The sequence below is a fragment of the Lytechinus variegatus genome, chromosome 1 (assembly GCF_018143015.1).
Source record: "Lytechinus variegatus isolate NC3 chromosome 1, Lvar_3.0, whole genome shotgun sequence".
NCBI lineage: Eukaryota > Metazoa > Echinodermata > Echinoidea > Temnopleuroida > Toxopneustidae > Lytechinus > Lytechinus variegatus.
The window spans coordinates 73,861,499-74,000,149 of NC_054740.1; the positions used below are offsets into that span (position 1 = coordinate 73,861,499).

Consider the following 138,651-nt stretch of genomic DNA (forward strand, 5'->3'; position numbering starts at 1 on the left):
AAATATTGCAACATATAGTTTTGCTTTCCCCCGTATAAGTTAGCAATGTATCTGCTCGTAGTATCCGATGAGTGACAGCGAAATTAACATGTCTAACATATTTTATTATTGCGTCATCAAAGTCGCTTCAGAGGAAATCAAATATGTTGGAGAGTTCTCCATCTCTGAAAACTCCTTGGGGGTTTACGGGCGTTTTAAAATGTACATGTATATTTCTGGCACAATCCATGAAAGTGTGTCGAAAATGTATGTCACATACCAAACAAATCTGGTTTGATCCAGATCATTTGAGACCAGAACCTTCCCCCATCTTGGAAAAAAAGAAATCCCATAGAATATCGATTAATCATGGGAACTCAATTACTATAACGCAATAAAATCTGATCCGATATTATTTCGCAAGACCTTTGAATACAGATTTAATAATATTATTAATAATAATGGTGGCTATTTATATATCGCACAGGTCCACCTTTCGGTGCTCATGGCGCTTCAAGGAAAATAAACACAAAACACAACAACAATAATAAAAAAAGAATAGAATTTGAATTCTCTTGAATGAACACATTATTAAACTGCTAATGGGAGATTAAATAAGTTTTCAACTGGGACTTGAATGTTTCTGTTGATGAAATATGGCGTAATTGTAGGCAGTTGATTCCATAGCTTTGGATCTATAACAGAGACTGCATGTCCCCCCCACCCCATTTGTATTTTGTTCTGGGTGTCTGGAGCAATAGAGCATCAGATGATGAGCGAAGACTACGTAAATGCTGATATTTTGAGATAGAGCTGCTGAGATATGTGGGGAAGAGAGAATAAATTGAATGGTGTATTAGTAAAAGAATTTTGAAGGTGATTCTTTTACCAACAGGCAGTCAATGTAAGGACTAGAGGATTGGCGAGATGGAGTAGGTTTAGTGTAGGTTAGGAGACGGGCAGCAGAGTTTTGCAGATGTTGAAGTTTTGTCAAATCATTTTGTGGGAGGTTACAGAACAATGAGTTTGAAAAAAGTAAAAGGGAGGAAATTAAAGCATGGATAAGTATCGCGGCTGCAGCTTTAGCCAGTGACTTTCTGATGAAACTCAAATTACGTAGTTGATACCTGACATTTTGTTGGACTTGAATGATATGGTTGCGAAAAGTCATTTCCTGATCAAATATAACCCCAAGATTACGCCCTGTTTTAGACGGAGTGATAAAAGAGCTAACAAGATGGACATGACATGACTGAAAGTCAATTTTACTAAGCATAAACTTCGATCCAAGTATTAATAATTCTGACTTATCATCATTCAGTTTCAGGCAATTAGATACAAGCCATGTCTTAAGGTCTTGTAGACATGCTTCAAGTTTTGTGATAGCAGAGTTCAGTGACGACATTGAAGGTTGAAAAGACAAATAGAGTTGTATGTCATCGGCATAACAATGGTATTTTATGCTATGTTTACGAAATATCTTGCTGATTGGTTGCATATAGAGGAATAGAGCAGTGGACCCCCTACAGAGTCATGGGGTACCCCAAACTTCAGAGTAGTTAAACCTGAGATAAAACTACCGATTCTAACATATTAAGATCGTTCTGATAGAGAGGATATGAACCAAGCAAGGGTAGTCCCCTTGATACCCAATGAGGTCAGCCTTTCAATTAGGATAGTGTGATCTACTGGATTTGATTTTATTTCATTTCAGTTATCCATTTCAATACAATAAACTCATTTTAACATTCTTGCTGCTCTTGAGTAAATTCGTGGCTCATATGAAAAAAAAATAATCTTGGAGTACAAAAAATCATATAATTAGAAAATATTACAATGAAATACAATTACAAATATTACAAAAACTACATAAGATGTTTTCATAAAGGAGCGAAGAAGTAAAAACGTTTTAAAGATAGATATTTACTGATGAAAATTGTACAAAGAGAAACTAATAAGAAGCATTGACATTGTAAGTTAGTCAGGTCCTTATTGTAAAATACATGCTCAGAAAACGTTCATAAGTTGGTTTATGTTAATGCTGGTTTATTGTTTTAAGGTAATTCAAGGGTACTGAATCCAAAAAGCTGTTTGCCAACTTTTTTCGTCGTCTTCATTCTCAAATATTGGTGATTATCTTCCATTGGAATCTATGCTAAGTTTTCTATACCCAGTGTTGCAAACATGCTGTAAAGAAAGTATCTGATTGGTTGATTCGTTAGCCATCTCTAATTCCAAGATGGCTGCTGATTGATTAATAATATGTCCGAATGTTTGATAATTCTTGTGCGATGCTCGCATAATCACATTGTAATAACTTTAACAAGTGAAACATGGACGCCGCTTTCCCGACAGCGGCGATGACTTTGGCGACATCAAATCTTAACCGAGGTTAAGTTGTTGAAATGTAATATCTTTTAAAGTATAGGTATAAAGGATAAACAAAATCTATTGAGACATGCTATTTTGAAAAAAAGAACATGGAGGGTACCTGGTAATGGTGTCCTGAACGGCAGTCGTTCTTCAATTTGGTCCAAATTCATATATATCCACCGGTAGAAATGATTTTGGGGTCTACAAAAATATCATCATGGTTCTACTTTGAAAAATTTAAAAGGTTTCTAAGTGGTCCAGTTGTCAAAGATTCTGGGTTAAAGATTTGGCTGAAAAGTACCTCGATATATTTCTCTGTGTCTTTCCTATGATTTCGAGGGTCAAATTAGCTAGGCTAAGACGAATTGCAGGGATGTGCCGTTGTCCATTTTGTTCAAAGATTGAAAAAGGCTCCCAAAATTTAATTCAAATTTGTCACCACTGATTAAAAATGGCAATACTTCATAATGTTATCCCATCTATCGCCATTATTTTGTGACTTTGAGATGTTTAATTGGTCATAAAATAAGTGTACAAGTTACAAAATTGTAACAATTGTCTTTAAAAATGGGGTCCACTTTCACCTAAAACGTATCATAATTCACTGATTCAATGATAAAGCTATTTCTTAAAGCCATATTGGAATTTTGGACAAACGGGACCCCTGGCTGTCCTTGTTACTTGTTCTAATGATATCTAAAGGTCAATTCCACCCCAGAAAAATGTTGATTTGAATTAATAGAGCAAAATAAAACTAGCAGAACGCTGAAGATTTTATCAAAATCGGATGTAAAATAAGAAAGTTATGACATTTTAAAGTTTTGCTTATATTTAAAAAACCATTAATGATATGCACAACTCAGTGACATGCAAATGAGACAGTCGATGATGTCTTCACTCACTATTCCTTTTGTTTTTTATCGTTCGAATTGTACAATATTTTTTTTTTTTTTTTTCAAATTTGACAATATGGACCAACTTGACTGAACCATATAAACAATGCTAATTCTATAGGAATTATTGTTGTTTCACTTGACTATGAGGAGAAAGTTGGAATATTTCATATAATAAAATACAACAGAAATAGTGAGTGGATGATATCATCAGTTTTCATAATTGCATACCGACCAGGATTTGCATATAACTGTTTTTTAAATTAAGCGAAACTTAAAAATGTCATAACTTTCTTATTTTACATCCGATTTCGAGGAACTTTTCAGTGTTATATATGTTTGTTGGATTTTTCTCTTTTTATTTTAAAACAAACTTTTTGTTGGGGTGGAATTGTCCTTTAAAAAGTGGATAACACACAAAAATCATATTCGCCATGTGGCTATTAAAGAAACTATGTTGATATTATTTTAATCAACGTTTTAGACTACATTTTGGAAACCCATCTTGGAGTTTTGGGCGTATCGAACCACTGGCTTTCCTTGTAACTTGTCAAAATGTAGGACATTAAAACCACCACTGAATGAAAACCCGATTAAAGGCTTACCTTGTAACTTGTCAAAATGTAGGACATTAAAACCACCACTGAATGAAAACCCGATTAAAGGTATCAAAATTAGTAATAGATGAATTGTGAATTTTTAGGCTATGGAAGCCATTTTTGATGTCATTTTGGATTTCCAGGTACGCTGGAGTGCTTAATATGTTCACTCTTACCGTTATCAGTATACACCTTATAATCCCTGAACCATAGAATATGCACCTAAACAGGATGACTAGTTGGATAAAGAGTCAATTAAGTCAGTGAATGGCGGCCATCTTGGTCGCCATCTTGAAAATAACCACTTCCCCCGGTGCGGATTTCGGTAGATTCTCAGTATCTTATTCCTGAAGTAAAATGTTGCAGTTGATAATCCTTTTTTGTTGCAAGTTTTTTGGGAGGTCAAAAAAGGTGTAGAAAAGCGGCCATTTTGTTTTTGCCAATTTAAGAATTCTAACATCAAATTCAAGGTTGGCAAACAGCATATTTTGATTCAGCGCCCTCGTATTAAGCTTAAACAGATCTTGATTCATCATTATAACGTTTTGCCTAAAGCCGTCTATTTTCTCAAATGTGAACTTGACTAGATTTGAAAATCTAAAAGAGATGAAGACGTTAGATCCCACAGATCACGTTTGAGAATATCATGAATCATTTGCAGTTGTATTTGTAATAACCGACATTTCTAATTAAAATATTCTTTTGGTACCGATGCAAATGTGTCCAGACATTAGCATGGTTATACCCTATCCTGTGGTGATCATATGGCATCAAAATTGTGATGTTTACTCGGAAATAATATCACTATCCAATGCTTGGAGATGCGCTAGTCATAGTGCAATACGATGGGACGATGTCATGGATTTCTTGGTTGTTTGTTTGTTTGTTTAAGTAGATTCTGGGGAAAAGGTCCACGAAATACCACGTTCTTTCCATGTCTACTACGTCCATGCTACGTCGAGCGAGCTACGTCTATACGCACTGTTCAGACGGCGCTACCGCTACGTGGGCTTTGGACATGTTCTAAGTCCATGAGACGGGAAATGAGTCTCCGGAGATTACGCAGAGTTACAGACTATGCAGCGTCAGTTCTCACACGCTCTCAATGCACTTTAGCAGTTCCCATTGCGCCAGGCCCAGGGTCGTTTTTTGACGCAGCGAGAATTACATTGACGTACAGATGCGGTTTTACGACGCAGCATGGACCGTTTCTGAGCGCAGAATGAACTTAGTGGGAACATCGCACACGCAACATAACCTTTCACATTTTTCGAAAAAATCAGACGAAGTTGGCGCCCCATACTGGGTTTTCTTCTAAAATTCATCTCTTGTCAAGGGGGTTTTATTTTTATTAAATCGCATGGGCTAACGAACCACATTGAATACTGCATAAACCATGATGCAATATCAAATTTTCATGCAGTATATTTCCTAATTTGGTATAAGAACGGTTCGAACAATTTGTTGAAAAATAGACAAGACAAACATGCCTTTTAGTTCTGTAGGATAACAATCCATACAGCTGCTATTCATAATCAATATTTTCCCCCCGTAAACAAGAGGATGTGACCATCGATATTGTGTACAGTCCTTGTCGTGAACAAAGCTTTGGAAAAAACACAGAAGGATGCCCTATTTTAATAAATAGTAGGGTGTGCCCGATAGGAAATTCTGTCACAAATATTGTGTGAGAATATCAAAATAGTGGAAATAATTGACCCCGATTAATACAAGCTTGCCAAATTACAGTCCTTGTCCTTTAAGGCAAATAATGCATTCCAATTTACGGGAATTTTGAATAAATCTAGATTGGACGTCGTTGAGGACCAATCAAACAATTGATTTTTTTATCCTGAAGAATTATGTGGAAAGCTTCAGTGATTAAAAAAATGTAGTTTCTTTTTCATTTGGTCCCTCATCAGTCGACCCTTCCCATTTTACCACTACTTAAAATGTAATAAAGGGCGACCGCTCTATCAAAACACATCTCCCTCCATGTAGTACGCTGTGCAAATGCCTCACTCGAGTCAAGTGGTCTGAAAGCACAGACTACAATGACTTGAGTACAGAAAACCCTCTCGCTTTTTTGTTGTTAAACAGCATGCTGTTGTTGTTGTTATTTTAGCTTATACGCCAGCATAATTTGCTCTAAAAAATTTTTTTTCTGTATCATTTCAATAAATGAAAGGCATAGCGGTGCATTATTCGCGCAGTTTGGGAGAATCACAACAAACTGCCATCACTGATCACTTAACCACTTCAATGGGGCGTTGCAAGAAACTTGCGATCAACTGCAAGTCTATTTTCGTTCTCGAAATCAAGCATATGCCGTGCAATTGATTGCAAATCTGCTCCATGAAACAAGGAGTGTAATCTGATTTGCTAGGTTAAAAGTGATCAATCAACTATAAAATTGTAACAGAATATTTGCAATTAATTGCAAATATTTTTTTGCAACACCCCCTAAGTGTATCAATATGTTCTAGTCTTGTGTGAAGACGCACTTGTTGAACAAAGTTTCAATCAGGGTCTATGCCTGCGGATAACCCGACATGTGTGTCATAGTTTCAAGGCTCAGACGTGTAAGGGGAAGGCAATTTTATAGTAGACTAGTTTGAAGGGAGCTCCTCCTGTGATAAAGCGCCAGAAAAGTGATAAATCCCTATTATTTCATTTGCAATGCAGCATTTGGCAAATGAGGCCAATCGTCCCGCCCATTCAGGGAGACGTGTTTCGTGCGGATAGTCGTCACGGTTTCTGTGTAAATCACTTTCAGGTAAAAACAAAGGTGACCAATCTTTTAGGGTACTGAAGAGTTTCCATATTTTTATGATTATTTTTCATCGAAATGTTGTACGTCACCAAATATCCTATCTCCTTATAAGAACGGTTCATGAAAAATGAAATGGAAGGGACAAAAAAATAGTTGAAGAGTATTTTTTTTTCAAATGACATTACTTGATTGGGTTAAGAAAACCTGATATTCAAATATTCTCATTTAATCATGATAACTTTGTAGAAGGACCTTAGGTAAATTAGGAATAATAACAATTAGGATCTTCTAGCAAATCACTTTATTCATTTCACACTGTGTTTTTTGTGTAAAAGTAACCCCCTTTTTCACATTTTGAGAACTTACTTTTAAACCGGGGTCCAAAAGAAACTGATCAGACTTAATTCAGTCAATATGGACAATGTCTTTCACAGGCTAGCTTCAACAATCTGCATTAAGCACATGCCATTAATTTATTAATAGATTGGTTCACAGAGAGCCTATAACCCCTTACATCAATAGTTGGTTTCCAAATCCAAAGTTATAGAATGGCAAAAGAAAGACCAATGAAAATCAGATGGGATTATACAGACTTCCGAATTACACATGTCCTTCGCGGGCATGTTAAAGCAGTCGACTCAAGTAGGCTCACCAGTAAGCTCACTCCTCAGGCATTCCACATCCATCTTACACAACTCCATCATCACACCAATCCCAATCTCTCTACTCACAATGACCATTTTCCACATTCACTTCCGATGGTATACCTGCATATTCTTCATACAGATTGTTATATTTTTGGAACTTACTTTATTCACTTTCATTGAATCGGAGACGCAATGACATATTTTTTTCTCACTATTCCTGTGCTGTCGAGATGAAGGACATTGCAAAATTATCTTTATAGCTTATACTATATGCTATAATATCTTTATAGCATATACTATATGCTATAAAGATAATTTTGCAATGTCCTTCATCTCGACAGCACATTTATTATACGAACCAGCAGCTTTGATAGCACCACCTCAAGTCATCAACTCTTCAAACCTGGGTCCCGTAACACAAAGGTTATCGATTGATCGTTATACGCTTGAGTTTTACGATTGATCGTACATTGCAGTATTGAATCATCATAGAAAAATGTTCTACGATCAATGCTAAGCTTTGTGTTACGGGCGCCATGAGAGTGTTTCATACACTGCAAAAAGTACCAGGGTGTTATATATTCAATACTACGTTGGTGTACAATTGAAATTATTCTTCTGGTGTTATTATAACACCCAGAGAATCATTGTTCTGGCCCCGTAATCAAATCTGTTGGAATAGTTCGGTTAATTACACCATGAGGTATAATTTGTTTAAAACACGCATGCGCAAAATAGGTATACGGAAATACACCGGGATCGCTTGCTCCTGATTGGTCTAAAACTAGCGCAGTTAGCGTGCACGTCTGTAGTTTATCTGTTAATAGCTCCATGGTTTTATAGTCAATTTGTATGTAGCTGTTTCATGCGCGATGAGGATCGAAGGTTTTAAATCTTCCCCCCATCAGTGCTTGTCCAACAGTTCTTCGAATTTGTCTTCCGATTTGGCTTCTACAACATTTTCAGGCAGCTTATTCAAGTTAGATACTATACAATGTACTCTTTAATTGGAATTGTTTATTTGAATTTTGTCTGATTTCTGAGTAATTACATACATGTAAGTGCATGTGCGTATCCTGGGGGGGGAGGCTTTGGGTGTCAAAATTAATGAAGACCCTTTTTTGGTGCTTGTCAGCACGTTGGGGAAGGTGGCGCCAAAATCCAGTCAAGCCCTCCTGATTTTGGATACGCGAATGAATTAGGAGATGTCAAACGTGATTGATCCAGAGGAAGTCGATGACAATGAATTCTAGACTATTCTGAAAGGAGATTGAGAAAAATTTTCCAGATGAATTCGTAGGACCTCAACATTAAACAGTAAAAACAATCAAGGAATTTGGATGTAGACTTTAAAAAAAAATGCAGTAGGCTATCCCCATAGTTTGATTCCAAACAATCTTTCTTCATGCTTCACTTCTTTGGGTTTGGCTACGTGTAGGGTAGAATATTTACAAAAAAAATCAGGGCTTGAACTCTAAAATTCACAGGGGAGCTATAAATAGCTCTCCTATATAGAGGCTCTCAAGGAGAAGTTAAGGGGAGCTAAATTGGTTCTTCATGTAGTAAGATTGGTGTCATAAGGGGCTCTATATATCACTCCCACAAAAAAGCATTTAAGAAGGAGTGGGCTATGAATGGGTGATTTTTCGTTTTACTGCGGGAACAGTTTTTTGTGTTCCTTTTACCTTATCTCAAAATGAAATGACAATATTTTCTAGCTCGGGTCCGAGAAAAAAGTGTGCCGGGCCAAAATCCAAAATGGCCGCCAAACCCCCCCCCCAAAAAAAAAAAATCACAGTTTTGGTCAAAACTTCTTAATTTGGTGGACTTTTTCTCTGGTTTTGGTGTCTATTCATATGTTTTTTGGGGCAGGCAATTTGTCTTTCCTATAATTGGTACTTCTAAACCAGTATTTGTAAAGTTAAAAGGTAATTATACCTAAATTTTCCAACTGTTATAGCCTTTTTTCAATCAAAAAGCAGGTTTTATCGTCCTGGGGTTCTTGGATATTATATGGTACGAGGTCAAAAAAAAAAATCGGGGCCAAGCACCGATCCCTGAGGGACACCATATGGTAATGGTACAGATAGATGGCCCTCAATTACAACTTGGGATGACCATCCCTACAAATAGGATCTCATCCACTTAAGCACAGTATCCTCTAAACATAATTTAGATTCAAGTCTATCAAGTAAGAGTTGATGATCGACAGTATCAAATGCAGCACTTAAATCAAGAAGAACAAGAAAAACCCCGCGTCGTTGATCAAAAGCAGATAAAACAAAGTCTTTCAAACTATTACTTGCTAGATGATCAGTGAATTGAACTGCTGCCAACTTCTCAATAATCTTTGCAAAATTACTTAGATTGCTAACAGGCCTATAGTTCTTGATCTCTTCCTTGTTGAGAGAGGGCTTCTTGTTGATTGGAGTAATTACAGCCTTGTGGACATCTGTGGGAAATATACCAGTTTGCAAAGACGTATTTACAATTTTAGTTAAAGAAAAAAACGTTAGCCGATGCATACTTCTTTAGGAACCAAGTAGGTTAAGAGTCCGATAAACTTGATGTTGAAGACATGTTGGAGATAACAGATCTTACATTGTCCTCAGAGATTACATCAAACTCAGAGAATGACACAGATTCAGGTGATAAGCAGAACTTAAAGGATGTGCTTCTCACCAGAGGAGGGGCATCTTAGAAGAATATGATCACAACAAGTGCGTTACAGATAGGACAAGGAGGCTGCTGGTGAATATCACTGTTGCCTATATGATGGAAAAATGTGGATTTTTTTTTTGCTCATGTACATCCAACATTTGTGTTGGATCCCTCTTGTCAATCCATGTTGTGAAAATGCTTCTTCTGCATTTCTTACTTGACTTGAATTTTGTTTTCGTACATGCAGTACAGTACTAGTTAGCTTGAAACTTATTCAAGGCTTGCTCTAGCCAAGAAATATCTAACTTTTAGTATGTTTAGTAGAAGAAAAATCAGACAAACTGATTTTAAAAAATGATAAAATAGTAATTATGCACTCAAGGGTAAAGCAGAAAACGTAATCTATAAAAAGCTAATAGTCAAGAACTACATGACATCTATCATAACAAAAGTTACAAATTTGCATAAAACTTAATTGTTTGAATCAATATTCAAAAATTCATAACTTTCTTGATTATTATTCAATTCTCTTTGAAAGTTTTTTGATCAGTTCATCTGATTTTTCTGCTTCTCATGACAGTTATATATTTCTTGATGATCGACAGAGCCAGCCTTGAGATATTATGTTTTACACATTTGTGAAAGTCACATTTGCTTCTTCTTCCTGTATTGACCAACTTTTTAGTTCAACCAAGCGGTAGTCTTGAGTGAAGGTGAGCTGTATTGTGATCTCTTTCGTCCGTCATGTGTTGTGTGTAAATTTCTTACATTTTCATCTTCTCCAAAGCTGGTTGGTTGGAAGATTGGTTAGGATTTCATCATTTTTATGGGGGGATAGGGTCCCAAATTGTTAGTGTTAATAGTCGAGTGCCTCACTATCCCCGGAAGTCTTGTAAGTTTTTTGTTCCATCTGATAGACTGACATGAGGCACACTGAACTTTTACACCAAATTTTTGGATGTCTAGAAATTATTTTGAATTTATGCAAAATTAGCTAAAAGCTTGTTGAAAAAATCATTTTCCTGACTGATTATTTAAAGGAAATAATTTTTAATGCTTTATGAAACCTTTTTAACCATATTTCATGCAGGAATACTCCAAAGGCTGCCATCAAGAAAAAAGTATGCTGTAGCATTGGTGAGCCTGTTTCCGTCCCTCAAAGACCCTCATACCGCAAGTGGACATGTAAGTAAAGTCCACATTCGTAGAAACTACAGTTAACTCTGCGTAAGTTAATGTCACTTATCTGGAATAATTGGCTTGGTTAATTTCAAAAAGTTCTGATGGTTTTCCAGAGACTTGCGTATATATATTATTGCCTAAGTTGATCAAATTCCCTGGACCCTTTCGTACAAAAAGCGGATAAGTTGATGCTGTACGCTTACAGAAGTCTGGACCATGCAGGTGATGCACACACTATGGTTCATACTCTTTTCGACAGTCCCTCCCCGCTCATGCTTGGCTAGAGATTAGCGCTGGTCTAATCCAGAGATCTTTGGTTGAATTACGATAGAGCCCCATATTTTTTTCTTAATTTCAGCTGTATACATCATATTCTGTTAAGTTATTCTCTTTCATAAAATTTACTAGATTATCTGCCAGAAATTACAGAAGGTGATCATTTAAACCACTGTAGCTGTTGATGTGAATGCAAAATATTCCTTGACTTGGCATGAGTGATATCATTTAACTTCATGTCTGCTACACAGTCCAGCGAAAACGTGGAGTTGACTGTACTTACACAGAATTTTGGTTTTGACTACACCTAGGGATAATTTGTGTGACAAGTCTACAGAGCTGTTTCAATAGTTTAAAAATCACCTGTGTTCTCAAAGCTTATCAAAGCTTGAGTACTAGTATGTGATGTGAATTGATAAAGCATTTTAATTGTTTTTTTTTTTACTATAATACCTCAGTCAGCAATCAAGTTTGCCCTTATTTTATCTGTCAGTCAAGACACTGCATCAGTGTAATAAGACAGTCATTTGCCCAATTGGGCAACCAGCTAAATATATGGGGCCTCTCCAAGTTTTCATAGATGAAATAGCCCAAGCCCAAAATACAAGAAAGTGAACTGTTGGCATTTCTGCTCCAAAAATTCTTCGTAGAAATTTTTGGCATTCTAACAGTGGAATTCGGTACTACAGTGTACCTATTTAATGTATTAGGAAAATTATTAGTGTCCTGAATTCTACTTTCTTTATTCTTCTATCACAGGAAGCTTTTTATGATGAACGGAGCAATACAGGATTTTTGGTCGCCAGGATAAAAAATGTGAATCGCATGCAGAACAAAAATGAGAAACAGGAAGATTCTTCCAACATTGTCAACCGCAGGACCAAAATACAATCAACACAATCTCAAACTGGAGGAGGAGGTCTCCAGAGAACAGCAAGAGAGTGAAATGAATTGGCTGAAGCATACACCAAATGTAGCCACTGACCGCTCAGTCATCATGAGAAAGATGAGGAACACGTTCGAGCTGTGTCACGAAATGGTCCGTGATGGAAGAGAGGCCGGGAGCATCATTCAGGAATTTCGTCCCTTTCTAACTACTGCTGGACTGGTAAATATGAAGTGATTCTTTACGCAGGAATTTAGTTTTCTGGCATATAGTTTAATAGGCCTGGTAATATTTCTAAGATGCCAAAAGTTGTTTAATGAGTTTAATGAGTTGAAGTGGCTTCATTGGGAAGGGGCTTGGGGCTAGATGATGCTTGTAATTCTCTTGTTATAGGGCATATTTTTTGTTTTCTATTTTATCAAAATGTTTTGTTTTATTTTTTGTTACATTTCTGTTTTGTTATCCAGTTAATCTTATTTCCATAAGATTTCCATAAGATTTTTTTACACTCCACCTTTGTCAGCCTCACTTCTGTCACCCCCTCCCTCTCCCTCATGTCACATGCCCCTACTTGATTTACATTTTGCTTCATGATTTAGTCCATCCTTCTCCTTTTGCACATTTTTACCATCATCTTGTCTTTCATCAACTACACAATAGTAGCATGATGCACCTTTTGAATCTCTAGATCTTCCAGTTAGTCAAGTGCCTTTCTCCAACCTCTTTTCCCCCCAACTTTTATTTATGGTGTGTGTGACAGAGCTTAAGATCGGTTCCAATAGATTTCAAACAGTTTGTGTTGAGGTATCTGTCTCTGTCCTTTGTGCTCCTCTCTTTTCTTTTCTTTTTTTAAACAAATTTCATTACAAAAAACAAAGTTGGAAAAACAAAGAAATACATAATTCAAAACAAGGCAAAAGCGATTTTGTGTCTCGCCCACGTATGAAAATAACCAGAAATATCGTTATTCGCGAGGGCATGCAACAGAATTGTATCGAAACTCATTGTAATATGACCGGGATGGAATAACACTTGCCTTAAGAGCCTTGCACGTAAATTTTAATGTTTACCTGAAAATGACCTTTGACCTTATCATGTGACCTCCGACTGCAGCATAACAGGCAGGTCCCCCAAGTCCATCTACCATCCAAGTTTGGTTGAAAAGCACCTTACGGTTGCGGAGTTAGGTAAGGTTGACCTTAAAATGACCTTTGACCTTATCATGTGACCTCCGACTGCAGCATAACATGCGGGTCCCCCAAGTCCATCTACCATCCAAGTTTGGTTGAAAAGCACCTTACGGTTGCGGAGTTAGGTAAGTTGAAAATAATGGAGGATTTTTTTTTTCTTTGATGAAATAATTCAGCACGAGTTTGAGCTCATATTGAACAATCCCTTCAAGATCATGCATAATATCCAATGAAAAATTAGACAACACATGAAATTATGCACATTCATTCAGAATAGATGCCCTTTTACCCCAAATACATGACGAGAGCCGCCATATTGCTCTGCTTCTTCCAAATGATGATCATATGAGTGTCTCGCATTACAACTTCATCCTCCTCAAACATGTCAAAACAGTGCTATGCGTCATATTGCTTGTCAAACAGATCCCACAATAGTGAGTTGCAGAGAAACTTTCAACGAATCCAAAAAGAGAATGTATACCCAACTTATCAGCACTAGATTGAGTACATGTAATCGTTCCCTTCTTCAAACTACCATCTGGGAGCTGGATTCCCCATTTCCCCTAGTTGAAAGCGTATCAATATCTTTCACAAATGGTTCTAAAACTTTACCGAATCCATACTTCTTGATATCCTCTGTGTAACACAATGCAATGAGGTGAATATTTTGCAAAGAAGAATTGAATTTTGGAGGTAAATTTTTCAAAACAAAGTAGAATGCACCAAGGTTGTGTATAACTGTTTTTGATCCCAAAGGATTTACAGTGTCAAAATCATCATAAAAACAGTGTAGTTGTAAAGCATTCTTGTCTTCCTGAAGAGAGGGATTTCCATGAACAACTGACCATCACAAAAATCTCTTAAAACAAAATCTGCACTGATATGGTCACTAGTAACATAAAACAAATATCTGGGTGTTTCAAGAGGAGTTCTAATGTCTGAATAACTGAAATGTAAATAAATGTATCCTGTACAGGAATCTGCTCAGACTGCTTAGTTTGTCTGTTCTGACGAGTTTCAAAACGCTCTCCTAATGCAATTTCATATGGCTCTATCATACCCTGATCTAAAATATGAGACAAGATTCTCGAAAGGTTTTTCAAGAGATGATAAATGTGACTGGATTTCATTGTACACTTCAGAGTCTGTTGATATTGCATGCCTTTCAAAAGCAGAAGTTACCGCAACAGATGCACGTTTGACTATGTCATTTATGATAATTCCTACTGAAATGACTACCTCATTAATATGACTTTCAGGAATTGCACAACTGGCAGCCATTTCTTAGATAAAATGTGATGCACATTTTTTTAAGTCCTCTCTGCTATGTATACCCCCGGTATATACCAATATTTATATCTGCATCAGTTTTCAATTGAGCCTCAGCATTGTCTTCATCACCTTGAACACCAATACGAGCATCTCCATCTACAAAATGGTATTCTGGTATTTCTTCCAAAACGGGTGCAACTTCATCATATATATGACAGGAATCTAAATGTCGTCCGTATCCGGAGAAAGAATTATAAGTCCTTGGGCAGCCACCCTGATCACATTCCAGTGTACTTCCATCATATATTCCGTGCACAAGCCGCAAATGTTGGAACATCTGACCGACACTCTTGAACTGTTTATTGAATCTGAAGCATATCATGATTTAAAGCAACTTGGCACGCAGTTCTCTTACTTTGGGTGGATCAAGGGTTATATCCACATCTACCCCGTAGATGGTGGTCTGGACAAATGTCCAGAAATTGTTCAGTGGGCGAGCATATTCCAAGCCGAACACGTGGTGCGACTTGAATAGGGCATCCATTGCTCCCTCGATGTCATGTGCTGCACATGGCAAGGCCATGTGATCTATGATGATGTATGGCATGCCAAGTGTCCGCCAGTATTTTCCGTCCATATCAAGCCATTCCATGCACAAAATTCATTTTTATTCAGACGAAAATCATTTCGTAGTGACGCATTTTTTTATTTCGTACACGTAATTTATTTTGTGCCAACAATTTTTTTGTGAACCTTGTAAAAATAATGTGTGGAAGAACTAAGACCATGGATTAGAGAACATTGTTGTCAGAACATATTTCCAAATGGTGTGATTTTATAGAATTTTGGGGGATATTTTTACTGATCAATACCACTTTCATAGTTTATTTCATGCATTTTACATACTTGAAAGGTTTAACAAGATTGTTGTCAGACCATTTTCCAAATAATGTGATTTTATATTACTTGGGGTTTTTTTTACTGATCAATTCCACTTTCATAGTTTATTTGATGCATTTGAATGCATGAGATAATGTTCTTCTAAGTATGTCAAATTAAATTTTTGTCCAGTTTGGGCATACACATTCATTTTAGGCAATCATTTATTTGCGTTCAACTAATTAACCATTGGATTCATGGCTCGTTGCGTAAATGTGCAAAACGAACAATGATTGAACTTGAGATAGTCATGGAGATGCTCTATCACTCATTCAAATGTGTCACACGAAACACTAAATGATATCAATCTGTAAGAAATTATTAGCATTCATTTTTACCTCTGCCATTTTTACCTTTGCCATTTTTACCTTTGCCATTTTTACCATTGCCATTATTACCTCTGCCATTTTTACCCGGCACCATTATTTAAACACCATGGATGGTGTACAATATTGGTGTTCAAAATAACACTAGTGGTGTTGATCATTGGTGTTAAACATTCAACACCATTCTCGGTGTTAATTCTGATTTAATCCAGAACTTGGTGTTCTTTTAAACTTTCGGTGTTGCAGGATATAGATTACCGCGAAAGAATAAATTTTAACACACATGGTGTTAAATTTAACACCCTGTTTTTTTGCAGTGTAAAGCTGTTTTCAAGTTAAGAGCGACTTTAAGAACGACTGGTGAACCTTTCTTATGAGCTTAATAATCACCAATGATCATTTATCATTTACCAATAGAGAGGATCACCAGCCGTTCTTAACGTTCGTTCTTAACTTACGAACAGCTTTATTAAATGGCCCCTGGTCAGGTTCCTCACCCAATATCTAACATTCTAAAGCAATTATTCTCCTCTCAATACATACATTATTTTTGTCTTTGCAATTCTAATTTTTTCTATTGTTATAGATTTGCGGTTATGTTATAAGTCTTTGACTTTTTAAATGATCCCCTACATTTACAGATGCTGTTACTCTTCTTTTCTGTTTGTACATAAGTTTTATTTAGATTTCATGTGTTTTATGTAATGGATTCCCCTTTTTTGCATTGGAACATTTATATATAGTGTACTAAATTCTGTGATGCCATTTATGCACCGTTTTGATATGTTTTTTATTTGAAATGTAGAAATAAATGAATGAATCAATCAATTTCATACCGCAGTAATTGTGTAACCGATTGGCGAAATAATTAATTTCTTCTTAAATCATTTATTTTGTTTTATGATTCAATAAAATTACAGGATAATTTATTCTCTGTAATATTTCAAAAGGTATACACGTATACTTATACCAGCCATTTATAAAACACAATCAATGAAGACTTCATATACTGTTGGTCACTTCGCTCCTCCTTCAAGACAAATAATCCCTTTTGTCAATATGATTATATTGAATTATAGTTTTATATCTTTCCTCAAAAGATACCCCCAGAATTCATCAGGATGCTCTCGGAATTTATGTCTGACCCAATTAAATTGGATTGACACTATAGAAGCAAGTTATACGTTAACAGCTGAGAAAAAATAGAATCCTTATTTGCATGATAATCGACGTGTCACAATCACAAAAAATAATTGAACTTATAGGGCTTCCGAGGCTCATAGGAAATTAATTTACGTTCATATAGTTCTGAATTTGATGGTAACATGAAATGTAATCAGTGCTCTTATTTTCATGGGCTCGCATGAAATGATTTATTTTTGTAATATATTTGTAAATTTGACAAGAAATATGTAGAGTAAAGTTGGCGTTGTAGTTGACAGGGTAAACTGCTACAAAAGTAAGGATTTCATGTGAGAACATTACTGACCCATGGAATCTTGAATTGGTGCACCAACATTTAGGAACAAATGTTCATCCTTTTTTTTTATTTCACAAGGAAACGGTTTTTTATGCTGTGCTTATTTCCTTTATAGTTGTTGCCCAAATTTATGTTTGCTCATTTGGTCCGAAATGCCTGGAGGTGTATCTTTTTTTAATAAACTACATGTATTTTGCCATTTTGAATTTAAAAAAGGCAGTACAGTGAGATTTTTTAGTAGTACGACATTAAAAGTTGCGTTGGTCAGTATGGTCGAAATTCAGTTTTTACTATTTCTTAAAAGATTGGTTTCCCTATCGATTAGATAAAAAAAAATGATGAACCAAACAAACCCCAAATTACTCTTTTGAAGGTTTTAGTTGGACCCAATTTGAGTCTTTTTCAAATCCCTTTCCAATTTATTCGTCTTCCTCAAAACCAAATCATTCCCTCTATTTTGAACTCCATTCAATCAAATTTTGATTAGATCTTCCACTGAAACTTTTCTGTATTCAAGAAGAGGATGTGCATGTCTAATTAGTAGAACTAATTTGAAGCTAATTATGACCTTTCCTTTGATGATTTCAATGAGTTATTTTTTTCCTTTTTGTTACCTTGCACGTCCATATTTAGCATTTCTAAAGCCGATATTCTCCTTTTCCAATAGGGTATCTAACTTTTTGTGGTTTTGCCATGTCTTGTCACATAAAAATTATAATTTGTCATATGTGTGTGCGTATTTGCAGGTTTCGTGTGCTGGTGGCTGTTGTGATGGGTGGGGCTGGCCGCAAAACCATTTTCTAAAACGAGTTCCGGACCCGAATATAAATATTCATGACTTGCGTCTTCGGAATAAGAATACGCATGCCATGAATAATGCAGCATCCTTAATTGCCGGCAAACTTATATAGGCCTTAGGCTGAGATCTATATTTGAAATTGCCATTAATGATTAAAAAAAATGCTAGGGTAGGTTAGGCTATGGCTAGCTGAGGCTTGGGCATTAACTTTTTCTCATATTTGGGGGCCGTAACACAAAGCTCAGCAATGATCGAAGAAATTCTACTATTGATTGCATTGAATACAATGTACAACCAATCGCAAAAAATTACGCGTACGATCAATCGCTAACCTGTGTGTTACGGGACCCCGGACCTGTCTAATGGCTGCAGCCGAATAATGCCATAGTTAACTTAGAAATGGTTGATTACGAAATTAACGTTCACTTACGTTAGACCAATGAGATAAAGTTTATGCCCTAGCCAAGCATTTTGTCTTGTCATTAATGGCAATTTGATAAGTGTTTAAGAATTGGATGAAGATATAGATGTAAGCCAAAGGGTACTGGCAATTGAAGGGTGCTGATTCATTCATGGCATGCAACGCGAATGACCACAATTTTAAAGATCAAGTCCACAAGCACTCTTATTCCGAGAACGCAGGTCGTGAATATTCATATTGCGGTCCAGAACTTTGGGGAAAAAATTGGGAGAAATAATTTCGCTGGCGGGCCTGGGCGACGACGTTTGCTTTTGGGAGGGAAAATAAAAAAATTCTTATCGATTAATTTTTTCTGAATATCTCATGAAAGAATGTAATTTCGGTTTTCAAATAATTATATCGAATTGAGATCCTTTGGTGTTGTTCTTTTTTCTACTACCAGCTAGTTTATGTTGTGTCGCCCTTTAGCGTATATTTTCTACTGGAATTCAAGTTTGGATAAAAGCAGAATAAAACATTGTGTGAAAGTAAAAAAAAAATCTGACGGATGGGTGTCAGCTGAAACTCAAAAGGTCTTTTCCCAAAAGATATTCTAGTCCTAAATAATATTTAAGAAAAAGTATGGAGTTAGGTAAAGAAACAAATGTAACTAATCTAACATTAATCTATATCAAAAATATTTTTGTTAGGCACGTTTAACCTACATAATTGAATTCTTTTCAGGAAAGATGTGAAGGGAAAAGTGTAAGAAATATCTCGAATATGTCAGGGAATGAAGGAGAGAATTGGGCTCTTGATCTGTATCTTTTTTATAGGGAGGATATACGCTTGTGATACACGTAGAGGCTAACAATGTTGGTGAGAGGGGTGAGAGAGATGTAAAGGATTATGGACAAAGGGGACTAGGGAGAAAGTTGAACTTTATTCGATTAATAATAATAATAATGGTGGCTACTTATATAGCGCACAGGTCCACCTTTCGGTGCTCATGGCGCTTTAAAAATGCACTGCTATTATTATTACCCCGGCTAAGCTAGGCAACCGATTAAGGCGCACACTGCTTTTTGAGGAATTACTTCCTGCCGGTACCCATTTACATCACCTGGGTCGAGTGCAGCACACAGTGGATGAATTTATTGCTGAAGGAAATTACGCCATGGCTGGGATTTGAACCCACGACCCTCTGTTTCAAAGTCCGGAGACTAATCCACTGGGCCACAACGCTCCATTCTCGATTCTGAGAAGTACGAGATCTATACATTTTGAGAGGAAAGGTGGAGCTTCTCATCTTTCCCCCAAATATCATCCGGTCTCTTTCTTCCAAAATATCTCATCTTTCTTCCTACTCACTTTGTTTCATGAATAAATAAAATCCTCCTCAGTTTAAAAGGTATAACTCTGTGACTATTGTTTAGAAACATAGAAAACAATTTGCCATCTAATACCTACATGTACACACACACACACGCACACCCCTGACACACACCCCCATCCTAACAACACACACACATTAACATACACTGTTTTTGAAGCATGTTGATATACATTGTAACGTTCAACCGCTCGTTCATCAAAATAATTTGTTTTACTAAAACAAACTTTATATTTGAAGAGTGATTGAAAATCCTCCATCGCTCTCAGCACTTGGGTAAACCTGTAAATCAGTATAATGTGTGGAAACATATATTCGCCATTAACTAGACGAGGTGGAGATTATCTTTCCATGCTGACTTAAAGGTCAAGTCTAACCCAGAAAAGTTTATTTGAATAAATAGGGGAAAATCTAACTAGCAAAATGCTGAAAATTTCATCAAAATCGGATGTAGAATAAGAAAGTTATGGCATTTTAAAGTTTCCCTTATTTTTCACAAAACATGTACATGCAGATGAGTCGGTCGATGATGTCCAACACTCACTATTTACTTTGTGTTTTATTGTTTAAATTAGTACAATATTTCATTTTTTACAGATTACGTAAGGACCAACTTGACTGAACCATATATTGTTACATAATGCTAATTCCACATGTTCAGGTAGGAATTATTCGTTGTTTCACTTGACATTGAGGGGAAAAATTTGAATATTTCATATAATAAAAAACAAAAGACATAGTGAGTGGGTGACATCAGTCTCCTCATTTGCATGCCGACCAGGATGTGATATAACTATTTTGTGAAATTGAGCGAAACTTTGAAATGTCATAATTCTTATTTTACATCCGAATTTGATGAAACTTTCAGTGTTATGTTTGTTGGATTTTTATTTCTCTTTTAATTCAAATCAACTTTGTTAGGGTAGAATTGTCCTTTAATACAAGGGCGAAGGCTGGGAATTCCGACATTGGGAAGCAACGCGAAATTTGTACCCTTTCTTTCAAAAGCTGATTTTCTAAACTTTAGTTCACCTCCCCAAGATGTGCACCCCATGCCACTTAAGTTCCACCTCCCAATGCTCTCCAACCAGCCTATGCCCTTGTAAAAGCGTTAACATGTCAACATGGCGAGATAGCTTATATTGCCTTTTCAGCTTAAAAAAATGTATGTCGACATGACGATAAACGTACATGTAACGATAACGCATCTCGCCATGTCGACATATTAAAGGTGTTAAGTCTACATGGCAAAATAGAATACCTCACTATCTCGTCAAGTAAATGTCATTTTAAAGGTTCCGTAGTTATATGATTATGAATGAATCAAATCAAATTAAAACAAAATAAAATAAAACAAACCGAAAGTGTCAAACGCGTAATGTGATTAATTTTCCACATATGGATAATTACCCTACCGAACTTGTTAGGTCATTTACAGGTGGAGGCTCACAAACATACCCAATATGGTACATTCATACAACAGAGACGATTTCTAAAATAGCCATCCCATCCACAATCACCATATCAATACAATAATAATAAATCTTGAGTCGAGTTATTTTGGGATAGTTTATTAGGTTAACATCAGAGGGACAAATAATGAAGCATGAGACTATTATGACATTACACAGATTCACTCCAAGCCAACATATAGTAGTAAGCGCGTGCCTAAAATGTTAGGAATCGTTATTTGGTGTAAACATTGGAGAATCTGAGCTTTGTTTTCAACATGCTGCCACTTCTTAATTGATATCGATTGCAATATAATAATAGTAATAATAATATAGGATATTCATATTGCGCACATATCCACCTTGTTAGGTGCTCAAGGCGCTTCTATAATACCCGGCTAAGCTTGGCGTTCATATAGCGCACACAGCTTCTTAAGGAATTACTTCCTACCGGTACCCATTTACCTCACCTGGTTTGAGTGCAGCACATTGTAGGCCTACATGTAAATGTAATGGTAATATTGGTTCCTCTTTTTTCCCCAGCTATTATTTCACCCTTGTTTCTATTCACATTGATTCCATTAACTTACCCTTTTGATTTGTATGATCTGCTTAAATAAGATTATTTTTACTGGATTGATTTCATGAGAGAAGGCAATAGTGACTTATTTTACTAAGTCCAATTGAATTGATAGACCCTACCACCACACGAAATCAATCATGATTACCTTACAGTACTTTCATTAATCAGGGGGATTATTCAGTATTAATTTAAAGGTAATTACAGTAAGTGTAACAGTTTATTGTTCAACATAGAGGTTTGCGTGTAGTTTTACTTTTATCAACCCTTCACCAGCAGAATAATCTAAGATAATTACTGATAAATACAGAAAATTCTGTAATATTATTTGAAGCTTTTAGTTGACCATGGGTCATTTAAAATGCATTCCCAGTATCACCATTGTCATCATGATTGTCATCTACGTAACCCCCGGTCCCATCTCCTTCATTGTCTCCGGTATCACTTCCACCGGTTTCACCTCCACCGGTTCCACCACCACCGGTTCCATCTCCTTCATGGTCTCCGGTTTCACCTCCACCGGTTCCATCTCCGCTGCTGGCGCTGTATGAAAATGAAAATCAAAGGCATTTTATGGTTCCCATAGTGCTTGAGAAGACTTAGAATAAATGAAACCCGGTCGGTTTTGTAATCCACATACTAAAAATGAAAAAAAAAATCACAAATGCAACAATTATCAAGCATTTTATTGGGCGGTCGACCTTTATCTATATGATTTCTTCATGATAATAAGTCTTTAATTCACAAAATTCACTCAACGGATAATTTTGCTTTTAGCTAAAACACGGAAGAAAAGTAATATTTTACGCCTAGCGATCAGCGGTATATAGTGTTGAGGACTTCCCGGATACGTATAAGACGCTTCCTAAATCACCGAGATATTCCATTGAAAAATTATTTTTGCAATCAGAGCAAATAGCAGATTATTATGTATCTGATCAGGTGTCTCTGCAGCTATATGTTTTGGGGGGAGAATCCCTGGGAAAAAAAATCTGAGTGACTAACGTTGGTCTCTATAATAGCGAAGATATACAGTGTCAAGGTTTGAGGGATTGTGTGGATATTCTGGTCCTGAAAAGGACTATCCAAACTTGATGTTTCATCGACTATTTTCTTGTCGTCTTCATAAGAATGAGCAAACGTTGTAAAAGCATCATGTTGAAGACGACAAGAACATATTTGTCGAACCGTCGAGTATGATAGTCCCTATAGGGACCAACAAAATATGTGAAACGTGAAGCCTCTCTACGCTGAAGATAAACAGATGAGTGCGCATGAGTATGACCGCTTGTATGTACGGTATTGTATTGAATCTGAAAAACGACAAAATTGGAACAGCTTGAGCTAAGATTGTCTTGACCATAGTGCTTGCTTTTATTTTGAAAGCGACTTGTCGTGAGTGAGCACTCTCACTTTAAATAATACACTCTGGATGGCGATTTGTGAGAGGACATATCGACTTACATGGTAAAATTCACAATGGCCAGATTGGCATCACTGTTGGCAGCTTGACCAGTACTGGCATGATTTAGAACCTCGTTGTCAAGGGTATCTCTGGACAATGTGACACTCTCCTCACCAAACTTGAAGAAAAGTACCAGTATGTCTGATCCCGAATTACCCAGTGTACATCCACCTACACTTTCACTTTCAGGCAACTTGATCAACTCCACTGCAATAGTTCCATCGTCAGATTTGGTGAATTCTATAGCAGGAGAAAACAATATTTCAGACTGGGCACCATGAAATGAGTGCGCTTGACATTAGATAATGGCAACATAATTTCTTTGTTTCTAAAGGCCTGATCTTAATGGGTTTTTTTATGGTTGTGTTATATGTCAAAGCATTAGGTGACACTCTATTTATGGTCGCAAGCTTAAGCAAATTTGATTTTTCAGAATCGATGTCAAGGAATCGTTAGCAAAAATATCGGATTATCGTTATTAGAGGATTTTTTACGGAGGTATATGTACAAAATAATGTCACTTGTATTGCTATTCGTCAATCATATATAACCATGGGTGTCGATCACGGGGGGATGGGGGGGATATATCCCCCCCAATATTTCAAGTGGGGGGATGGCCTGTATTATCATCCCCCCCAATAATTTAGGGTAGAAAAATTATAATAATGATGATGAAAAAATGAGAAGTTTGATCATGATGATTATAGTATGCCATCAATCAGTTTGTTTCCCTCGCAATTTGTGTATATTGTTATTAAATAAAAACATTCTTTTTCAGGACTATTAAACAGATGGGTGGAGGTTCAAGATGAAAAAGAATGAAATGTTTATGTATCTGATATTCTTTAACACATGACATAAAAGGACCCCAACGAAAATCAAATTTTGTTGATAGGGTGTTCCATCCCACCAGTGGTGAATAAATTAATTCAAATAAATCATTAATTCAAAAGGGTGGAAAAATAAACGGGAGTAAAAGGGTGGCAAGATAAAGGAATTACGGTAAGCCCGATAGCGCACGAGAAGCCACACAGGTTGTAATTTGTGCTAGTCTTAATTGGTCCGAATCTGCATTTTATCATCATGCATTAAGAAGAATAAAGATATTGCCAGTCAGGTTAGATTTAAGAGAGAAGTTGTATACACAGAGGCGTCGATCCTAGGTGGGGGGGCAGGGGGCGATCGCCCCATCAATGAAAATACTGGGGGCAAACATATCTTTTTGCCCCCCCCCCCCCAATAATTCCGCATGTGCAACTAAAAAATAAAATAAGATTGTAATGCTACACTGAAATCAGCAAGCGAGATTGAGATACCAACTCGATTTTTATTTAAAATCGTACTCAAAATGTCTGCTTTTCAGATTGGAATATAAAAATTTTCAGCTCGCGCTTCGCGCTCGCATCATATACCAAAACCCCATACTTTTCATGATAGGTGAATATAATGTCCCGTTTTCAATTCTAAACCTCAAAAGAACTTTGATTTTGCAATAATCTTTTGTTGGATATATATCTTCCATTAAAGTGTCCTTTTTTCCAGATCAAAATATTGAAAATTTCAGCTCGCGCTCGCATCTATTGTTCTTCTAGATACCCATCTTAATCATGATTGGTACCAAAAATGCTTAGAATATCAAGCTTTCAGGTCAGAATATAAAGAAATTTCAGCTCGCTCTCTAGTGAGATACATGTATCGACCCTCCTCATGAGTTACTACAAACAAACCTAAACAGGTACATTTTTCCTGTTTTCATGACATACTAAAAAAATTTAGCTCGCGCTTCGCGCTCGCATTGTTGGTGAAGGTGAGATATGTGTCTCTTTCTCATGAGTTATATATATATATATATATATATATATAGGCCTATGTGTGTGGGGGTGTGTGGGTGAGTTCGTATTTTGTGATCGAGCGCCTTTGGAACGTTGATTCATAATTTTGCCCCCCCCCCCCATCTGAAAAATGGATCGACGCCCCTGTGTATACATCATGCTCAATAAACAGATCACTATGTACATGGTCCAGTCAATTTTTGTCATCTTTTTCTCGGTATGAGTTTAGAATAGGCTTACTTGTAACACAAATTGGATTTTCAAAAAAATTATACAAGTATAGTACACTACAACAATGAAGGAATTTCCAAGAACACCATGCATATCAACCACTCCCAAATGTCCTAACTTGTGATTTTAGTGGGGGTAATGTTGAAATATCCCCATCCACAAGAAAATTTGTGTCAATCATCCCCCCCAACCAAGAATACCGATCGACACCCATGTATATAACCTAGCGACAAGATAGATAGATAGATATTCCTTGAAAAGACAATTCTGAAGTGAGATATCTAAAAACAAGAACATATTACTTGGCTAATAGTTAAAATCGTCATTCGTTTATGACTCCTTTGGATGTTCATCACATTCAATAATTATATTTTTTGATAACATAATAATAATAATGATGATGATAACAAAAATAAGTATAATAGTTATGACAAAACAATATTAATGATAGTAATGATAATATTGCTACCGTTACACGTACACACATGTATTTAGATGTATATATATATATATATATATATATAATATGTAAATATATATAATATAAGCTACCGTTTCCAGATGTCAGAGTTCATATGCCTGTACGTCGTTTTATTCTCTGACCTCCTGAGAGTGGCAACTGCGAGGCATGTACCACACCTCCTTTCCACCCACGCCCCCCCCCCCTCCCCCTTCGCAACGTCAATAATTCGTCTTACTGAAAATATATGTAATGGACAAGGATTCAGTGGCAAAGGCGATGTATCCGATGTTTCCATAGGTGGCATCATCCAGAGTTGATGCATTGAGTTCCAACCTGATCTCTCCGTCCTGCCCTCTGGGACTAGGAAAGAACCAGTCTTCAGGAATATTAGCTTTGAAAAGAAGAAAATAGAACATTATTATCATTATTCTAATGCTTGTTATCTTTATGCCTTTAGCAATAAGACGACAGCTAAAAGCTGACGTCATGTTTATTCTTACTCAAAGAAAACATTTATGACACTAAGATAATCTCAGTCTCCAATTTTGACGATGGAAATGTACATTCTAAGGACTATTTAGCGTAACTTATAACGGGGAATTAGATATCAATATCACTTTCCCCATTAATACGTGCTCTCAATCTAACTTAGTAGAATCAAGTTTTCATACCACCAATAGAGAGCCAGGAACGCCCTCTCTACTAATAATAGTCCGCCTTGTACACATTATATAAATTAGCTCTTGTAACACTTGATGTGGGCACCTTTACAGCTTATAAGTCTTGAATAGAATGCAGATAACAGATAATATTTAATGGTCAATTCCAACCTGGGGAAAAAATGTTGATTTTAATCAATAGAGAAAAATCAAACAAGCATAACGCTAAAAATTCATCAAAAAGGGATGTACAGTGTATGAGATAAAAAAAAATTACATGACAAAGTTTCGCCTTTTTTCACCAAACAGTTATGCACAACTCAGTGACATAGAAATGAGAGAGTCGATGGAGTCCCACACTCACTTTATATTTCGTTTGTTGTTTTTTATTGTTTCATTCATACAATATTTATTTTTTTACAGAGTGATATAACACTAAGGGCCAACTTGGGTCAGTATATACAAAAAATTCAGCTCGCGCTTCTCGCTCGCACTGTTTGTTTAGCGAAAAAGGTACGTATCATGATTTAAAAAAAATGCTTATAATGTCCCTTTTCAGGTCTAAATATAAAAAAAAATTAAGCTTGCTCTTCGCCCTCGTATTATTTGATCAGTGTAATACATACATATACGTTTAATGGCACTGTCCTTAAAATGTCTTTATTAGGTCAGTACACATGGCAACCGAGCGCTCTTCGCGCGCTAAGTGACAAAAAAAATTGCTGGTGCCCCTCCCCCCACGGTACGCCACTGCACGGGGATGTTGATATTTTCAGAGAAAATGAATTGTCGGACCACCTAATGAACTTATGTGCATGCATTATTTGTATACCGACTGAATGCATTGTGACTCACAGAGCGTCGAAGATGAATATGGCGCTTGATTATTTATTTTAAGTTTTTTATTGATTGAAAGTTACCAATGAAATATGAAAATTATTACAAAATCGTATAAAAGGGTCTTAAACTTAAATGTTGGTTTCATAGTTGGGAGATTATTTATCTACTCTAGATATGAAAATGAAGAGGGAGAAAAAAATCAAAAGTAACATGTAAAAATTATGACTGGCTACTCAGAAAATGCCCATTGGGAAAATCAGATCAATTTAATGTGATAGTGATTACAAAAGAAATATAACAACTCATCTATATAGCGCCTATTAGATTTTGGCTCTATATTAACCTAATAAATTCAATAACTTGAATAAAAATAATGAATTGACTTAGATAACTTAACAGCCAACCTAACTACAGACAAAATAAGTGTGAAATTCAAATTGATTACTATTTGTGGAATATAAATCTTAATTTCTATTTTAAAAGAATTGATAGAGGAATGAGACCTTAAGCTAATATGGCTAAGGGGGAGTTGGTTTCGGAGTGCAGGCTCTGTCTCCATGTGTATGATAAGTTGCCTGGTGTTCGACTTAAACTTTGGTATTTTTTTCGGATGATCGAAGCATGGACCTACTTGCAACCGAGAATGACAACAGAATATCATGCTCACGATCTACTTTCCTTGGATGCTCTTAAATGTTATGACAATGGTCTTGAAGATGATTCGCTTCTCTGAAGGTAACAAATGCAGCTACATGGCCCTGCATGGCCACAAGATTTGCCGTAGGTGCTGTGTGTGTTATTCCCCCAGAGACAGCACCCCTGGAAATCAAGTAGTTATGCTTAAAAGAAAAAATCATAACCGAAATCACCTTCATTGTTTTGTGCTTGTCATTTTTTTCCTGAGCCGGGTGTCCTTAATTTGTGAGTGAAAAATCTCTTTCTATTTTGTTTGTTGTTTTTCCTTGACATTTTTTTCTTAAAAACCAGCTCCTCGCCCTATTTAAAAAAAGTTCACGGGGCCCTGTGTAGCTGCTCTGGAGGGTTTCAGCATATTGTAGGTCCATGGTTCCAGATACGTTATGATTTCTAGGGACTTAATGAATGATTCTGGTTGTGGTGTTAGGAATCTATATAGCTGAGCATTGTGAAGCTATTGTTGAGGCCTTCTGGTAACACGGGTTATGAAGGCATTGGCATAATAACAACAATCCAACTCCAAGTAAAATAAATATGAAAAGCGCGCAACCTCTCAAATTTTGACTCATTTTTATAGAAACTGGTAGATTGTGCGATTTATTCAATACCATTCTTATTCATGTATTATGTAATTTACTTTTGTAATCGATTCTCGAGGGAATATTGAATAATTAAAAAACTATGATATCTTAAATTTAATGGTAAACTTACCAATACCGGATCCTCCAGAACTGCTGCTGCTACTGCTACTGCTGCTGCTACTGCTGCTGCTGCTGCTGCTACTACTGCTGCCATAGGGAAATCAAAATTGACACATAAAAGACCTGGTTTGTAATGAGGAATAACTATCATATTTATCATATTTACTGGGTTTCGATTAATAAAAATAGATTTTGATGAAATGTAAGCAGCTAACCAAACGTATATAGAAAGTAGTTGGATCACGACTGCATATTAACACAAGTATAACAGCACATCAAACGAACGAATTTGTAACAAGTGTATTTTGCCTGAATATCATCATACAGAACTAGGTGTCTGAATGATATCTTGCACGTATAAATAGTAGAATAAAAGAGAAATGGATGTGGTCGCATTTCATAAGTTGGGTATGCAAAAAGGGTGGCGTATGAACAATTTTCCACACGGTGCCATGGATAAATTGTTGCTACATCACAGCATCTTGACCAAATTTATTGAGTAATATCTCATTTTGAAGCTAGAACTATAGGCTAAATATATTACTATGAATTAGATCAATAAAATATCAGGAACAAAAACTAAAGCACATTAAGTTTGAAGTAACAGGGATGGCGGAGCCGGTGGATGCGGTAAATGATAAAATATTAATTAAACCTAATTAACAACTTACTATAATATGTAATATGACTGATATCCTCATATTTCTGGGCGTTTTAAAGCAGGGAACAACTAAATGTCATAAAAATTTGACAATTTTGAAAATTTGCAGCAATGGAATACATGTGTATGTCAGCTCTGATCTGCAACCTTATCAATTAGTATACCGGAGAGATTTGGTTAATTATCTAATTTTTAATCTTAATTTTTAGTACAAATGTTGTGTATCATTGCAACAAACATTTCTACCCATGATGTCATTTTGCCAAGCATACAAATACAGTGACAGGTATTTTGGGGGCAAAAATGTGAAATTAAATACAGTTAATTAATTAGTATAATTAACATGCATAAAATAATAGATGATTATTTTATTTTTGGTACAGATTTAATCAGTGATGTTTCAAGACTATAACTGCAACATACTAGGGTGATCCAATGTTGCATTAACTTTTGACACCATTTTATGTGCAGCAGGTCCAATTTGAGAAAAAACGCATTTCAAAATTCACATTTACATTGACATCTATGTAATAATTAGTTGTTAATTAGTCATTTTAAGGAAAAATAACGGTATTGGAGACTTAAAACTTTTTCATTATTTAGAGAATGGTAATAGCTATAACATATCAAAAATTAAAATTTTTGACCATTTTTACCCTGTTCGCAAAATTGGACCACCTTATGACATGCGACCATAATATGTGCTATCGTTCTGACCGTTCTAAAAGAGATGATTCACATAATGATGAATTCATTTTTTTTTAATATCAGATGATAATTCTTTGATTTTTTTAGTAGAGTAGAGTCAAAAGGGGGCCTAAGCTTTCGATCCTAGCAGAATCTTCGTCGGAGGCAAAATGACAAACATATAAAGTGAAACAACCATGATATAGACCACAAACATCCAACAGCAACGCTAGAAACAAGGAGACAAAAAGGGCATTAGTGAGAAGAGATGACCAATCAGGTTAATGAAGGGGAAGAAAGAAAAGGAGTGGGTAGACACAAAGGGAAGTAGGTGTGAGTAAGTCCAAAAGAAAGATCTCAAGCCAAGAGGGATTAGTAAAAAGATTTGTATTATAGGCGACGGAAAGTGCTGATGAAACTCGTAAAAAACGTGACAATGCGTTAAAAAGATTTTCTAAATTAATATTTATACGAGGTACCATCTTCGGCTCTTGGCAGAGAAAATACGCTATGAGAACATTTATCTTATATAGTGTAAGAAAACCCACTCAAGTTTTTAATCAAAAATATTTTGTTATTAAAATATAATTAATAACTTATAAGAACGGAAACTGATTAGTGAATCATGTCATTTAATGATACACAACCAAGCTTTTTGACTAGGGTCCCTTAATAACGAAATGTAAAATCAGAGCACGGTCAGAGGCCTCTTTTCGATATTCTGAAAACTTTGTTCCGTGACCAAAGATCTATGTATGGTATTCTGAAAACGTCATTAAAAAAAACGAACTGTTTTACCTTGGGAATGATGCTTGGGCATTTTGTATCAGGCAAAGAGCATCGGCTTTTTCAGGTTGTTCAGCATCTGCATACTGAAGAACAATGGTATCTCCTAGGTAAACGATAACCGTTCCACTGCCTATGCGAATATTAAACAACTGTTCATTCAGGTTTAGCTCATTTACAGTCTCTGACTGGACAGGAACGTTGAAGCGCTTTAGAGATATTTCTTTAATCTCACTGTCAAAACCTGTTTGAATAAAAGCACATAACGAAGGATATCGGATTTAATGAAGAAATAAAAGCCATCAAAATGATATACTTCAAGACAGATATTATACGATATTATAAAGAAAACCTTGATGCAAATAATGATAAAATGTATATTTTTGCACATTTTTTCACCTACGGTGCAATATTACACCCTAAAAAGCTGGTACAATAATTGTTTTATGTTTGCAGTGTGAATTTATCCCGTGATGTGCCGTGCTAACTTTCTTTTTACAGTGAATGCATTTATGATGGTGTCGCTGTCGTTTTTTTTTATGTGTAAATATGAAAAATATTCTTTGCTGTCCTTTTTTTATGTCTGGGTGTGGACTCAATGCACTTTTCTACATAGAACCGCTCCTACATTGTTGGATTATCACCCCGACTTGCAACAATAATTACCCTCTTTAAAAAAAATGCCACTGCTGCATTATGCGTTTACGTTAGAAATCTGCTGCGACATTATACGTGGCGTTATGCATTAGAAAAGTTGCGATGCCTTGGACGATCAAGGCATAATGTCACACTCTCCGACACTGTGGGTTGGTGTGACATTATGCGTCGCTGCGACATTATTGGTTGTTACAGACCTTTAGCATGTCATTCAGAAAGCTGCAACACTTTTGATAAGATGCACATGAAATACCATGGTTTTTCACTTATTTTAAGCAATCTACATCAAACAATTCTTCTCCTGCTGATTGTGAATGTTATAATAATTTGGTGGATCTCTTTCTTGTTGGAATAATGGGTGTTTTTTTTTACACTTTATCTATGATTCATGCCCGAAACAGCAATCAACATATTATAATTGTTATGTTGTGAAAAATGTATTATCATGATTATACGAATGGCATACATGTTATGCAGAAGAAAACAATAAATCTTTCTTTCTCTCTTTCTTCCTTTTTACGTAAATGGTGTATGAATAGATTACTTTTTACAATTAACGAGGGCAGTATTGCTGGCTCATATAACTTTTGGTTTCACTCTGTTTCTGTAATCAACCTGATTTCACTTGAATGTTAATATGTCGAACTATTCTTTTATTGTACACTTGACTTTTGTTATAATTTGTAAATAAAGTTTTCATTTAAAAAGTAAAAAAAGTCTTCCTTTCTCTCTTTCCTTCTTTCTTTTTTTTATACATTATAGCGTGTCGCCTGAATTGGATGTCCAACTTACTGATTGCGTAGGTTTTCTTCTTTTCGGCTGTAGCGAATTGAAGAATAACGGGCGTAGAGGCATATCCTGTCAACTCAACTACGATGTTTCCCTGCAAACTATCCGGTGTTGGTATGAAATCATTCACGTCAAAACCGTCTAGAACGTCAATCAAAGATTAGAATAAAAGAATAATATGACAGGTGGGTGGCACAAGCTAAATGCTATAATTGAGGAGGTTCACTTGCAGCTGCAACAGAAAATTGTAAAGATGGAAAAATTTCGATGACAATGCCATATAATTTATGCAGTCTATTTGGATGTTTTCGGGATTTGGGGTTTCTTCAGAAAAAATTGTAATATGAATTCGTGGTATTGGGGCTGTATCAGATATTTTCTAGATTCTGCTGTTTCGACTCCATCCAAACAGTCAGCTCTGACAGCTTTATTGCGATACATACTTTCCTGGGAATGGGCAATTCATTGTCATTCTCCTCCCCAACCCTCTATCTCTCTTTCCTTTATCAATCAGCGCTAATTCACTGTTCATACCTGGTACAAAAAAGGTAAAAATGACCACATGATTGTGATTTTTGCACGGTCAGCCCCCCCCCCCATTTAAAATCATTCCGCAGCCCCTGCATCAATTCTCCATGATTTGCAATAGCTTCTTTTCTAACAGGGCAATATGCAGAACAAATGCATGAAAATAGTAGTCAATTCCAAATATTTGCTTCAATTACCAACCTCAAGCAAAATGTCTGTACCGTTATTTATCCATTCTCGACGTACATACATCCGAATGCGAGAACATGTAATATTTTTGTTTCATGTCAGCAGTACTTATTGGATGAATTTATTAGAAAAGTAATATACAGAAATGCTCACATTTAGGAGAGAAGGAATATGATTGCGAAGTGAATGACGTCCGAGACAAATCTCGACATGGCGAGACAGCAAGACAGTATTCTGTGTCAGTCGCTTCAAATTCGTGAATTTGTGCACCATCGGAGCTCAAAAGACTTGTCCGCCCTGCTCTTGATATCATGTTGAATTCCCTACAGAGACAGACAGGGACATGCTTCAAAACAAATACTTTTAACTGACTCGGCTTTTTCTTATTTGCTTTTCAATACATTTGCAGTGAAAAGTAAAGTATCCAAAATAAATAAATAAATCCAAAATAAATGTGAATCTCTGAAGGTATGATTTCCTGAGGTTTGTTCCTATTTTTACGAGTAGGTTTATTGTTTTTTTAATGCGATATCCAGTGGCGTACCTAGGATTTTTCAGAGGGGGGTGGGGCAAATTCGTCCGCCCAAAAATTTGACAAGCAAAAAAAAAGGAAAGGTCTTCAACTTTCGTCAGGGGGCAGAGATACGTCCCTTGCATGGGTTGTGACTCGTCAGGGGGGGGGGGCAGACTGCCTGTAGGTACGCTAGTGGCAATATCTATTTCCAATGTAAATTTCCAATCTGTCACCTGAAGAACAATAAATTAGCACCTGGTAACGTCCATCCTGCTAACGGCTAATGCCTTTGTCTTTACCATGGATTTCATTTTCAGTTCTTTTTAAATCATATAAAATTTTCATTGTTGTATCATAGTAATATCCTCGTAACCATCATCGCATTTGCTACTATCTTCTCTTTTTTTCGTATTAAAGCCGTGGTACTTACGTGGTTGTGTCGGGGGTAATTCGGAACTGATCGCTAGTGACAATGTCGGTTCCATCTGTTGCGCTAATGACGAAATCATTCTCTCTAAGATCTGGCAAAATATATTGAAAAGAGAAAGGTTGTGAAATGAAAAAAAACTTCAAATTTCTCACCATCACATTCCATAATCAAATACTGTTGAATTGAAGGGAAATATATCAATAAACAAACATTGAAATACATAGTGAAGGTGTGTATTTCATTTCAGAAAGCATGTATATTATATCGAGATATAATAAACACGCCAGAGGAGTATAATGGAAGGTAAAACTGCCAATCTACACAGGAGAAGAGTATATTGTACATTCAGACTGTTTATCAACAATAGAATTATAAAGATTTATGGAACCCCAGGCTTAAATAACCATACTCGATCATTCTCGCCTACCTGTCATGCTTGTGGATATTTTCATAATAAATTCATCAATTGATTTATTTATCATTTCTTAATTAGTTTACTTTTCGTTTTCGTATAACGGTAGATAATTTTTTTATTTTTTTCCCGAAATGATGATAATGAAAAGCTTGATGTCATGTTTTGCCAGATTTTTGGCCGGAATAACTCTTTAGGAAAATCTTATGAAATCGGTACAAGTTTTGAATTTTTTTAGGCTATTCTGAAATTCTCAAATGAACGTGTTATCTTGAAAAGGGCTAATGAGCCGTGTCAGAAGAACCCATGAATGTTAATATCTAACCATGCAGAAGTCGTCTCATTTATATCATTAAGTATAATAATCACACAATTATTTTTGCATCTTAAAAGGAAATTTTAAAAAATGGTTACGTTATATTCCAACTTCATACAAAAGTCGTCAAGGTGCCATCCTTTTAGCAAGGGAAGGCGAATCAAATCTGTAATTTCCGATGTTGAGCAATAATAATCTTCAGGTGAAATTTCTCAACAAACCAATAGACAAGTGGAATGACTCCACAGCGGTAGAACTGGCAGTCTCGCCTGACTTTGAAAACAAATATCGAATAGTTATTTGGCCCAAATATTCACTGCTGAATGATATGTGCCAGAGAAACTATAACAACAGCAACAAACACGCAAATGATAATAAAATACTATGTTGATCGTTGAACTTGGTCATGTGTCCTACAACTAAGAAAGGATGTTCAGTGATATTTGAAAATCTTAATTTCAAGTTTCGTGATCTCGATCAATAATATTTTCATAACTGGAGGGTTGCTTACCGTTTTGTCTGAAGGAGCCAAAACCAATGTAGCCTGTCCAGCACGACGGTAGCTTACTGTTTACAGTCGCACTATGGCCCCAGGCATCATCTTCCATGGTATAGCATCTGTAATTAATATTACTAAACCGACCGACCAATTCACCTGGTCAAAGCAGAGAAAAGAATCGTATTGAGAGAAATAATGAAAAATGTAGTTACACTCATAGTGATGATGATGACGATGATGATGATATTATGAATATGGAAGGCAGTAATGTCAGTACGGTGTGATTCATACGATGGTAATTAGTTAGAATGGCATATAAAAACTGATAAATCATGCGTTTAAAACCTCTGAATAATGTTGTCATGTGATTTTCAAAACTTTAGGCTTTTTTCTGTGTCAGTATTTTGTGGGAAAGTGATACTATGCAGAGCCTCACGCGACCAGAATGTGTCTACAGATTGTATATCATTGATAATGAACAAGTTGAACACTTGTTTGGGAGAATCAATATAAACCATAATGGACGTAGAAATAAGAGCACTTAGGAAATATTAAAACAATGATCACTCGGTGAACTTCACATTTGCAATTCAAGCAACGAGGACTTGTTCGATGGAGATAGGTATGGAATATAAAATTACACTTATTATGACTATAATTATGGAGCCTAGGACTAAGAACTATCAAATAAAATATGACAAATGCTTTGATAAAAGCCGTGTGATTGCGGCAATGTTCTATATACATACCGTCCACCTCGTAGAAGTACCTCCAATAATAGCAGGTGTATTGGTTTGTTTGTGAGCTATCGCCTGCTTTGAACTGTGCGTAGCGGATATTGGCAAGTTCACTGATACTTTCGGAAGTAATGAATGCTTCGGATTCAAACTGGTATCCTGCTCGGAAGATTTCATTGAAAGACATCCAGATGTATGTATATTGGTCGTTATCTGACTCCAGGCCCCTTTCTGCGGTAATATCTTCTCCATTTTGGGTGAAGACAGTTTTCGCATTGTTCTCTACACCAAAAGCTGCATGAAATACACAAATAAGTGCAGTATTTCATTTATAAGAGGCTGATTTCAATAACTATGTCAGTGTTCCGAAAAAGTTGGTTCACAATCAATCGCTTATTTTCTTTGGCAAATCAAGATCATTTCGACATACACATTCCGTTTAAACTTTGACCAGGAACCAATCACAATCTTTTTCTTTCTAATTTTCAATCGACTGCAAATTCAGGGGCTACGAGACACGAATCCTGTGTGATTTTTACAGGCCTCGTGATGTCTAAATATACATATATATAAACCCCTCAAAAAAAGTTCTGCAACCCAAGTTTGAGTGCTAATAAATTTCTTCGTGAGCCATCATCATATGTAAAAGTTGTACCATTGGAAAGTATGATTATTCCTCTTTACAATCATGTGTCATTTGTAATGCTAGTGTTATCATGAAATACACAGACATGATAAATATGCAGCAATGTCAAAAATGAAATGTTGCAAAATTCGTTGCCATTTCATGTTTGAGTTCTGCAACTCAAACTGCAAGTTTGAGTGCCAATAAATTTCTTAATGTGCCATCATCATGTGTAAAAGTGATATCTTTAGAAAGCATGATTATTCTCCTTTACAATCATGTGTCATTTGTAATGCTAGTGTTATCATGAAATACACAGACATGATAATACGCAGCAATGTTGGAAATGAAATGGTGCAAAATGCGTCTTTTCCAATAGCGAATTTCCAATTGTTTCGAGGATGGACCGAGTGCATTCACTGTCACCGGCCGGCCTGCATGGTGGAAATTCTATAGAAATGGAGACTCTTGTTAGAAATCAATGCACTTTGCAACATTTCACTTCTGACTTTTCTCAGTGTTCATGGTGACTGCATATTCCATGATTACATAATCACAGCAAATGGCATGTCATTGTAAAGAGGAATAATTCAGCTTTCCAATGAAACCAGTTTTATCTTTTATACTTCATTAACCAAACAGATATTATCCCCCAAAACTGAGATGCAAACTTTTTTTGAGGGGTTTATATATATATATATATATATATATATATATATATATATATATATATATATATATATATACTTAGTAAATATATTCTGCACAGCACATATTGTCATTAAAACCACTTAATCCAAATCATAAAGCACTGTAACTTATAGGCCAAGAGCATTAAGGTTTAATATGGAAATATTTGGTAGCAAAACAGGATAGGTCCGGGAATGTGTCAAAAATACAAAAAGTCCTCATAAATCCTCTTTGAGGGTCTACCGTATCTAAAATGGCGTTCAAAATTACCGCCATTCACAGAAAATGGACATAACTCACTCATATCCACCCTAAAAAAACAATTTCGGTGCATATTTCCTGGTTCAAAGAGGTAGAAAAATCTATTTGTACAGGTAAGAGTGAACAAAAGCGGACCATGGTACCTAAAAATCCAAGATGGTATCCAAAATGGCTGCTAAAACATGAAAATCGACAATAATTAAGTGTCTTTGATTTTGTTTCTATTCAGGGGTTAAGGGTCAAGTAGTATATTAGGAAGAGTTACAAGGACATTTAGTGGTCAAGCATGTCAAGAAATCAAAGATGGCTTCCAAATATGGAAGCCGTCTTCGATTTTTTGACATACTGGACCACTGGCTGTTCTTGTAACTTGTCCCAAAATATTTTTAGAGTCTTTAAACCATGGTTTAAACACCAAATTCATATCTTCCATGCAGGCAACAGTAAATTAACTAGGTCAATAACAGAAGTCAATTTAGACCCCGTTTTTGGAAGCCATCTTGCATTTTTGGACATACTGTCCTTTTAACTTGTCCTGGTGTAATATTTGACCCTTCAAACCACGGTTTAGACACCAAAATCACAGATCCCAGGCAGATGAACTATGTCCATTTGTAAGTAATTTCCTTGTAACTTGTCCCCATGAACTACAATTGACCCTTAAAACCATTGACTAAAACAAAAGTAATGATGATATGTGAATTTTGAGGCTTTGGCAGTCAATTTTGGACGCCATTTTGGATTTTCAGGTTCCCTGGTCTAACTCACTCTAACCTGTATCAATTATCAATAGATCTTTTTATCCCTTTAAATCATGAAATATGCACCGAAATTGGATGTCTAGTGTGAATAGTGAGTGAATTACGTCTATTTTTTGTGAATGGCAGCCAGTTTGGGCGCCATATTGGATTACGGAAAACCCTCAAGGAGGGTATAAGAAGACCTTTCGTATGTTATTCTAGAAATATCCCTGGACCTATCCTAAAAAAAAGATCAGCTTGTTACCTGAAGTTTCCTTTCTTAAACCTATTTTGGCCTGATGCTTTTGGCCTATTAGTCCAAAAAATAGATATTGCTTTATCCTAAGATATACTTTCCTCGTTTATTCTTGCTGACAATTCTTGAAACTTATTTTTATGTTACTAATTAAGACCTGTCTCAATGATATTAGTTACAATAACCTTCCGATTTTGCCAAAAAGTATATTTCTCGTGATATTGCGATTCTTTATGAAAAAATACACCCATTCTCGTTAATCAGATCGACCTCTCACTTATCATTTCTTTTCTTTTTCCAGACATAATGGACGCCCTTTGAATACGAATATGATGTAAAATATCTGTATGCAAAGCTTGTTTCATGATATTACATCCAAGTTCCATTCTGTTAGAAATGTCTCTTTCATTCCCAATTGCGAGATTTTCTTTAATTTCATTTTTGCCGGGGACCAAGTTCTTTTATCTATTACAGACGATTTGACGACGATTTACGGTTGAATAATAATAGATCACATATTTATTATCTGTTTGAGATATATCTTATTTCACAATGAACATGATGAATTTGAGTTCGAAATTAGAAAGTCCTAATATTTACCCGAGTCTAAAAACGGTTCTAATTCTAATTTTGTAATGTGAAACCAGTTGTATAAATACTATGTTACTAAAAATGAAAAAGACAAATAAGTCATATTCAACTAGATCTTTGCTTTTCAAGAGGAGATTTATACTTACAGATTGTAGCAACTAAAACTTTGTTACTGTCCAGGAACTCGACGACCAAGTCACTTTCTAAGGAAGTAGCTAGAAGAAGCCTCCTGTCTCCGTCAGCGAATGGTCCTACTTGAATATATCTATCATGTCCGATTCTTTGGGTGTATCCTTGAGCAAGAGAAGATCCTGGGAGGGAGACGGAAGTGGGATGACGTGAAAATGGTAAAGGAAATAAACATTTTAATTTAGAAACATTATTTTCCACAAATTCTCAGAGCCAAGGGCTCCAGATCTCGGGGGGATTATTGTATATAGGGTTAGCCGAGCAATATTCAAAAATTTCCTTACCAGATCTGATGAAAAACAAATAGCAACGCCAGTAGATTGTGTATCCAGCAAAACTGTCGAAACCGAGATAAAGTGCCGACTGCTCGTATTTGGTGGAAGTTTCTGTATAGCTCAGTAGTCTGTCAAGATATATATTACAAAAAGAATGAAATCCAATCAAGGCTTAAAAACATATGTCATTTTTTAAATCACAAAAGCCCGACGATTGATGGTAGGGCTTGTTTTGTTTTCGCTTTATTTAATTTATCAATCAATGTTTTTGCACAGTCCAGTGTTCAGGTCTTTGAATTCTATTTCAGAACACTGCTGTAGGGGAGCGTGCTACATACTTTTGACAAACCATATCATTCTATTGTATTATACGTTAATGTGTCGTGGTGTAGTGTTTCAGCCACTTGACTTATAAACTAAGGGTCGAGGGTTTAAAGCCCCTGACACTAATGTCCTTTGGCAATGCACTTATCCACGTTTGTCACTCTCTACCCAGGTGTTAAATAGGTACCCGATTGGATGTGAACGTCAATATGATTATATTGGCATGACTGTGTGCACAGATAAAAAAAAAAACGATTATTTGGACAGGACACTCCCCAAGGAGTGGAGATGGGACAGTGATGGATCCTATGACCGGGGTAATGAAAATTGCAATGTAAAACACTTGGAAAGGAAAGTATATACGAAGCGCTCTAAATGTAACTATTATCATTATTATAATGATTATTATTTCTATTATTATCATTATTAATAACAACATTATTGTTCTTGCCATTATTATTATCAACCCATGATTTGCTTATTACCTGTTTTATATACCTTTTATACATGACAAATCTATAACAGAATCGATACGAAGTTCAAAATTATTCTTTCTCTTCGTCTTCTATTTTTCCTTGTTTTGGTTTTGTGGCCTGAAATCTATTCATGGCGTTTATGGTTTGAGAAAAATTTTGTTCATCTGAGGATTTTCCACCGTTATTTATACCATACATTTCAGGGAGGGTTTAGTCCTATGAAGGCAAAACTGTAACCCCCAAAATATGATTTGTTTTTCCTATATGAAACTATGAAGTTCATTGAATTGAGATTCAGGCCTCTAGTGATCATTTTAAAGTGCTTGGATCTATTTTTGTCCTTTGAATGCCAGAGATTTCACTTGTAGCCCAGAGAAAGATAATGTAATTTACTGTGTGGGATTTAACCCCTTGTTAAATATATAAATGTCTGATGTGGTAACGATAAAAATGTAGATTGTTCATGAGTTTTATTAGTATACCACATGATCTCCTTGCCGAGAAATGAGCAAAATAAGCACGACATTCCAGCCAGGTGTCAGTTCCCTTTCCAGGTAATAAGGAATAATACACTGTCCCTATTTGCTGAACTTTTTGGCGATCTTGATTTCACAAAGTTGGGTTCATGTTTAATGTAACTGACCTCAATCTATGATGACACGGAGACAACTATAAATCTTTCACATGATATTCGCATAATTTCATCCAAAATGTTTTTTTTTCTTTCTCCCGTGTTTGTTCGTTTCTTCGTCTTTTCCTTTTTTCTCTTTTTACTCCTTCTTTTCACCCTACATCAGTCTTTTGTGAGTGATGTTCACATCAGATTGAGAAAAGGGGATATCCCAATATCACCCTGTTCACATTAAATTAAGATACGGAGAGCATCCCATATCACAATGTTCACATCAGGTTAAAAGAAAGGTGAGTTCCCTATTTCACAATGTTACACTAGGTTAAGATAAATGTGAATTCATAATTTTACCATGTTCACATCAGATCAGGATAAAGTTAAATTCCTTTATTTTATCATGTTCACATCACATTAAGATAAGTAGAGTTCCCCATTTCACCATGTTCACATCAGATTATGATAAATGTGAATTCCCATTTTACCATGTTCACATCAGGTTAAGATAAATGTCAATTCCCTACTTTACCATGTTAGATCAGATCAGGATGAAGTTAAATTCCTTTATTTTATCATGTTCACATCACATTAAGATAAGATGAGTTCCCCATTTCACAATGTAACACTAGGTTAAGATAAATGTGAATTCATAATTTTACCATGTTCACATCAGATCAGGATAAAGTTAAATTCCTTTATTTTATCATGTTCACATCACATAAAGATAAGGAGAGCTCACCATTTCACATCAGATCAAGATAAATCTGAATTCCCCATTTTACCATGTTCACATCAGGTTAAGATAAATGTCAATTCCCTATTATACCATGTTCACATCAGGTTTAGATAAAGGAACCCCCTCCCCCATTCACCATGTTAACATAAGATTAAGATAAGGAGAGCTCCCAATTTCACCATGTCATATCAGATTAAGATAAATGTGAATTCATGATTTTACCATGTTCACATCCCTTTATTTTATCATGTTCACATCACATTAAGATAAGGAGAGCTCCCTATTTCACCATGTTCACATCAGATTAAGATAAATATGAATTTCCCATTTTACCATGTTCACATCAGGTTAAGATAACGGAATCCCCCCCCCCCGCCATATTTCACCATGTTCATATCAGATTAAGATAAGGAAAATCCCCCCCCCCCCATTCACCATGTTAACATAAGATTAAGATAAGGAGAGCCCCCCATTTCACCATGTTCACATCAGATTAAGATAAGAGGAATTCCCCCCATTTCACCATGTTCACATCATATTTTTTTAAGGGAAACTCCCCATTTCACCATGTTCACATCAGATTAAGATAAGGATAACTCCCCCATTTCACCATGTTGACATCAGTTTTAGATTCCCCATTTCACCATGTTCACATCAGGTTAAGATAATGGGAATTCCCCATTCACCATGTTTACATCAGATTAGGATAAAACCTTAACTTTTCATTTTACCTTATTCACATCAGGTGAAGGTGAATGGTATTTTCCACTAGCTTAACCTTTCAAAATATTGTTTCGATCTGCCGTTCCCTTCCAAGTTTTCATATGCTCCCTAAAAAGGATATCATATCTCTTGATTATTTTCTCTTCCTTTTTTTCCCTCGTTATTCATGTTAGATAAATTCTCTGCTTTCACGTAGAGGCAATTTTACTATTTACTAACAGATTGTTGGATCATCGTTATCTAACGTTTACTAACCTTGGTGCAATAGCAGAGTGGAAGAATCTCTGTTCAAGGACGATGGTCAAATACCTATCAGTATTTCGGGAGATGGTGAGAGAAAATCGTGAATATCTATTCCCACTGAGCAGGTTGTCTGGAATGTTTGGTGTTGAGGTCGAGATAGGTTCTGTCTCGGAGCCACGATAAAGGCTTACGGTATTGCCTCCGTCTCCAATTACTTGATTACGATAAAGAAAAAATTAAATCGCATTTGCAAGATAAAAATGAAGAGAAGCTTACTCTAAACTTTTGAAGAAAAAGACTTAATCTATATCTGAAGATATGATTAAAGGCAACTACATGAATGATGGTCTGCTTTTGAAAAATTCAAACTACCACCCCGTATCCATGGGGCGCGGGGATGAGAAATAGAATATTTTTAGATAGGTGGCATTATATAAATGCCTATTATTAATAAGCCTGGAATGTAAAAATTCTCAAAAAGTATTTTTGAATACTCTTTCATCATTTCTGCCACCTAGAGTAAAGATAGATTGCAGTAGTCATTCAAAATCATTGTTGTAATAAACCTACCTATAGCTTTAATAGACAAATACGTATTTTTAGTTTTAGATATTCAATCAATTGCAATAGTATTTCTTTTAAAAGTCAGCATCATCGTATCACTTGAATTTGAAAAGTGGTTTACCAAGCCTGTAGACCGCTGAAGATGCATCTTGTCCAGAAGAGAGGTAGATGATCGCACCCTCCGTAGCCTGAACAAGGAAATCATATCGACTGGGCTGTGATAGACTGAATGCCAACTCGGCATGGAAGTAGGGATTGCCGTTACCACTGGTTGCGAAGTTCAAGGCTTGGTGTTCCCCTGCAATAGCGTACAACATTGCATAAATCTTGTTTTTTCTTAATTAGTTTGCACTGGGGTAAACAAAATGGCACCCACTTGTACACACTAAAAAATAGGTATAAGTTTACACCTTCAATGTGCAAACTATATGTCACAATGGGAGCAACTTTGCCCCTTCTTTGGAAAGGTGCAACTTTGCACCTTTCTGAACGATGCAAAGTTGCACATATGAGGTGTAGAATTGCACCCCAAAGGTTCTTAGACCTTCACGAGAAGTATCAAGTTGTACCTCCCCCCCCCCCCAAAAAAAAATACAAAGTTGCACCGTAAAGCTGCTCCAAGTGTGACATCTAGTCTGCATCTTCAAAGGTTGGACCTATTAGGACAGCCATGGATCCAACTTGCCTAGGTTTTCCTATTAGGACGCCACCGTGCCTTGCCGTCCACTTCATTTTCCCCCAAATTTTCAGGTGGTAACAGAATCGTTCTGCAATGCACATAATCAGAGTCAATGATTTCTAACCCTACCTTCAATTCCGCAATAATTATTTCTCACAACCAGGAAAGAAATCGAGATCGTGTGTATGGGGTAACACACCTGTAATTACAATGTTTGGTTCCCGTATATAAGGATTTAAAAAAGCCTTATTGAAACAGTTACTAAAATGAAAATGAAATGAAAATCTTTGACAAGGTCATTTAATGAACCGATTCCCCCAAATAAAACTAGAAAAACCATGCTTAGACCACTTTTCTCATATAATTAAGAAACAAGTCATGACAAGCGTAACATGTTCATATAATATTCGAATTGCAATTATGCAATTATTTTCTTAATTCACAAACGCCTCAGCACGTACGATTTCTAAGTAGCTTGTTCCCAGACACTATATACTCTACACAACTTTACATAGGAGCAATTTGTCAAGTAAAATAGTTTTATTGTCATTACACGTATACAAGACGCTCACTCTTGCACATACACTAAGAGTAAACAGTATTTTTTCATTGCCGATCAGGTTCAACTTTGCGAGCATTTTGATAAGGGTGAAGCATGACAGGAACCTATAAGGTTCAAACTTGCACCCCAACCGCCCGCTTGGGGGGGGGGTCTGAAAAATCTTTTAGTTTCCTCACAACTTTCCTCATCAGTTACCCGTATACTAAAAGTTCTGCATCAGAGATTAAAGTTCGTTATGTTGTTGAAGCTAACTGTTGTGTTGTCCCTTCCTCTCTCATTTTTTCTAGCTTGTTCATTGCATATTCATGGTGACATGCACAGAACAGTTCTATCGAAAAAGGGCTTTCTTGTACAAATTAAGTTAGCTTTTTTGTAACTGATCTGGGGCCCGTTGCAGAAAGAGTTGCAATCAATCGCAACTCTAAAAATCCGGCGCAACTTGATTTTCAACCAATCAACAGCGCGCATTTGGGACTTGCGATTGATTTTTTGACTTGCGTTTAAACGCAACTCTTTCTGCAACGGGCCCCTGTACTACTTTATCCAAACCCCTTCCCTTTAGGCTGATAACAAAATGTTCGATTTTCAAGATATGAAGAGTCTCTTCATAAAATGCTTTAATATTTCAAAAAGATCTAAGACCAATTACCATACTAATTATTAAAATACTACAATACTTGAAAGCTATACTTACTTGGAGTATCGTCGTCTACTTCAGGTATTGAAGGATCTACAAAAATAAAACAATTCACAAATTACAACCGAACCTTCAATAGCCATGACAACATGAATCTACTGTCCGAATTAACCTCTTATATATATATTTTCAGCAGATTGAGTTTGATTTTCAAATCTGCCCATGGAAACTAAAAGCATAAACAAGAGTTGAATACTTCCTCTAAAATAAGTTAATAACAGAAGTGAAGAGATCCCTAATTAATTTACATGAATGGGAAAGTGGTCGTGGTTACGTCATAGCAAAATTCATCAAGACGTGTTAACACCTATAAAAGTGGTTTGCAAACTCCAAAGTTGGGTTTTCTAAATAATTAAAAAGCACTTTACATGTCTGTGTCCAATTTAGAAAAATAGTATTACCCCCAGTCAACCACATCTAAACATTAGTGTTGTATAAGTGAATTGTTTATTTTAGAAATGACTGTTGTAAACATTTCATCTGTATCTGAAAATTTAAAAAATGGAACAGGGATTCGATTACATTATTTCAACGCGTCACAAAACATAGTAATTTAAACACAAATACTATTGAAGGAGAATGGTATATGTATATTTATAGAATTGTGAAGTCGGGAATGAATATTTCGTGTACCCATTTATACGATCGTGATTTAGATTGCGCAAAGTATATTCCTCATTTAGTTCTGTCGTAGGCTTCAAACATGGTTTAAAAGGAATGGGTTTGCCGTTATTCCATCCAAAATTAAAGCTACGTGTACACTTCCGACGGAATCATAGGTTTTATGGAGAATGAAAAATAAGTCATGAAAGAACTACTTCTTGACATGACTCATAAACCTTGTCAAACCTCTTTCAATTTTTGGGAGCAGTTTTGTTCACAAAAAAGGAAAGAAAAACGTACATATAACAAAGTGTCTAACTCACGAGATATCCATTGCAGACTGCCACAGTAATGACGTATGCGGAATACACGGGTGGCACCAACACATATATATCTGACTGTGGAGCGTTCAATCGTCAGTCCAGTTTCAATCAGGTTTGTGTAACTCTCGCCCAGCCTGATGCGAATAAAGAGTTGATTGCCTTCCACCGAAAACTGCAAAGCAGCATCAGAAGGAACTTCGCCGATAGCGTATGTATATGATATACTTGAGCCATCGGGAGTTGTAAAATCTAGGCCCTGTGCGCCGAATCCTGTAATGATGGAAATGTACTCCTCATATCAATTAAACTGTTGATCGGGTGTTTTTTTTAATTGCAGATAAAAAGCTAGAGTGTCATGAGCTGTGAATCATTTACTGGTGTGTTACAAACTGCCTATTCACCCTTTTACAATGGACGAGTGCAAGAAAACTGAACGATATTGGAGTAGAAAAGGAGATTTACATCAAACCATAGTTCGTGATCGTTGTACAGTATATAGAATTGAGTATTCAGAATACATACAAACTTGTAACATTCTCACTCTTTTCATTCAGCAACCCCTTGATGTGACTGGCTGAACAAATGCTGCGATAAAAATTGTTATATATTGGGGATAGAGATTTAAGATTGCTATCATATAATAAATCCCGCTTTATCCATTATTTTTTATTCCCAGTTGCCCTGTGACAAATTTAAATGTTTTACACATTTTTTGCGAATTTGTCAGGAATGTTAATAATCACTACTTACTTATGGTGTAACCCTGTCCTGATGGGTTAGATAGGAGGTAGAATATAAGGCCGTTTATATTCTCTTCATTAGAACATACCAAGTTTAAGTCAAAGTCCGAGCTACTATCGGCCTCGTAGATAGGTATGTTCGCACCGTTCGCCTCGATTTCCAGTGAGTAATCTAAAGTGAATATTGATGATTATGATATTAACGAATAACATCAGGGGTATTTTGTGATATGAAGGGGATGGTAATGGGATGCCTTGTCGCTACGCAAAAAAAAGAAATAACTAAAACTTTAAACATCTAATTTCATATATGGCGAATTAACGACACGATTAACGATTCACGACAACACTGTGGCTATTCAAAAAGTTTATGCTGTGTGTCTACCACTACCTATTAGGCGATAAAGCGATAAAATGAACATTTTCAATGATAGATGTACGCAACAATGCGCATGGATTTTTTATACCCCTTTTTGATGGTAAAAACAGCTAGATATCTGTTCATACAACAATCATTTATTAACAAATAGGAAATGAAAACAACAAACGTCATTACTAAAGTATCCCTTTACACAAACATATCATAATACATGTACATTATGATAAAACAACAGCGTCCGTTAACCAGTAGATACAAATTCCTACTGGAAAGCACATTCGCATTAAAATGTGAAAAGGAGTACACAGAGAAGGAACTAAGAAGAAGGGGAATTTACCTTCTGTGTCATCTCCATTAGCCCTCGTTGGCGGGGCGTCCACCACATCTGCATCGCCTACATTATCTTCTCCATTCGTGGAATCCTCATGTGGCCCGTCATCTGTGCTTGTTTCTTCATCAACTGTCTCATCCTCTGCTCCCGCATCACTATTTACTTCCTCTACTGCTGGTTCTGCACCATTATCCTCGGCACCTTCTACAGAATCATCTTCGACGGGTTCTCCTCCTGTACTTTCTTCATTCTCTGTTGAATCATTTTCAGTTGGTACACTTGTATCATCTCTCGACGGCGGGGCGTCCGCCACATCTGCATCGCCTACATTATCTTCTCCATTCGTGGAATCCTCAAGTGGCCCGTCATCCGTGCTTGTTTCTTCATCAACTGTCTCATCCTCTGAACCCGTATCACTATTTACTTCCTCTACTGCTGGTTCTGCACCATTATCCTCGGCACCTTCTACAGAATCATCTTCGACGGGTTCTCCTCCTGTACTTTCTTCATTCTCTGTTGAATCATTTTCAGTTGGTACACTTGTATCATCTCTCGACGGCGGGGCGTCCGCCACATCTGCATCGCCTACATTATCTTCTCCATTCGTGGAATCCTCAAGTGGCCCGTCATCCGTGCTTGTTTCTTCATCAACTGTCTCATCCTCTGATCCCGTATCACTATTTACTTCCTCTACTGCTGGTTCTGCACCATTATCCTCGGCACCTTCTACAGAATCATCTTCGTCGGGTTCTCCTCCTGTACTTTCGTCATTCTCTGTTGAATCATTTTCAGTTGGTACACTTGTATCCTCTCTCGACGGCGGGGCGTCCGCCACATCTGCATCGCCTACATTATCTTCTCCATTCGTGGAATCCTCATGTGGCCCAACATCTGTGCTTGTTTCTTCATCAACTATCTCATCCTCTGATCCCGTATCACTATTTACTTCCTCTCCTGCTGGTTCTGCACCATCATCCTCGGCACCTTCTACAGAATCATCTTCGACGGGTTCTCCTCCTGTACTTTCGTCATTCTCTGTTGAATCACTTTCAGTTGGTACACTTGTATCCTCTCTCGACGGCGGGGCGTCCGCCACATCTGCATCGCCTACACTATCTTCTCCATTCGTGGAATCCTCATGTGGCCCGTCATCTGTGCTTGTTTGTTCATCAACTGTCTCATCCTCTGATCCCGTATCACTATTTACTTCCTCTCCTGCTGGTTCTGCACCATCATCCTCGGCACCTTCTACAGAATCATCTTCGACGGGTTCTCCTCCTGTACTTTCGTCATTCTCTGTTGAATCATTTTCAGTTGGTACACTTGTATCATCTGTCGACGGCGAGGCGTCCGCCACATCTGCATCGCCTACATTATCTTCTCCATTCGTGGAATCCTCATGTGGCCCGTCATCTGTGCTTGTTTGTTCTTCAACTGTCTCATCCTCTGATCCCGTATCACTATTTACTTCCTCTACTGCTGGTTCTGCACCATCATCATCGGCACCTTCTACAGAATCATCTTCGACGGATTGTTCGTTCCCTGCTCCTGTACTTTCGTCATTATCTGTTGAATCATTTTCAGTTGGTACACTTGTATCCTCTCTCGACGGCGGGGCGTCCGCCACATCTGCATCGCCTACATTATCTTCTCCATTCGTGGAATCCTCATGTGGCCCGTCATCTGTGCTTGTTTCTTCAACTGTCTCATCCTCTGATCCTGTATCACTATTTACTTCCTCTCCTGCTGGTTCTGCACCATCATCCTCGGCACCTTCTACAGAATCATCTTCGACGGGTTCTCCTCCTGTACTTTCGTCATTCTCTGTTGAATCACTTTCAGTTGGTAGACTTGTATCATCTCTCGACGGCGGGGCGTCCGCCACATCTGCATCGCCTACATTATCTTCTCCATTCGTGGAATCCTCATGTGGCCCGTCATCTGTGCTTGTTTCTTCATCAACTGTCTCATCCTCTGATCCCGTATAACTATTTACTTCCTCTCCTGCTGGTTCTGCACCATTATCCTCGGCACCTTCTACAGAATCATCTTCGACGGATTCTTCGTTTCCTGCTCCTGTACTTTCGTCATTATCTGTTGAATCATTTTCAGTTGGTACACTTGTATCATCTCTCGACGGCGGGGCGTCCGCCACATCTGCATCGCCTACATTATCTTCTCCATTCGTGGAATCCTCATGTGGCCCGTCATCTGTGCTTGTTTCTTCAACTGTCTCATCCTCTGATCCCGTATAACTATTTGCTTCCTCTACTGCTGGTTCTGCACCATTATCCTCGGCACCTTCTACAGAATCATCTTCGACGGATTCTTCGTTTCCTGCTCCTGTACTTTCGTCATTCTCTGTTGAATCACTTTCAGTTGGTACACTTGTATCATCTCTCGACGGCGGGGCATCCGCCACATCTGCATCGCCTACATTATCTTCTCCATTCGTGGAATCCTCATGTGGCCCGTCATCTGTGCTTGTTTCTTCATCAACTGTCTCATCCTCTGATCCCGTATAACTATTTGCTTCCTCTCCTGCTGGTTCTGCACCATTATCCTCGGCACCTTCTACAGAATCATCTTCGACGGATTCTTCGTTTCCTGCTCCTGTACTTTCGTCATTATCTGTTGAATCATTTTCAGTTGGTACACTTGTATCCTCTCTCGACGGCGGGGCGTCCGCCACATCTGCATCGCCTACATTATCTTCTCCATTCGTGGAATCCTCATGTGGCCCGTCATCTGTGCTTGTTTCTTCATCAACTGTCTCATCCTCTGATCCCGTATCACTATTTACTTCCTCTACTGCTGGTTCTGCACCATTATCCTCGGCACCTTCTACAGAATCATCTTCGACGGATTCTTCGTTTCCTGCTCCTGTACTTTCGTCATTCTCTGTTGAATCATTTTCAGTTAGTACACTTGTATCATCTCTCGACGGCGGGGCGTTCGCCACATCTGCATCGCCTACATTATCTTCTCCATTCGTGGAATCCTCACGTGGCCCGTCATCTGTGCTTGTTTCTTCATCAACTGTCTCATCCTCTGATCCCGTATAACTATTTGCTTCCTCTACTGCTGGTTCTGCACCATTATCCTCGGCACCTTCTACAGAATCATCTTCGACGGATTCTTCGTTTCCTGCTCCTGTACTTTCGTCATTATCTGTTGAATCATTTTCAGTTGGTACACTTGTATCCTCTCTCGACGGCGGGGCGTCCGCCACATCTGCATCGCCTACATTATCTTCTCCATTCGTGGAATCCTCATGTGGCCCGTCATCTGTGCTTGTTTGTTCATCAACTGTCTCATCCTCTGATCCTGTATCACTATTTACTTCCTCTCCTGCTGGTTCTGCACCATTATCCTCGGCACCTTCTTCTCCTTGTTCTTCTCCAGCTGGAGACAATTCGGTCAATTTATCTAAGAACAAACACACAAAGAATATTGTGAGCTTATTTTCTCTACTCTTGATATAAATACAATATCATGATCATTAAATGGGCCACTATAATTGATTTAACATCCTTTATGTTTAATAATTAAGTTATGTTAAATCTATATCTCAATATTCTTTGATGATGTCTCAATATTCTTTGATGTTCACAACGTATATTTATTGGTTAATTTTTGAAATCTACAATCCTAACCATACTTTCAGCTTTCCTCAAGCATGGAGACTTGTAGGTATTATGCGTCTATTTTCAAGAACTGTATTATTATTATTCATTTTCATTATTATTTCACAACTCCCCCCCCCCCCTGTCCCCTTATGGAGCCTTAATATGGCCTGTTCGTGAATAGATGATTTTGACCCTACCCGCCCGCTTTTAAAAGATATATCGATCATGTCTATCGTCATACTATACTCTTGTCGTCCAAAAGAATTCCTGAGTTCCTTTTTCATTTAAATTCATATAAATTTGATAGTGGCATTCATCCAAAAGCTATATACTGCTCTAAGTAGGTCAATTTAAAAAAAATATAGTAAGTTTTAGGCTATCAACCCATACCAACTCCTATTTGGTCAATATGTGATAAATGATGAATCTATATTTTTTATAAAAAAAAAAAACGTATTTGGTATTCTATCTCGGTGGACGTCTGTACCTTGAAGCTGAGATGTGCCAAATTTGGAGTTATTGTGCTCATTCGTTATACGAATATGGAAAGAGTTATAATATTGTTCATACTATGTTAGTAGGCAAAATATTGAAAATACGGGACGGAATTAATCCATTTGGATATAGCTCTTTCACTGAGGAAAGATAACGCCTATACGCACATTACAGACGCATTTTACTTTGCTTCATGCACAAGAACGGAAATGGAAGGGGGAGGGGAATGAAAACAACAGAGCGGGAAATGGAGAGGAGGAATGACAGCCTCTGCCCTTGGATGTGGGTACGCTAGGGTCGCGTGGGGGAGTGTTTGAAACATAATAGTCAGTTACTCCTATCTAGTTCTGGGTTTGAATCGGACACTGCTGTCAACTGATGAGATCCAAAGCATGTGATATATCCAACACCTCAGGTGACCCAGAAGCGGGGGGGGGGGGGTGGGGGCAGTGGCGTAGCTAGGATTTGTTTCCTGGGGGCACTGGAGAGTCCTTACTTTTTCAGGGGGACACTATTTTTCTGTGTGTGTGTGTGTGTGTATGTGTCTCAAGGGCAGATCCAATTTTCGCCATTAGGGGATGGGCCTGAAATTATCTTCACCTTTATTTTCCCCGATTAGTCACTCCTTAGATTTAATCTTATAAAACAACATAAATATGAAATAATCTCATTTGCCCTAAAAAAAAAAAGTGCGAGCGCGCAGCGCTTGCACTTTTTTTTTACCTTCATGTAATTTGTCCTGAAAATTTAACATTCTGGGCAATGTTTGTGAATTGTGATCGTGAACAAGATATACATGTACGTAATTAGATAACTTCTGTCAACGCCAATCGCGAACAGAAATTTAATAAATGTTCTCGCATGATCGAAAATGGACCTGTTAAGAATAACCGAGGGAGTCTTCGTACTTACGAGCAGTGATCCTAATGTTACACTGCTCTCCATGTTGGATGAAGATACGTAAACTCTTCAGAAGTTGGAAGTCAAGCTCATCACCAGTGATTTCAATGCTCCTGCTTTGTTGGATATGCTCGATTCTGAAAGACTTTACTCCATCCGTCTTTGTCTGGAGGGTGACAGTTCCCGATTTGCCGGATTCTGTTCCACTCGGCCCTGATGATGTGCCACATTCATGCTTCGAACGCGTGATTAGCAGTTCCGGCAAAATATCTGGCGCAAAAAAAAAACAAGAGGGGTTGAATTTCATTTCAAAGCAAACTTAAAAATCAATTATTACAAAAATGACCAGGAGCACTGGAATGTTTACGATCACTCAATTAACTTATTTTGGATGGAAAAAATGTGTTATTGTTGAAAACATCACCCCAAAAATAATTTGGTTTACGTTTAAAAGGATCGCGTACGTTAGCATTAATGAATATGAAATTAGATGAGCTGATACAATAATTGAGAAAAACACTCATATTCCACGGAATAATAGTTCACTGTTGTCTACTTACATGTAAGAGAGGGAGGTAGGTCAAAATATGATTAACGGTCAAGCCCATCCCAGAAAATGTTTGATTTGAATCAATAAAGAAAAGTCAAACACGTACTGCTGAAGATTTCATCAAAATCGGATGTAACTAAGAAAGTTATGACATTTTAAAGTTTCGCTTACTTTTGACTAACAAGTTACATGCACAAATTAGTCGCATGCAAATGCGAGAATCAATGATGTCCCTCACTATTTTTTTTTTCTATAATAATAAAATATTTCAATTTTTACAGATTTGACAGTAAGGATCGACTTGACTGAACAATGAAATGTTTAACAAAGGTAATTCCACATATTCAGAGAGAAATAAAATTTTGTTTCAGAGGACAATGAGGAGAAAATAACAATATTTCACCTTTCATATAATAGAATACGAAATAAATAGTGAGTGAGTAATGTCATCAGTTTCCTCATTTGCATACCAACCGGGATGTGCATATAACTATTTTGTGAAATTATGCGAAACTTATTTAAACGCTGCTCCACATCTCTTTTACCTGCTTTGTAGCAGTTGGTAGCCTCATCCGCATCTTCTAATGATGAGATTGCACCGTTGCACAAGAGTAGGACCAAATGTGGTTTTGTCTTACAGCTGTATTCCATGTCCATTGTAAACGGTGATGAAGGAAGGTCGTCGTCCTCGAATACATTTGCGCCTGCCATGTCACCAACTGAGATCAAGTGGGAAACCAATGTGCCTGTAGTGGAATGAGATTCACCAAATAATTTATTGTTTGCTAATTCTACAGAAATTTTGATATAAGGAAGCATGATTTTGAATTTAAAGCACTCAAGAAAATTTCCAATCAACAAAGGACCGCACTAAGAGCTGATGAGACTTTTCATATCATGATGGAGTTGGAAAACCTACATATCCGTTCGTCCTCAAATGCACAATTTTAATGCGGTCAAAAACTTAGAATTCAGTTAGGTTTCTTTCAAGGTTAATATCGCCACGAAGGTCACAGGTCATTTTGAATTTTTAAGGTGGCCATTAATTATAAAGCCTAATAAATTAGAATGTAGAAAAATAATACCACAGAACTTCCAACCCTGGACTCCCAAACTTAGTTGTTCACGGATAGAACAATTTTCTCATGGGGTTTTCAAGTGACTCGAATCATGGTTTATCAATTTATTTATTAATTTATACTTACGTTCTCTGCATGGACACGTGCATTCTGGTAAATCAAAAGGGTTAAAACAGAGAGAAAATGATTATTATTACTGACAGAAATAATGCGCATATAAAATACTAGTAAGCGCTCTTCTATCATCCCCTATGCCTACAAGTAAAAAGTGGTCTAAACAGAATTCAAGGATGTACTTCCACTGTTATACCCTTTATCTAAAGACTGATTATTCGATTTTCGCCTCGGTGTCTTTTTATGAACAGCGTAATAGTGGCCCTTATCCCCCTTCCGAAACTTTGAAACTCACATTTATTTTTTTAAGAAAATGCTAAATTCAACAAGAGTTTGCCAGAAATCCTTAGATTCGCTTTAGAAAAATACAAAAGCACCCCCATAACAGGCTTGGTTGCTCAATATTATTTTTTTTAAAAGATATTTCCTTTATGCGGGGGATATATCATTAGACACATGCCACAAACCGTCTAGGAGAAAAATAAACACTAAAAAAATGATTACTCGATATTGAGTAAAAAAATATACCCTTTACCTATACGTAGAAAGGGAACATGGTTGTCATTGGATCAAAACTGTACTCAGGACAGGTTGTGTAAAATATTGACCAATAAATGTGCAATATTTTACTCAACCCATTGTGCAGAATATTTGTCACAATGGGGAAAATGAAAAAAAATGTATTTATGTTGGGTAAAAAGGGAAATTGGTTGTTGTTGGGTAAAAAGTGACACAACACAGGTTGTGTAAAGTATTTTACTCAACAAGTGTGCAGAATATTTGACACACAATGTTAATGAAAATGTTAATGATAATGTTGAGTAGGCTGTCGGCACAAGTCGGCATTCGATGGTATGGACTAATTTAATTGTGGGAGCGTCGTTAGCTTTTCGTGAACGTTGCCACGAATGGATCAACACCATCAAATTACCTTTATCAGGGCTGACTTAGATCTCTATGCAATTCCTAAACACTTATCAAAATGTTAAAATGGCCTTCTATTTCGGTGATAACTTTTTTTTTTGCTTGTCTAATTTTCCAGCCCCTGGTCCCCATCCCTTTGGGGACAGATTTCAGCCCATGCATGGAACGTATTCTCCGTCCATGATGTCAGGCAAAAATTAATGTCATTGAGCAGATTATACAAGTAAACTGTTAATGTAAACGCGCGGCTACAACGCAGAGTAAATTCTCTTGATCAACAAAATATAATAGATCGATCTGCATTTTCTTTACCATTTTTTTTCACTTTTTTTATTTCCAGTGCTCGAAATCGGCAACTGTGTTACTATGGTTCTATATAGGCCTATGCGGTCCTATTAAACCAATTAAGGCTAAGTAGATCTACCAAGCTCATTGGTCTAACGTTATAACCAGTTCTAAATTAACCATAGCATTAGTCGCCATTAGACAGGTCCAGAGTTGAGATAATGTTAAAACCAAGCTAGCCTATTCTAGCCATGACCTCGCCAGGCATTTTGTCTTGTCATTGATTGCAATTTGATGTGTTAAAAGGGATGGTCCGGATTGAAAATATATCTAAATGAGTAGAGTAAAATTTACAGAGTAAAATGCTGAAAATTTCATCTAAATCGGAAAACAAATAATAAAGTTATTGAATTTTAAAGTTTCTCAATATTTTGTGGAAAATGTTATATGCACATCGTGATGAATATTTTTTGGTGGGCTGATGATGTCACATGTTCACTTTCCATTTGCTTGTGAAACTATTTGAAATCATAAATATTTCATTTCATGAAAGCAGATGAAGAAATGAACAGTTAACGATAGGCCTACACTGTAAAAACTGTGGTGTTAAAACTGACACCAATAGGTGTTAATAGAGGACCACACCCTGAGGTGTTAAAATTACACCCTACAAATTGAACATAACACCAAAGGGTGTAAATGTAACAACCAAAGGTGTTGTAATAACACCTATGGGTGTAAAACTAACACCACCAATTTAACACCGGTGTAAAATAACTGGTGTTGTCCTCTATGTACACCGGTTAACAACACAGTGTTTGCTGTGTACTACTCTACATAGACACCTATTCAAACATTTAGGGGGAAAATCATTGGATTTCAATACCGAAATGATTCAATTAAAATTTAATGTCAGTTTCTCCCTACGCCACGGCCATGCCACTTGTCTTTACCAGCCACCATTCTAACGTTACAATTCACATGGCATGACGGACCTTTTCGAGTCATGTCGATATTTATTTTCAGTTTCACAGGTTTTCATTCACTCATTCACGCAAAGGCGCAGACATGCACACTTTTTTCACGTCGATATTTTTGGGGAGATAAATAGGCCTACTCGATTTCAAATTCGGTAATCATGGGCTTTAGGAGCATAAATTAATCAATCTAGAAATTCGAGTCTGTGATTAATCGTTAACTTTTGAGTTACCCGACTCTAATCTCGCGTTGTAGAGATTGGCGAAAGGTGCCTATTGTTAAAACAAAAACGCAAAGGTTAAGTCTAATAGGAAGCAAACGACCTGAGCAAATTGCATGTTTATCAGAAATGAAGTAGTATTTTTTTATATTTTATTTTAGCAATCATTTACCTTTTATTTGGTTTCAACAAAGAAGTCACAATTACATGAATGCAATAAAGGAACATTAATGTGTCATCCTATTCTAACTAACAAAAAAAATGTTTGCAAGCAACTACTTACTTTAATGATTCAGGACCTGAATAATTGAAGCTAGAAGTTGCTTGAAAGAACCAAAGGCGAAAAAAAAATTTAAAAAAGATGTGCAGTTTCTTTATGCATTCGATCAAATTTTCTAAGTCAAGTATTCTTTACTTTATCTGTGCGAGTCACTGAAACAGAAATTCCGACATTCAAAAAATTAAAAACTCTTTAGTCAGGAAGCTTACCTGTGTTCTGCTGCGCATTCGTAAGATGAATGAGAATGAAGCTCAAAAGAGCAATTCGTAAGATGTGGAAATCCATTGCAGTTTTACATCAAAACAGCGTCTAAGATTATAAAAATCAAACTTTCAGAGGGTAAAAAATCAGGTTATCAAGACGTTACTGGTTATAAAAACTATTTTTCTATTAGGATAGGGTGGCAAACTTACGATTTTCCAAAATTCACAAAATTTCTATTGTCGCAAAAATATCGGTCAAAATATATATTTTTTTAAATAAATAATTGCCCAAGCTAACAAAACATGAAATTTAACGAATCAACTAAAAAAACCTATGATAAAAGAATTTCTTTCTTCGGACTATGCTACCCTTTTAAGCAAAACATTCAAAATTGTATACCTGCCCAGACGAGCGAGCTGAACGATCGGTTGATAAATGCGCTTTTCAGAAAGCGAGGGTGATTATTATCCTCGTCTTTCTTGCCACTAATTAGACGAAGCTATTTCTCAATCGGGTATATGTTCAGTGTCTAGTTAATGCATTTAATAAGCTGATCGTGTGAATTTAGATGTGGATTCACCTATAACAGTTAATGGTATGGTCTTCAATAATCACCTTGGTGGTAGCCACCTGTTATGTCTGAGGCGGAGAACTATGGAGCCAGCGAGCGGGCCAATGATAGGCCTATAGATCCAGCCAGGCAAGTGTAGTTATTCCCTGATTCGTTCTCATCCTCAGTATCCGCCTTAATTTCACACGAATCATGTTCCACCATCTCCCCTCTCTACAGTGCGTATCAAAAAAAGTTTACGCTTAAAACAAAATCCTGTAAAATTATACATTTGTAATATTCTGAAGATTTTTCCACATTTTAACATTGGTACAGATCCATTTAAGCAAATGACGATATAACTGTCGAAAAATATTTCCGCTTGAGTGAGCACCACTCACTTTTGAAAAGTTAGTGAAAAATGATTTGCGCAGAACTTTGAAATAGTGCGAATAAAGGTAGACCTTAATCATTGAAAAAAAGTGGAATTTAGCTCGTAACATTGATTTGAAGATATATTTTACCTTTTTAAAACTTGTTTCCTTGCCCAAAACACTTCGAAGAGTGGATTGCGCCCCACCCCACTTCCCCACACACCGAGGCCATCGTGACGATACTTGCTTAACACTGAGCTGTGTTTTACATGAAATGGCTTAGGCTTGATTTTCATTTTCTTAATCATTTTCAAGCTTCGGAAAAGTGTGGAGATACAGCTATCAAATGAAAAATGAAATGTAAACCCAATTTCAGTGATAAAACCTTAGTGAAAAATGCTGGAGGTGTCTGATATAAACTTTTGTTCAGATTCAGTTATGTCCTCAGATCCAGCTAGGACAAAAAGGGTAAAGTTTGTGCTTACTAAGTGTTGAAATTTCAATTTGGGTGGCAAAATTATTACAAAATGCTTGAATGTATCCGTTTTATTTCAATTGACTAAAAGAGTAAAGGAATAGTATGAGAAATATTGCACAGGATAAGTTTGATTTCGCCCTTTCCCCTTGACACAGCGTGAAAACAAGTATTTCTGCGCAAACAGATTTCTGCGAGCTTTACAAAAATGGACAGTGCTCACTCAAGTGTAACATTCTAACTAAACTTTTAATTTCATTGGATATATGAGACCCAAACCCAAGATCATATGAGAAAATATTACCCACATGTTGTATATTTTTTAATTCCCAGGGCGTTTTCAAAGTGTAAGCTTTTTTTTGATACGCACTGCATATCTGTATTTCTGTCCCTTTCTACATGTGCGTCCCAAAACCTATGTACTTTTGAAATGGCTGCCAAATAAAAAGCATATCACTTTGGGGAGAAAGACTTATATAGATGGAAAGACAATGAAGTCATCTTTCAAAATAATTTCAAATTTGTTGGAAAACTATTCATGCTTGAGTGAGCACTACCCACTTAAACAAATGGTATGAAAACTAGGGTGGGCAGGAATAGCCCTTCGGCTTCTTTCAGTTTTTGAGAGGCGAGTCCCTTGGAACTTGCAAACCTAAGGGTGTTGTGATGAATTAATGGTCATTAGTTATCAATTTAAATTGTCAGACCAAATTTCATGAATTATTAAAGATCCCGACCCGACCCGAAAATGAAATTGACAAATTATATACCAATCGAAAGCATATAAGCTACTAAATACAGCAAGGTATGCTTTATGCATTTTCACCGCTTCCCAGCTGAGTATTTTGCTTAAGAATATTCCAATTATAGGGCTTCGAACCCCGCTTAGAAAATAGGCTTTATTGTGCTTTTCATCTGCCTCGAGACCGTGACGTCACGTTGTGTAAGAGGCTTCGTGATTCTATAGGTTTGTACACAGAAAAACTGGGTGATTTTTTTTTGCTTTCCAGATAACGCATTTCATTCTCTTCACTTCTATCACAGAGGGATAATACTTATTTTTTTCCCACAAGCTTGAATTTATGAAATCTACAGTTTTGAACTAGTTTTTGCCATATTTTATTTCCTGCTTATTTGGCGCAGATTTCAATTCTATCTGCATTTATATTATGAATAACAACTTTTCCTGACATAGCAATTTAGGCCCAATAAGAGCCAAACAAAGAAATCCCCAAAAGGTAGTGAATAGTTGTAGGTTTACAGCAATTTGAACAATGAATAATTTTGAGTGCCATTTTCATCTGAAAAGGAAGAAAAAAATGGATTCATAACATGGAAATGGAAGAAAATATCCAATGCTTTTCGACACAAACCTATGGAATCACAACACTCAAGACACAACGTGACGTCATCATTTCCAGGCGACGTGGGGGTGCTCAATCGAAGCGTACTTTGGAGGAGCAGTTTCTTTGATTTTTATTTAATATTTTTAACTATTGGAAGGAGATATATGTACTATTTTGGGTATATTTGTATTGTATAACTCATTACCTTTATTTTAATATATGATTGTTTTTACACCGGTCAGGGTCTTTAACGAAATTCCATGCATCAGTGAGCATGAATTGCAATCTTTAGTGTAGCATTTTAACTTTACAATGTTGGTCTCAGCAGTTTGTTCATTGGAGTCAGGAGAACATAGGGGTAAGAAACGAATTCGGTGGGTGAAGTAAGCTGAAGGGAAAATGGTCAACAAAACTTTTAGCCTCTCTCCTACCATGCCTACAGGTCCGTCCCTCCGCCTCCTGTTGGGATTGAGACTAATTGCTATTACATGTACGCATTAAGTGCAAAGCGGACTGTCAATTTGATAATAAATTCTGAAAATTAGGTCCTCCACTTTTACCTATCAATCATTCAATCAACAATCTGTTAGTAAATCAACTCATTCAATGTGATCAATCAAATATTCACCTTAGTTTTTCAATAAATTATCAATCAAACATTTAGCTTTTTCAATGAATAATTTCATAAATCATCATAATTATTCAAGTTAACTTTGCAAGTTCCAAAGTAATGACCTCTTAAAAAGGGAAGGCTAAGTCCTGCTCACCCTAGCAAAGGCTTGTTTCTCAGGAGGGATGAAAGGGGTAGAGAGAGAGAGAGGGGGAGGGGTAAAGTGTTCTGTTGACCATATCCCGTCATCCTACTTCCTCTTCCTAAGTCCTATATATCCCTATTCTGACTTCCACGAACACATTGCTGAGATCCACTTGAAAAAGTGAAAAATTGTATTTCATGTTCACTCATGCATTAAATTTCAATTTAGCAATTCTTGAAATTTGCTCTTAAAACTTAAATTGACAATGCTTGATCATTGATTTATCAAAACACCCTAAACTTTGCAAGTTCCAAGAAATGGAAAGGCTAATTCCTGCCTACCATAATTTTCATACCCTTTGTTTCAGTGGGCAGTGCTCGCTCAAGCATCAATAGGTTTCCAACTTTTCGGTGTTATTTAATTTGGCTTTATTGGCTTCCATATGTAAGTGTTTTCCCCCGAAGTGACTTATTCTTTATTTGGCAGCCATTTCAAAAGTGTATAGTTTTTTTTTTTGGGGGGGTGCTCTGTATTTCGCTCACTCTTTTTCACTGCACATAATTATGAAGAACTTTATTCCAAAAGGAGCTAAATCCACTTTTGGCATTTTTCTGTGAATCAATGTTTTATTCAATTTACCAATTTTAGTAAAGCGGATAAACCGAACAATTGTGGAAATTATGACTAAAGCATGAAACTTTCAAGTATTAGTATATGCCGTAAGATTTATTTTAAAGATGGGAGGTAAATTCATAAATGCCATTTTCGGATTAATTTCTCCAAAATAACTTCCATTCCCATGTAAATGGTAAATAAACATGATATAGATGACCAAAATTATATTTTTCAGGCTCCTAGTTGAATACATATAAAATTTTGAAATATTCAAGATAACCAAAACAGTGTCAATTAGTCCGTTGCCATGGCAACGCCTTGTTCCCCCCCCCCAGGAAGATAAACATTTGAAATAAAACAACGTTGTAGAATATGATTTATCATTAATTTCCCCCAATTTTACAGTGCTTAACAAAGATATTGTGGTTGCTAAATGTGTAAATTCAATCTCAGTCCATTGCCATGGCAACCAAATAACATTTAACTTATAAAAATAATATGGTTGACAAAACAATGGACAGGTGGAAAATACAATGGAAATTACTTAATCTGTATGCTTAGTTTTGACCCCATCATTGGAACAAAAAATACAGAAAGAAAGTGTTCTGCAGGAGTTCTTTATAAAGATAGAAAAATATGTTACCTTGGTAATGCTTGAATGAAATTAAAAAAGAAACAATTTTGCAAAAAGGTCCGCGTTGCCATGGCAACAGCTTATTTTCCTCTAGAAAGGTAACAATATTGATAAAAATGTAGAATACATGTATGATCATCATTCCATTTTCCCTGATTTCAAGGTACTGATTGAGATGGTGTGACTAAATTTATAAATATAACATCTTAAGCCATTGCGATGGCAACCAGATAACATCTAATTAAAAAAGACTTGGATGACAAGGTTATGGACAGGTGAAAAATGCAATGAAAATTAAGTTAATGTACATACGCATGAGGTCTGATCTACTCAATTAATTTGGGGGAAATAATACTGTGAGTGTTCTGCATGAACTAATTAGAATTATTAGCATTGATGTTGCCTTGGTAATACTTGAATTCAACGATGAATATTAATGTTGCAAATGGCCTGTTGTCATATACAGATTAATGATGTATATTATATAGGCTTAAAATGATCCAGGCATTGACGCTAGACTTAGCTTTTCAAGGTATCCCATTTAATGCTAGATTTCGGCCAATAGGGCCATCATCATATTTATTGAAACAAACAAAACAAAACAGAACAAAATCATACAAATAAAATCGTCATGACAACAAAGTAAATAAATGATAACAAAAGGTACAGAATAGAAGGATAACAGTAAGATAACCCCAAAAGAGAGGGGTTAATGAAATAAACGGGATGACTACAATAGAAAACGATTTGGTAATTTAAACTGTGAAGAAGTTTAAGTTACCAAATTGTTTTAACTGAACCACATTCTAAGCTAAAATTATCATTATCGTAAATCGTCTTGATTAAATTGAATCTCATCAAAAATGCCTAATCATAACACACTTGGATCTTGATGTCATCAAACATGACATGTAAGCTAGAAAACATTTTGGACTTAGTTGAACTTCAATAATAGTCAATTTATTTTTACTTTAGGATGGAAATGTGGCTTCTAATGGTTCTCGAAATCATGAAACTTCAAATCTCATCATTTCTCCATTAAAACAACTCCGTATATCAAGGAATTAAAGATCGGATAAATTGACGAACAAAAAAAACTTCTGCAAGGTCATTTTTACGTGTGTTTGGAGAAGCGTTCCGAAAATTCACAGCGTGTTGCGTCAACAGACATGATGGAGACAGAAAATCGATTTCAGTACCATGTGGTGGATTCACAATTCTACCATCGTTAAACAATATCTAAAGTACCATTTATTATCAAACTTAACCATTTTGGATAATTTGAATTCAATTTATTGCTCGAAGGATATTAAATACGCTTGATTTCTACTCAGAGAAACCGACATTTCATTCGTATACCTTTATTATGAGAGTGCACCTAAGTAGCACATAGGTCCTATATCGGTGCTCATGGTACTTCATGAAAATAAATGCATACTGAACAATAATTGAAACAGAATATAAATATGATAAAAATGAATGAAAATAAACGAAATGTTCAAGACATACTACAATGAATTATTAATAACAGGAACAACCAAATTTTTATTGGGACTTGACTATTGCATATTCATTTTCATGATTGTTTAACATTTACTACTGGAATATGATGTTTAACATCGTTGTCCAAACATCCTTAAAACATATTTGCCTACCAAGCCTGTAACCATGATCTTGGGGTCTTCTGTTTGCAGGTTCTGGCCCATTTTACTATTTTAATTCTTTGAATTTTTTTTAAGGTTAATAAATTTCTGTTAATTTCCAAAATTTTGAAAAATGGGCTATTTTGTGACTAACCAGATTATAATTGAAATATGTATATATTACGTAAATCTATTGTCGTTAAAATCTCATGTGTATAGGCCTAAGCCCCGCCCCCCCCCCCCTCTAATGTCACAGTATGATATACCACTTTCCATACGAAAAATTATGAAAATACAGCTGTCTGCGAAGCGTACACTCTAAAAACAAATCAGTCAAAAATGACTAGTTAATAGGTTCAGCTGGGAGCAACTGTTATTCTAGTCATATTTGACTATTTTCTAGTCGTATTTTATAGTTATTTCTGACTAGAACATGCGTCAGAAATGTGATTATCAGTGTTTGTCATATCAATTGCACCCAGCTGACTATTGGTCTAGTCAATTTGACTGATATTTTTAAGAGTGTAATAATATTGATAGACATATATTACGACTACAATTTTATGTCATATCATGTAAACATATTTAAAACGAGAATAATAAAAGAAAACTAATGTGAAAGTTTGTCAGGTACTCTCACTGCATTAAACTAGCTTCGCTTCCTTTTTGCATGGTTTGCCATAATGTCCAGCCAGTCAAGAGATGTTGCAAGTAAAATCATTTTTAACCATCGCCGACGGCAGTTTGGTTGTTACATCATTTCAGTTAAAATGACACCACGCTTTAACTTGTTCCATTTCATCGGAGTGCAAAAAATATTGCATCACTATCCGTGCACGAATTCACCGCATGATCTGCCAGTCTGTTCCCTAATATCAATGATTGATTTTGTTTATGTCGTGGCGGATCCAGGGGGAGGGGGCATTTCCGGGCCGTGAGCCCCTCTTGAGAATCATAATCATTTTTTAAATGTAAATATGTCCTTCATACACAAGCGTGGACCCTCCCTTTGAGAGTCACAGCAAATATTTAAATTTGAATATGCAGTTCACACAGGGGCGTCGATCCATTTTTTTCAGATTGGGGGGGGGGATCATGAATCAACTTTCAAATGGCCCCTTCAATGGCGCGCGATCACAAAAAACAAACAAACTCACACACACGCCTATATACACACACACACACATATAATATATTATACATATATATATATATATATATATGTATATATATATGAGATAGAGACACATACTGACCTGAAAAGGTCCCTGTTTAGGACTGTTTGAAGTCACTCATGAGGATCGAGGAAACATATCTCACTACACAAATAATGCGAGAGCCGAGAGCGAGCTGAAATTTCTTTATATATTCTGATCTGAAAACTTATTTAATATATATATATAAAACTTATTCTAAGCATTTTTGGTACCAATGATTAAAGATTGGTATCTAAATATACATATATTATAATTTCCGTTGTCGGGTGAAGTTTAAAACCCAACTTCATCCGACAAAGGAAATTATAATTGGTATGGTGTCGAAATGATATGTCTATCTGACGGTCAATTGGATCAGGGTCGCCCTATCTACTAACCCGTCTCTGTTGTCTAGTGGTTAAGGCACTGGCGTTCAAAGCAGAGGCATTTTTTCGGCATCACCAATTTTTCCAAAGGGTAGATAGCTCTGGGGAACCTTGATTTAAGCTACGCCTACCATTGTTCTATTCATCCATTTCTTTACACACACAACTCTGACATCTGGAAAAGGTAGCTTATATTATATATATTTACATATATATATATATATATATATATATATATATATATATATATATATATATATATACATATATATATATATATATATATATACATATATATATATATATATATATATATATATATATATATATACGGGCAATTCCATGGTAACGGAATTACAAATCAGAGAAATTTGGCTGTTGTTTTTGCTCACAGCATCCAGATATCTCAATATTTTCCAATTTTCTGAACCTAATAATATGCGTGGCCACTAGTGCTATATACTGAACCAAGATTTTTAGAAAACCCCTCACACGTTCAGGTGTGAATGACGGATATGTGCTATGGTAACGGAATTACCAGAGAAAATTAGTCATTTTGCAACATAAAGTTTAGTAAAAGTTTCTCTGAAATCTACAACACACTAGCTCCAAGTTAATGTCTGAAAGAATTCATTATAGTGTCATTTTTTTTAAAGTAATTTATTCACAAATATCAACAAATTTTCATGATTGGTCTTTCTTTAGGGCAAGTACATGGTAACGGAATTATACATAATGGTAACGGAATTACGCCTCTGACATTTGGGAAGGAAAATTATATTTTTAGGCATTTAGGACTGGTGAAATGCCTCAATGAAGCTTGTTTATATATCCTCCTCTAATACTTACACAAACTAAGTACTTCACGTCTCTGATATTAAATAAAATATAAGTATATAGTACGTAATAGGTGGCTCTACCATGATAAACATAATTTTACAAAATATTAGGGATCAATGGTAATTAAATTTTAGTTCATTTTCAATTTTAGGGGTATATTAGGACTCACTAGCCCCTTTTTGCCTCCTGTACTGATGGAAAGAATTATGTAAAGGCAAAAAACCATCACTAATACTCATGGTAACGGAATTACATGGACTACAGCCATACTTATACACATCAGGAATTAAAACTGAGGATAGCATGTGATCAGATCTGCACATTTAGTCAAAAATTTGTGTAGATGATAGTTCAGGATATTCTAAAGTCTTTGAATACTAAAAAAAACACAGTTTAGCATCTTAAAACAAAAAACTTTCTATTTGGTTGTTCAATAAATGTTCCGAAAACAAGAAACAATGCTGAAACCTCATGCAAATAGTGTTGACATTTACATTTTGAAAGAATGTTGTGGACAACTAAGCAATAAATTGGTTCTTTATTAGTGCACCAATTAACTCTAATTCTCTTTAAAGGTAAGGATTCATTTTCTGTCTACATGTATATGTAGCTCACTGAGGACTGCAATTATAGCAGATCTGAGTATAAAGTCAATATCGGACATCTTCCTGACAGATGTATTTCTCAAATGTGACCCTAAGAAACTGCAGTGATTTGATGATCAAATGTCATATTCATGAAATTAGTTGGTTTTCTTGGGCCATGATTTTTTTATTTTATTTCTATTAAAAATTTGTATCTTTCATATAAACATATGAAAATTTATCCGAGATGATTTTTTATCTTCCGTATCTAAAGATATGTGACAAAGCAGTGCCCAGGATATAGATATGTTTATCTAAACATTGCATCACAGATGATGTGCCTGCATTAATATTCCTTTGAAGAAAAAAAAAGAACTTCAAATTAGGTGGAGGCTATTCTCTCTATACATTTTCAATTTCAGCAATATTTCTATGTCAATTCGCTCAAGACTTTGAAATAAGAATAAAGGAAAAATGATAAATCATTTAATCATTAGAGTACTACTTTAACATTATTCTTGTAGATTAAAGAAATTATTTCAAATAATTCTATTGACTTATGTTGTTTATGAAATGAAATGAGGTACGAAATAATGTGATATTGACTTCATATTTTTGTTCATTTTTTTTAAATTAAATCCATGTATGCACAGAATTTGATTTGATGAATTATCCCTCATTTGCCAAAACTCATGGCAGAAAGGCTTTTAATTTGTTGAATGAGATGAGTGCTATAAAAAAAGCCTTTCTCATTGCAGATTGCTTCAAAAATAGGTTCGTGTCACAGAGATATAACAAAGACAAAATGTTTATTGGAATACCATTTCGGAACGAATTTTAGGTGATTTTATATCACTTATTTTAATAGAGATAAAATATTTTATTTTATATCAGAATATATCTCAGAACATATACTACCACTGTCTCTTTGCATTTCTCTCACATCAGAATGCTGTACAGTTCTACCCATTTCCAACTGAGTTATGTGGCTGTTCTCAGATGTTTTGTTATTGATTACTCTGTTGGTCTCAATATTATCACCATCCTCTCCTTAGAGAAGTGTTCATTCTGTGTATCATCCTCACTTGAAGGGTCATCATTGTTACTCACTTTGGCCGTGAAGCAGTGATTATTGGATGATGCTGACTTTGCATGTTTCTGAGCATCCGTTGCATACATGTAGGGTGGAGAACATTATTGGTTTGGTGCTATTTAAGACATCTTGAATATCTTTGTCAAATCCACCATACCTTTGGAAATGTCATCTGTATAAAGATTTAGTATGATTTTTGGCATCTGATTCTTGTAACATAGATCTGTAAATTATGGATCTCACTTCAATCTTTTCCACTCATTACTTTTTACTGCTCGCTACACTGTTCGCCAATCAATACCAGAGTCTGGTTTCTCACCATAGCTTGTTGCAAAGAATATCCAATCTTCCGTTGCAAGGAGAGTTACACAGAAGATATCGCTTAAATTATTAGGCAGTATCTTCTGAAAAAAAATAAACACTTCTTTGAAGCATAGAACTACTTGCAGCCATCCCAGAATTTCTTTTACTGAAAAGTTCACTACAGTCTCTTGAGGGTGAGTTGATCAGAGGCAATTACAAAAAAATGAATGCCATTCTTTTCCAAGGCGCACACAGTGAACATGGTCACTTTGTGATTGTGTGTCTAGTATTTTGGATCTCATTAGAATTGGTACTTGGCAATGACATTTTTTGCAAAATCAATCTGAATGATTTTTTTTAAGATCATCCTGCATAATCATTTTTCTACTCCTCCCCAAGAATTGATTGCCCATTAATCCTTTGTAAGGCATTCATCTACGTTGTATGCTCCCATCAATATACTTTATTGATACTCATGTACATTATCTTGCCCTTTTGCTGAATGTTATACTCAGGCCATATTGAATGGGACTTGCTGTCAAGTAATTGTATAATTTCATCCTGATTTAGAGTGTAATTACGAATCAGAAGGCTTTTAATGTTTATAACTGTGAGCTACAGCTAAGATATCAACAAGCCAATGGAACAACATGGGCTAACGCACACCCCTTTAAAGATATGATAATGGTAATTCCGTTACCATGTAATTCCGTTACCACAGTTACAGCAGAATTAGAAATGATATTTCAAAAAAATGTTGCTAAGTCTTTAGTAAGTCCCATGAAATCAGAGAATTCAGAATTATATAAAATTTAAGCAAGTATTTAGTTCATAGGAAAAAAATTTCAGTTTCATGATAACGGAATTACATCCGTTTTTGTTGTAGATTTCAAAATTTTCTCTGAGAAATTTGAAAATACCCATGATAAAAACATTTGCTACTGGTAATTTTCACACACAACATTAGATGATTTTGAACCAAAATTGTAAAACATTTTTTTAGTTATCAAATTTATCCAAAATAATGTAACATACATGTTCTCTAATTGAAAATGGTCATCAAATTCAAAAGATTGCTTATCAAAAACCGTAACAGATATTTGAAAAAGGTTTTCAGTTCCTATACCGGTACATGGTACCCGAAGTGAGTATTTGTGTGGTGTTCCATAGCAGCACCGGGAGCGGAGCGATTGGCTATCCATAGCTCTTTAACGTCTGCGATAGCGGGTACGAATTAGGATTAATCATTTTCTATTATCGAAAACTTCTATTGAAGTTCATATTGATAATTTTGATATCAAAATTGAACGTGTTTTATTCTGTGAGAATGAGGAAGTGTCCTTCGCACCGAATGCTGCTTGGAAGCAAAGAATTCACCACCAAACGCTGTGCAGTGGCGAGTTATTTCCCTTCTTCAAGATCAGCGACTGCACCGATTAAGAGCCCCGGAGTTCCGGCGTGCTTCAGTGGTGGTATGTCGCTTGGATGTTGGTCGCGGTCACGTGCTACTGCGACGAGTCTCTGTAGAGAGTGGTGGGCGACGTCGATGAGGCTGAGGATAGCATATCGTATTAACAACACTACCGGCAGCAGTGCACATCTCTTCAGATCAGTTTGGATGCAAAGTCATAAAAACCCAGATCTGCATTGTGAAATAATTCTTGAAAATACAATTATAAAAGGCAAAAGTTTGAGACTGCAGCAACGCTTCCTTGAACTGGATTCCCTTTCTGCCAAAATTTCGAAAAAGATGTGCAAATCAGTTGCCATGGTCAACAGTTCTTATTCATCATTAATTCTAACAGCATTTTGTCATCTCCCAGGAGGACTAAATCCAGGACTCGGTGATTGGGATAAAAATGTTATTAACAAAAGGTGTCAAATAATTTCAATGAACTTCAGATCTTCTGGTGGTTGTGCCAACAAAGGTCTAGATGACAGACAAGATGATTTGGTTGAAGATAAGATTGATGAAAATATGGAGGAGTGGATTCACCCTGATGATAGGTCAGATATGATCTTGGAAAAAGACCCAGAATTGAAGTCTTTGTTGCGAGAACTTGCATCAGATTTTGGGAAAGAAAAACAAGAAGGAAATACAAGTGACGTAGGACCGAGTCATCATGAAGGAATCACTGCAGGTGAAAAGGAAGACAAGCCCTGTGCAGGAGCTACATTTAAGTTGGATGGAAAAGTAACGATGGATACATTTGATACAAGTGTAGAAGAAGCTGAAACACTAGAACCAATCAGTGCTGAAAAGGGTAATTAAGACTTTGAAGTAGACTACAGAATGAAATATGATAATATGCATTTCATGAAGACCATGATTAAAAAGATTTCAGAAAATACATTTGTGACATTGGCGATAGCAAGGAGCATCAGAAATCATTTCCAAGTTGCCAAAGGTTAGCTGGTAGCCCTCACCCAAATAAATTCATGAACATGCTGTATGCTGAGTATTTAACAGTTTTAACCAAAATTTCATTCCTTACAGAGACATGCCTTGTTATAAATCAATTCACGTTCTCCCTTGCCTCCCAGTATGAAATATTTAGATATCTGTTGAATATGATTTTTCTTTTGTCTCACCTGCTTAGCAGAGCGAGATAGACACCTCTTTTTCATGGCGCTCACGGGTGGCGTCGTCAATATTGAAATATTAACCAAGATTAAGTTTTTGAAACGTATCATAACTTAAAAAGTTATGGACCTAGTTCATGAAACTTGGGCATATGTACATGTAACTTAAGGTTATTCAAGTTTTTCTGACTATCCTGCCTGAGTTTCAGGTCACATGACAAAGGTCAATTGCATGTACATGTAGGGTCAATAAACAAAGACTTTGTTTGTGCAATCAACATCAAAATCTTAACCAATGTGAAGTTTTTGAAATGTCATAATAACTGTATAAGTGTGTGGCTCTAGTTTATGAAACTTGCATTTAAGAGTAATCAAGTATCAGTGAACGTTTTGCCCGAGTTAATTGCCATCAAACGAATGTATGAATCTAGACTAGTTCATGAAACTTGGACGTAAAGAGTTTCAAGTACATGTATGTATCAGTGAACATCCTGCATGAGTTATACATGTTGGTCACATGACAGGTCATTTAAGGTCAGTTAACTTTGGCCATGTTGAGAGTATTTGACAAATTGCCATCATGACTTTGAAAGTTTATGTTAGGTACATGTAGTTCATGATACTTTAGCACAAGAGTGATCAATTATCAGTGAACATCCTGCATATGCTGTATGAGTTTCAGGCCACATGACGAAGGTGAAAAGTCATTTAAAAGTCAATGAACATTGACCATGTTGGGGTAATTTGTTGAATTGCCATTATAAATTTGAAAGTGTATGGATTTAGTTAATGAAACGTGGAGATAAGGGTAGTATCACTGATTGCCTTGCACAAGTTGTAGAACACATGATCAAAGTCAAAGTTCAATCAGGATGAATGAACAGATTATTTTACTATGATATGATTGGTTTTTTTTGCATAATTCTTCAGTTGTTTTCAAAGTCAGCACTGCTACTATATTGAAACATGTAATGCAGGGGAGACTACCAGAGGCGCTCCACTTGTTGATTTAAGTGCAAAGAGCTGGATGTTATTTCTTGCATTGTAAAGGTAAAGCTCAAATTACCATCATATACATTGTATACAATACTTACATGTAAATATTTAAATTTGTTATTTTTTCCCATTTTTACAGGAGAACATGAGATGAAATTTGTATTTAGCATAGATGATCTTGCATCTATTCTAAGAGAAGAGAATGCACAAGACATCTGTGTCATCAACATCCCAAAGGAGAAACAATATGTTGACTATTTTGTGGTTGTTACTGGACGATCTCCAAGACACCTCAAAGCAATGGCTCTTCATATTAATCAACAGGTAAGTGTTAGAGGACAAGTTCACCCCAACAAAAAGTTGTTTTTGAATAAAAAGAGAAAAATCAAACAAGCATAACATTAACACTGAACATTTCATCAAAATTAGATGTGAAATAATGTTATTACTATTATTACATTTTAAAATTTTCCTAAATTTCACAAAACAGTTAAAGCACATCCTGGTTGGTATGCAAATGAGGAGACTGATGACATCATCCACTCACTACATGTATTTATTTTGTATTTTATTATAGGAAATAAGGAATATTCTATTTTTATCCTCATTGTCCAGTGAAACAATTATTAATTCCTCCATGAACAAGTGGAATGAGCATTGTTAATATGATTCAGTCAAGTTGGTCCTTATTGTCAAATCTATAAAAAATGAAATATTGTATAATTCAAGCAATAAAAAACAAAAGAAATAGTGAGTGAGGGACATCACCGACTGTCTAATTTGAGTTGTGCATATCACTGTTTTGTGAAAAATAAGCAAAATTTTAAAATGTCATAACTTATTTTACATCAGATTTTGATGAATTTTTCAGCGTTTTGCTAGTTTGATTTTTCTCTGTCTATTTAAATCAACATTTTTTTGGGGTGGACTTGACCTTTAAAGACATTTGCCAGTTATGTTGGTGGCGTTTGCATCCTAATCTGCACATGGTTTCTAGAACTTAGTAATTTTTTATGAAAACGTACAACTTTCTTTGTATTTTGTAGATATTTAAAATGAAATAATAAATATGTCTTTGAGGTCTCGATGGCATTTGCTCTGGCTACAATTGCTCCACTATATTCCAAACACCAATCAAATGTGTCTGTTCAGATTTATTCATTTCACACCTCTCTAAAATACACAGAAATATGTATACTACCGTACCCTAAACCTAACCCTGAGCCTAACAAACAACCCTACATGTAATACTTATTGCAACCATAACCCTGCATCTTAGATGAAACCAAACCTGGTGCAAATGCAGCAGTAGCAAAGTTGTGTGAACTTGTGTCACTGTTTTTTTTTGTATTAAAGGGGAAGTTCACCCTGTCAAAAAGTTCATTGTAAAAATAGCAGAAAAAATAATAAAAAATATTGCCGAAGGTTTGAGAAAAATTCATCAAATAATTAAAAAGTTATTAGAATTTCTATTATTTGATTTGTGACGTCATATGCGAGCAGCATTCCTACATAGCAAATGGTAAAAAATTAATCAAATGTTCTTTGCTCAGAAAATTGAAAATGGTTTTCACTGTACCTTTTGTATATCAATAGACAAATCATTTCACATCCGATCATGAATAGAAAACAAAATCAAGTCATCAGGAACCATCAAAAATTTGAAATTCATGCATTTTATATTACATAACACATTGGGCAACTGCTCGTTTATGACGTCACAAATCCAAAACTTTGAACTCTAATAACTTTCTTAGTCTTTAACGGTTTTCCCTCAAACCTTCACCAATATTTTTTACTATTTTTTCTGCTATTTTTACAACAAAGTTTTCTTCAGGGTGAACTTCCCCTTTAATGTATGCATCATTTTTTCAGACATGAAAGCTCAAAGGAATGGGTGATCCCATTAATTACTCAGTCTTTGGTATGCATTTTTTAACTGATGGAGAAAAACTGATGAAATTTGCTTGGTTTTAAGGATATACATGTAGCTTTGAATTCTAAGTGAGCTCTTTTGGATGCCACAATCTGTTTATTGTGCCTTTTATCCAGACTCAATTTGGCAAACTTCAACAGTCCATACATGTACATTATGAAGAGAAGAAATATAACTTTGTGTTTTGCATATTTGGCTTGTAAAACCATGTGCCATGTTTGGTGGAAATGGCATGGATTTCACTATAAGTTTAACATGTATGCTGTGTCTCTTATACACCTGAAATGCTAGTTATTACGCATGGAATGTGATTATGAAAAAAAAATGCTATTCCAAACCACAAACACTTCAAAACAATTATGTGGTGCCTTTCCCTTTCCTGAATACAAGTTATCTTTCATCCAAGCATTATACTCTGTAAATTGCCAAATAAATATGAAAACAATGAAATCCCTATTCAAAAATGCAATCTGCAATTTTGTAATTGATATAATACATTTTCATTAATTTTACTTGATTTGGCATATTTTTGTTTTCCAAAGGTAAGATGATGGATCTGGACAAAGGAAGAAGTAATTTACCAGATTCTTCTAGAACTTAAAAAAAATTACACACCTTTTTGAAAGTGAGAAAAGAAAATTGTTATCAGGATTATTATGAATGCTGAAATAACAGTCCTTTGTAGTTTGTGTACATGTACAGTACATATAAGTTACAACATGCATTCTCTTTTTGTCTCACCTGCATAGCAGAGTGAGACTACAGTGTATAGGCGCCACTTTTCCGACGGCGGCGGCGTCAACATCAAATCTTAACCTGAGGTTAAGTTTTTTGAAATGAAATCATAACTTAGAAAGTATATGGACCTTGTTCATGAAACTTGGCCATAAGGTTAATCAAGTATTACTGAACATCCTATTAGAGTTCCATGTCACATGATCAATGTCAAAGGTCATAGGGTCAATGAACTTAAACCATGTTGGGGGAATCAACATCAAAATCTTAACCTGAGGTTAAGTTTTTGAAATGTCATCATAACTTAGGAAATATATGGACCTAGGTCATTAAACTTGGACATGAGGTTAATCAAGTATCACCAAACATCCTGCATGAGTTTCACGTCACATGACCAAGGTCAAAGGTCATTTGGGGTCAATGAACTTTGGCCGATTTGGGGTATCTATTGAATTACAATCAAAACTTTAAAAAATTTTGGATCTGACTTTTGAAACTTGGACATAAGACTAATAAGTATCACTGAATATCCTGTGCAAGTTTCAGGTCACATGATCAAGGTCATGTGAGGTCAATGAATTTTGGCCACATTGGGGGTATTTGTTGTTCAATTACCATCCTATCTCTGTAAGTGTATTGGTTTACTTCATAAAACGTGGAAATGAAATCATAACTTAGAAAGTATATGGACCTTGTTCATGAAACTTGGCCATAAGGTTAACCAAGTATCATTGAACATCTTGTGCGAGTTATAGTAGTTTTCAAAGTCAGCAACTATGTTGAATCGCGTGATGCAGGTGAGACGGCCAGAGGCATTCCACTTGTTTATTTTTCTCCTCCTTATGCTTCTTTTCCTCTTTCCTCCATCTCCTCTTTATCATTATCTTTTGCCGCCTCCTCTTCCCTCTTAATTCACTCTTCTCTTTATCCCCATTTTAATTCCTTGTCCTCCTTTTTTTCCTTTTCTTATTCTTTTACTTGTTATTTACTGGTGATGTTTAAGTATAATGAGATTTACACTCTGGTTTTAATGGTTTTAATTTTCTGATTTCAATCTCCTCAGTATAAAACTAAAAAGTCCAAAGAAGACCCTTATGTTCTTGTGGAGGGAGAAAATACAGACGATTGGATATGCATTGACTTTGGTAAGAGCGAAAAATTAAATCTGAATATGAACTCTATTTAGATTTTCGTCATTACATATGAATCTACAAACTCTAGCATTCTTACAAGTGACAAAATGAAAATATGACATTGTGTGTACATTATATTGTTACAGCTTATAAGAAATATTCACGGTTCAATATCTCTATACCGGTAGTTATATTTTGTAACTAATTTTCTGGGTCGTACTGGTATAAAATAATATCTTTGTTTCCTTCTATGAAAGAGTTGGTCTGAATATAATTCTTTTTACATAAATATAGTAATTCATTGAGAAGAACACTGAAAATTTCATCGAAATCTCGTAAGAAATGATTAACATAATGAATTTTTCAATTTGATATTTTGTGAAAACTGTGATGCACTTTGTCATGAATATAGGTGTGGATGTCATGTCCCATTATTACATGAAATAGTAATTATTCCATATTTTCTTAGTTCAACGATTATCTTCACGCATTGAATTAATAGTGCTCAGGGTTGGTCTCAATTACAAAATAATTGATCAATTATGTATTTACAATATTGAATACCAAACAAATTTTGAATAAAATATTTTTGCTTTTTAGTAATTCACACAGAATAAAACTAACTAATGCATCTTATCTTGAAAACAGTTCTGAGTAATCCTAATGATTTATCCAAGTTGGCTGGCAAAGGTTCCATAAATCAAAGTCCCCAATCCTGGCGATGATGAAATTGATGTTGAAACATGATGATGAATAGTCGGAGTCACTGAAAAGTGTTGAAATGTCTGTGAAGACGAAGTTGACAATGATAAAATGATGGGTTGACAAATGTTCTTTAGAATAGGTTGATGATCTCGATGAGAACCTAGAATTCCTCTCTCAAAATAGCTGAAAACAGTTATTTGATGGTGTGCAAATAATTCCACAGAAGATAAAGGTTGTATTCCAGTCGGAAATAAACTATGCTCTGACATAAAGTCTGATGTGAAGTTCTGATCCAATACGATGATGTCCTTGAAGAAACTGCCAGCTTATATCCACTATTCTGGAAGCTTCTAGTATTGTCTTTAAATAGAACATTCTCCTTTCTACAGCAGTTCAATTCTAGAAGACTCTCGATTGACCTTGGTGAAATTAAAAATGTAAACAAGTAGCTAATCCTATTGTCCTTTTCAGTCTAGTGTCTATTGTCTAGCAGTCTCTATTGTCCAATACAAAAATACCCAAATACCAATCGTTGCTCTATTTCATTTAATAAGTTACCTAACAAATGCTTGATTGAGACATTCTGGAATATTCTAATATCATGCAATGAACTTCCTTAGCGAAAGAAATAACTTTAATGAATGAATGTAATTTCTCTCTTACAATTCTTCTTATGCGTAATACGTATTTAATTACATTTTTTATTTTAGTTTGGGAAAGGAAAGTAACTAATTGTAATTGAAAAAATGTACATGTAATTGACTTCAATTACTGTCAATTGTTTTTAATGCATTCAGTTACTTTACAATAAACTTATTTCATTTATGATTTAATTTCAAGACCTTTTTCATGTCAACTGCTTCAGGTCATTAAAGAGAGTAAAAGACAGAATCCCTGCTCTTTAACCAAAACCTTCATCTTTTCAGTTTCTCTTGTAACTTAGAATTATGTTGAAATACATGTAGGTGGTATGTGGAGCCGTGATATGTGCAAATGCCGGTATATGTGCAAAATTTCGCCGGGATTTGTGCAAACAACGGAATTTGTGCAAACGCCACGCCGGGAAATGTGCAAATCTGTCAAAATTTATCAACGGCATCTGTGCAAACGTGACGACGGGATTTGTGCAAATGAACAATTTTCACGGGAAATGTGCAAATCACTACATGCATATAAAGACTATTTCTAATGAAATGTTTCATAAAATTACTGATAAAAATGAGAAACATGCCTGCATAAAGGAGAAGCTATACAGTGACATCGGCAATGAAAAGCTATTCAGAGAGGCAGGGGGGGGGGAATGTTGCACCCACAAATGTAATAATTTTTGATCGCCCACAAATGTAATAATGACTTTACCCACAAATGTTACAAATTTGAAGGGCTTTTTGGCAAATCCGTTCTTAATAAAGCACACAAGTGCAAAGTCTCTTTTCCTGACCCGGTTATATAAAAAATTATAATATAAATCCACAGTCTTTGTTCCAGACCCGGTTGTTTCAAAAATAATAATATAAACCCAAAGTCTCTTTTTCCAGACCCGGTTGTTTAAAAACTAATGATATAAATCCAAAGTCTTTTTTCCATACCTTGTTGTTTAAAGAATTATGATATAATTCCAGTCTTTTTTCCAGACCAGGTTATTTCAAAAATTATAACTTAAGTCCTAACTAAGATACAATGATGATATTCCAGCGGAATAAAAATGAGAATCGAGCTTAGTCTTTTCTCCAGACGCTAATAGTAAATTGAGAATCAAGCATAGTCTTTGCTCCAGACCCGGTAACTAAAACTGAAACCCTATAGTAATGCATTTATATTGCACAAAAATGCGAAATCTTTTTTCCATACCCGCTTAAAGTGATTGGTTAACATTGGTTTGACTTTTAAAAAATCTGAGCTAGAAGGTCACACTTGTCACCTGTGTCTGTGTTATGTTACAAAAATGAAGCCCAGAAAAAATTGCGTTCGAAAATAATTATTTAGTGCTTCAAAAATTGAAATATAAAGTGACCGGAAACAACATCTTAATTTCATCCCATACACTTATGTGTACTATTTAGGCGTCTATAAGACGCCTATTTACAAAATCGGTGTTTGCCTTGTAGTTTTAGCTTTTCATTCTCAATAATGGTTGTTTTCAGGGTTTATTAGTTCTAATACATGCACTTGTACACATGTTTCATCTAGGTTTGAGAATTTTTTAAATCGGCTGCTCACAAAGTTAAACAATACCTTTAATTCAAATATTATAATATAAGTCCAAAGTCTTTTTTCCAGAGACGGTTATTTCAAAAATTATAATAATTCTAAAAAAACAAAGACCCATGATGCTATTTATGCTAAATAACGTTGTTGTTGTTGTTAGCTTGGGTTTTGAGGCGCGTGTCATTCAGATATGAATGTCATTCAGATATGAAAATATAGCGTAGTCTTTTTGTCAGACCCGGTTATAAAAATCATTAAAAACACAATAACAACAACAAAAGAACGACCCTGCAAACCATAAAAAATAATTTCTTGTATATTCCTTCCTTTTTTATGAAAAAAACATACACAAATAACAGAACTTTTAATACATATGAAAAAAACTGAGAAATAAGATATCAGTAACCAATAGGGGGATTACTTCCCGAAAACGATAAGGTTGTTGATCAACGATCTATGATATAGTATATAAAAGAAAAACATTCGATCAAGAGGGGATAACCATTCCATTCCATGTTTTCATTTGGCAATAAGTCATGATTGACTATTTTTGCCACCCACTGTATGAGAAATAGGGCAACAATTTTAATTAGCGTTATTTTTATTACTTCTTTGTTATCATTATTATTTCTTATATATTCATTCCTTTTTATTCTATGAAAAAAATAAAACAAAACCTTTAAATATAAAAAATAAAAAACAAAAAAGCTGAGGAATAAGATATCAGCACACAATATGAGGATTACTTCCACAAAACGATAAGGTTGTTGATCGACGATCTATGAGATATTATATAAAAGAAAATTATTCTAACAATAGGGGATAACGTTTTAACAAGTTCTTCGGTACTTTAAATTTTAAGTGTACCAAGCACCATTTGTAATATATCATAATATTGTAATATATAAAAATATATATATTTTTATTAGTTACAATTCCAATAATCTCAGAGGCCTAAGATATATTTTCTGGGGTTATATTGACCCGTAAAGTAAAGAGAGAGACAGAGAGAAAGGATTTATGTGATCAAGAAGTGATAAGATAGGGAAAAAATGATTTTAAATGACTGAAAGAGAGACAGGCAAAGAAAGAGGAGCCCCTAGCTCCCACACCCGTACCCGAGTTACGGGGTTAGGCTGTTCCGTCGATGGATTCAGGTCCATCAACATCTTGAGGTTTGATCTTTCCAGGGGACAAACGTCTTTAAATATGGTGTAGTCTTTGCTCTAGACCATGTTATTTCAAAATAGGAAATTATTAGAAAGGATAAAAACAGACAAACAATATTAACAAAGACGCCACAATCTCATTAATGTAGAATAACGTTGTTGTTATTTTGGGTTTTTAAGGCGCGTACCATTCAGATCTGAATATTTACGCCTTTTATTAATTTGTAGTTTTTGTGGTATGCGTTATCACAGGTTTTTTGTAGTTTGGGAGAGGCTGGTGTCTAAATTTTCCTGATTAATCTTTTGCTTAATTTGTATTTTAAGAGAACTGGGTGTGGGGTAGACAACTCTCTAAACCCAAGCATTTTAACTGTGTTTAATTTGAAAAATTGGTCTTAGCTTTGTTTTTTTTTTCAATATTTTTTATCTTATAAATAACTGGGTCTAGACAAGGTCTAAGCATAATATCCATGTTATTCAACAGGAATAAGAATATGACAAAGTCTAATGTTTTTAAGAATGTTTGAATTAATTTCTTAATGACTGGGTCTGTAAAAGAGACAACGCTCTAAACGTGTGCTTTTCTACTTGGTCTTAATTTGGAAGATTGTTGTTCTTAGATTCGCTGTTGGGGGTTGGGTTTTATTGGTTTTTTATTCATGAAATAATTGTGTCTGGAGAAAAGTCTTCAATCGATCTCCATGTTATTCCACAGTAGTTAGATTATTGGGTATTCGTTTTAGAATATGGGTAAAAACTATTAAAAAAATAGTAATAACAAAGTCTGGAGAATGGACGTTTGCTATATCCATGCATAATTACAATGTTTTGTAGGGGTCTATATATAAAAAAAAAATGGGTGTGGGGTAAAGACATATTTTTTTAGTGGGTGTAACTTTTGAAAATTGGTTTTAGATTTGACTTTCTTTTTTAATTCATTTTTTATATAACCTGGTCTGGAGGAAAAGGAATGTTTTAAAACTTGTGTTATTCCAAAAGAATGTGATAGGGTCTTATGTTAGAAGATTCTTTTTCGTAATTTTTGTAATGATTAGGTCTGGAATAAAGACAACATTCTAAACTTTTTAAAAACATGTTCTTAGGTTCAAGGATTGCTTGGTATTAGATTTGGAGTTATTTATATTTTTACTCTTAGCCTTATTTTGAAAAACAAATGACTGGGTCTGGCTGAAAGACTACGTTATATGTCCAACCTCAGCTCATCCTCAGGTCCGGACGTGTTGCGAATTTCTCGCTCGCTCGATATTTTACTTTATCTTTGGAATTTTGCCTATCTTTGGATTTTTGCCTATAATGGATTTATATTATCTGGAATAGGAACCATTCTAGCTATATTTGCTATACCTCGGACACGAAACTGGTAAGCAAACATTTTGGGCTTTCTTTTACACACGACTAATACAGCACTTGTTTGATTTTCAAATTTCCCGCCAAATTGGCACATGCCAATAATGGCGGCAAAGTATCCACATCCTCTATTTCGGGGAGAATCTGAATCGGGTACCCCCTACACAGATCCTGAAGGGGAATTTCAAACAGTAGAAACGTCTAGACGAAAGAAAAAACGTAAAACTAGAGAAGGAAGTGTTAGTGTAGAAAACGTATCTATAAGGAGTGGCTCGTCGGGTGAATCTGACAATGAGTTCCAATTCCGCACCCCATCTGCAGAAACAAGAAACCAAAACCTGAAAGTTTTCATTGTACCAATAGATCGTGATAAATCATTAAAAAATGTTAGCCTATCAGTTGTCATTAGAGCTATCGAAAATTGCTCAAGCCTTTCTCCCGAATACATAAAGTCTACTAGAAATGGAATTTTCGTGAAATGCCAAAATATCAAACAGTACAGACGAATCCAGGAAATTCAATCTGTTGGAAATATCCCAGTAAAAATAAATAATCGTCCAAACCTGCAAAAGGGAGTAATTTCAGGAGTACCAACCGAAATGACAGACCAGGAAATAATAGCAGAATTAAAAAGTCAAAGAGTTGTAAACGCCAAAAGAATATTGAGAAAAAATCCCAGAAAGCAAGAGGTTGACATGGAAACACAAGGTGGACCTACTACTTCCCCGACACGTAGTGTTATTTTATTCTTTGACACACAGTCTCTCCCAAAAGAAATAACAATGTGTTTTCAAAGAATGGAGGTGAGGATGTTTATCCCCCCTGTCAGTAGATGCTTCAACTGCCAAAAATTTGGACATACGGCAAATACATGCCGTGAGAAACAAAGATGTGTAAGATGTGGGGAAGCACATAATTTTGATGACTGTACAAAAAAAGAACTAAACAATTGTATCAATTGCGGTGGTCAACATTCGGCGGCGTATAAAGGTTGCGCAAAAGCAAAAATAGCGAATGAAATCCAGAAAATAAAGGTTGTGAACAAAATGTCCTATGCACAGGCAACCAAAGCTTTCTCAGAAATTCAACAAACGGAGGCTCAGATCCCAACAATACCGACTTCGGTGCAATTCAATAAAATCAAAGTAAACAATAACAAACCAATTACTGTCCAGGCACAAATACACAGGAATCCCGATCCCGTTGAACCCAATCACCTTAAGCTACCACAAATACCAACACCCACACATAATCAGATCCCCACACAGTCGTTCTCTAATATTAGGAAGTTCAAGACCCCACGCCCAACACCAAAAGAAGAAAATTTTCTAATAGCAGCTAGCAATGAACAACTTGTTACTTTCTTTGCCAAATTACTCATGAACTTTGCAAAAGACCAATCAGAGGCGGAAATTATCTCTTTTATCAGAACAGCCGCGGAACAATTTCCAGCACAAGCAAGCTAATAAGTGTTATTATGCCCGCGCTCGTCATTTTACAATGGAACGCGCAGGGAATGCAAGGGCACGGTGATGAACTTGTTAAATATATACATTGTAAAAGAGATGAAATTATCCATTTAATATGTTTACAAGAAACATGGTATCAAGGTTCTCAATCAATACATATTCCTAATTATACTTGTTTTTCTAAAAGCAGAAACTCCCGAAGAGGAGGGGGATGTGCATTCTATATCCATAACTCATTGGATTACGAATACATATCTCTAAATGTAGATTGCGAAATGCAATCAATTAATATACACATGGGCAAGTCCTTTATTACAATTATTAATTACTATAATCCATGTGAAAAACTAGGAGAAGACGACTTAAATTTACTCATTCAAAATGTCAAGGACACCTCTAAATTATTGATAGTAGGAGATTTTAACTCCCATAACACTCTATGGGGGAGTGAGAAAACTGATAGCAACGGTCATTTAATTGAAAACTTTATTACTCAAAATAACCTCGTCATACTTAATAATGGTTCTGGGACTCGATTAGATCCACATACAGGAAAAATATCTTGCCTTGATTTGTCTATCACCTCACCCTCTTTAGCTATTAATTGTGAATGGCAGGTCCTATCTGACAAATGTGGCAGCGACCACTTTCCCGTCAGAATTGATTTGCATCTTAAGAAAGCCCCAACCATGAATGATCCAGATCACTATCCAACCAAAAAATGGTCTTTTAAACATATGAACTGGTCAAATTTTCGAAAGAAATGCGAGGAACACTTCAAAAACACCTACCCTGATACGAGTGCATTGAACGCTTCAGAAACCTATGACCTTTTCATAAAACTAATCACAAGCGTTCTGGAGGAAACTGCCCCACCTTATAAAAAACACAAACAAAACCCAACTCCCTGGTGGACAAAAGATTGCACCACCAAAATAAGGGAACGAAATAAAGCAAAAAACAAACTGAGGAAAAATCCATCCCAACAAAATTTGGAACACTATAGAAAAAAGAAAGCAGAAGCGCAAAGACTCGTTAGACAAGCAAAACGGCAATATTGGCGGGAACTGTGCTCTAAATTTAACCGGTTTACGCCCCTAACGATGATATGGCGCTCTGTAAAGAGACTAAATGGTTCACAAACTAAACCAACCAATAAAATGCCAGTTCTTCACGCAGACGGTAAGATAATTACCGCAGACGAAGAAAAGGCAAGCGCATTCGCACAAAGTTTCATATCTGCGGGAAAAAACAAACCCCATATTAAAGAAGAAGAGGAGATTAATAAAGAATTTAATGATCTCCCATTTAAGGAAATGGACGGTAAACTTGCCATTAATGAACCTTTTGACATGACAGAACTAAATTATATCCTGAAAACGAAAAAAGAATCAACGCCAGGGGAAGATAACATTGGATATCAGGTATATAAGAATCTTCCAACGAACGCAAAAGAAGCCATGCTTATGTTAATCAACAAAATATGGGAATCCGGTGAAATTCCACCCTCGTGTAAGCATTCCATAATGATTCCAATTTTGAAACCAAATAAAGACCCCACATTAACAAATTCATACCGCCCCATTTCCTTAACTTCTTGCCTTATGAAAATAATGGAAAGTTTGGTAAAAAAGAGACTCCAGTTCTATTTGGAAAAACATAATATACTATCCCCAATCCAGAATGGATTTAGAAGGGGGCGTTGCACCTTAGATAACATTATACATCTTGAAAATAGCATACAAAAGAATCTGGAAGTCGGTACGAAGACGATAGCTGTATTTGTAGACCTAGAGAAAGCGTTCGATTCATTGTGGACCAAAGGACTTTTAGTCAAATTAGGTAAAATTGGACTGAAAGGCAACATACTTCTCTACATCTATAATCTTCTATCGCGTCGTACTTTCCAGGTCCGAATAGGAAAGCAACTTTCTCCATGTATGGAAATTAATAATGGTCTCCCCCAAGGGAGTACACTCAGCCCAGAGTTGTTCAATATAATGCTACACGACATTCCTATTTCACCTAACGTGTACAATCTGTTATATGCAGATGATTGCGTTATCTGGAGACACGGAAGTGACTTGAAAGAATCTAGCGAATATATTCAAGAATATCTAAATGAATTGAACAATTGGTTTTCATCATGGGGATTGAATATATCTCATGACAAAACTCGTCCAATGCTATTCTCACGTTCAAATAGAGAAGAACATTTCAGGATCACTTTGAATGAATGTATTCTAATTCCACAAAAGGAGCACAGATATTTAGGAGTATTATTTGATAAGAGATTGACATGGAAGCCACATATTGATAGCATTGTTCAGAGATGCAAACAAAAAATAAATGTACTTAAATGCATTGCTTACAGCCCTTTTTGTAACAGCGCTCAGGAAACCCTCCAGGTATATAAAGCCATCATACGGTCACTGATAGATTACGCATGCGAAGCATACAACTCTGCAACAACAAATGTAAAAAATATTTTGAACTCGATCCAATATCAGTCACTGCTAATCTGTGCTGGAGCAAGAAAAGGAACTTCTCTTAGAACATTACAGGTAGAGCTTGGGGAGATGCCTTTAGACATACGTCGGGAAATGCTAAGTGTCAAATTGAAAAAACGTATTGAAAGTATCCCAAACCACCCCTTGATGGAGGACTTGAAAGACTGTTGGCAATTCAATATACAAGTGAATCAAAATACTCGGGAACCCTTTGGTCAAAGAGTGTTAGTATTACCACCGATTTTATCATACAAGATTGAGGACATGTTTATAACAACACCAATTCCAAAGTGGCATTATGAGACCACATCAGTATCAAATGAACTCAGTGACCTTATTTCCAAGGCAGACAACCCCTTGCTCCAAAAACAGAGAAGTATAGAACTTATTAATCAGAAGTGGCCAAACCACCTACAAATATTTACGGACGGCTCCAAGTCTCCAGAGACGGGCAGGGCAGCTGCTGCTTTTTTTATACCACGCTTTAATTATGTAGAGTCCAAAAGACTACACAACAATACATCCTCTTACAGAGCAGAATTAGCTGCCATTATTCTGTCATTATACTGGTTAAACCAAATACAGGTACCGGGATTACTCACAGGAGCGGTTATTTTCTGCGACTCTCTTGGAGCACTAGAAGCTTTGAAAAACAACAATGAAGAACAGTTTATTTATGAGTTGTTGATGCTCCAGACACAACTTCATCAAAAAGGAATACATATTTGTTATGAGTGGATACCAGGGCATTGTAATATCACTGGTAATGAAGTGGTTGATAAGGCCGCCAAAGGTGCGTTAATACATCCCACAATTGACATCCATAATAAACTAAATAAAAGAGAATCAAATAGTTTGATCAAATTTTATTATATGCAAAAATGGCAAAATAGATGGGAAGAAACTGTATCTCCCTTAAAAAGAATCCAAAAAAACGTAGCAGGAACTTTTAAATGTTCCTTGAACCACAAGAATAGTGAATCCATTTTGCACTGTCTAAGAATGGATAATATTGGATTAAACCAAAACCTATTTCTTTTCAAAACACACCTAACTGGATTATGCGATTTTTGTGGAGTGCCCGAAACAACAAGACATTTTTTAACTGAATGCGCAAAATATATCATAGAAAGAACAATGCTGTTAGTGGATACAGACTCCCAAGAGGCAGCAGATCTCGAGGGATCATTATCTTCATCAGAAGCTTCACACCAGAGAGCACTTGTGTCTTTCGTAAGAAGGACACATAGACTCTCTTATTTTTAAGTTCTCTCTGCATATAAGATAAAGCGCCTGTAAATAAATGTATATAATGTGTACATATGTATGTAATATGTTTTATTTTGTTTTGTTATTTTCTTTTCCTCTCTTTAAATTTACTTGTATTTGGCTACTGCATTTTGAAGTTCCTCTTGAGTCTATGTAAACGGGTGTCACCCATCTACGAATCGATAGAATATTCCAGATAACATGTTAAACATGTAACATTTAATAATAACACATGACATTAATTGCACCGAGCACAAGCCCAGAATGTCTGCATTAATTAATTGTGTCCTTATATTTGGTTATGGTATAACCATACAACATGTATTTTATATTACACACTTTTATTGTTCTCTTTTCAAACTTCGGAAGGAGAGGTCTGTTGACAGGCATCACACTGTCTTGATTGGGTATTGGGGGGGCCTAGGCAGTGCTTGTTTTTAATAGCAACCACGCGCATGCTGAGAAGCCCGTTCAAATTACTGATCCGGGTTGGCCAGAAAATACTATTTAAACAATCAAGGATTTGTGATGAGCCGCCTTTCACGATCTCATTCAAATTTACTGAAAGCAGCGCTAATCCATTATGCGTCAAAATTTAATAACCACAAAAACGACAAATTGATATAGGCGTAAATATTCATATCTGAATGACACGCGCCTCAAAACCCAAGCGAACAACAACAACAACAACGTTATCCAGCATTAATAAGATTTTGGAGTCTTTATACAGTTTTTGTTGTTGTTGTTTTGTTATTTACAATTTTTGAATAACAGGGTTTGGAGAAAAGGCTAAGCTCGATTTTGTTTTTTTCCCCACTGGAATATCATTATGGTATCTAAGTTTGGACTTATATTATAATTTTTGAAATAACCGGGTCTGGAAAAAAAATTTTGACTTTTGTGCTATATGAAGGCATTACTAGAGGGTTTCAGTTTCTAGTTTTAAATAACCAGGTCTGGAGAAAAGACTATGCTTGATTCTCAATTTACTCATGGCGAATATATTCACAATACATTCCGTATAATTCAAAACAACAAAGACATTGATTCCACCAGTTTTAATTAACTGGGTCTGGAGAGAAGACTAAGCTTGATTCTTATGTTTATTCCACTGGAACATCATTATCGTATCTTAGTTTGGACTTATATCATAATATTTGAAATAACGGGGTCTGGAAAAAAAAGACTTTGGACTTATATTATAATTTTTTTAAACAACCGGGTTAGGAATACAGACTTTGGATTTACCTTATAATTTTTTAAACAACCGGGTCTGGAGGAAAGACTTTGGGCTATATTATAATATTTGAAACAACCGAGTCTGGAATAAAGACTTTGGATTTATATGATAATCTTCTAAACAACCGGGTCTGGAGAAAAGACTTTGGACTTTTATTATTTTTTAAACAATCGGGTCTCAAATAAAGACTTTGGGCTTATATTATTCTTTTTTAAACAATCGGGTCTGGAAAAAAGACTTTGGACTTATATTAGAATTTTTTAAACAACCGGGTCTGGAAAAAAGACTTTGGACATATATTATAATTTTTGAAACAACCGGGTCTGGAAAAAAGACTTTGGACATGTATTATAATTTTTGAAACATCCGGGTCTGGAAAAAAGACTTTGGACTTATATTATTATTTTTGAAACAACCAGGTCTGGAATAAAGACTTTGGATTTATATTATATTTTTTTAAATAACCGGGTCAGGAAAAGAGACTTTGCACTGGTGTGCTATATGAACGCATTACTATAGGATTTTCGTTAAGAACGGATTTGCCAAAAAGCCCTTCAAATTTATAACATTTGTGGGTAAAGTCATTATTACATTTGTGGGCGATCAAAAATTATTACATTTGTGGGTAAAGTGTTATTACATTTGTGGGTGCAACAGTTCCCCCCCCCTGCCTCTCTGAATAGCTTTTCATTGCCGATGTCACTGTATAGCTAGCTTCTCCCTTATGCAGGCATGTTTCTCATTTTTAACAGTAATTTTATGAAACATTTCATTAGAAATAGCTTTTATATGGATAAATGCAGTGATTTGCACATATCCCGGAGGTTTGCACTTTTCCCGTGAAAATTTTTCATTTGCACATATCCCGTCGTCACGTTTGCACAGATGCCGTTGATAAATTTTGACAGATTTGCACATTTCCCGGCGTGGCGTTTGCACAAATTCCGTTGTTTGCACAAATCCCGGCGAAATTTTGTACATATACCGTTGTTTGCACATATCCTGGCGTTTGCACATATCACGGCTCCACATGGTACTATACATGTACAGAATAAAAATTGGTTACATTTATGACTTTTTTAGAAAGTAATTGGTAATTTTAAGTGAAAAAAATGTAATTTAATTGATAAGTAATTGTAATGGAACATTTCCTCTATTATATAATTATAATTGATGAAAGTAATTGAGCCCAACCCTGATCATTAGTCAACTCCTCATTCTTTAAAATCGTAGTTTGAGTAAATATGATTTCATATTTAATGAAATATTGAAGAATGAGGCGGAATATGACATCTGCTTGCTTAGTTCACATTCATGGATTGATGCATAGAACTGTTTCACCAAAGTAATGCAAAAAAATTAAATGTTATGCAACATTGTTATTCATTGTGCAATTTTGATGAAATTATTAGGGTTCAGTTTTTTCTGATTTTACTTTGTCTGTCTGTTCAAATCATATAATTTTCAGCTTGGAATATCCCTTTTTGATAAAGAAGAGAGTGGTGAAGAAGAGATAGCTGTAATATGTAGGTCATCCAAGGACCTTGATGAGCAAAATTTCCATTCACTAATTTGCTTTCAGATGTGCATAATTTATGCAGCCTGAAATCTGTCATAAATGAGCAAAGTGAAATATAGTATAGTATAGAAGTAAGTATTTATTTTTCGTATAAAAAAAGAAAAGGTGCAAAACAGATGGATAGCGCATGTTCAGTTTAGTTGCCATGACAATACGGTTCTTCCATGGGGTCCATATACAATAAAAAATGAATACAATTATATTCAGACACTGGTGAAAATAACACCTCGTACTTTACATTACCAATCCATAGAATGTTATATCTTTTGTATGAACAGGTAATATTGTGCTGCACCTTATGTCAGAGGAGACTAGGGAGTTCTATGAGCTTGAGAAGCTATGGACCCTCGGACCTGAATACGACGATCAGCTGAGACGAATGAAGGAGTATGAAACCAAGATGCAGGAGACTATGGAAAGTGTGGATCTAGTAAGAACAGGCAACAAGGAACAAAAGAAGAATGGCGATGGCAGGCCTGTCATTTCATTTGCAAGATGAAGAGCTCTATAGAAATTAGAATCAAAACCGAATGGATGTGGTTTAATTCATAGATCGAGGCATTCATTTGCACAGGCAAATAGAAGTGGTCTCTAAATCCTATAATACTACAGTGCGTCCCCCAAAAAACTATACACTTTTGAAATGGCTGCCAAATAAAAAATATAGCGCTTTGGGGGAAAAGACTTATAGATATAGAAAGCCAATAAAGTCAACATTCAAATGACACCATAAAGTTGGAAAACTATTCATACTTGAGCAAGCACTGCCCACTGAAACAAAGGGTATGAAATTTAGGGTGGGCCGGAATTAGCCTTCCAATTTCTTTTAGGTTTTTTTGTTTGGTACTTGCAAAGTTGAGGGTTATTTGGTGAATTAAAGATCAGTTGTGATCAGTTTGTTGTTTGTGAAAATTTAATGCATTATTAAATTGAAATTTAATGCATGAGTGATCATGAATTGCAATTTTTAGTGCAGCATTTTGTCTTCATTATTTGGATCTCAACAATGTGTTTATGAAATTCGGGGGAAGAGGGGGTAACGTTGATGGGACAAAGGTCAGCAGAACATTAAGCAACCCCTCCATCTCAACCCACCCCCCGTTTCTCTCCTCCCAAGAGACTAAGCTCGGCTAGGCTGGGCAGGAATTAGCCTTACATTTTTTTTCAGTGGTCAGTCCTTTGGAACTTGCTAAGCTAAATTAATGAGTGAGATAAGTTTTGGTTTCTTGGGCAAATTTCACGAGTTACTAAATTGAAATTTAGTGCATGTGTGAGCAGGAATTGTAATTTTAGTGTACATGTAGCATATTCATCTGTGTGGACCTCAGAACTGTGTTCTTGAAATTCAGAGTAATGTGATGGTACATGTACCTGTTACAAGCAAGAGGGCGAGATATGTTAAGACTTGGTTAAAAGAGCATTCCTCTTCTTTTTGTCCTTTTAAAAATTAAAAGTCAGATGTACCCTCCCCTCTCCACCTCCATTTCCCATCTCCCCCCTCTCTCTGTCTCATTTTCTGTTTTGTAGCTTATTCAAAACTTAGCTGCCAAGTGACCGGTGGCTGATGGTCAATGTTTTTATTGAATGGTTTCCAAGAAATTTAAAGATTATGATGATTAATGAAAAAATTTAATGAAAAAAAATGAATATTTGATTGATCACATTGCACATTGAATGAGTTGATTTACTGATAAATTGTTGATTAAATGATTGATAGGAAATAGTTGATGCCCCAATTCAGAATTAATCATTTAATCAACATTCTGCTCTGGAATTCACGCATACATGACAATAGCCATCAGTCTCTCAACAGGAGGGGAGGGCGAGAAAGAGGGAGGGGGTGGGGGCCGAATGTTCTGTTGACCCTTTTTCCACAACCTACTTCTCCCACTTAAGTACTATCTCACCCCCTATTCTCCCGACTCCCATGAACACATTGCTGGGATCCACATGATAAAGTTGAAATGCTGCCCAAAAAGTGTAATTTGTGTTCACTCATGCATCAAAGTTCAATTTAATAGCTTATAGAATATGCACAAGCAACCAAATTTGGTCAAGGTTGATCACTAATTTATATCAACGCCATTAACTTTGCAAGTTCGAAAGGATTTGCCTCTCAAATACTGACATAAATTGGAAGGCTAATTCCAGCCCATCTCAATTTTCATACCCTTTGTTTCAGTGGGCAGTGCTCGCTCAAGCATATATACATGTACGTAAGTCTTTTTTCCCCAAAGTGCTATATTTTTTATTTGGCAGCCTTTTGAAAAGTGTAGTTTTTTTGGGGGACGCACTGTATAGTACTATGCAAGTTTTCCATGGCGCATTTCAGACGTTTTTACATTTTGTTTTTCATCTGCTTGCCGTTCTGTTGTCCAGTTACCATTTTCTCTCTTCTAGCTGGGCTAACTCCATCTTGTGTAATATCAATAGTGTCTATTAAAGGAAAAAGAAACCTTTGGAACAAGATAGCTTACAAACTGCGAAAACAGAAATATCAAAGAAATAGATCAACAAAAATTTTGGAAAATTGAATGAATAATAAGAAAGCTATCAGCTGAAGTTTAGATAATTATTGCAATATACATGTAGATCCTCCCATTGGCAATGCGACAAGGGTGAGTGATGTCACATGTCAATAACTTTCCCATTACTTTTGTTTATATTTCACTTAAACTGCCTCTTTTATCACATTTTTCAGTAGCTCATGCATTTTTTTTATAGGAGGGCATGTAATAGAGATTTTCTAAGAATGAATTATGGATGAAGAGTTTATATCAGCATTAGAATGAGCAAAATGAGACATTTTTGGCATATTTTACAGTCCATCAAAGGGAAAGTTGCTCACATATGACATCACACATCTGTGTCGCATTGCCATTGGGAGGATCTCCATAGCATAGTGATCGCAATATTCAATCACTCATAACTTTCTCCTGAAGACGAGAAGAACACACTTGTCGAAATGACGAGATTGTGTGGTCTTTTTCAAGACGAACACAAGTTTGCCCAAGAAAGATACACGGTGTACCGTGAAACCTACTACACTGCAACTTTCTCATTACTTGTCTGATTTTTTTCATTATTTGTCCAATTTTTATCAAACTTTCTGTGATCTTATTCTTTTTTTTCTTTTTCCACACAAGCCCACTTATTCTAAAGGTTTAATTCTTTGAATACCACTTAGTCTTTGGTGTAAACTGTTCATGAACCGAAATTTTCATTTGACAAATTAGTTGAAAATGATAAGACCAAGTTGGAAATATATACCATCCGAGCATTAGACTAATATGACAATTAGACTCTTATACCTCGTGTAGCGTACAGACCACATCGATAGCAGACCCAAACTTCAGGGTTAAGCCTATGTTATGTTACTGACTGAGAAGTAGACCAGCTACATGTACTTGCAGACCATGTGAAAAGAAACCAGGGGGGTGTTTCACAAAGTATGACTTAGAGTCGCACTTAAATACCGATTTGCATACGGTATAAAAAAGGCTTAACCGCATTGGTCAGATCGTGTCAAGAGGACGTGCACTACTGCGTATATATCAAATAAGATCGCGCGTTGCATATCATGTACGTGTTGGCATTTAAGTGCGACTTAAGTCATACTTAAATCTTTATGAAATACAAGTTTGAATAGGTTTGTTTTCATTTGGTCAAATGCCAATTCATCCAATTGCCAATTTCTCTACTATCATTTGGTCTACCATCAGTTCGTCCAATATCCGCATGGTCTAATACTAATTGCTATTTTGTCTACTCACCACTTTGTCTAATAATCATCTGGTCCAATAACCATTTGGTCAAATCCTTACTTCGTCTAATCACAACTTCGTCTATGATCATTTCGTCTTATAACCAGTTGGTCTAATATTCATTTTTGTCTCGCCCACCAGAGGTGAAGGCGAGACTTAGGGATCCAAATGTCGTCCCTCCGTCACAAACCTGTAATGACACATAACTCCACAACCATAAGTCGCTTTTCAACCAAACTTAGATGGTGGATGGACTTGGGGGACCTGCATGTTATGCTGCAGTCTGAGGTCACATGGTAAGGTCAAAGGTCATTTTCAGGTCAACGTTAAAGTTTACATGCAAGACTCTCTTATGACACTAACTCCACAACTGTAAGTTGCTTTTCAACCGAACTTGGATGGTAGATGGACTTGGGGGGCATGCATGTCATGCTTGCAGTCGGAGGTCACAAGGTAAGGTCAAAGGTCATTTTCAGGTCAACGTTAAAGTTTACATGCAAGACTCTTAACTCCGCAACCGTAAGTCGCTTTTCAACCAAACTTGGATGGTAGATGGACTTGGGGGACCTGCATGTTATGCTGCAGTCAGAGGTCACATGATAAGGTCAAAGGTCATTTTCAGGTCAACGTTAAAGTTTACATGCAAGACTCTCTTATGACACCTAACTCCACAACTGTAGGTTGCTTTTCAACCAAACTTGGATGGTAGATGGACTTGGGGGACCTGCATGTTATGCTGCAGTCTGAGGTCATATGGTTAGGTCAAAGGTCATTTTCAGGTCAACGTTAAAGTTTACATGCAAGACTCTCTTATGACACCTAACTCCGCAACCGTATGTCACTTTTCAACCAAACTTGGATGGTAGATGGACTTGGGGGACCTGCATGTTATGCTGCAGTCGGAGGTCACATGGTAAGGTCAAAGGTCATTTTCAGGTCAATGTTAAAGTTTACATGCAAGACTCTTTACTCCGCAACCGTAAGTCACTTTTCAACCAAATTTGGATGGTAGATGAACTTGTTATGCTGCAGTCGGAGGTCACATGATAAGGTCAAAGGTTATTTTCAGGTCAACGTTAAAGTTTACATGCAAGACTCTTATGACACCTAACTCCACAACTGTAAGTTGCTTTTCAACGAAATTTGGATGGTAGATGGACTTAGGGGACCTGCATGCTATGCTTCAGTCTGAGGTCATATGGTAAGGTCAAAGGTCATTTTCAGGTCAACGTTAAAGTTTACATGCAGGACTCTTAACTCCACAACCGTAAGTCACTTTTCAACCAAACTTGGATGGTAGATGGACTTGTTATGCTGCAGTCGGAGGTCACTTGGTAAGGTCAAAGGTCATTTTCAGGTCAATGTTAAAGTTTACATGCAAGACTCTATTATGACACCTAACTCCGCAACCGTAAGTCGCTTTTACATGCAAGACTCTTAACTCCGCAACTGTAAGTCGCTTTTCAACCAAACTTGGATGGTAGATGGACTTGTTATGCTGCAGTTGGAGGTCACATGATCAGGTCAAAGGTCATTTTCATGTCAATGTTAAAGTTTACATGCAAGACTCTCTTTTGACACCTAACTCCACAACTGTCACATGGTAAAGGTCAAAGGTCATTTCCAGGTCAACGTTAAAGTTTACATGCAAGACTCCGCAACCGTAAGTCGCTTTTCAACCAAACTTGGATGGTAGATGTACTTAGGCGACCTGCATGTTATGCTGCAGTCGGAGGTCACAGGGTAAGGTCAAAGGTCATTTTCAGGTCAACATTAAAGTTTACATGCAAGACACTCTTATGACACTAACTCCACAACTGTAAGTCGCTTTTCAACCGAACTTAGATGGTAGATGGACTTGGGGGACCTGCATGTTATGCTGCAGTCAGAGGTCACATAAGGTCAAAGGTCATTTTCAAGTCAACGTTAAAGTTTACATGCAAGACTCTCTTATGACACCTAACTCCGCAACCGTATGTCGCTTTTCAACCAAACTTGGATGGTAGATGGACTTGGGGGACCTGCATGTTATGCTGCAGTCGGAGGTCACATGGTAAGGTCAAAGGTCATTTTCAGGTCAATGTTAAAGTTTACATGCAAGACTCTTAACTCCGCAACCGTAAGTCACTTTTCAACCAAACTTGGATGGTAGATGGACTTCGGGGACCTGCATGCTATGCTTCAGTCTGAGGTCATATGGTAAGGTCAAAGGTCATTTTCAGGTCAACGTTAAAGTTTACATGCAGGACTCTATTATGACACCTAACTCCGCAACCGTAAGTCGCTTTTATATGCAAGACTCTTAACTCCGCAACCGTAAGTCGCTTTTCAACCAAACTTGGATGGTAGATGGACTTGTTATGCTGCAGTTGGAGGTCACATGATCAGGTCAAAGGTCATTTTCAGGTCAATGTTAAAGTTTACATGCAAGACTCTCTTTTGACACCTAACTCCACAACTGTCACATGGTAAAGTTCAAAGGTCATTTCCAGGTCAACGTTAAAGTTTACATGCAAGACTCCGCAACCGTAAGTCGCTTTTCAACCAAACTTGGATGGTAGATGTACTTAGGCGACCTGCATGTTATGCTGCAGTCGGAGGTCACAGGGTAAGGTCAAAGGTCATTTTCAGGTCAACGTTAAAGTTTACATGCAAGACTCTTATGACACCTAACTCCACAACCGTAAGTCGCTTTTCAACCGAACTTGGATGGTAGATGGACTTGGGGGGCGTGCATGTTATGCTGCAGTCGGAGGTCACAAGGTAAGGTCAAAGGTCATTTTCAGGTCAACGTTAAAGTTTACATGCAAGACTCTTAACTCCGCAACCGTAAGTCGCTTTTCAACCAAACTTGGATGGTAGATGGACTTGGGGGACCTGCATGTTATGCTGCAGTCAGAGGTCACATGATAAGGTCAAAGGTCATTTTCAGGTCAACGTTAAAGTTTACATGCAAGACTCTCTTATGACACCTAACTCCACAACTGTAAGTCGCTTTTCAACCAAACTTGGATGGTAGATGGACTTGGGGGACCTGCATGTTATGCTGCAGTCGGAGGTCACATGGTAAGGTCAAAGGTCATTTTCAGGTCAATGTTAAAGTTTACATGCAAGACTCTTAACTCCACAACCGTAAGTCGCTTTTCAACCAAACTTGGATGGTAGATGGACTTGTTATGCTGCAGTCGGAGGTCACGTGGTAAAGGTCAAAGGTCATTTTCAGGTCAATGTTAAAGTTTACATGCAAGACTCTCTTTTGACACCTAACTCCACAACTGTCACATGGTAAAGGTCAAAGGTCATTTCCAGGTCAACGTTAAAGTTTACATGCAAGACTCCGCAACCGTCAGTCGCTTTTCAACCAAACTTGGATGGTAGATGTTCTTAGGCGACCTGCATGTTATGCTGCAGTCGGAGGTCACAGGGTAAGGTCAAAGGTCATTTTGAGTTCAACGTTTAAATTTACGTGCAAGGCTCTTGTGACAAGTGTTATTCAATCCCAGTCATTTCACAATGAATTTTTTATATAATCCTCTTGCGTGCCCTCACAAATCATTACATTTCTGGTTATTTTCATAAGTGGGCGAGACACAAAATTGCTTTTGCCTTGTATTTTCATTTATTTTAAAGTTTAGTCTGTCAGAAGCTTATTCAAACTCCCCTTTACTAGCCAGTGGAAGAGCCTATTTGGTTGAGTAACTCCTTAATTTGTTTATGAAATCACCAAACATAACTGCTAGAGTAGGCAACCCCTCACTGTGTTTGATAGCTATTGTGTGTGCACTGCATAGAGCTATGCAAGCAAATATTCAGCAGACTGCAGATAAGCAAGCATACGGTGCAGTAGCATCTTTCAGGAGCCTCTTGGCTGGGAAAGCCAGCACTTGGGTGCCAAGCTTTGATATGAGGAGTGCCATGTAAGCCAGCAGTGGTTGATAAACTGGTTGGAATTCAAAGTCCAGACTACGGCCGTTTCTTGATGATTTATCCACGTCTCTTGACATTTTACCACGTGTCTCCCTGTCTCCATGTATCGCCATGGTTCTCCTTGTTTTGCAGTGTTTATCTACTTCCTACGTCTTGTGACATTCACGGCCTCTTCGATGTCTTACAACGTTCTACGATTGCTACGTTCTCCATGGGAATGTCCCGAGTTCTTGGTTATCCGGTTTCTTCTGGTTTGACAAACTCATCGCATTCGCGAGTTCATCCCCATATTGTCTTTCGTTCGGCACTGCTCATCCATTTCTTCATCATCGCATGATCAATTTGGACACTGATACATTTGACGTCTGACACCCGATGATGAGCGAAGACTTGAGAAACTGAACTTTCCCCATAGTCCGTATACGTATACTAATTTGTTTTCATAAACACAGAGTTTATGCTCTTTTCTTGAATAAGAATTGCAGGTCACTATACTTAGATTGTTCAAATCATACTAATTTCAATTGAGACAGATTGTTCCACAATTTGTTGATACTGGTTTATTGATCTTTATGTTTTGAAAGCTTGTAAGCCTCGATAATGCCAATATTGATATAAATTCATTTTGATTGAAACATACAATTCTATCTAGTTATAGTTTAATTCTTTGGTGGTCAAACAGCCTGATTAGATTAATGAGTCAAGTTCACATCAAACACAATGTGACTTAGTCTAATTATACCAAATGGTATATGGACTACATGGTTATTGGACCAACTGGTTATTAGACAAAGTGGTGAGTGGACGAAATAGCAATTAGACCATGTGGATATTGGACGAACTGATGGTAGACCAAATGATAGTAGAGAAGTTAGTAATTGGACGAATTGGCATTTGACCAAATGAAAACAAACCTATTCAAACTTGGATCACATTTGCATATTAGAGTGACAGTGATATAAGTTTCTCAGGTTACAAGGTCCAAGGTTCAATGCCACATATTTATCAAAGACAAGATTGGAAAATGTATGTTTATTAGAGTGACAATGAGTTGGGGGGGCATCTATCAAAGGTTACAAAAATGATAACATCATCATGAAATAAATTTTTCGTGATAATTCAAGAACTTTTTGAAAGACTGACTTCAAACTTGTTCATGTATGCACTATATACATTACAGAAATTACAATGATCTTGAGTTTGGGGCCCCTGTAGGGGAATGGCTACCTAGTTCATAAAGAGTGACAATGATCTCAATAGTTTGTGGATTCAAGGCTGGAAATCATTTTGATGGTTTTCACAATATCAGAAAAAAGGATGCAATGAACTTCACATGTGGCAGTGGCGGAGCCATAATGTTCTAACACGCAGTCTAGAATCCTCTCTTGGCATAACAGAAATCTGTTCAAATGAGTCGAAAAATTCCAACTTATAAGATGTACATGTAAACTTATTTTGCATATTGTGTTCTAAGAAGAGCTGTAACTGAATATCACCTTTTACAGACTCCACTAAAGTGATTCTTAATCATGTTATCTATTCCTGGACCAGATTTGTTATCTTATAAAAAGCATTTGAAAATCACAATTATTCACACAATGAAATTCCTCATGCTACCCAATATTTCAGTTCTTGTGCAAATTTAATTACAAAATTCTCTTTGCCTTTAATATCTTGTACACACATGTGAACATATCGATATTGTCAAATATACATAGAATATATTTTTTCAAGGTTTACTCAAAAGTATAAACAGGTGGGTGTTTCATGAACGTTGTCAGTGCTGACTATTTTAGTGAAGTCCTTGCTTTTGATTGGCTGAGAATCGAAGCACTGGCCTCTGACTGTTACTATGGTATCTGTCGGAAAAAGACAACTCGTGAGTGCTGATAACTTTCATGAAACAGTTCCCTGTCGTCTGCAAGGACAATGAAATCAATGTGATGCTTTCATCAATAGAATAGAGGTGTGGCTGATGATGGTTGTATTAAACTAGTGATGCATTTGTGGGAATACTGGGTGATATTCTGTCAATAAATTTCATGAAATACATAAATTATTCCTGCATGTGACATGAGTCTGGTCCATGGCCATATCTAAGAAGAAGAGAATGCACTGTCATATCGATGTGCATTTGAAAATCAAAACCTTTTTTTAAGCTCCCACCCATCAGAGGTCATTGCATTATGTTTCACGGTTGTCCGTCCATCCGTCCTGTTTTTGTTTCCACGATAGTGGAAGAACCCTTTGATGTGTCAACTTCAAACATGGTCCAAGTGATCATTTATAGTGATAATGCTCAGAATAATTTGGGGTATCAAGGTCATTATTTGTATCATTTAGGCCTATATTAACTTATTTCATTCTATTGATGTCTGAGAAGCATTTTGCAAGATCAACATTTAGCATTTTGCATGATCATGAAGTGTCTCTTCTCCCAGCCATGGCGTAATTTCCTTCAGCAAGAAATTTATCCACATTGTGCTGCACTCGACCCAGGTGAGGTGAATGGGTGGTTTGAAAGTGGTTTGAAAATGTAGCCTAAAATCCCCGACTGTGACTTGTGCACAGAAGGTCCCTCTGAAAACAGCAAGTTGTGTTTGAGCTAGTCTGGTGCCAAGATCCCCTTTTTGATCAACGTTTCAATCAAAGTCTGTTCGTTCAGACTAGGTCCAAGATGGCAACGGTCATAAACGTGTCTTGTGATAACTCAACTGAAAAATTGTTCAAAGAATGAATATCATACCTCAGTCATATGAATATGTATGTTAGGAAGATGGTCACATACTGTAGATCTTAATGTCCATGAAAATATATTCTTGTGATAACCAAATAACCCTTTGTGGGACAAACTTGGATCATGTGCTGTCATCTGGTTAGAATTTGGGGTTTTCAATGTCTAATATTACACAGGTGATAAGTTTTGAAATTATAGGTATTTGATATATTTCTGATCTGGCAGTGGCAGAGGAATTTTTTTGAAATGCCAAAGCAGCCGCCTTTGATGTTTTCACCTTATATTCATATTTGCTTGTTTGATAATTTGATTTCACCTAATTTAATTTGAATCCACTAATATATCAAGGCCATACCAGGGGTATCTTTATAATATGGGGATAAACAAGAAATCTTACTCAGCTGTTATTGCATGAATTTATGTTATCTTTTGGTGTAGTTTTGTATTTTCATAACAAAAGGTTAGATCCCCCCCCCTTCTTTAAGAATGAAAATTCAATTTGGATGAAACTGTCTTCCTCCCTCTTTCCCTCGTCAACTCCGAGGCTGGCAGGGGCTCCTGGGATATTGATGTTGAAGTACAATTCGTTCACCTTCACAACCAATGCTGCATATTGCCTCAGATAAACTAAAAGTTGAAAAGATCATTGCCATTGCACGTAACAGCTGTTGTTGCTATTGTTTGAAACCTAGATACATTTCAGATGAAGAGTTTGAAGAAAAATCAATAAAAATTACACGTCTGTGGTTTGGTTTATACTGGTTTTGTTGTTATGATGTTTATTCAAAGTGATTTTTTTTTTTACCATCGTTTCTGGGGATTTATTCAACAATTTCTGACATTTTACTGTAATCAGTGGAGCCAACGTAGTTCAGGGGAACAACCAAAATACAGAGACTGAAGCTTTTGGTCTACCTAAAATCCCTGTCTGTGACTTGTGCACGGAAGGTCCCTCTGAAAACAGCAAGTTGTGTTTGAGCTAGTCTGGTGCCAAGTCCCCTTTTTGATCAACGTTTCAATCAAAGTCTGTTCGTTCAGACTAGGTCCAAGATGGCAACGGTCAGATACTTGTCTTGTGATAATTCAACTGAAAAACTGTTCAAAGAATGAATATCATACCTCAGTCATATGAATACATGAGTTAGGAAATGGTCACATACTATAGATCTTATTATCCATGAAAATATATTTTTGTGATAACCAAATAACCCTTTGTGGGACAAACTTGGATCATGTGCAGTCATCTGGTTAGAATTTGGGGTTATCAATGTCTAATATTACACAGGTGATAAGTTTTGAAATTATAGGTATTTGATATATTTCTGATTTGGCAGTGGCATAGGAATTTTCTTGAAATACCCAAGCAGCGGCCTTTTACAAGTGGTTGTTGTTTTCAAATTATATTCTTATTTGCTTGTTTGATACTTTGATTTCTCTCCATTTAATTGAAATCCACTATAGATTAAGGCCATACCAGGGGTATCTTTTATAATTCGGGGATAAACAAGAAATCTTACTCAGCTGTTTTTGCATGAATTTAATGATTTTATATTTTGGTGTAGTTTTGTATTTTCATTATAAAAAGGTTAGATCCCCCCATCTTTTAGAATGAAAATTCCATTTGGATGAAACTGTCTTCCTCCCTCTTTCCCTCTTCAATGAATTTCATTAAATCTCTTGGGATATTGATGTTGAAGTACAATTTGTTCACCTTCACAACCGATGCTGAATATTGCCTCAGACAAACTAAAAGTTAAAAAGAATCATTGCCATTGCACGTAACAGCTGTTGTTGCTATTGTTTGAAACCTAGATACATTTCAGATGAAGATTTTGAAGAAAAATCAATAAAAATTACACGTCTGTGGTTTGGTTTATACTGGTTTTGTTGTTATGTTTATTCAAAGTGATTTTTTTTTTAGGTTGCTCTTTATTAACATATTCACAAGGAGTTATTTTTTGTATTGTTTCAGTGAGAATGTGATCAGTTTGTAAACTTTGGTACCTTACAGGACAAGTCCACCCCGAACAAAAACTTGATTTTAATAAATAGTGAAAAATTCAACACTGCACAACACTGAAAATTTCTTCAAAATTGGATGTAAAATAAGAAAGTTATGACAGTTTAAAGTTTCGCTTCATCTCACAAAACAGTTATATGCACGTCTTGGTCAGTATGCAAATGACGAACTGATGACATCACGCACTATTTCTTTTGTATTTTATTATATGAAATGTGAAATATTTCTATTTTCTCGTCATTGTCATGTGAAATGAAATTTCATTCCTCCCTGAACACATGGAATTCCATTATTATAACATTTTGTGCTTTAGGCAAGGAGGTCCTAATCATCAAATTCGTAAAAATTGAAATATTGTATAATTCAAACAATAAAAAACAAGAAATAGTGGGTGAGTGACATCATGGACTCTCTCATTTGGATGTAACTGGCTCGTTCCTATAACTATTTTGTTGACAGTAAGCAAAAGTTTGAAATGTCATAACTTTCTTATTTTACATCCGATTTTGATGAAATTTTTGGCATTGTGATTGTCTGAGTTTTCTTTATTGATCCAAATCAACATTTTTCTGAAGTGGACTTGACCTTTAACTAGGAAAGGGAACATCTTTGATATGAAAATTGAAATGCATTTCTTATAAAAATAATCCTTGCAAAATGTGAAACATAAAACAGCTCATGATATCATTAAAGGGGAAGTTCACCCTGACAAAAAGTTTATTGTAAAAATAGCAGAAAAAATAATAAAAAACATTGCCGAAGGTTTGAGAAAAATTCATCAAATAATAAGAAAGTTATTAGAATTTCAATTATTTGATTTGTGACGTCATATGCGAGCAGCATTCCTACATAGTGAATGGTAAAAAATCAATGAAATGTCATTTTCTCAGAAAATTGAAAATGGTTTTCCCTGTAACTTTTGTATATCAATAGGCAAATCATTTCACACCCGATCATGAAAAGAAAACAAAATTAAGTCATCAGGAACCATACAAAATTTGAAATTCATACATCTTATATTACATAACACATGGGGCAGCTGCTCGTTTATGACGTCACAAATCCAAAATTTTGAACTCTAATAACTTTCTTACTCTTTAACGGATTTTCCTCAAACCTTCACCAATATTTTTTATTATTTTTTCTGCTATTTTCACAACAAAGTTTTCTTCAGGGTGAACTTCCCCTTTAAGTTGATGCATTTGCAGATCGGTTTTCTGATAATTTTCAAAACAGATTTTTTTCTTTTTCTTTTTAAATGTTAAATGGAAATTTTTCTCTCTTTAAATGTTAAATGGAAATTTTTCTCTCTTTATATGTGTACCATATGGCCTTAGGATATGTCGGATATTATTAAGAACAACTGAAGTACACATGCAGACAGGGTTTGCCAGGATGTTTTCATGGGGGAGACAACCTGTGTTTTTTTTTCTTCTTCAAATTACAGGGGTTGTTAAGAGAAACATTATCTATACTCTCATATTGAGGGGGGCACTGATCCCCCCGCTGGCACTAATCTTCCATACATATTATTTGCTCTTTGTGCAATTTCAATTAATCTTTCAAAACATTGATGAAATTAAAATAATTGTTCTTGTTCATTGCATAGTGTTCATAAACTTGTCATGCTGCCCCCATGCATGTCAGGGAAGTACTGTAGGATACACCTATTACATGATCGTCTGGTTAATAGACAGTTCATCCTGATTCCAAGTTTGTTTTGATCAAATGAAACATGAAAGAAGTCAGAAAATCCATCTAACAAAGAATAAGGGTTGTGAACTTCATGAAGCCATGTGCAAACCACACATGTCATTGTATAAACTGTCAAAATGTACCTAATAATTGAATTTGTTTGTATTTAACTCATGAAATAGTGTCTCTTGATAATGTCAATGTGTGACTAGGCACCACAAAAAGTTGCCATGAATGAAATTTTGTTTCAATGGCCCTTCTGAAAGAGGAGATTCAAAGCTTTATATTAATATATAACTCATGCACAATGATTGATCCTACCCACACAAGGAAGAGGAAAATATTCACTACCATAGCACACTCATGTTGAGAAAAGGGGGATAAAAATGACTAGTACATGTATATTGAAGTGCACTCCCGCTTCCACTATTGTGTATTGTAGACAAAAGCTGTGTTAAGCTTTTGATTTGGTATGGTTTGTCAGTTTCACTTTTGGGTCTTGATCTCTCAATGCTTGCATTTGTATATCAGCTTCAGGTCAGATTTGTAAAGCCAATAACTAGCTGTAGCTTCTACCTTGACTATGGGATAGTCATAGACCCCCCCCCCCCCCCGAACTTAAAATTGTCTATTTCAGCATTATACTACTGGCCTATTTTGTTTTATTTTTATTCCCACGTTACAATTCACTTTTATCTTATGAATATTCATTGTTTGAATAAAATTTGTGTGACTATTTGTAATGTTGTACTTTATTAATGGAAAGTAAATGAAAATTCTATCTATGTATTATTTTTTTCTTGTGTATTCCTTGTTTTACCTCTTGTTGGGCATCCACTATCACATCAGTAAAATGTCCTTGTCATAAAATTGCTAGACATTGACGTCCATAATCATGTTGATGATGATGATGGTGGTGGTGGTTGTAATGATGAAGGTGATGATGATGATGATGGTGGTGGTGATGAAGGCAATGATGATGATGATGATGATGATGGTGATGATTAGGGTTGCAATATTCCCGGGAATTTTCGTGGTGGAAACTTTCCATGGCAGGAATAAACGGGAATTTTTGGGGAATTTTCGACAATTTTCAGGAATTTTCAAGACAGGTTGGAAATTTTCAAAAAGTAGCAATTTTATGATATTTATATACAGGAACTGAAAGGGTTATCCTGGCAGATGATGCTTGATTGTGCTTTGTCACCAAGTTTCAAACCAAATATTAATCTAAGACAGTCGGACAAGGCAGAATTTCAATGAAATTCATGCTAAATGGTACGTGCGATGTCCACTGCAAATGCTTTACACAATGGATATACATTGTTCATGGAATGATGCCTATTGGATAGTCTTATCTTTTTGCAGATAATGAGAATCATTATTACTAATAATTATAACATTATTGTTGTTATTAGCATTATTATTATTTAATTATCATTACTTTATTTCTCATTTATGAAAGAAAGCCAAGTTCAGACTGGTTTGCAGTAGTACAGGTATTTTATTCTACGAAAAACAGCCTCGCTGCAGAGACAAAGAATAATAAAAATACAATGTAAATACATATTGATAAAATAACATCATATGACCCATGTACAACATTCATTCCATGTGATAATTTACAATTATTTCAATAAATAGTTTATACAATATGATGATTATAAGTCTCGATATGACATTTCTTTATTCTTGCTTCACACATGAGGGTTGATAAAAATACACATTTATATCATTCATAACTAAACTGCAGTTTGGATAAAAATGCAATCCAGAAATGAGAACTTGGTGCTGTTTGCAGAGTTAATTTGATGAGTATAAATACAGATTGCTGGTTCAAGCTTAAAAGTTTATTTCAGTTCAATTATCCCTCTCAGACAGAAACGTTTTGTTCATTATTTTCAAAATACTAGATCAAATTAAATGAAACTAATATGAGATTGTCATCTAATGTTACAAAATATATGAAATTAATAGAAGTTTCTCAATCAAGGTCAAAAGTCATTTTTTTTTCATAATGAATTGATAAGCTTAATTTGTACAGAATGCTCAATCATGTTACTTGATACATATCCATGTACTATAATGTATTGTCTGTACAGTTTGATGAATACATGTATTTTATACCTAGGGCAATTTCAAGAATGAAGAATAGATTAAAAAAAAAAGAAAGTGTAATATATGAGGATATCAATTTATAATTTTGTATTTAAAAACAGAATTTATCACTTTTGTGAAATGAAAATTCCCGAAAACTCCTAAATTCCTGAAATTATCCATGGAAAATTTCCAAAATTACATGTATTTTATACCCTGGGCAATTTAAAGAATGAAGAATAGATTAAATACGAAAAGAAAGTGCAGTATTTGAGGATATAAAGTAATTTTGTATTTAAAAACAGAATTTATCACTTTTTGTGAAAAAATGAAAATTCTGGAAAACTCCCCAAATTCCCGAAACTTTCCATGGAAATTTTCCAAAATTACATGTATTTTATACCCTGGGCAATTTAAAGAATGAAGAATATATTAAATACAAAAAGAAAGTGTAATATTTGAGGATATCAATTTATAATTTTGTATTTAAAAACAGAATTTATCACTTTTTGTGAAAAAATGAAAATTCCCGAAACTTTCCATGGAAATTTTCCAAAATTTCCGGAAAGTTTCCGATGATGATGATGATGAATTAGGAAGAAGGAAGGGAGGGGGGGGGGGCTGGGGACCCAGGTTAGTGATCTTATCCCATGACGCTCCCCTGCCGAGAGATGGCGTTTTCACAAAATGACGGATCGTGACATACTAGTAGCTAGTCACGTGTAGCTCTATGCGCTGAGTTCTACTGCTGATGCATGACACTGCACGGTACTGCAGTGTTTTTCTACTATACTAACCAACACCATTGACCCTGCCAAATGCAAACTGACCTACATAGCTAGCTGACCGAGTTGTGAGAGCCAGCTGCGAGATCACTGACCCTGTCTCATACTTTTCAGAGGGCCTAATTTCAATCTGCCTCATATTATATAAACGGCATTAATTGGACAGGTTAAACAGTTTTCAAAACCACATAGGGCCTAGCAAAAGAGAGTCAAAATGCCGGGTTCGAAGCCTTTTGAACGTCTCCCAACGTCCGTCATTCCAGTGAATTACAAGATTCAGCTTCAACCAGATTTGGAAAAGTTCACCTTCGCTGGCAAAGAGACCATTTCAGTCCAGGTGGGATATAAAAAGATTTGAATATTTTCTTCAACTTTACGTAATACTATACTATAGTTCATATGCTTCCTTAAGTTCCTTTTCAATTGCATGAAAATATAAGTAGGCCTAGGCCTAGACATTATACGGTAAGTCACTCAGACCACAACGTGATGAAGATTATGAAATAGACATGATAGACGTGTGTGATGCTGATGTGACTAAGAAAATGATCAATGATGAATGAATCTGCTGAGCAGCTGTGTGTTAAAGTTCCTTTTTATGTTATTAGGCCATGTAGGCCTGCCCTAATGTATTAAGTCTGTTAGACTTAGCCGGTAGGGCCTAGTTAACTTTTTAGTTGGGCCCTAACGTTAGACCAAGAGGAGTTATAAATAAGAACCCCTTTAAATATTTTCTTATATTATTCAGTCTATGCCTATATTTTTCTCTCCTTGATCTTACACAGATGGATGAAAGGTAATCAGCTGGCAAATGTCTGTTTCCAGGAGTTTGTTAGTTTGAACTACTCGTACTCAGACTGCCCGATATATCGTGCAGTGGCCATTAGGGGGTTAACATCATAAAAAAAACCTGACATGGCTCTTCAATTTTGTCTAAATTAAAGGACAAGTCCACCCCAACAAAAACTTGATTTGAATAAGAAGAGAAAAATTCAACAAGCATAACACTGAAAATTTCATCAAAATCGAATGTAAAATAAGAAAGTTATAACATTTCAAAGTTTCGCTTCATTTCACAAAAACAGTTACGGTATATGAACGAGCCAGCTACATCCAAATGAGAGAGTCGATGATGTCATTCACTCACTATTTCTTTTGATTTTTATTGTTTGAAATATGAAATATTTTGATTTCTCGTCATTGTCATGTGAAATGTTCAAAGTTTCATTCCTCCCTGAACGCGTGGAATTCCATTATTTTTACATTTTGTGCTTCAGGCAAGGAGGTCCTAATCGTCAAATTCGTAAAAATTGAAATATTGTTTAATCAAAACAGTGAAAAACAAAAGAAATAGTGACATCAAATCTCTCATTTGGATGTAGGCCTAACTGGCTCGTTCATATAACTATTTGTTGAAAATGAGCGAAACTTTGAAATGTCATAACTTTCTTATTTTACATCCGATTTCAATGAAATCTTCAGCATTGTGCTTGTCTGATGTTTCTATATTGATGCAAATCAACATTTTTCTGAGGTGGACTTGACCTTTAAAGGAAAATTTATTTAAAAGAATGGATGCAAATAAAGTTTGTTATTCCAACTTGGCATTAAATACAAAAAAACTATTCACTATTCATTTGCATAAAGCCATATCAGGTAGACAGGTACATGTATGTATGCAGATGTTGATCATTACCATTCTTTTCAAATTCATTCCATATGATCTAGGTCAAATCTGATGTTGATACAGTGGTTGTGAACTGTTTGGATATCGAGATTCAAAAAGCTGTCTACACTTCTAATGGGCAAGGTATGTCTAACTTTCCATGGTTTGTTGTGATTCCAATTAAATGTCCATAATACAGATCATGATTTCCAAATAGAATGTTATTATTGGCACTCGCAACAGCACTTTGTTTTTGTCTCACCTGCATAGCAGAGTGGGACTATAGGCGCCGCTTTTTTCGACTGCGGCGGCAGCGTCAACATCAAGTTTTTGAAATGACATCATAACTTAGAAAGTATATGGACCTAGTTCATGAAACTTGGCCATAAGCTTAATCAAGTATTACTGAACATCCTGCCCTAGTTTCATGTCACATGACCAAGGTCAAAGGTCATTTAGGGTCAATGAACTTAGACCATGTTGGGGGAAATCAACATCAAAATCTTAACTCAAGGTTAAGTTTTTGAAATGTCATAACTTAGAAAATATATGGACCTAGTTCATGAAACTTGGACATAAAGTTAATCAGGTATCACTAGACATCAGGTCAAAGGTCATTTAGGGTCAATGAACTTTGGCTGAATTGGGGGTATCTGTTGAATTACCATCATAACTGAAAGTTTATGGATCTGATTAATGAAACTTGGACATAATAATAATCAAGTATCACTGAACATCCTGTGCGCATTTTAGGTCACATGACCAAGGTCAAAGGTCAATGAAATTTGGCCGAATAGGGGGGTATCTGTTGAATTACGATCATAACATTGAAAGTTATTGATCTGACTCGTGAAACTTGGACATCAGAGTAATCAAGTATCACTGAATATCCTTTGCGAGTTTCAGGTCATATGATCAAGGTCAAGGGTCATGTAAGGTCAGTGAACTTTGGCCACATTGGTTTTTTTTTTAATTACAGTGTATTGGTATATATCATAAGACAAGGAAATAAGAGTAACCAAGTATCACTGAACATCTTGTGCAAGTTAAAGTAGTTTTCAAAGTCAGCACTGCTCCTATATTGAATCGCGTGATGCAGGTGAGACTGCCAGAGGCATTCCACTTGTTATATTTTATCTGTCACATTGGTAGTAAACAGTCAAATTTCATACTTGTAAAACTCAGTATAGACTGCAAGCCACTTATGAGAGGTGTTCAGTATGTTTTGATTCATCCCATTCTTGTCAGGCTGCTTGACTTGTGTCTTGATGTGATTGGTTTATCTATCCCCTTGCAGAGGTAAGCTCAGCATCCATCGATTACAGCAAAGAAAATGAAACAGCTACCATTAAATTCCCATCAAACATTGCTGTGGGCAGTGGTGACCTGGCTCTAGAATTCACAGGAGAGCTCAATGACAAGATGAAAGGTTTCTACCGAAGCAAGTACACCACACCAGCAGGGGAAGAAAGATACTGCGCTGTTACTCAGTTTGAAGTGAGTGGGACTTGACATTTTCATTTTGGTATCCTGTATTGTTTCAAAATCTACATTGTAAATATTTCAGATGGTGTTTGAAAGTTTGCATGGTGGTGGGTACATGTATATGGTAAGAAGAATGTGTATTGAATATCCAAATTTTTGGCTTTCACCCAGTAAATGATATGGTATAGAGCAATCCCAGTAACGTCATCTTTTTGATAGCAACACTTCACGGCGGCCGTTTTAGAGGGCATACAAATCGACCATGGCGACTGACCATGTTTAGCAGTCTTCACATTCTCCTTACTTCCAATCGTCAAATGACACAGCGAAAGCAGGAAAAATTGATGTTCAGTGATGGTGTCGATCCATATGCTATGAATTCCCCATAAGGGGTTGAATAATGAACTGTCTTGTGTACAGCCCCAGTACGTACACGCTTGATGACCTACGGTGCTACGCCGCAGTGGGACTGGTAAATGATAACGCGCTGTGCCACCCGGCCACGGTTTAGGCCGTGAAAATTGCGAGCTAGCGTGTCGGGAAGAGAGCTAGGACTAATCCAGCTCAAACTTAACCCTAACTAGGCTGGTCTTTTTGGGCTATTCTGTGGCCGGGGGGGGGGGGGGGGTGATTCAACTCCCCCCCCCCCCCGAGATCTCGGCCGTTGATCGCCAAGCGCTGCCAAAATTTGCATGCTGGTAGTGTGCGATGTAATCTACAAGGCTGTATGGTTAAATTTTCCAAAATAATGAGATTATATTTTATATGAATTAATTATGCTAATTTATGCATAAATCATACTTTTTGGTCTAATTCACTTAATAAAGCTCCTAGAATGCTAATTTTTGGTAAAAATATTCTTTGTAGCATTCTTAACAATCGCAATTGAAAAAAACTTCAGTTTGGAAATCAATTTCTTATGTATTTTATTGTTTTATGAATTTCTAATGTATTTTTTTTTTTTCTAGAGCTGTTTTTTTACCAGATTTATTGCATAACCTTTTTGAAGCATAATTATGCTAAAATCAATTAATTTCAGCTGTTTAAAGCAGAAATAATACCTTTATGAATAAGATGAGAAAACTCAATTTGCATTGACTTTGTACACAAAATCACGTTTTGGAACAATTTTTGGTCTGACATGCACTTAAGAAATGTTGCATAATTTTGGAATCGTGTACCCGGGCATCGCAAATTTGGTCTAAAAGGATGCGCGAGACTTAAAAGTATAAACTCTGAGTCTGATAGTGGCGTGGTCAAAAAATTTGTGCGGCGAAACGATCGCAGAAAATGTTGAGGGGGGGTTGATTCACCCCCTCGGTCAGATTAGGGTTAAACTTTATTTTTTTGAAACATTTGTTCATATTTCTGTGATAATCACACAATTGTTTTGTCAATTTCCTACCTGAAATAAAATGATCTGAACAAACCTGAATGTTCTTGAGACTTGATTGCTTGAAATTCCGATTGATTGCAGCAAGCCATTTCTGTGTTGTACTTGAGAAAGTTCCAAAGTTTTTTCTCCGATAGAAATATTTTTGTCTCTCCCTGCCCTGTTTCCACAACCAACAACTGAACATAAATTTACTATGATTTTGCGAAGATGTACATGTATGAAATAAAGCAGATGTAATACATTTTCTCAACTAACTTCAAACTTCTTCTGGTCAGTATATGCAGTGCACCTAAGCCAACTTAGCCAAGCTAACCCAGGTGAGCACCGCGCACCGCCTGCAAAGCGGGCTTCGTGGGCGGTGCGTGGCGCTCACCTGGGTTAAGTCAAGTGCAGCCGAGGTAACCATGGTGGGCAGTGATTTAGCATGCCCACCACAATGACCGGCAGGAAATCAATGACGTCACATGAAATCGCTCTATATACTTGATCTGAGTACTTTTCTTTCAGATCGAGTATACAATCCTATTTACAAGGTGCAAGCATGAAATTTTGATTTTCAGTAACAAACCATTTCCAGCTAGCCCTTATAACATTCCAAGATTGTATATTCTTGGTAGAGGTGAAATGGAGAGTCAAGAAAACTGTAGGTTAGAAGGTACATGTAGAGTTTTCTATTCTGGGAAGAGTGCAGTGATCAAAAGGGCTGTAAACCAGGAAAAAAGAGAGAGAGGCTTGAGTGTTCGGAGAGATCGGAGAAAGCTGGCTGCAGTCAGTGATAGTCATATTTTGTACATTGATTCAAATTTCTTTGTGAAATTATTACAGTATGAATTGTGCTGCTATCACTAATGGAAGAAGTCAAATTACTTTTGGATATAACATGTTTCTGAATCTTTACTTAGCATATTGCTGGTATGATATATATATTTTTTTGTGTGTGTGTTTTAAATATGTGTCATTTTGCATGTCTTGATATTTACTTGTAAATGTGCAGGATGTAAATGATGACCATTTAACTGGACATTGAAATTTGTTCTATTTTTTAACGTCATTTTCTTTAGTCAACTGATGCACGCAGAGCATTTCCTTGCTGGGATGAGCCTGCAGTGAAGGCAACCTTTGATATCACATTAGTGGCATCCAAAGACAGAGTAGTGCTTTCAAACATGGTGAGACCTATTTTGTGATTGAATATTTACTAGTGTAGTAGGTAACATTTGTTATGAAATGTATTGAAATAAAACAATAAATTGGCCATTCCATTTGACCAAAGAGAATAATTTGTGTAGCATACATTGTTTCAGTGCCCTTAACAATGCCAAATGATTTTACCTTCACCAGTTAGCCGTACTTGTGATTATATGTGAAAGAACGGTGTTTCTGAGTGCACCTGCATTGTCATCATAAATCTGTACTAGTAACATTAGTTTTACATTTGATGCAGTGCTGATAAGTTTTATTTTTGTTATATTTATATTGCAATAATCATTTTTGTGGCAATAATAAATACAATAATTGTTATTTTATTTTTTATTTTTGAGTCTCATGATCAGATGATCTCATTACTCGGTCATTGCCTCTTTATAATAGAATCATTGAATTTTCCATCAGAATTCCATCAGTGACCAACCAAGCCCTGACGACCCAAGTCTAAAGGTGGTGACCTTTGCCACTTCTCCAATCATGTCAACTTACCTGCTTGCGTTTGTTGTAGGGGAGTTTGACTTTGTAGAGGGAAGGTCCGCCGATGGGGTTGATGTTCGAGTTTTTACACCCCTTGGAAAGGAGGATCAGGGTCGGTTTGCTTTGGAAGTAAGTAAGATGACCAAGGTTTGTTTATCAGCAAAGTCCAGTGTGACAGATAAGTACATGAATTTTGCATTGATGAATAAGAACTGGGCCCCGTCTTACAAAGAGTTGCAGTTGATCCAATCAATTGCAACTATGGAAAGAGAACTAAGTGAACAAATAAAATGCATGTTTGCTCAAAAATCTTTCTAGATATGAATGCATATCCATAAATCCATTGATTTCTAGACAATTTGGTGTGCTCTCCTTTGTTTACAAAGGACATTTTGCAAATTTTTAAAAATTATGTTACTGTTGGATTTCCATAGAGTTAAGATTGATTGGATCAATCCTAAATCTTTGTGAGATGGGGCTCTGGTCATCCATTAAAGCAGCTGTGTGGTGTCCATCTTTCATGGTTCTCATTCATTTTTCTGTATTCTGGTTGAATGCCATGCTTTAAGTGCATGTACCATTATCCCGTCACATCAGACAATAATCAACTTGTTTCCTTCAGGAACCAGAAATTCTTTATACGAAGCCTTTACAGAATTTGCTCATTCAAAAGAATTTTTGAGTTACCATGTTTTTATTTGTAATCGTCTGGTAAATTTAGTGGAATGAAACTTGGGTGTGTCCTGTTGATTTGGGTTTATTAATTCTAGGTTTTTTTTTGTTGTTCAAAAAAGACTGTAAATAATGCCATTCATTGAGGAAAAGAAAAAAAAAGAAAACAAAGTAGTAAAAAAGAAAAATCATGCAAAGAAGTACATAAAGATAACCTTGACTTTCACTGCTTTTAAATCATGATAAAAAATCTTATGAGGTTAATATTAGCATAAGAAATATTTTTTTAAAAATCCCTTGAGAATTAACATGTTTATAATAGTAATTTCACCTGAATTGCTGTGAGAATAATTAAAAGTGCAAAATATCAACCAAGTTTGTAGTTCATAATGTAAGAAATGTGTGTTACAAGTTTTTCAAGTTTCAGCATAGTCATGTACATGTATTTGACAGTTAAGGTTAGAATCATGGATCCCTTACGCACTTTTAAGTAGCTCAAAACTTTGAAATACATGTAGCCTACATGCAGATATTTGGATATATAAATGTGAAAGTGAAACACAAAAAATGTGGCAGAACCAAGTAACCCATTTTACATTAATTACATTTATGCATACATGAAGGTTTCTCTGAAGACCCTACCATTCTACAAAGATTACTTCAGCGTTGCTTACCCACTACCAAAGATTGATCTCATAGCCATTCCTGATTTTGCAGCTGGAGCAATGGAGAACTGGGGCCTTGTCACATACAGGTAGGATGAACAAATATCATTTCTAATCAGCAGGGCCCCGTCTTACAAACAGTTGCGATTGATTCAGTCGGCCACATTAATAGAAAGCCAGTAACTGCAACATCTAAAATGTACATGTTTGTTAAAATGTATTTTCTAGTTCTACTGTATATTCATACATTCATTGTTTTCTTGAAAATTCTGTGTACTTTTCTTTGTTTACAAGGGACTCTGCAAATTTCCTGTACACAAAAATATGACATTGATGGATTTCTAGCTGTGGTTAATCGCATCAATCTTAACTCATTGTAAAAGACGGGGGCCAGAAAGATACATGTACACTGTTCTGTACTTTTCAAAGTGACAATTTTGTTTCTTGTCATGATGGTGATGGTCATACTTCTTGCATTTTCTTGTCTTTTTTGGTTTTATTTTGTGGCAATAACCATATACAGAAGTGCAATATTTATGCTGGTGGCTAAAATGTCCAGTATACCTTCAATTGCATAATTATTACTTAATGCCGTATGGAACTCGCGTTTTGCATACTCTAGCATGCACAGAGCACAGAAATATATATCTCATGTGATATTTAAAAAATGAGTACCCATGTTGTAAATTGCAGAACCATTCTAATGAGTGATTACTCATTTGAACAGAAGTGTATGTAGGCCTACTTGTAATTGCATTTTAAATTAATAGAAATAGGGAACTAGCTTTTAATATGTAGAAAAAATCTCACTCTGATATGTTTAAAATTTTTTTCATTTTATTTTGTCTCATGTTTTTTATCATTTTGCTATGTTTTTTATTTCATTTCAGGTGTAGCCTTCTACAATTTAGATTTTGTTTATTTTTTTTTCAGAGAGACCGCCTTGCTAGTTGACCCTGAAAATTCATCTGCGAAGGCAAAACAATGGGTTGCTATCGTTGTCGGTAAGTCATTAAAAAGATTTTTCCTAATCCAACATTTTATTTTTCCTTATAATTTCACAAAATAGTTGTATGCAATATGTGGATTAAGACAACAGAAAGACCTGGTGTTGTCACACACTATTTTGGATTTTAATGAAGATATAAAGGTTTCAGTTTTTATAGATTTGATCGAAGATAAGCTCTTGATTGAATCTTATTAAAAGTAATGGTGATTTTACATGCTTAAAGGTCAAGTCCACCTCAGAAAAATGTTTATTTGAATCAATGGAGAAAAATCAGGCAAGCACAATGCTGAAAATTTCATCAAAATTGGATGTAAAATAAGAAAGTTATGACATTTCAAAGTTTCCCTTATTTTTAACAAAATAGTTATATGAACGAGCCAGTTACATCCAAATGAGAGTCGATGGTGTCACTCACCGTACTATTTCTTTTGTTTTTTTATTGTTTGAATTATACAATATTTCAATTTTTACAAATTTGATGATTAGGACCTCCTTGCCTGAAGCACAAAATGTTAAAATAATGGAATTCCACGTGTTCAGGCAGGAATGAAACTTCATTTCACATGACAATGACGAGAAAATCAAATTATTTCATATTTCATATAATAAAATACAAAAGAATTAGTGAGTGAGTGATGTCATCACTTCCCTCATTTGCATACCGACCGAGATGTGCATTTAACTGTTTTGTGAAATGAAGCGAAACTTTAAAATATCCTAACTTTCTTATTTTACATCCGATTTTGATGAAATTTTCAATGTTATGTTTGTTGAATTTTTCTCTTTTTATTCAAATCAAGTCTTTGTTGGGGTGGACTTGTCCTTTAATTAAAATCCAAGCCATGTTCCTGTATCTATGTTACAAAATTTGCAATATATATCTTAATATGATGTGATACAAAGTCCAGAAATTGTGATTGTGCAATGTCATCTGTTTCCTCATTTTTATAATGATCATGGTATGCTTATGACCGTTTTGTGAAAATAAGGGAAAAGTTATTAAAGATAGATAAATACAGTTGAGGCCAGAAGTTTACACACACCCAGGAAATTCAAAGAAAAGTTGACACTTGCCAAATATTATTAACTTTACTGTATCTTGTGAAATATTTGTGCTATCTTGACATCACATTGCTTTGTCATTAGGATCTGAAAAATATTTAGGTGTCATTTTTTCAAAAAAAATCTTCATATCAAATTGAAAATAAAAACTTGACAAAACATTTTTGTGCAAGTTACTTCTCAACACGAACATTTCACATTACACTTTTTGTTCAGTGGTGACGTCATGGATTTGACATTTATACGTTTCTATGAAACGATATTTGAAAATATAACAAACAATAGAATACATTTGACACAAATATTACTTTGTTTTCTTCAAAGAAAATTCCACCTTATATATACTTAAATCCCAAAGGTACCCCAGTCATGTGAAAAAGCTTAATACATTCTTTCATTTGATACCAAATTCTTCATGGTAGTATTTATATTTCTGAAGATATTTTATGATGTTTGGCAAGAGAACAAATGTCACTGAATTCCATGGGTGTATGTAAACTTATGGCCTCAATTGTATAGATATTAGACTAATTTCAATGGAATATCATTTCTTGTCCTATTTTTCTTGTAAATCGATTTTAGGGTAGACTTGTCCTTAAAGTTTATTCACAGTTCTTCACATGATACTGATCACATGACATTACTTTATTTACATGTACAAGTACTTTATCCATTTGCTTTAGAGTAGATTTTCTGCATGAAAAAAACTGATTAATATGTTTAAGGAAGATAGAAGATAGCAAAGTCCATCTTTGTTTACGTGTATGTGTATTTCTCTTTTATGAGATATTCTTAACCTTACATATTTGTGTGTTTCTTGTGTTTGCATTATTTTTACTGACCTGTTAACTTCTTAATAAAAAAAGAGAATTATCACATAAAAATGATTGATCACCTAAAATTCTGTGAATAAATAGATTTATTTTCCAGTTGTTCTTTATTATTGTTTTTTAATATTTGATAGTTAGCGTTTAAAGTTTTTCTTAACCCATACTCAACCCCTAGTTGATTTGGGGGTAAACTTGCAGATAATGGGGCACATGTATATTTTACTAACGATTATTCGCAACAAAGTCAATTTGTACAACATAGAGAATATTTTTCCCTCTATTCTGAAAGCAAGCCTGTCTCTCATTCTCAACACTATTTTATCAATACTTTGCAAAGAATCTTCACTTTTCATCCATTGTAAAAAGAGGTTTGTAAAATATTTGACTTACATGTAGTTCATTCCATGATTGAGGAACCATTGTTTCTTTGCATTTTTTTTTAAATTTCTTTCAGGTCATGAATTGGCTCATCAGTGGTTTGGAAACCTGGTTACCATGGTAATTTTCTACCATTTACATTTTTATAATTTACCCTTATGTCCAACATTTCATTTTGTACAAAGGTTGGTTATATTGATTATATCTGATAGGTCAAATATTTGGTTCTTGGAAGTACACGTAGTTTGGTTTTCCTTTTTAAAAATGCTTGTAATGTATTCATTCTAGCTGATTTATAAGGACATAAAAATTGTCACTTCAAAGTTCAATTTCCTCTATTACCTCTCTTTAAACCTAAAAGGACTGGGCTATTCGAGATGTATTGAGGACTGGGGGGGGGGAGCATGATGATGCCCCCCCCCTCTCTCATCTCATCTTGGCCCCATCATTCCTGTGATCGCACCAAAATTTGGCATGCACATTCTTTACCACATAAACTACAATCAAGTATGAAATTTTTATTGTTATTTGTTGTTGTTTTTTCAATGGAAATTATTACAGACCATTTTTAAAAAAATTAAACCATAAATTAATTAAGGAGACCAATTAGAACAAAAATAGTCACCCGTTTATGAAGTTCATCTCCCATAGACTTTGTACACAAGTATAGAAATGAGCCATTTTTGGCATGACATTTTCTCGTAAAAAGCCTTATGGCACTGCGAATATGGTCTCATAAAGTTGTGCGAGACTTTTAAGGAAAAAGTCACAAAATTTTGAGACACTATCTTTTTGCGCTTTGGAATTGTGCAAAGCGTTAGGGGGGGAACCATCATGGCCCCCTCCCTAAGTCCTTCGAGGGTTAAAGACATACGAATGGCAGGTAAATTTATCGTCAACATCAAATCTTAATCGAAGGTTAAGTGTTTTAAATGTCATCATGACTTTAATATAAGTATATGGACCTAGTTCATTGTCTTGATACATACATGTATAACATTTCATAATGCATTAAAAAATGTATTTGCAATTCTGGTTTGAAGTGTGATTCTAATTTGGTCTTATTAGGAAATTGAGAAACAATTGGAAGTATTCTCTATTTTTTTCATGTTTTGTAAATATTTGAATCAGAATGTTGTTTAGATCAGAGGAGATTTATTCATCTTTTGAGTATGACATTACATGATAATGTGGCACAACATTTTGCTCCTGCAACAATTGCTCTGAGCTATATTTCATAGATATAGGGTGAGGGTTGCAATATGGTTTAATTTTGGGTTTAGGGTAGGATATAGTGTTAATTCCAGGGGTGAAGTTAGTCATTCCATAAGTGTGTGGAATTTATAGCAGAGAGTGTTGCATGCTGGGTATAGATCCAGGAACTATTTATGTAGTTTCAACCTTCAGCTTATGTTGTCTAGAAAAGTGGCTGTTGCATATTACCTTATAACCAATACTTAGTTCAGTTTGCAACATCCCTGACACATGCTTTCAATCCTCTTCTTGAAATAATGAGATGCCACTTGGTCTACACCCATTGGCCCGTATTCTGAAGTCAGGTTTAACTTAGACCGCGTAGTAACTATGTTAAAATCATGGGAAGTCAAAAGTTCAAAAATTCTGTTTATATTGTACATTTCTTATGTTTACTATTTAGTTTCCTGTTGCTTTCATAATGAAGAAAAATACTTCAGTTGTCATTCCCAGACAATTATGAGTTAATATATTGAATGCGTACTGTTAAGGATTTGTGCTCCAATTGGCTCTCCATAGTTAAACCTCAACTTTAAACCAGGGTTTAATTTAAACCCGAGATCAGAATACGGGCCATTTTGTCCACTTTCAATTGGTTCTCATCCCGGATGATACAATCCTAGTTCAGAATCTACTTACCATTTGGTATTAATGCAAATAAACCCATTTGTCATTTCACCGAATTCACATTTGGGCTATACTTATTTTGTCTATAACTTACTTGGTCTAGGACGTGTCAGTGTATGTGATTTGATGACTCATGAACTAAATTTTCATTTGACAATATGCTACAGAAGGAAGAACACAAAGTGGATATTAATACATCTGGGAATTAGACTTAATAATAGCTAAAGTGAATATTAGACCAAATGAGGATTGGACCAAACGGCAATTAGATCAAATTGATAGAAGGCCGAATGGGTTAAGCCATGATGGTGGTGTTTAGACAATCTAAGAAGTAGACCAACTGGTAGTAGACCAAGTGGACATAACCCTGAGGATTGCCCACTATCTATTCATTACCCATTTTCCATTTCTTGTTTGTGCTCGTAGGAATGGTGGACACATCTGTGGCTCAATGAAGGTTTTGCATCATGGATAGAGTACCTGTGCGTGGATCATTGCTTCCCAGAGTATGATATCTGGACCCAGTTCATCACCAATGATTATACCAGGGCTCTTGAGTTGGATGCCCTCAAGAATAGCCATCCTATTGAGGTACTTGTCTTTGTCATTCACTTGAAACCTATTCGAAGTTAGCTTTGATGATAAACCTTCTGTTTGATAAGAATTGTTCTTTTCTTTTTATATAAAAATAGAATGTGCTTTGATTTTTTTTAAGAAACAGTGTTAAAGAAATGCGGTTATTATAGAAAAGATTGTTTTTCAGTCGCAAATCCCAGGTATCTCTTTTTTTGTTAAAACAAATGTAATCACCATGATTATCATTTATTAAAGATTTTTTTTATATTTCATTGCTGCAGGTGAAAGACCTTTTATGAGAGGACATATTTCCTGGCAGCAAGAACTAATTCTCTTATATGTTTTCTGTTATTCAATGTTTGCTCATCAGTAAGGAACCCCTTGAATTAACAGAAAGAAGGATGGCATTCACAGAACTTTAGTCAGTCTAAATTTGTTCTCTGTGGTTATATTTTTCTGTAGGTACCTGTTGGCCATCCGGATGAAGTAGATGAGATCTTCGATCTGATATCGTACTGCAAAGGGGCTTCTGTCATTAGGATGTTGCATGATTTCATTGGAGACGATGTGAGTTGATAGGAGTACTGGTGGGTGTTTCTTAAAGCTATTTGTAAGTTGCAAGGGACTTTATGAATGGCTCATGACCCTTTCTTGAGGTAAATTACATCAACCAAATTTTTATAGCTGTTAGTTTTGTTCCCAAGAAATGGTCACCAGTCATTCGTTAAGTCACTCATAACTTACAAACATATTTATGACACACCCACTGGGTAACTTTGCCTCAGTTAAATAATAATAATAACAATAAAGGTATATTTACCCAGGGAAGCCACTTCAGTTCTGTAAACTGTTCTCCTAGCGGGCCCTGCTATTATTATCACTCCGGCTTTAGCTGGGCTGCCTAGGTGCTCAAGCATTCAAGGAGTTTCTTACTACCGGGTACCCATTCACCTCGCCTGGGTTCAGTGCAGCTCATTGTGGATAAATTTCTTGTACAAGGAAATTACGCCATGGCTGGGATTCGAACCCACAACCCTCTGTTTCAAAGTCAGAAGACTAATCCTCTGGGCCACAGTGCTCCACTATTGGACCACAACTTCAATAAAGAAGGTTGACTTAAACTTGTTTACCTCTATACGCTATATTTAATCTGTGAGCATGTGAAAGGCAGTTCAAGTAAACAGTCGCTGTCAGTTTGAGTCTAGAGTATCAGCAAAGCTATTCAGCTCATCAGTAAGCATGAAGCTTCAAGTCAGCTTTGATTAGATTTATAATCTGTACATGCTTCAATGTTCTGTATATATCATAAACGCAAGTGTCGATCTTGGCTTTTTGAAGTTATGAATTAAGGAGCTTACACCTACCTCCATGTCTCCTAATCTTAGATTTAACTTGAAATCTGAACTTGGAAGCGCTGGTGGGATATGGATAGAGAGAGAGAGAGGTCCTGGTGCCTGTACTGCTGCGATAGTAGCTACATTGTAGCAGCGCACAGCAGAGCAATACAATGCATGCATGAAATATCAAAGGTAATGACCTAGTGGCCTCTGACCTTTTCTAGAGTGTAGAAAATCATTTTACCTGGGTTAGGTCAATTGGTAAAGTGGCACATAATAAGGAAACAAAAGGAATGTGGTCTTTTTTATGAGAGACAAACTATTATAAAGTGATGACAGATTATTGACAAATAACTGACAGATGGGTGATGTATTACTTTGTTATTTCACTAGTCTGGATCTATACATCTAGCTATTGAAATTTATATATTGATATCTATATCTTTTTGTAAAGAAAGTGGTCATTGGGGTTGAGGTAAATTATTAGTCCTCTCTACTGCTCATGTGTGTACTGTAGTGTTGTTTTGCGAAGAATAATGGCAATGATGATGATGACGATGACGGCGGCATTGGTGGTGGTTGTGTTTATGGTGATGATGATGATGATGAAGACGATGGTGATGACAATCATCCAGTTTTTCTAGCACATAACATATACTGTATCTATGTATGCATGTGAGCTACAGATTATTATCAACCCAGTTATTATATTCAATCAGCATGCAACGACATGCAGTCCTCCATTCCCTGGGGACTCTTCCCGCCAGTCACCATGCGAGGCTATCACAATGCTTCGCAAAACATAACTTTCACATCCTGCCAGGTTCCCAATTCCTTTGGATGAAGGGTGGCAATTGTAGATATATATCTTGCCATAGAACACTAGTGCTGCAGCGGCATTTCGAACCCAAGAAGGCTGATAAAAAAAAAACCTGAGCATATTCCCGATGTACATGTACAACCCCTAAATGCGGGAATAACTCTAAAGACCATTGATATCCTAACAATTTTTATGGACATAAGTTGACAGATATATTCTTCTTTTTCTCATCCAGACATTCCGTAAAGGTATGAATGTATACCTAGAGAGGCACAAGTACAAGAATACATTCACAGAAGACCTTTGGCAGGCTCTTGGGGAAGCCAGTGGTAAGCCAATAGAAGACATCATGGGCACCTGGACCAAACAGATGGGTTTCCCAGTCCTGAAGGTGACCAGAGAGCAGCAAGGAGATAAACAGGTCCTCAGCATCTCACAGGAGAAGTTTTGCGCAGATGGCCAAAAGCAAGGTCCGTGGTAACCTCACTTCCCTCAACCCCCCCCCCTTCAATGCACCTTAAATGCATCATGTCAAGCATTAATTGAAAATTTTTGTATGTTATTTTTTTTTCTTTTCCTTTCTTCGCTTTTTGTTTGGCGAGGGGTTTGGTATGGCTATTTAAACCAAAGGAAAGTAACGATTCCAGTTATCTCTTTAATTGTTTTTGTGTATTGGTATTAGGTACCCATTGGAAAAGGGCCTAGCAATTTTTATAGACCTAATTATAAATAATTGCAGATTTGAAAAACTTTAGGTATTTTAAGATCATATTGCATTTTCGTATTACATTTGTTTTGAGCAAAGTAAATTGAAAAAATGAATAGTAAATAGCAAAATACACCAAAACATCAGTTTTCCATGTCTCTTTAGAAAAAAATTTGAGACAAGGTGAAGTGAATGAAATGCACTTTTTTTCATGTCTGGTACAGAAGGAGACTTCAAGTGGATGGTTCCTATCAGCATTGCTACTTCAAGTCAGCCTACCAAGACAATTGAGAAAGTTGTTCTTGATAAGGAATCTACCACCGTCACAGTGGTAGCTGACAAGAGCGAAGGAATCAAGGTAAAAACAAAAATAAAACTAAAACATTTACTTTAAACAAATAACCCCTTGAACTTGTGAGTTGTGAATTCTTTATTTCCTATAGATTTTGCACAGGGACCACTGTGTTCCAGTAGGCAATGGATTAACTGAAAAATTGGAGCTACCAATGCAAGATGTTGTGGCACTTTGGGTGATTTCAAATTTAGTGTTGACTCGTTTTGCTGTTGGGTTTAATTTTTCACCATCAGTATGCACCGAATTCGAAAAGATGCTGGTGATTTTTTTTCAGTTGACATTTAAAATTGTATACATTGGCCCGTATTCTGAAGTTCAATTAACATAGGCTACGGCATTAGTGTTTGATAAAATGATGAGTAGCTGAAAATGACCAAAATTTTATGTACATTGTATGTTTCCAATGTTTACTGTATTCTTTACGCAATACTTCAGTGGGGAAGAAAAGCATGTAAGTTACTATTCCTAGACGGTTATGAATGAATTGAACACCAAATGTGCTGCCAATTTGATACACTAGTTAGATTTCTGTCACAATCAACTATCCATAGTTTAACTACATCTTAAGACCAAAGTTTAAATTCAATATTATAGAATATGAGCCATTGCTGTTATGATAAAGTTTATAGACTGCAGTACCATCAATGTAATCTGTGCTATAAGTTCTGTACTATTTGATTTTATTTGCAGTTAAACCCAGGAACAGTTGGGTTCTACCGTGTCCAGTACTCTAGTGAGATGTTAGAAGCACTTCTGCCTGGAATCCGAAACCAGGTCCTTCCAGCCAGGGACAGACTAGGATTAGAGTCGGATCTATTTGCTCTGGCGAGTATGAGAAAGGGGGTCATCTGATAACAAAAGTCAACTCCTGGGGATTCGTTATTCAGTTTTGTTTCTCCAAACACTGGAATAAACAGCATGTGAAATAAGAATGGCTTCAGCACTTGCTTTCATTAAGTCTTCTTGAAGACTTTTTTTAACGCTTCTGATTATTTTCTGCCAAGTAAATCTTTTGTGACTCTGTACAGTTTTAATGTTAGGAGCTTTCTTACATCACAATGCATTAGAGTATATTCATGTAGTAGCTCTGTGCTTCATGAACTTTGTTACTTCTACTGTTATTTGTATATTTTGAAAACTATGCACCTTCACTTTTCATTTTATTTATTTCATTCTTCTTAGTTGAAAAATTAAGTATACGAGAAGTCGCAGAAGATATGTAACAATTTATTATCTTTGGGCATCAGCTAGTTGAAAGATCATATTGCTGTATTTGTTCTAACTTATCACATTCTGGAATGAATTTTTCCACAAAACTGCACTATTGAATAGTTCGCCGAAGCCCTTGTGAATTCTAGTTAAAAAAAAACAATGTTAAGAATTTCCTATTGATTTCTATTATCCATGAATTTTAGGCTAAAACTGGGCAAGCAAGTACTGTGGATGTCCTGAAGCTCTTTGAGGCCTTTGAGAACGAGACTGACTATACCGTATGGACAGAGCTAGCAACTAACCTTGGTGCCATTGGGGTCTTACTATCCAGCACGGATCACCTTGATCATCTGAAGGCCTTTGCCAAACAGCTCTTTAGCAAGGTCCATGCGAGGCTTGGATGGGATCCAGTGGAAAATGAAAGTGAGTTACTCAAATGACCTGACATGTTTCCATCACGGATGTCAGTCTTCAAGAATTTTCCAAATTTTAGGCCCTGTCAATTTACTGTTCATGTATGTGCCATCATAGTCTCATAGCGCCCTCCCTCATAGTCTATACGAATACACATCAAAGTTATGCAAAGAGATGCTCCAGCTGTAGATTGCTAATTTCTAATTCTAATGATTTCTAATAAATTCCAAATTTATGCAAGACAATGGCTTCTTCTTGTAGGATGTCAGAACAACGACATTAATTCATTAGGTTTACTTCAGGCCTCATAGTATTCATCAAAATCATGTTCTAGGTTCTTTTCATGTCCAGAAATTAAATTTGACTGGCATCCCTGTACATATTCTGTTGAGTGTGGACTATTCCTGCAGTAAAATACTGTTGCCACGAAATGATGCAATGAATATGAACTATTGTCACACAAATTTATCATCATGTCACTTTGTTTTGTATGTTTAAATGAAAAAAAAAATGTGTAGAATTCAGTTTGAAATAACAATTGTAATTTTCTTGGATGTAAATGCCATTCCAAGGCAAAGAAAAGGTCAGATTTCACATAATTTTATTCAGACTTTTTGATTTTCTTTCATCTCTTTCTCCACTTCATGCTTTATGTTTTAGTCAGAGAAGGGTTATTCAATAAGCCAGATATGAATGTTGTTCAGATATTACAAATTTTTCATAGGTAATGATCCACATGAAATATGGAAACCTGTCTTAAAATCATAAATTGCATTTGCCAGGTGAAATGCAGGTGTAGCATTATCAACCCCCTCCCCCCTCCTGCTCATTCTCCTATTCATTGTCTTCCTCATCTTCCCTGTCTACATTCTTTTCATATTATAGAGGTTTAGGCTTTCTTGTATATAATTATTACAGATTATTTTTGTTCATGAAAAAAGGGAAAATATCTGATATTAAATTGATTGATTAAAGAAAATGCAATATTGAATTTATTGGAAAAAAAACAAATGCATTGAAGATATTGAAGATACAATGCCCTTCCATGATATGGCTATGCGTTCTTTGTGAAATTGGATAATTCTGTTATTAGTCAAAATTATGGAGGAATATTATAAGGCAAATAACATTGTTATGAAAGACAAATGAGTAAATTATGGATGTATTCCTGCAGATCACCTGGATGCCTTGTTGAGAGCTCTTGTGATCAGGGTGATGGGACGAAACGGACACGAAGCTACAGTCGAGGAAGCCCGTAAGCGCTTCGCTGCACATTGCTCAGGAGGTGCACAGCTCCCGGCTGACCTCAGAAACTCAGTCTACCTGACGGTGTTGGCTCATGGTGATGAAGACACTCTCAATAAGATGATTGAGGTAAGAAGCTTCAAGGTTCTAATTGGCAGGGGAAGGGGGCGTTTCATCAAGCTTTTCATTGATTGGGACCATAGATTGTTGTTTTTTCATAAGGATTTTTTTTATTTCAAGAATATTATTGTAGTACAATAAAGTCTGCGTAAGTCAACCTTAATCTCGCTTACGTTAACCTCTGTGTAAGTCATATAATCGTATGAGACGAAGTAAATTTGAGACCAGATGATGCAAGACATGTCATTTAACTGTTGTAATTTGTAAGTCAATCAAATTTTATTTGGTCCCTTGGAAGAGATTCGACTTTGGCAGAATTACTACAGGTACAATTCTTGACTTCTTACTTCTGTGACTTTTATTGCCTGTAATCAGTAAAATCAGTCGTTCTGTCTCTTTTCTTGTACAGTTCTTCAAAGCACAAGACCTCCAAGAAGAGAAAGATCGCATCCAAAGATCTCTTGGTGCAATCAAAGATCCAGCTCTCATCAAGAGAGTGTTGGAGTTCTCCATGGGGGTAAGTCAACATTTAATGGTCCTCGTTACGTAGAGCTTAGCAATTGATTACGGGGCTGTAAGGATGTAAGACGGCATTTTGAAGATTATGATGAGTGATTCAAGAGTATTGTGGCTACATAAGAGCTAAAAATGTTATTGTTTGGAATCAGATGATCTGTGAAGTTTGCATGGTGGCCCAAAGAAAGGGAAAAAGGGATAGCCTCCCAAAAGAAAGTCAAATGAAGTGAGATGAAGAGAGATGTTAACAAGCTGGATTCTGAAAATTGACTACAAAGTGTGAGGGTAGATGGCATAATTCCTCTTAATGGTGTCCTGAAATGTGCATGCATTAATAGGAATAGGACTACTCTCCAAGAGCATGGTGTATTCCATGATATTTCAATAGAGGTATTGTTTTGTTAAGGATTTAAGATCTATTTGTAAGATACATCTGATTTTGAGGTTCGAGCCCTGGTCCCGTCTTTCGGATGATTATGTTAAAGGTCGGTCCCAGACGGAAATAATTATATGTGATTGATACACGTCTAAAAAAACTAAATTACACACACATCTGTTTCTCTGTGCCTGCTCTCTAAACGTTTTAAATGTATGTGGATATTAGTGATCATTTGAGACATGAGCCAAATACGAAGTGGTCTATTGGCCTCACTACCTTGTCGTGTATACAGGAGCACGTACGATCACAAGACACCGTGTTTGTGATCAGCGGAGTGACCGGTACAAAGACGGGGCGGGAGCTGGCATGGCAGTTCCTGCAGGATAGATGGTCGGAGCTCCATGAAAGATTCTCTGGTGGTTTCCTTCTAGCGAGACTTGTACAGGTAGGTCTGAGGAGAATTCTTAGAACTCTACAACGTTCTTGTCCTAGAATGGGGGGGGGGTCTTCAGGAAGGTCGAAAACGGCAATCAGTAAATCTAGACTTCAAAACTACTATTCTATCGAACAGGAATTTAGTAAACTTGAGAAAAAAATTCCATGGAGGGGAATACAATCAAGAGACAATGTTGCCTATTGGGTTCTCAATGTGTATATTTATTGGCCATACAATGCAGTAGATATTATTTTACATTCATAAACAACACCAGTTGTCCTGGACAAAATTTGATTCAGTATAACACTTGCTACATATATATCTAACAATATATGCATAAATGTTATGAGAAAACACAGACATATTTGCAGCAGCATTGAGCAGAAGCAATAATAGCTCCAGTTGTACTAGAAGTATCAGTTGTGGCAGTTGCAGTAGCAGCAGCAATAGGAGTAGTAGTAGTAGAAATAGTAGTAGGAGTAGTAGTAGTAGTAGTAGTAGTAGAAAAAGTAGTGGTAGTAGTAGTAGTAGTAGTAGTAGTAGCAGCATCAAAAGGAGTATTGGTAGTAGTATGAGCAATCGCATGAGCAGCAGTAGTATTATAACAGTAGTAGTACCATCATTAAAGGGATGGTTCAGGCTCAAAATATGTCTAAATGAATAGAGTATAATTCACAGAGCAAAATGCTGAAAATTTCATCGATTGGATAACAAGTAACAAAGTTATTGAATTTTAAATTTTATCAATATTTTGAGAAGACAGTTATTTGCACATCGTCATGAATATTCATTACATGTAGGTGGGCTGATGATGTCACATCCCCACTTTCCTTTTTCTTATGTTATTAAATGAAATCATACATGTGTAAATGATGTGTCTCCATTATGATGAAATAAGTTGCGGCAATAAATAACTAATGTATGTAATCAGTTGTCAATCCACTTGTTTTAGTTCTTGGTAGAAATATTTTCAATAAACCTAATTTCATATAATAAAATACAAAAGAACAAGTGGGGATGTGACATCATCAGCCCACCTTATGAATATTCATAAAGACATGCCTAGAACTGTTTTGCCGGAATAATGCAAATTTTAATATTAAAAAACTTCATTATTTGCTATCCGATTTTCAGCATGTTGCTTTGTGAATTTTACTCTATTTATTGAGATATATCTCAAGCCTGGACCGTCCCTTTAATCGTTGTCACAATCATTAGGGCCATTACCAGTGTTATGAGGAGAAGGAAGTATACTATTCTCATCCGCATACATTTATTTCCATTAACATGAATTATTTGTTTTGTTTTGCAGTCCTGCACCGAGGGTTTCACTACGGAAGAGAGGGCCGTGGAGGTCCAAGCCTTCTTTGAAGCCCACCCTGCCCCTGCGGCTGAAAGAACCGTCCAGCAGTCCCTAGAGAACATCCGACTCAAGGCCAAATGGTTAGCCAGGGATGGAGACAGCATCGGTCAGTGGCTTAGGAATAAGGTCTCGCCCTAAAAGCAACCAACACTTACCCTTCTTTCTTTCTCTTATCATTCTTGTCCGAGACCTATGTACTCATTGTAATCTTATGTGTAACTTTTTCTTTGAGAGTGCAGTTAAAACAAATAAGTGTTAAAGGGGAAGTTCAGCCTGCCATCAAGATGATTTTAACAAATGTAGAACAATGATATTAACATACAATTAAAGGTTTGAAAAATAAAATCTCTTAGAGAATAATATTCTAGGTTTGATGACACATTCAAGCAGGTCACCCATTTTTCATAAATATATATATTCCATACATTCCCATATTTTACTGGTTTATGATGACTGAAGAAAGTTTGAAATATTGTCTCTGATGATATAACCTTAAAGTAATGTTTTATTGAATAAATGTTAAATGATATATTAGGGTATGTTTGCATATGACATAGAATTCAATTCTAAATATTTAAAACTGCATTACCCAAAGGAGTATGTTGCCAAACCCTCAATATGTCTATCATTTCCATTTCTTCTGCTTTTATTGAAACCATATTGAGTGGCGGGTGAACATTTTGGAATCGGAAAATGCAAATGCATGGGGCAGTTTGCAAATCATCTGTACCACATGTTGAATTTGGCTGAATATTTCAGAATTGCCTCAGAATTACAATACTGGAATAGCAAACCTTCTCTGCAATCCTGTCTGTGTCAATTTGAAACTACATATAAAGCCTTTATTTTTCCCATTATACTTATGACATAAAGGGCCGTATTCTGAAGTCGGGTTTAACTCAAATTCAGGTTTAAAGTTGTGGTTTAAGTATGAAAAGCCAATTGCTACATAAATCACTAATAGTAAAGATATACTCGGCTCATTTGGCTCTCAAATCATTCATAATTGTCTAGGAAGTATAAATAGATGATTGTCTTCACCATCGATGAATCAGAAAAGAGCACAGTGAAAAATTAGAAACATACAACTTAATAAAAATTTTGTCACTTTTGGCTTCCCATAATTTTAGCACAGAGTTAGACCATGGTCTAAGTTAAACCTGACTTCAGAATACGGGCCAAAGTTTCATGTTTTTGTCCGACAAATCTATTCTCCTAAACTAACTTGATAATCTAATTTTCAATATTGAGTGGTGGATTCTAATTGTTATTGTCCCTACTTTAGTGCATAACAGAGAGAACCATATTGAACTTTGTTTTTACATGAATCACAATATCTCGTTATGGTTCAAGAGCCATGCTTTGTTTCACCATATATTCCACTACAAGATTTTTTGCTTTGCTTTTCATGATAAATAGTTATTGTGTTTTCCTTCATTGTGAACCTCCTTTCTGTAGTGTTATTTAATTTAGTGTTGTAGCTGGTGTGTAATTTGGTTGCGTATCTCTCTATTTCTTTTGCATTAGCCTCTCATGATCTTTCTTGACCACAACATAAATAAAACGAGCATGAAAAGAGATAGAATTAATGGGAAAATAAGATGGAATTGAACTTTGTTAGTGATATGAAAGGGGAAGGGCTGGAGCATGTGGAAAGCTCAGTTATTGATGATGGCGTGGTTTCTAAGATTTATTGTGATGATGAATTTGTAAATTTCGGCCCTACAAACTAATTCAATTGAATTCATTTCTTCTTTTCCATTGAAAACATCAAAATATGTCCAGTTAAAATACACATGTATATACAAATAACAAATCAAATACATAAGCATAGCAAATTAAGATTATAAGTAAGAGAAATAAATGGAAAATGGAACACCTGTATGAAGCCTTTAAAAAAAAAGCTTTTATGGCAGGAGTGCAAAGATAAAATACAAATATAATAATGATAATAATAATAATGATAATGATAATGCTTATGTTACAATGCTCTAGATATAAAATGAAATGGCTTTCAATAAGCTGTATCAGTAGGTATCAAACTTGGCTTGAATGTAACAATGCATATCCTATAATTGCTGTTTTAGTTAATCTTTACAGTATGAACATACCAAACAGACAGAAATAGTTCTAAAAGGGAAACAAAAGCGGATTGAACATGTATTACTCAACAATACTAATGTGCAGAAATATTTAAGGTCATATGCATGATTTTTATTTCTTGGAAAGAATAATAATAATATGTAATTGTTTTCAATACATGAGGTAAGAGTTTGATGAAACAACCCAGCTAATTCTGCAGGGGTTTTTGCAATTTTAAATTCGAATTAAAGAACCTCGTTCACAGTTTGGATAGAATTTTGTAAAAAATTTCAAATTTACTTTGAAGAATAGAGTGGGGGTACTCTTTTACTCCCTTGTGTGTGGCCATTTAACACTAATACCCCCCCCCCCCTCATTTTTTTCATTATAAATCTTCCACACATACAAAAAAAAACTGATTGTGCCACTCACTCACTTTTTAGACCAAATTTGTGATGCACAGGTATGCAGTTATGAAATGACATCATTATGTAAGTGCATGTCAAACCCAAATTTGTGTTTTCAGCTAAAAATTCAAAAATGAGTGATTAGTTTTGCCTTTATTGACAACAGTCATTCAAGTTTTGCCCCCCCCCCCCAAAAAAAAAAAAACAATAAGAATAAAAAGTTAAAAAAGAAAAATATATAAGTAAGTTAAAAAAAACAAGAATTGATTTAAATACCAGAAATTTTAAGATTAAAATTGTTAGGAATGCTATAAAGAACGTTTACTCCAAAAATTAACATTCTAGGAATTTTATTTAGTCCATTAGAACAAAAATGTATGATTATATGAATACATAAGCATAAAATACTGTGTAATAAATCTACAATGGAATATATAAATTCAGAGATATTTACCTATGCAAGTGTGTAGATTACATTCTCTATCATGGTGCAAATTTTTGTTGCATTTAATCGCAGATCTTAGGGGGAACCATCCCCTCCCCCCACCCCCACCCCCCGGTATTGACAAGGATCAAATACCCAAAGAGTGTTAGGGTTAAGCAATTACAATGCAAGTCATATACTACATTATTATACAACTATACACAGTGTATTTTCTTCAGCTATGAGTTGAAATTCATAGGTTTAAATCTTTTCTTCATGTTTTGTTTTGGTTATGTTTAATTTTATGATATTGTTTGTATGTTTTCTTCATTTTTTCTGCAATAGACTTGTTTCCTTATTTGGTAGTCTATTCTAAGAATGGTCCAATTCTTCATCATACTTATTCCATCAAATTGATTGAAACACTTCAAGTGACTTTGTCTGTATAATTAATAATGTTTTTTCATCAATGAAGTTGTAATTATGATCTCTCACCATTAAGTCCAAATAACACTGAAGTCAGTGGTGACGTGATTGCAATAAATTTGATAAAGTGTGCAAATTCTACTTCATTAAATGTGAAAATCTAACAAACACTCCTGAGCTTTTTTTTTTTTTACTGGATGTAATAGTGATTATTGTCAGAGAGTGACTGTAGTAGCTATTTGATTCAAAGTGACATGAGCGAAGTTTTGATGTAAAATTAGTGATGGCATTAATGTGAATGATAGCATAATTATGTTTATGGTATTATTGATGGTGATTACTGATGTTGATGATGATGATGACAATGAGAATGGGTTTGATAACGATGATTATTTTGATGATGGTAATGACACTGAGGTAGAAGCTAGCTATGAAAATAATTGAACCATACTTGATATACAGCACTAAAATGCAAATATCTAGACTTGCAGTGTATTATATTTTCATCCTTAGACAGAAACCATCAAATAAGTCGTAGCCCCACGGTGTCTCTCGAAGCGTGATGATGTCCCATGCATTTCACCTAGCAAGCATAATCTTTCAGTTGGAATAAATGCAAAAGCCGTGCACATGACGTTTGCGAGGCATCGTTGGGCACATCCGATGTGTGATGATACAGAATATGATGAATGAACGTAGTCAGCGATGATCGTTGAATTGCTGGCTAGTAGTCTGAAATTTGTGCTTCTCGCGTATTCTGCTTCAAATAGTAAGTAGTAAAACAAAGAAACATGCTTATTGGGCCTCGGAACAGTGCTGTGAAAGCCTTGATTAAAAACAGCTTTGGTGTCATGTTGGAACTCCAAAAGCTTCTATGTTCTTTGAAGGTCTGTAAGTGTACTATTCAAGAATGCCACTGTCAAAACAAACTTGATAGTTTTCAACATGTTTTTTTTCTTGGGGCGGAATTGAAAAACCCATTTCTTGAAAAAAGGATCCATTTTATCCAATGTTCTCTTTTTTCATAAATGGCATCTTTGACTGACATCTATGATTGGGCATAACAAAATAATCCTAGAGCAGCACCCTTCCCCGCCACCACCACACAGTATTTTCCCTTTACTGTGCTTTATATCTGGTAAAATCAATATGAATATATAATAAATCATGCTTAGCTGTTCAAATACGAGTATGGCACCTAAGAATGTAAAAGAAGCTGAAAATGTATATATTTGCGTATGGTTGAAAAATAAATGCAATTTACTAATGTATTCACATGTTGGAATGAAAATTATAAAAGGACTGGAAACGGCTGTTTTAAACAGGTATAGTACTTACCACGTTTGCCATGATAAGAGGTTGCGAAATGTGTAGTAGGTGTGACTGTCAACTTGCTTGTTGGTTGGTAAGATTTAGAGGTAAAACGACCTTCTGTGGTCCAAGATAAAGATGATCGTGGTGCAGTTGATGGTGGTGAGGAGGACAATGGAGGTGTCGCCATGGTTGTGTTGTTTGTATCATAGATAAAACCATCAGCCGTCTCCAATGGCGCGAATGTTGACATACTGGCTGGAGTCGCAGAAGAAGCACCCGTATTGGCATGTAAGGATGCAGATGTGTCCATATTTTGGATCGTCTGAGTTGCATCAGATGAAAGAATTGAGATCGGGTCTATCGACGTTGTTCCTGTATAAAGCGTGCAAGTAGGGGTCTCTGCAGACGTATCTGGGCACACTACAATTTAAGAGCGATACAAAATATGAAATTGCCATGGCTCGACTAAACGCTATCTTTCTGCTGGTGCGGATTTGAAGATCCAGACCGGACCCGAAATGAAATTGACAAATTATATACCAATCGAAAGCTTATAAGCTACTAAATACAGCAAGGTATGCTCTATGCATTTTCACCGCTTCCCAGCTGAGTATTTTGCTTAAGAATATTCCAATTATCTGACTTCGAACCCCGCTTAGAAAATAGGCTTTATTGTGCTTTTCACCTGCCTCGAGACCGTGACGTCACGTTGTGTAAGAAGCGTCGCGATTCCATAGGTTTGTACACAGAAAAACTGGGTGATTTTTTGCTTTCCAGAGAACGCATTTCATTCTCTTCACTTCTATCACAGAGGTATATCTTATATATTTTTTCTAAAAAAAATTTTCTAGAATTTATGAAATCTACAGTTTTGAACTAGTTTTTGCCATATTTTATTTCCTGCTTATTTGGCGCAGATTTCAATTCTATCTGCATTTAGATTATGTATAACAACTTTTCCTGACAGCAATTTAGGCCCAATAAGACCCAAACAAAGAAATCACAAAAAAGGTAGTGAATAGTTGTAGGTTTACAACAATTTGAACAGTGTATAATTTTGAGTGCCATTTTCATCTAAAAACGAAAAAAAAAATGGATTCATAACATGGAAATGTAAGAAAATACCCAATGCTTTTGTACACAAACCTATGGATTCACAACCCTCCAGACACAACGTGACGTCATCATTTCCAGGCGACGTGGGGGTGCTCAATCGAAGCGTACTTTGTAGGAGCAGTTTCTTTGATTTTTATTTAATATTTTTTAACTATTGGAAGGAGATATATGTAATATTTTTGGTATATTTGTATTGTATGAATCATTACCTTTATTTTGATATATGATTGTTTTTACACCGGTCAGGGTCTTTAACATTAGAATGGACGTAACTTTACATTCAGACAAAGTGAGTGAGCAAACTCTTCGTAAACTCGCATTTGATTTCTTATTTCGATCTTCATTTCAGCCCATCTTCGGAAGAATATTTGTATAGTGAAACAAGTTTCACGAGATAACAGCAAAGAACGGGAAAAATACATGTACAGTATACACAGCCCAAGTAAATACTTCGAATTAGCAAAAATGGACTCACTGGTTTTCCTTTCGCAGATGTAACGATATAGGTTTGAGCAGATCTGGTCATACCAAGTGTAGTTCTTTGATGGTCGTATTCTGAAACAAAGGCCTCCATCATCAAATACATGTACTTCATCCATGCCATAGTTACTATATGTCACATTTGTACCGTCCGACCACACTTGGTTTCCGTTACCATCAGCAGTTAACCCTATCCAGTGGTTTACGTCGGGGTTCAGTAGATTGTCCACTACAAAGTCCTGTTCCTCAGGAGTTTCTATGGCAACCAAGTAGAGGCCGATGTCATGACACGATTGGTTTGCGTCGGAGTTGTTGGCCACACTGGTCGAGAAATAATAACAGGATCCGTTGTGTTCCACGTGGTTTGAATTGCATGCTTCGACAGAGAGGGAAAGAAATAGATAAGCTAACGGACGGACTGAGACAAAGTGATAGACAGAAAAACAGGTGATGGAGACAGAGGGGGTGATAGGGGGTAGTTAGGGACCTGAGCCGAGAGGTTTGGCCAAAGGGGAAGGAGGGGTTGAGCGACGAGGGAAGACCAGTTCGAAGTTACTTCATGGACAATATTGGTCAAATGACCTTTCATATCTTTCATTATGATAGGCAGATTTCAAAGCAAGATATTACGTAAGTTTGCCTTACATAGCAGGATGAAGAAATTGAATAGACCATGTGACTAGAATAGCACACCAATGAACACTTTATGAAGGTATTTGTTGCATTCCTACTTTGAATGCATATCACAGCATGTTGCTTAATGTACTTGGCAAAATGAAATACTAGTCGTTCGTGGATGCATTGTTGTTTTGTGTGGATGTAAATGAAACCACAATTCAAAACAATATATGAATAATCAAGACATTAAATTTGGTGCTTATCTCATTAGATTTTTAACCACCATGTCACTTTAGTACAAATGACCTTCCTCTGATCATGCGTAGAATCTTTTGATCATGCGCAGAAATGAACTACGAACTGGCTTATTAGCCATTATCAATAGTGTCGTCTGTGCAGAATCGATTTAAATTTGTATCAATCATCACCAAAACAGGCGATATTTAAGTTAAAGACTGAAACGAATCGGATGCTGTTTTGCACACTAACTTGTCTTCTTTGTTTCGTTTTTTTCTAAAGTACAATCTAAATACATTTATGGGTTTTTTCCTTTTGTATTACATTCATATATTATTTAGTTTCTTGTTCCCCTTTTTTAGAGAGCGTTCATCGTATTTGTTTTTACCCCGATTATACATTTTTTATTCATTATTCATGAAAAATGGCTTTTATCTGACAGCAAGGTATATTTAAAGGTCGGAATTAAAAAAAAGTTGTATTTATTTTTATTCATTCATATATTTATTTACTAATTTTTCTATTTATTTATTCAATTATTTATTCATTTTGTAAAACTGATATCGCTTTCGATGTGCAAACCATTTTATTTTTATAAACGTATTCTATTTAAGTGCGCAACAATTAACTTACCCCTGCATAGCTCCTGACCATCCGATGCATGTATGAAGACGATATGGAACACACAGAGGATGAAATAAAACGTCGTATCCATTTCATGTGAAAATTACAAATACTCTCAAAAGAATTATGACTTCAATTTTCTCGGAGGAATATTGTTTTTTATCTCCCGAGGATCGATAGCGAATATCTGAACCAGGTTAGGAATATGTTTGCAGATATCTAATGCTTTAGAATGCTTGTTTCAGTGAAATATCCTCTATATATGTGATCTAAATATTGGTAGAGAGGGGAAAGTTTAAAATGGGATTAACACCCCCAAAATACGCTCGTCTAAAAATGACGACCTTTTAGAATAAGTATAGGATGTACCCACTGATCCGTATATTTCAGTAGATGTACCCAATTGTAGTCAAGAGATTAAATAATTACGTGACAATGCACACAAAATTGCCAATTTTGAATTCGTGTTTATGGACATTATGGTAATTGCGCTCGAAATAATTATGTTGAAGCGATTGTGACGAACGCAATCAGCCCACGTGGTGACTTCAAATTAGTGTTCCATACATCACTGATTGCTTGTGTATTGTTTGTTTAATTGCCCATACTTATCATTACTATAAATTATACTACACATACTGAGAAAAGTGAATCGGGTGATGAATTTTATATTCGGCCTTCATTCAAAAGATGACGTGCTGCTTTTCGCTGATCCCTCAAGTTGATTTAGATCTTTGTAATCACAGTGACTATAACCATTATTATCTGGAGTATGCGCAAAATGAAAATGTGTTGCATCCCAGAGTTTGCTAAAGGTTCGTTGCACTGTTTACTATCTCAATCATACATTCCTTAACTAAGCTTTAAATGAGCGGCAAAATATGTCCCGCTTCTTTTTATATTTATTTCTTTTCGTATTCGGGATAGGCGTATAAAGCAAGTAATTAGTCACGTTTTGAGTTCAGTGGATAGAAAAATTATCACTTCCTCGGGGTGATTATATGCACTAGTGCAGTCATTTTAGATTATGGAAGTAGCTAGATATTATGTTGTCTCAGCGAGATATTAATATTATTTTAGTTCAGGTATGGTCGTATAAAATGGGGGCGGGAAGGGAGACGGTTCTGCCCCCCCCCTCGGTTTTTTACTAGCTTATTTAATTTCATTGGGGGGGGGGCACAAAAGTACACCCCAAATGTGTCCACAGACCCCTCAATTAAGTCTTCATACTAAGCATATTCTTAAGAAAATCCCGCATATGGTGATGACATCAGGAATTTTGTCAGTGACAAACATTGAATTAGTAATTTAAAATTTCACATCGACATGTGTATGGTTGTAATTCATCTGATTATGTTTATATACGTTGTGTAAGCAGCTATTGCGTAAATATATGGATACAAATGTGAATCAATTGTATAATGAAAAAACAAGGAGACGAGAAAAACATAAATTGAAAGACCAGAATAAATATTCAACAATAAGGAGTTGATTTCGAGAATGATTTATTTTGTACCCATAATCAAAACGCATAATAGTGAAGCTGGGTTTTTTCCTTTTTTTTTTTTTTTTAGATAAACGATTATCCCTTACATAATTCAAGTGATTTGCAATCCGAAAAGTAATTTCTTACATAATCATAATTAAGAATTTTAAACTAGACGTGTTGTCTACAGCACTGGGTACTTTGCCGATATAAGGCCAGGGTGCCCTTTTGAAAATTTGCATTTTTCATGTAGTAAACAGTCTCAAACTCTGGATTCTTCTCATAAATAGCAACATTCATGTCAGTATCCAACAGAAATTTGTACAAAAACACCAAAATTCTTGAATTAAAAAAATAAGAAGAATATGGATGATATGAGAAGGGTTATGTTATAAGTCTGTAGACAAAGTTGTAACAGACCGGTCCGGACGATAGCCTCTTTGAAATAGCTGTTTGAAGGTTAAATTAAAGTCAAAATTTTGTGAAACTAATCTGGGGCCAGTTAAAAAAACCTTAGCAATGTTTAGAACAATTTTAATGATTAATTTCATTGAATACAATGTACAAACAATTGTGAAAATCGCTAACCTTTGTGTAAAGGGACGCTGAATTACCACCCCCTTTCGGCAAGGGGGGGGGGCTAGGGACAAAGGATTACCCCCTGCAATTCTATTCTGGTCGTAATATCATTATTTACCAAAAAAAATTGTTGGGGTTGATTTGTTAGGGGGTTGAAACCCTGTGACCACCTCCTGCGTACAAAATGTGCTTTAAAAATATTAAGGGGGTTTGAACCCATGTAACACATCCCCTCCCCCCCCCCTGCGTAAACCCCTGCTAAACATGGTAAAAATTACTTGTACTATTGCACTGCAACACATCTCTGCATATAATTTCTGGAAATAAAAAAAACATGGCAATTATTGAATTTGATATAAAAGGTTGGGTTTCAAGAGAGCGAACTCAATAAACCGAGAAATTAAATAATTTTCAACCCATTTTCAAAGTAAATTTTTATTTTCCAAAAT

At 35.9% G+C, this 138,651-nt stretch overlaps 4 protein-coding genes and 1 long non-coding RNA gene across 5 annotated transcripts; 2 read left to right on the forward strand and 3 right to left on the reverse strand.

Annotated features, from left to right (window-relative positions):
* Positions 1 to 21,623: 21,623 nt before the first annotated feature.
* Positions 21,624 to 26,475, reverse strand: LOC121406544. The gene is made up of 3 exons (XR_005968824.1): positions 26,326 to 26,475; positions 23,564 to 23,804; positions 21,624 to 22,642 (listed from the first exon to the last, which is right to left on the reverse strand). It is a non-coding gene; the product is annotated as an uncharacterized LOC121406544 (long non-coding RNA).
* Positions 26,476 to 27,752: 1,277 nt separating this feature from the next.
* LOC121431846 lies at positions 27,753 to 57,949 on the reverse strand. The gene is made up of 21 exons (XM_041629613.1): positions 57,884 to 57,949; positions 57,490 to 57,589; positions 54,606 to 54,629; positions 53,946 to 54,146; positions 52,863 to 53,120; positions 47,833 to 51,255; positions 47,127 to 47,288; positions 46,377 to 46,646; positions 45,448 to 45,483; positions 43,634 to 43,810; positions 42,961 to 43,162; positions 39,828 to 39,946; positions 39,501 to 39,665; positions 36,204 to 36,485; positions 35,467 to 35,610; positions 34,228 to 34,318; positions 33,437 to 33,606; positions 32,570 to 32,707; positions 31,133 to 31,364; positions 28,997 to 29,073; positions 27,753 to 27,757 (listed from the first exon to the last, which is right to left on the reverse strand). Exons 2-21 carry the CDS (start codon positions 57,563 to 57,565, stop codon positions 27,753 to 27,755), a joined length of 6,252 nt encoding a protein of 2,083 aa, XP_041485547.1. The 5' UTR covers positions 57,566 to 57,589; positions 57,884 to 57,949.
* Positions 57,950 to 69,486: 11,537 nt separating this feature from the next.
* On the forward strand, positions 69,487 to 89,854 carry LOC121422643. Its single transcript, XM_041617806.1, has 4 exons — positions 69,487 to 70,542; positions 71,997 to 72,181; positions 75,592 to 75,673; positions 89,457 to 89,854. The coding sequence occupies exons 1-4, from the start codon at positions 69,606 to 69,608 to the stop codon at positions 89,675 to 89,677; spliced, it is 1,425 nt and encodes a 474-aa protein (XP_041473740.1). The 5' UTR covers positions 69,487 to 69,605; the 3' UTR covers positions 89,678 to 89,854.
* A 16,339-nt stretch (positions 89,855 to 106,193) lies between these two features.
* Positions 106,194 to 129,157, forward strand: LOC121422661 (puromycin-sensitive aminopeptidase-like). Its single transcript, XM_041617826.1, has 18 exons — positions 106,194 to 106,540; positions 107,932 to 108,013; positions 109,167 to 109,366; positions 111,812 to 111,919; positions 112,362 to 112,562; positions 113,729 to 113,859; positions 114,704 to 114,774; positions 117,126 to 117,169; positions 119,357 to 119,521; positions 119,969 to 120,073; positions 121,899 to 122,133; positions 122,594 to 122,727; positions 123,415 to 123,549; positions 124,140 to 124,359; positions 125,525 to 125,724; positions 126,125 to 126,232; positions 126,903 to 127,055; positions 128,359 to 129,157. Exons 1-18 carry the CDS (start codon positions 106,418 to 106,420, stop codon positions 128,545 to 128,547), a joined length of 2,604 nt encoding a protein of 867 aa, XP_041473760.1. The 5' UTR covers positions 106,194 to 106,417; the 3' UTR covers positions 128,548 to 129,157.
* Positions 129,158 to 129,612: 455 nt separating this feature from the next.
* Positions 129,613 to 135,137, reverse strand: LOC121431853 (the record flags this gene model as incomplete). Its single annotated transcript, XM_041629624.1, has 3 exons — positions 129,613 to 132,505; positions 133,087 to 133,482; positions 134,654 to 135,137. Coding segments are annotated over 3 exons (1,128 nt in total), but the record flags the coding sequence as incomplete, so codon positions are not given.
* Between the last annotated feature and the right edge of the window lie 3,514 nt (positions 135,138 to 138,651).

Coding starts and splice junctions, on each gene's coding strand:
- LOC121422643 (XM_041617806.1), top strand. CDS start 69,606: ATGAGGAAGTGTCCTTCGCACCGAATGCTGCTTGGAAGCAAAGAATTC. Junction 70,543..71,996: donor ACCAATCAGTGCTGAAAAGG/GTAATTAAGACT, acceptor CCATTTTTACAG/GAGAACATGAGATGAAATTT. Junction 75,674..89,456: donor TTGGATATGCATTGACTTTG/GTAAGAGCGAAA, acceptor TTGTATGAACAG/GTAATATTGTGCTGCACCTT.
- LOC121431846 (XM_041629613.1), bottom strand. CDS start 57,565: ATGGATTTCCACATCTTACGAATTGCTCTTTTGAGCTTCATTCTCATT. Junction 47,289..47,832: donor TAATGGAGATGACACAGAAG/GTAAATTCCCCT, acceptor TATTCACTTTAG/ATTACTCACTGGAAATCGAG. Junction 43,811..45,447: donor AGTAGACGACGATACTCCAA/GTAAGTATAGCT, acceptor ACGCTATTGCAG/GGGAACACCAAGCCTTGAAC.
- LOC121422661 (XM_041617826.1), top strand. CDS start 106,418: ATGCCGGGTTCGAAGCCTTTTGAACGTCTCCCAACGTCCGTCATTCCA. Junction 109,367..111,811: donor GCGCTGTTACTCAGTTTGAA/GTGAGTGGGACT, acceptor CATTTTCTTTAG/TCAACTGATGCACGCAGAGC. Junction 111,920..112,361: donor GAGTAGTGCTTTCAAACATG/GTGAGACCTATT, acceptor ATTTTCCATCAG/AATTCCATCAGTGACCAACC.